Source organism: Pleurodeles waltl, chromosome 10, assembly GCF_031143425.1.
Source record: "Pleurodeles waltl isolate 20211129_DDA chromosome 10, aPleWal1.hap1.20221129, whole genome shotgun sequence".
In the NCBI taxonomy this organism is placed as follows: domain Eukaryota; kingdom Metazoa; phylum Chordata; class Amphibia; order Caudata; family Salamandridae; genus Pleurodeles; species Pleurodeles waltl.
The window spans coordinates 138,697,138-138,825,407 of record NC_090449.1 but is presented as its reverse complement, the minus strand read 5'-3'; the positions used below and the strand labels follow the sequence as shown (position 1 = coordinate 138,825,407).

General features: G+C 43.1%; 2 protein-coding genes across 4 annotated transcripts; both read left to right on the top strand.

Moving 5' to 3' along the window:
• The first annotated feature begins 10,543 nt into the window (after positions 1–10,543).
• LOC138261232 (actin, cytoplasmic 1-like) lies at positions 10,544–47,703 on the top strand. The gene is made up of 6 exons (XM_069209997.1): positions 10,544–10,634; positions 31,088–31,216; positions 38,201–38,440; positions 40,799–41,237; positions 43,492–43,673; positions 47,027–47,703. Exons 2-6 carry the CDS (start codon positions 31,094–31,096, stop codon positions 47,168–47,170), a joined length of 1,128 nt encoding a protein of 375 aa, XP_069066098.1. The 5' UTR covers positions 10,544–10,634; positions 31,088–31,093; the 3' UTR covers positions 47,171–47,703.
• Positions 47,704–63,561: 15,858 nt separating this feature from the next.
• On the top strand, positions 63,562–125,639 carry LOC138261231 (actin, cytoplasmic 3). Of its 3 annotated transcripts, none has more exons than XM_069209996.1 (6): positions 63,562–63,753; positions 80,672–80,803; positions 99,691–99,930; positions 102,732–103,170; positions 110,569–110,750; positions 125,084–125,639. In XM_069209996.1, exons 2-6 carry the CDS (start codon positions 80,681–80,683, stop codon positions 125,225–125,227), a joined length of 1,128 nt encoding a protein of 375 aa, XP_069066097.1. In that variant the 5' UTR covers positions 63,562–63,753; positions 80,672–80,680; the 3' UTR covers positions 125,228–125,639. The 3 variants fall into 3 exon arrangements, with proteins under 3 accessions (XP_069066097.1, XP_069066095.1, XP_069066096.1); XM_069209994.1 differs by having other exon boundaries at positions 63,673–63,829; XM_069209995.1 differs by having other exon boundaries at positions 63,679–63,829; positions 80,675–80,803.
• Positions 125,640–128,270: the final 2,631 nt, after the last annotated feature.

Here is a 128,270-nt window from a genome sequence, read left to right as displayed (position 1 = left end):
AAAACAATTGATAACTCTATCGAATAACGTCTGACCGTGTCGAGGACCCAAGGGTCTGAAGTAAGCTCCTTCCACCTGTGGAGAAAGAATCTTAGATGACCTCCTATGAAAAGATGGCCAGAAAATGGGCTTACCTGTGGGAGGATAGGTTTTGGAATTACGATGGTTTCTGCCCCGGAAGCCTCTGGATCTTTGAGGGTAGAATTGTGGCCTGAAATCTTGCTGTTGAGAACCTTGAAATCTGGTATAACGGCTGGTAAAGCGACCCCTTCCTCTACTGGCCCTGGCAAAAACACAAGCATTAAAAACCTTTTTGAGCGACTGTTGGGCTTTATCAAGGGACACAAAAGTTGTAACATATTTACTTAATTCCTTGATGAAGGAATTGCCAAACAGCAGACCGTCAGCTTTGGAGCTTGGGTCCATACTGGCAAGGTTAGCCAACTTAGGGTCCAACTTGAGAAGAAGTCCTTTTCACCGTTCATGCGTCATAGCGGAGTTTGCATTCCCCAAAAGACAGAACGCACGTTGAATCCAAAGAGAGAGCTCTTCAGGATCTACAGAGTCATTGTTTAATCTGGCAGATTCTGCCATGTCAAAGGTGCGGGCTAAAGGACCCACAATAGCTAAAACTTTGTCCTGACAGACTGACCAGGCTCTATCAACTCCTTTGCATGGGTCTTTTCCAAATTTTGAGAAAAAGGTTATCATGGAGGTATCTATGGGAGGGGTAGAAGTAAGGTGGAGAGGTAGAGAAGGTCTAGGGCATTCGGATCTGAGTTTAGCTCACACTTGTTTATCAAGAGGGAGGCAAAGTTTGACTGTGATGTAATAAGCGGCATGGTCTGAAGGCAGCCACTCCGTGGAATTAGGATGGTGAATTAAGAGGGGATCGAACATAGGCATCCCATCAGCATCTAGCAGAGGAGTAGAGGAATTAAGGTCTCCAGACGCTGATTTAACCTTTTTGGTAAGAGGACCAATCCAAAAGTCAGAATTACTGATAGTATCCAAGTCATTGACGAAATCAAAATCATCCATGTTGTCATCAGTATCTTTTATTTTATTAATCACAATTTTATGGGTTGAGAGTATATGTTTAGATTTAGCTTTACTCTTGGAACCCATAGAGCTTTTCCCCTCCTTGTTAAGAGGCCTGTGAGGAACTTAGTCCTCCATCCTGTGTGAGATAGACTCACTGTACAAAAGCAGAGAAACATTAGTTTGGGTATCATTAGAAGCCTCTGTGGCTTTACACTTTCTGCTTTCCACCGCAGATAGGGTCATTTGTGATTGAGACAGACAGGATGAAACAGTATTCTCTAACTGTTTAGATATTTTTGACATGGAGACAGAAACAGCCTTTGCCACTGAGGATTGCATGGATTTACTTACGTTTTCTGAGAAAACCTCATCATCATCATTATTTTCCTCAAAAAACGAGGAAAAATCCATGTTAAATGAAGGAGAGACTTTTCTCTGGTAGAAATAGGGTTAAGTTTTTAAGAGGGAGTAACCAAGAGAAGGGGGCGTGTAGAGAAAGTCTTTCTTGCCAACCACAATGAGAGGCGAACAAAGCCGTGCCTCCAGGAAGTTGGGACGACGTGAGGCAGAGAAAGAGAAACTCCAAGTGCAAAGAAAGGCTAAAAATAGCCACGCACTGGAACAACAAGCATTTAAATAAGCAAAACCTGCGCCCTGAAAGTGTTGGAAGCCAGGTGCCGGCAGAACTCGAAGCGTGCTGGAGCATGCTGAGGAAATTCTAAAACGGCACAGAATGTGCAAGAAGCACGAGGCTAACGGTCGCATCGACCAAAAAGGAAAGAAAAAGGGGAAGGGAGTAATAAACATTTAACGAGAAAGCCTGAAACCGCTACACAAGCGCAGCAACGTTTAAAAAGTAAATAATTAAACAATACAGGATAATAATGTAAGGAACGCAATAAAGATATACTTATCTTGACTGCGAGCAGCAAGAAAAGAGGGCTGCTTGCAGTCAAGATTGGTATTTCTTTATGTGCATAGCGTTCTGATTGGGCTGTTGTAACTCTTTATTTCCCAATGGCAGCTTGTTCTGCTAACCATCTGGGATTGGTTAATATTCCTGACTGCTGCTGCTATTCAAATTACAGCAGGAAAAGTAAGCATAATAAGAGCCTCCGGTCTTGACATAAAATTTTATGTCTAGACCGGAGGCTCCTGTTATGCATTCTTTCCTTACTTTATTAGAATAGCAGCAGTCATGAACTACAGTTCCCAAAAGGCTCAGCAACAGGCTACCCAATGGGAACAAAAACATAGGCATGTACTGCACCAATAGAATGATAGCAAGGACCACAGAATACACCTTTGACTGCAAGCAGCCCTCTTTTCTTGCTGCTCGCAGTCAAGAGAAGTTCTCTTATTTTATTCTCTTCAATATTGCATTTATTGCTATAGGGTTATCTTTGACATTTTCTGTGTTAATTACATTTGTTTCATTACTCCTAACGTTCCTTTTCGGTTCCCTCTGATGCCGCTATTCCCCCCCCTGTTTTCTGGTCTGCGGCGTCTCTAACGCTTGCGCGTCCCTAACGGTTGTTTTCCAACCATCACGCACTGATTTTCCTCACTGATGTATTGAGCGCGTCTCATACGCTCATTCACTTCGCTCCTTCAAGGGTTTTTCCTACCTTTGTAGGACCCTCGTCTGAGAGCGCGTCCCCCGGACGCTCGCTCTTCGCCGAATCCGACAGCATTTCACATCCTGCGGTCTGATGCGTTTTCAAGGGGCGCGGCCTTCCTCGTCTGCGAGCGCGTCTTCCAGACGCTAGCTCTTTGCTTAATCTGACTGCATTTCCAAGCTTGCGGTTTGGTCTGTATTCTAGGGGGCACTGGCCTTCCGACGCCTACCGCTTCTTCTCTGGTCATTGCTGCACCCCAAGGGCAGTGTTTTCCTTTGACGGTGTTTGCTCTGAAGTGCTTTGTTTATATTAACTGTTTCTTGACCATTTTCTCCAGTTTCTTTGGTCAGCATGGATTCAGACAGTTCCCCTGTCATGCCTGAATTGAATGAGGAAGTCTTTAAACAAGATTTGAATATTTTTATTTAATCTTCTGTTAAACAAGCTTTACAAACGTCATTGGACAAAATGTCTAAAAATATTTAACAATACTGTCAAACACATGGGGGGTCATTACGACCCTGGCGGATGGCGGAGAACTGGCGGTAAGACCGCCAACAGGCTGGCGGTCTTACCTTGGGGAATTATGACCATGGCGGTTACTGCCATGGTCATCCGCCGGTTCTCCGTTCCGCCCGCCAGGGCGGAGACGACCGCCGGGCTGGAGACCTGGGTCTCTAGCCCGGCGGCCATCACTATACTGCCGGCGGTATGTGGACCCGGCTTACCGCCATGGATTTCCAGCGGTTTGAACCGCCATGAAATCCATGGCGGTAAGCACTATCAGTGCCAGGGAATTCCTTCCCTGGCACTGAGAGGGGTCTCCCCCACCCCCACCCTGACTCCCTCCCCTACCCCCCCACCACCCCTGCCACCCCCCAAAGGTGGCAGGGCACCCCTCCCCACTCCCCAACATCACATAACTCACACACACACGACACGCATGCAGGCACCACCAACACACACACGCCGACATACATGCCAACATCCACACACACAATCAGACACGCACACCCACATTCAAACATACACGCACACATCCAAACAGACATACCCACAGACATACACACACTCATTCCCATACACACAACACCCCCGCAAGCATACACGCACTCACACACCCCCTCTACATACACACACGCACACCCCCATGCACGCAACCAACACACAACACCCCCCCAACCCCCCTCCCATAACGGACGATCGACTTACCTGTTCCATCGATCCTCCGGGAGGGGACGGGAGCCTTGGGGGCAGCTCCGCCGACACCACACCACCAACAGAACACCGCCACGGCGAATCACAGGACGTGATTCGCAGGGCGGTGTTCTGTTGGCGTGGTGGTGGAGGTGGAGCAACCTCCACTTCCCCGCCTCCCGCCAGTATGGCTGTTGGCGGCTCTCCGTCCGTAAAGGGATGGAGAGCTGCCAACGGTCATAATAGGCCGAGCGGCAAACCGCCTGCACAGGCGGTCTTCCGCACGGCGGTCCCTCGGCGGTCTTGAAAAAAGACCGCTGAGGTCGTAATGACCCCCATGGTGTCCAATTCTCTGGCCCATTCTGCGGGGGAAAGCAGAAAACGTATATTGTCCCTAAAGAAAATTCCTAAAGGCGCGGAAATGAATAGTGAGGTTTCCTCACAACAGATAGAGGACTTGGGGCCAGATGTACCAAGAATGCCTTTTGCGATTCGGAAATAGCGATTTTTAAGAAATCGCTATTTCTGAATCGCAAAATGCAATGTATCACATTTGCGATTCGGTAATAGCGATTTCTTAAAAATTGCAAATGCTATTACCGAATCGCAAATTGCGATACCGGCCCCATTCGCACTGCACATTTTTTGCATTTCCAAAATTGCGATTTCTTAACTAGAAATTGCAATTTTGGAAATGCAAAACCCCAGGGTGCTGGGGGCCTAAGGCCCCCTCTGCTGCACCCCAAAATAATTTTTTGCAACATGTATGGTGCACACATGCCAAAAGGGCATGTGTGCTTTACATGTAAATTTTAAAAATGCATTTTAAAATGCATTTTCAAAATTTGCACATGGTTACCACCAAGTTCAACTTGGTGGTAAATAGCGATTCCTAAATGCCCAAATCGCATTTAGGAATTGCTTCTTACATGTGCTTAGTAACGCAAATAAGGAATCCTTATTTGCGATTTATTATTTAGAGAGTCGCAATTTGCGACTCTCTAAACAGGGTCGCAATTTTTAGGAATCGCTATTTTAGCGATTCCTTAAAATTGCGTTTCAGCATGTCTTTCATACATTCTGAAATGGCTTTTTGCATTCGCAAACGGGCATTCGCACCGTTTGCAAATGCAAAAAGCTTTCATACATATGGCCCTTGGTTCCTCCCAGGCCTCCTTCTAAGGAGGGGAATTCTGCAAAAAATCCCAACACCTCCTCATCTCTTCACTCTAAATGCAAATTTAAATAAAAAAACACTGATGATGCGCCTAAAAAGATTGTTATTTCTAACACATTGGACACAGATGATGACGAAAGGGATGACTTATTCCATTCCGATATGCCTGATGACAGTTTTCCGACCTCCTCTCCTACTAAACGACTTAAACTCTCTCTTGGTGATGTTTCTTCTGTTATTGTGGATTCTGATGGAGTCCCTATGTTTGACCCACCACCCCAATTCCACCAATTGGCTTCCTTCTGCTCAGGTGGGGGAATACATTTCGTCCTGTTGTGCGTCTTCCTCTGGACAAGCAAACCCGTGCAAAGTTGAAATCCGAGTGTCCAAGACCTTCTTTATCATCCAACGTTACTGCTACCCCCTCCATAGAGCAATCATTAATAACTTTCTTTACAAAGTTCGGTAAGGATCCCCGTAAAGGGGTTGACAAAGCCTGGACAACTTGTCAGGATAAACTCCTTGATGTGGTGGGTCCCCCTTGCCCATATTTTTGACCTGGCTGAGGCAGACAGATTGGATGAGTCACCAATTAACCCATCAGATCTCTTTCTCTGGATACAAAGAGCTTTTTGTCTTTTGGGAAATGCCAATTCAGCTATTATTCACAAGAGGAGAAAAGGTTTACTTCTGAAACTGGACCCAAAACTGGCCAACCTTGCTTCCCTTGATCCCGGCATTCAGGCCGACGGCAAGCTTTTTGGGGATTCCTTCATTAAAGACCTCAGTTGCTATGTTACGACTTTCTCCTCTATCGACAAAGCGCAACAATCTTTGAAGAAGGTGTTCAACCAGCGTGTTTTTGCCCGGGCTGGTAGAGGCAGGAGCCGCTTTACCGACAGCACCTACCCAAATCAAGGCATGAGAGGCTCCTTTAATTCTTCCTACAGCTGCCAAAAATATAAACCTCAATTCTATCCCCAGAGGTCCAGAGGTTTCCGCAACCGTGAAAAACCTTACTCCAGGTTCAACAATTCCCAAAGTAAGCCTGTGTTCTGGCCTTCCCGTGGGAGGGCGCCTAAAATATTTCATCCTTAAAATGGTGCTTAAGTACCTCAGATCCCTGGGTTCTAGATACGGTCCAGGGTTATCGCATCGAACTATATTCCCCTCCTTTTTAATCCTTTTTCCCTCATCCTCCAAAATGTTCTCATCTAATGTCTTCACTCATTACCACAGAGGTTCAATCTCTCCTAGTCAAAAATGCTATCCAAACTTCCATTCCCGATCCGTCGGGATTCATGAGCCCCCTGTTTCTTGCACACAAGAAAAACAAAAAACTCAGACCAGTAATCAATTTCAAATCATTCAACCAATTCGTAATATATCGCCATTTCAAGATGGAAACTATTGTCTATCTCAGAGATATTTTACTTCAAAATGACTGGCTAGTAAGATTAGATCTTCAGAAAGCCTATTTGACTATTCCAATTCATCCTTCTCACGGGAAATATTTACAATTTCGACAGCACTCAAAAACGTATCACTTTTCCTCCCTTCCCTTCGGCCTTTAGTCAGCACCCTGGTGTTTCACAAAACTGTTAAAACCGGTAGTAGCTCACCTCGGATCTCTAGGTATCAGACTTGTAATGTATCTGGTCGGCATTCTCATCATGCATCAGAATGCGCCATCTCTTCGCTCTCACCTTCATCTTACAACTTCTCTGCTCACGGATCTCGGTTTTCTTATAAACCCAGAAAAGTCCACGGTAGTTCCATCTCAACAATTAGAATTTTTAGGCTTTCAAATAGATTCCACCTCTGCTACCCTTCATCTTCCTCCTTCAAAGGTTTCTTCCATCAAAAAAGAACTTTCCCAAACTCTCCAAAAAGGTCTAATCTCGCTCAGATCTCTAGCAAGAGTAGTAGGTCTTCTTTCTTCTTGGATTCAGGCCATATTTCCAGGTCCTCTTCACTACTGCGCCCTACAACGCCTAAAAATCCTACACCTTTGCAGAGGGCTCGCCTTTTCTGACCTCATAGCACTAGATGCAGAATCTTGGCTAGAGATTCAATGGTGGATATACCATTTAGATGCCTGTAACGGCAGCACTATCGTCCCCTCTGCGCCCCATCTTGTGGTAGAAACAGATTCAAGCCTCACGGGCTGGGGTGCCCGCTGTGGACCAATATCGACTGGCGGTATATGGTCCACAGAGGAGTCCAAATTGCACATAAACCGTTTAGAGATACTTGCAGGTTCCTTTGCGATCCAAATTTTCACAAAAAACAAACCTCAGTGTTCTATCCTGCTTCGCATGGACAACGTTTCGGTAGTCCGGTACATAAATCACCTTGGGGGAACCAGATCAAAGCCTTTGGCCCTTCTAGTGAAAAGCCTTTGGGAATTCTGCCTATCCTACAAATTTTCTCTTCTTGCAGAATATCTCCCAGGTTCCCAAAATTTGATAGCAGACTGGCACTCCCGCCATCTCAAGGATACCAGCAATTGGAAACTTCATCTGTCTGTTTTTCAAATGCTCCTGAACAAGTGGGGTCCTTTTCGCATAGATCTCTTTGCCTCTCGGCTCAATTCTGCTTCTTCCGCTCTTCTTCAGTTGGCGCCCAGATTCGCTGGCAATGGCAACAAATGCATTTCTTCAGGATTGGTCCCAATCACTCACCTATGCTTTTCCTCCATTCATTTTAATCAACAGAGCTTTAGCCCAAGTCAGATGTCAGAAAGCCTCTTTGGTCATTGTAGTTCCCTTCTGGCAGTCCCAGGTTTGGTTTCCTCATCTTCTCGAATTATCGACGGACTTTCATCTCCTTCTCCCAGTTTTCCTGTCCCTCCTTCTAGATCCGTCCGGATCTCCCCACAATCTTATTCTCAGCAATTCATTAACTCTTTCAGCTTGGAGGGTCTCGGGATGCCCCAACAAACCACTCTTATTTCAGCAGAGGCTTCAGAACTCATTAGTAACGCCTGGGCTCCCGGCACAAAGAAAGCCTATAGATCAGCCTGGTCTCTTTGGACAGGCTGGTGTGTGGGAAAATGTATCAATCCCTTTTCAACAGATTTCAACTTACTCATTAACTTGTTGGCTGCCCAAGCCAGTTCAGGTAAATCTTACAGAACTATAAATCTCTATAGATCTGCTATCTCCATGCATCATCAACATATTAACGGCAAACCTGTAGGAGAACATCCTTTAATCTGTCGCCTTCTGAAGGGAGTAAAATTGTCCAAGCCTCCTGCTTCCAAATACTCTTACTTATGGGACGTATCACATGTTCTAAATTTGTTCCTTGCATGGCCGGACAATTTGGATATTTCTCTAAAAATACTTTCAGCTAAACTAACCATATTGTTGTGTCTAATTTCCATTAAAAGTGTGTCTGCCGTTAAATCTTTAGATGTTTTTTCCCGCCAATATATGCCTACAGGTGTTTTATTTCACATTTCAAAATGAACAAAACCAACCTACATTCAGTTTTCTATCCCTTTTTTCCTGACAAACCAAAAGTCTGTGTGAGTCTCTGTCTAAAAGAATATGAAAGGAGAACTCTCAACCTCAGAATGGCCTCTGTCCAGCAACTTTTGATTTCCTTTCGTAAGCCCAACAAACCTGTCTCTTCAACGACGTTAGCCCGTTGGGTCATAATGATAATGCTTTTAGAACGTTTTATTCTAAACCTGTTAAAACTGCAACTTCTTAGGTAATTGATAAGCTTTAAACTTGCATAATAGGAGCCTCCGTTCTCGACATAAAAATGTAGATATTCCTAGTAATTTATGAAGGAAAGTCTTAATTTTATTAAAGACACGGAGGCGGGTATTATCCCTCCGCTACTTCTACTAATATGTATCTTTCTCTCCCTCCCAGAGACTCCAGCATTGCCTTCTTCATCAGAATGATGCCAAACTTTCTTTGTCCTCTCCGTTATGTTCTGGACCACAGAATCCTCAGATCTTTTTTCCCTCAAGACTTTTGTTATCCTTCGAGTTACGCCTGGATTGTTTCCTGTTGTCAAGACTTTCTCTCTTTCATCCTCGCTTTGGCAATTATTGGATCAATTTTTCCTTTGTTTCATTACTCTATTTGACCTGCTCACTCAAGAAAAGAGGGCTGCTTGCTCTATGGTCCTTGGTGTTATTCTATTGGTGCAGTGCACACCTATGTTTTTGTTCCCATTGGCTAGCCTGTTGCTGAGCCTTTTTGGGAACTGTAGTTCTTGACTGCTGCTATTCTAATAAAGTAAGAAAAGAATTCATAATGCTCGCCTCCGTGTCTTTAATAAAATTAAGACTTTCCTTCATAAATTACTAGGAAAATCTACATTACCCACTTAAAAGCCTATGGAGTCAACCTATAAGAGGCAGTTACTAACACTAGACTTTGTGCATAGCTAAAAAAGAAAAAGAAGGTCACATATGCAATATCAAACGCAAAAATACTAAGCAAAAGTAAATATTATGTCCTAGATAGTGGTACATTCTGTCAGAGCCCTGGGAATGCAGGATAGGGCTGCTCTCTACACGACAATGTCTTTATGGAAACAACCTAAATATTTTTATTTTAAGACCTGAAGGAGACTAATAATCCTTCTTGTTGAAGTCAGTGACTAAGATGACTGTTTCAATGCCCACTCAGCCTTTTATCCTTTCGAGCTATTTAAATTGAACACTATTAAATTAGGTAATAGTAACATATATTAGTTATAGTGATTAGAAGTCTCACAAGCGGGGTATAACATGATATATTTACATATATGTCAAAAATAAGTAACCGTACTGCTCTTAATGGGCTCTCAAGGCCTTCGATCTGAGCTTGGGCAAAATCACCAAGGGTAACTCCATTGCAGCTACACCCTGGAACGGAGTTATTTTCTGCAATTCGAGTCTGTGGGGCCAAAATGAGGAATGAGTTTTGGACAGAGTTGTACTGCACCCTGTTTCTATCATTTTGCCCATCACAGGCCTCTTCCTCGTGCAAATCCCTGGGGTTTAACCAGGTGTGACTTGAAAGAGGGGGGTCTTCCCTGGAACACCGGATGAGGGCCTGCTTGATGTCTCTAGTATGGTTCATAATACTGGGCCAATTCAGAATATGTAGCCTTGCCAGAAAGAGTCACGTTGAGAGAATATTTATGGGATGTAAGAAAACAAAAAAACATTCATGCAACTGTCCTTATATGGCAACACACAAGTCGGGACGGACCTTGCTACAGCACATTCACAGGTAAAGGGTTGCCAGCACGAGGCGAGGTCATCCCACGGGGTTAAAGTTTCCAAGATAGCGTCGATGCTGTAAATATATTTTATTCGCTAAGGGGTACGACAGCAATAAAAGAGATAAGCTGGGAGCCTAAAGGTTGTGCCATACATGCGGAACTCGTAAATCATTCACGCTCGTTTCGATTATGACGTCACTGAGCGAGTTCCACCAATCGGGACCCCGGCTCGCGACTTATAAATTATAAAGCCCCAGCTGCCTACCTGTCACTCAGAGCTCCATCACCCGAGGTGTGCAGTGTCACCCCAGCGCAGGCTGCTATCCTCCCCTGTCGTCACATCACAGCGACCCAACTCAGAGGTAAGCAGGTGCAGTAGGGACTCTAAAGGGAGTGACAAAAACCTGTCACTACAGACGCACTCATTGTACTTAAAAGTGTGGCTTCGAATGGACCTGAGCGGTCCCACTGGAAAGGTACCTTTTACCTTCTATAATTAATACACGCTCCTCCTTACCTGAAGAATCACGAGTCTTGTCGTTTGTGGAACCTTAACACCCACACACCTTTTCAAAGCTCGCCCCCAAGATGCTGGTCTATGATGGAATCCTCGAGACCAGGGCATGGACGTACCAGAGTCTGGGAGCGCCGCGAGGCCTCACCAGTGGTACTGCAGCGCACCAGAAAACTCTAGCACAACCACACCATTAGCATAGTAACACCCTCCATTTGCTCTATTGCTATTGGAATGCTCTTCTTGCAGTCTGCAAAGCGCTGCGATGCAAATAGACTGATCATTGAATAGATACATGAACAAAATATTTGGGAAGGTTTTTTGCCATTCGCAACAAATACTTCCATTGTACAGTGTTTAGACTTTGCTGGGACACGTTCTTTGCCAGATGCCTTCAGTATCCTTTGAGGCAGGTAGGAAACTGGTGTAGAATATATATTTTAATTAAGGTTACAGGTTTACACGAAGAAGAGCTATTATTGTATAAGCTGAATTCGTTATCAGACTGAAGAACTCATTGGAAGCAACAAAAGGACTGATGTGGCCTGAACAGCAACTTTCTGAAGTGCCATCTGTTGATGGATTTATGAAAGGGCAGTGAAATCTGCCTCTTCTAACACTATTGCAAAAGGGCATTGTATATCCAGGAGGGGCAGCGCCTCCCCGTCTGCTATCACCGTACCATACCCCAGAAAAGGAAGTGAGGCCTTCACATTAGCTTGCTGTTGTGATGCAGCCGCTTCCAGGCAGATACATCCCTCAAGCCCCAGTGGCGTAACGCAAAGTGATGGACCCCCCCACCATCAGAATCTAAGGAGGGTCTCTTCCTCTCACACACAGTCAATGACCATGGCCTAAATGGGGCCGCTCCTGAATGGTTGAGGGAGCCCCTGAAAAGCCGCCCCAGCACTGCAGGAGCTGCAAGGGCTTGTGTTTCCGGACTTGTCCAACCTCGGTGGCAGCAGAAACTGGGCCATGAGACAAAGGCACTTGAGAAAGAAATGCAGCAGGGCTGCTTCAGGCAGCGAAATGTCACCTACTTCCTTGACCTGGATCCACAGGACAGGATGCTTAAAAATCAAAAAGGATACTTCCTTAAAAGCAGCTGAAGCAGACCCGCCACGTCCCGCCAGAGGTGGGTACAGTAGTTGTATAGCTCGTCAGCTCCCATATGAGATAGAAGGCAGAGGATCCTAGAGCTTGTGTGTTTAGTTGCCTCTTCGTCGGAGAGTCTGGCTGCTCATTCTCATTCAAAATAGAGATGGAGAGAGCCCATCTTCCCAAGGCTTATGTGAGCTGTGAGGGCAATTCTGTTTCTTTGCAAGGTTTCATGCCTTATCCAAAGGGAACATTTTGTTTTTAATAAACTAGGATCCTTAAATCCTTCCTCCTCCTTCTAGTGCCCTAGACTCATCTGGTCATCTGAACCGGCCTGAAGAAGGACCTGAGACAGAATGCACAACTTTGGAATAAAGTTTGCTGCAAGAACTTTGCCAGTTGTCCTCAGACCAAGGAACACTATGTCGAGCAGACAATTCGATATACAACTGAGTATATTCAATCCACACATTTTCAAGCAGCCTCCAGGCAAAAATTCCATTTTAGGAAATAACCAGAATGGCAAGTCTGCTCCCGCCCCTGCCTGCTCTGAAATTGCCAGGTCTTATGCCTAGAAGTTACCCTGCACACAGTATCAGTCTGTAACTTATTCACTGAGCACGAGGTCCATGGTTCAAGTCCACCTGAGCTTATCAGAGCAATAAAGTGATTCAGGTTCTCATGTCCAATGATACTATCAATCGTGATTCTGGGAACACAAAGTGAATGCTTGGTAATCAGATTAGGTTTCGACACCCACCTTACACATGTCTAAAGTGCTTATTTGGTACAAAATATTAGTAACTACAGAAGCAATTGAAACAGTAATTACCTAATATAACAATAATAACAATTGTAAAATAACAGTTATAATATACAAAGAAGTGCAGGGACCCAAAACTTTTTAGGACTCTGGTTATATTGCCTGGTTCTGATTCCACATCATTCCCCCTTTCTTCTGTTAACACATTCTCCTGTATCTTTATCTCACTTGGGCAGGTTCTTTTTTCATCCCTGCTTTCTGTCATTGTAATTTTATCCACTGTATCCCTCTTCTGTCTTTTTACCGTTTGCTCAAAGTCAGATGATGAATAATAAGTCCTGGTCCCAACAAAATGAGGGTCTATGCACATCACCTGCAACCACAGACACAAATGTAGGTCTGCAATTCAAATGTTACTGATCGATTGGGGAGCAAAAGTGATCCTATTGTTCGATTCATCTCTGACTATTTCAGCGGAGTCACCAATTTGTATTTCAAATTATAAAAGAAAACTACTTTCGGTATATGCATCTATGAGATAAATAATTTAATCTGTGATAACCTAGAGTACTTTTGACTTGTAAAACAGCCCCTTGTGCATTTCAGCGCACACACTCTAGAAGAGATGGAGTGGTACATCAAACAGCCAATAGCAAGAGGTGAGAGTGAAATAGTCCTCAGGGTGGAGTCAAAGCCAACTCTGTATAATTGGAAGGAAATGCAAAAAATAGATCACAGAGACAGCTGTGCTGTCCAGAAGGAGCTAAAAAACCTAACTGCCTTCCTGAGCCTCAAGTGTGACCTTCATTCTAAATGGGTGGGACCTTCGACAGATTTTCCAAAGGGACACAGTTTCCTACAGTAAATCTATATGGCAGTATTTTAGCATGGAACCAGTCCTCCTGAAAACATAGTTCTGATCTGGCTTTCTTGAACAGACATTGGTCATCCGTCACCACCACCTCGCCTTAGTACCCATGCATTTTGTTGGATCTTTGTTTTTAAGTTTTTTAGGACACAGGGAGAAAAGTAAATTAGCAGGAGCAGGCAAAACAAAAGTACCAGCAGCTTGCAGCAGCAACCAGTGGAAGGGCGAGGTCCTTCAATGACCAACTTTTGACTCTTTTGAGTGCTACGTTAGTCCATAAAGCAGCAGGGCCAAGAGAGAAGTTCAGAATGGGAGGCTCCACAGAGGCTGCCCCTTGTCATCTATCTGTAAGCGGTGCTACCATTTTTACAGGGGCCTCCAACCATTAGAAAGCAAATTCAAGGGAGGCGGTTAGTTTTTTTAGGGGGGTGAAGGGTGTAGGCTATATGGCAAGATTAATGAATGAATAAGAATAATAGAAAGGCATGTTTTATGGGAAGGAAATGGTAGCTGGCTTATTTTTTAAGTGGCAGTTTCAAGGAAAAAGTGAAAAAACTAGGCTTGAAGCTCACACTTTGTATCAGTCAGATCCTTTGGGACTATAAATCCAGCTCATTAAAGCAGATTACATTTCCTAGTACGGAGTCCATCTCAGGACACGTCTAGCACTGTGCAAATGTATGGCCAGTAGCGAATTGCTTGCTAAGCCCGCTCATTCAAAAAATGAACCTAAAAAATCTGGGCCAGTATAAAAGGCTGGCATGCTGCCGGATCAATTCTGGACATGTGTGTACGAGGTGAACGAACGTCGCAGGTTCAAATCTGCTAGGACGATGAACTACTAATTAACACCTTTTATCAGGGCCTAGGGTCGAGGCAGCCCGAAAAAATAATATATGTAAGTGCCCACATTGCACCTATTTTTTTTAAAGCACGAGTAATAATCGGATGCAAAACACGTCTGATACCTGCTGTAAATGTTTTTGCAGCCCTTTAGACTCTAAAGGATCCCAGGAGCGCTTGCCTCTCACTGAATTTACTCCAGTTTTTGATTCGGCCTTCCCTGGGTGCAAAATACCGGAAAATGTGTTTATAGCACACTCCACACAGGCATTTAATCCACTGCCTCCTGCTCAGGGTTTTACATACATAGATGTGTAGCTTCTCACTATTTACTGAACCTGTTATTTCTTGAGAAGGGCGGGTACTCCCCCATCTAATGTGTGGTATCAGTGCTGAGAAGGGCCGGTACTCCCCCATCTAATGTGTGGTATCAGTGCTGAGAAGGGCGGGTACTCCCCCATCTAATGTGTGGTATCAGTGCTGAGAAGTGCAGGTACTCCCCCATCTAATGTGTGGTATCAGTGCTGAGAAGTGCAGGTACTCCCCCATCTAATGTGTGGTATCAGTGCTGAGAAGTGCAGGTACTCTCCCCTTCTAATAAAGAAGTACAGGTCCTGAGTGCCGGACAGTACCTGCCGTGCTTATGCCTCACTGTGCGTGCTAACGTGTAACTCGGTCCAGAAACTCAGCGTAAATCCTTCCCAGGGTGTGTTAGTGCCACCTTTGCGCGCGGACTGCGCTCTAGTTAGCCCGTGGCAGTCCAACCTCAGTGCCCCTGAGTATCGGTGACGTCACCGAGGCCCTGCCGTGGCTGCAGCCGCTCTGACCTCGCCTTTTATGGAAGCAGCGTTTGATGGCCGCAGTGGCAGGCTCCTTGTCAACAGGTACAACGGTAAAAGTGCAAACAGACACCGCTCTCATAGCTTCACGTGACAACCAGGGAGGGACGGGCAACGAGGGAACACAGGCCAGGTCACACCCTTCAGAGCCAGCTCAGCTCTCGCTTACCTCACAGGGACTTGGAAAATGCAGAATCCGGACACTCAAAAAGTACCCGTATAAATAAAGAATAACCGATTATTTTGTTAAGGAATTGCAAAGATCTTTCAGACAATGTTGAAAAGAGTAGGACTTGTGTGTACTACATAATGTAGATTTTCATAGTAACTTATGACGGAAAGTCTTAATTTTATTAAAGACACGAGGCGAATATTATGCGTTCTTTTCTTACTTTAATTTAAACAGCAGCAGTCAAGAAACTACAACTCCCAAGAGGGTTAGCTAAAGACTAACCAATGGGAGCAAAACAAAAACCAAAATTGGACCAATACCAAAGGGCCAGAAACCATAGAGTGTACCCTTGACTGCAAGCAGCCCTCTTTTCTTGAACGAGCAAGTCAAATAGAGTCATGGAACAAAGGATAAATAAGTCCAACAATTGCCAAGGATAAGGAAATGGAACACAAGTCTTGAAGCACAGCGATGAGCCGAGAGGGCGATGGATGAGGAAGTTGATCCTGGACAGGTTGTGCTGGCGACTCCAGAGATCTGTTCTTGAGGATAGACGTGATGGAGCTAGCGGCGTTACCCGGAAGCTGGAGGCAGTGCCGGAGTCGCTGGGAGGGAAAGAAATAGTACATATTAATAAACGTACTGAGGTGGGATAATATTCGCCTCCGTGTCTTTAATAAAATTAAGACTTTCCGTCATAAATTACTAGGAAAATCTACATTTTATGACAAGACCGGAGGCTCTATTATGCGCGTTTAAAGCTGGTCAACAACTAAAGACGAAGCAGTTCTAACAGGTTTACAATAAAAGGTTTTAAAAACATTATCGTTTGACCAGTCTGCTGACCTGAGAATGTCCTCTAAACTGGACCCAATAGCGAAAGCTTTTGAGGCCATAGCCCCCCTGGAGGAGTGTGCTCCAAAAACGGAAATATCTATTCCCGCTAAGGACATAATCAACTTAATCCAGCGGGCTAAAGTTGCCGAAGTCACTGGATTGTGGGGTTTTCGAAAAGAAATTAACAATTGATTGGAAGAGGACGTTCTCAGGTTAACGGTTCTTTTTTCATATTCTTTTAAACAAAGACCTACACATAACTTTGGTTTGGTCGGAAAAAAAGGGTAGAAAACAGAATGTAAGTTAGTTTTGGTACGTTTGGAAATGTGAAATAGGACCCCTGAAGGTAAGAATTGTCGGGCAGAGACGTCTAGGGACCTAACGTCCGAAGTCCTTTTTATAGAAATTAAGCATAGTAACATGGTAAGTTTAGCAGAAAGCATTTTAAGCGAAAGACTTGGGTTATCTGGCCAAGAGAGAAAGAGGTTGAAAACTAGAGAGACGTCCCAGATATGTGAGTACCTGGCAGAAGGAGGTTTAGAGAGTTTGACCCCTTTTAGGAGACAACAGATTAAAGGATGAGACCCAACAGGGTTTCCGTCAATATTTGAGTGGTTCATGGAAATAGCTGATCTGTAAAGGTTTATTGTGCGGTATGACTTACCTAAGCCCGCCTGGGCAGCTAGGAAATTAATAATAAGACTTAGATCCGCTGAAAAGGGATTGGAACACTTTCCCAGACACCAGCTTGACCAAAGAGCCCAGGCTGATTTATAGGCTCGTCTCGTGCCGGGTGCCCATGCGTTATTGATGAACTCTGAAGCTTCTGCCGAAATAGTATGGGTCTGTTGGGTAGACCGGAAATGAGCCAGGCTGAGAGAGTTAGAGATTGATCTAGTATTAGATCGTGAGGGCGATCGAAAGGATCTAGAATGAGAGATGGAAATGTCGGGAGTAGAATAGGAAAATCCACAGCCAGCTCGAGAAGGGGAGGGAACCAAACCTGAGATTGCCAAAAGGGGGTTAGCAGAACGAGGGATGCCTGCTGACGTCTGGCCTGATTCAGAACTCTGTTGATCAAGATGAAAGGAGGGAAGGCATAGTTGAGGGAACCGGACCAATCTTGTAAGAAAGCGTCTGTGGTCAATGCCAGAGGATCCGGGCGCCAGCTGAAAAATTGGGGAAGTTGGGTGTTGAGTCTGGACGCAAAGAGGTCTATTTGGAAAGGACCCCATTTCCTTTCTATCTGATGAAAGACTGACTGGTGTAGTTTCCAGTCGCTGGAGTCGGTGAGGTGGCGAGAATGCCAGTCTGCATTTGAAATCAATGATCCTGGTAGATACTCCGCTAAGAGGGAAATTTTGTGTGACAGGCAAAAGTCCCAGAGGCTCTTGGCTAATAGGGCTAGTGGTCTGGACCTGGTGCCTCCTAAACGGTTGATGTAGCGCACCGCTGAAATATTGTCCATACGGAGTAGAATGGAGCATCGTGCTCTGTTTTTTGTGAAGCTCTTGATCGCAAAGGAGCCTGCAAAAAGCTCTAAACAATTTATGTGCAATCTGGACTCCTCTGCGGACCATATACCGCCAGTCGATATCGAACCACAGCGGGCGCCCCAACCCGTGAGACTTGCATCTGATTCTAACACAAGATCGGGCACAGAGGGGAAGATGGACCTGCCGTTCCAAGCCTCTAAATGGGATATCCACCATTGGATTTCCATCTGGGATTCTGGGTCCAAGGAGACAAGGTCGGAATAAGCCAGTCCTCGACGAAGATGAAGGATTTTGAGGCGCTGGAGGGCGCGGTAGTGAAGGGGACCTGGAAAGATGGCCTGAATAGAGGACGAGAGAAGACCGACAATCCTTGCGAGGGTTCTGAGGGAAATAGACTCTTTTTGAAGGGTTAAGATTAGTTCTTTTTTTATTGCAGAAACTTTGGAATGGGGAAGGAACAGAGCGGCCGAGACGGAATCTATTTGGAAGCCTAGAAACTCTATTTGTTGGCAAGGTAAGAGAACTGACTTTTCGAGGTTTATCAAGAAACCGAGGTCCGAGAGGAGAGTGGATGTTAACTGAAGGTGAGAAAGCAAAGAGGCTTTGTTTTGGTGCATGATCAAAATGTCGTCGAGATAAATAATCAGTCTGATACCTAGGGAGCGTAGGAAGGTTACAACCGGCTTCAACAGTTTCGTGAAGCACCAAGGAGCGGAGGATAGGCCGAAAGGAAGAGAGGAAAATTGATAAGTTTTTGAATTCCAATGAAATTGCAAAAACTTTCTGTGAGAATGATGAATAGGGATGGTCAAGTATGCGTCCTGTAAATCTAGTCTGACTAGCCAATCGAACTGGAGTAAAATATCCCTGAGATGGATAATAGTTTCCATCTTGAAGTGTCGATAGATGACAAACTGATTGAAAGATTTCAGATTGATTACCGGTCTGAGCTTTTTGTTCTTTTTGTGGATGAGGAATATAGAGCTGGTGAACCCGGAAGGGTCTGGAGTGCAAAGCTGGATGGCCTCCTTTTTTAAGAGAGATTGAATCTCTGAAGAGATTAAAGAAGACATTTCTAAAGAAAACTTTGGGAGAGGAGGAAGACAGAGCTGGAGGGGGGGAGAAAGAAGTTCGATCTGGTATCCCTGAACCGTGGAGAGGACCCAAGGATCTGCAGAGATTGACTTCCACTTCTGGAGGAAGAAGCGAAGGCGACCTCCTACAGGAGGGCCAGAAAGTTGGCTTACCTTGATTAATGGGCAGTCTGGAGAAACGCTGGCCACGGTTGCGGAAACCTCTGGTTCTTTGTGGGTAAAAGTGGGGTTTGAACTCGTGGGGATAGGAGTTGGAGGAGTTGGAATATCCTCTTGAGCCTTGGTTTCTGTATGTGCGGCCGGTAAAGCGGCTCCTACCTCTACCGGCCCGGGAAAAAACACGTTGGTTGAAAACCTTCTTGAGATTTTGTTGGGCTTTGTCCAAGGATGAGAACGTTGAGACAAAACGGCTCACATCTTTTATGAAGTTATCCCCAAAGAGTTTTCCGTCGGCCTGAATACCGGGGTCTCGAGTAGCTAGGTTAGCTAGCTTGGGGTCCATTTTGAGGAGAAGGCCCTTACGCCTTTCGTGAATGATAGCCGAGTTGGCATTACCTAAAAGACAAAAGGCTCTCTGAGTCCAGAGAGAAAGATCTAAGGGATCAATAGGCGATTCCTCCAACCTAGCAGATTCAGCTATGTCAAAGATCCTTGCCAGCGGGCCTACCATGTCCAGGAGCTTGTCCTGGCAAGTGGTCCAAGCCTTGTCGACTCCCTTCCGGGGATCCTTGCCGAATTTGGTGAAAAAGGTGATAAGTGAGTCGTCAATAATTGGGGTTGCCGTAATATTGGAATCCAACGAAGGTCTGGGACATTCTGATTTTAACTTGGATCTGGTTTGCTTATCTAAAGGGAGGCGTAAGCGGGAAGTGATATAATCACCTACATGGTCTAACGGGAGCCATTCAGTAGAGTTAGGATGGTGTATGAGTGACGGATCAAACATAGGAACGCCCTCTGAGTCAACTACGCTGGTAGAGGGACCATCTGTTGCAAGTTTGATACGTTTGGGAGAGGAAAACGTATCATCCGGATTGTCAGACTGAGATAGATCATCCATGTCCTCATCGTCCGTGTCCAAAATTTTTGAGATCACAATCTTTTTAGGCGCAGTAACGTGTTTTAATTTTGATTTACATTTCGATTGAGTGATCGTGTTTTTGGTGGAAATCCCCTCCTTAGAAGGAGGCCTGGGAGGAATCAAGTCCTCATTCTTGTGTGAGGCAAGCTCACTCTCTGTTTGAGCGCCTTTACGTGATTTAACAGAGGATAATTTCCGTTTTCTGCTTTCCCCCGCAGAATGGGCCATAGATTTGGACACCATGGACATGACAGTATTCTCAATATTTTTAGACATTTTTTCCATAGATGCTTTCATGGCATGTTTAACGGAGGACTGGATTAATTTATTCAAATCCTGTTGAAAGGATTCTTCTTCCTCTTCAGAGGCAGACCTTGAGGGAGAACTCCCTGATTCCATAACTACAGAAGAAAATGCGGGCAGAAATGCCAGGAAACAAAGCCCAGAAAAAATATGTTGTAGAGGCTAGCAAAGGGTTAATAGGAGCAGCACGCTCCGTGTGTTGAAGCTATGCTCCTCCCCGGGGCGGAGATCCGAATAACAAAGCCAGACGAGGAGCGAGGCGGCACTGGAGACCAGCGGTAAGAGTAGCGCTGTAATAATAGCGCTGTCCTTTGTAGTCGGCGTCGTGTGGAGAAGACACGTAGAGCCGCTCTAAGAGGAGAGCGGCGAACAGCTGAGCCGGAAAGGAATTCCCTGTCAGACGCGCGTCGAACTGAGACGCGCGCTGACAGGTTCGGAAAATTAAGTGCGCAGTAGAATGTTCAACGGAGAGCGCGGCTGGAACGGCCGAGGCCGCCGGAGGGGGAACGGGGGAGAAGGAATAATTAACTAAAACCGGGATAAGACCGCCGCGGAGCGGTAAAGGAATAGAAACAATAGGGTATGCCCCGATATGGAAGCTGAAAATAAACACTACAATAGAATATGCAGAAATACAATATCTGAAAACAGTTAGTACATAGAAGACGAAAAGAGAGTACTTATCTTGACTGCGAGCAGCAAGAAAAGAGGGCTGCTTGCAGTCAAGGGTACACTCTATGGTTTCTGGCCCTTTGCTATTGGTCCAATTTTGGTTTTTGTTTTGCTCCCATTGGTTAGTCTTTAGCTAACCCTCTTGGGAGTTGTAGTTTCTTGACTGCTGCTGTTTAAATTAAAGTAAGAAAAGAACGCATAATAGAGCCTCCGGTCTTGTCATAAAATCTCGGTTTTACAGCTCTTGCTATTAAACTCCGCTTTTTAGGTGTATTTACTGATAGCTTTAGCTGTCTAGAAAACCTCATGTCTGCAATTCCTGAAAAAAAGGACAAGAGAAGTATAGAGAAATGACTTAGGATCAGCACTGCTCGGCCACTGGCTTTCACGTCTCTGTCATTGTCTGAAATGGCTTGGATGGGCTGTCTATCAAGACCAAGCCATTTAGCGGACGGTTACATTAGCTCATTTGTGTTCCCATGAGCTTTTGGTTAAGGAGCATCAAGTAGTCCTTTTCGTAGATTTCAAGTATAACATAATTTGTAGTAATTGAGTCAGTGTGTTTTTTATGTTTTTACTTTACGAACATAACAGCAGTTTGATTACTGGTTAATGGTGTTTTTGTTTAAGAAGTGGGTTGGTGTGCTTTACTTTGCTGTCAGGATGACATTCAATTTACATTTTTTTTTGTTCACGAACGAAAGACGTATTTGCACTTGCACTTGTTCTTTTTTAAAGAAACAACAAACTACTGGCCCTTTGTAAATAGTATATGCAAAGTAATATGTTGCTGTGTATATTTTTTCAGTTCACCACTTACAAGGCAAACTTCTGAATCCTTTGCACATGTTGTTTCAGAGTACATGTTTACTAAGCCAACACAACATGTATTACATAGAAGGCCCTACTCACAGATCCCATGATGCTATAGCTCAGGTGCTGCGTTACAATGAGATTTTCTTTCTAGGATATTTTGGCCAACTCTGTACGTACAGAGTTGCCCCACTATTACACTGTCAAAAAGTCCATCCTGCTGGCTTTGCCAATGCTAGTTTTTCTCTGTAGCTTAAAGTTCAATCAGCCCTAGGTACTATCTAGAGCAGTAAAACATCTACTTTCTCACACCTTAACTCCTTCTTATGATGAGTTCAACTAATTTGGGTAAATGCACCTTATTATTTACAGTACTTCCAAATTGCAACAAGGGAGTAACCAATAGCCAATGACATGCAAAGAAGCTGAAGCATAAATACTTTGTATCCTACATTCAAGTTGGCCCTTCCTATCTCTATTGCCGGTGGTTGCTTGGCTTTCTTTTTTAGTTATGACTGCATATTTTTGTAGTTTTGAGGAGCCAGTCCAGCCTACACATGAGAATCCTCACACAGTCTATACAGATCACACTGCTGCTGCCACTGGGCACTCAGAGAGGGTGTTTCGGCTTCGTCAGTCATGAGTAAAACACTGACAGTGTTACCCGGTGGGCTCCATGGATATGCCGAGACACTCCAGAGATGTACAACTGTACACCATCTCCATGAAGACTTTTTAAAAAGAGGTCTTTAGGGGCATGACTTAAGACGAGAATGGAGAAGGATGCATCCCCAAACAGCATTATTCCTGCCCGGCTGTTTTAATACTGAAACAGCATCCCCGATGCCATCCACTCCAGCAGCAACCAGAGGTGTCCCAGATATGCCACTGGAGAGCCGATTGCCATGGAAAGTACCACCCATTGGAACATTATTTGTGGGCTATGGAGGTAGGGTGCCCCGTGGTGTCCACTAGATTGACACCAGGCAGCCTGGCATTCCAACCCCTAAAGCACCCACCCGATTTACCCCAGAAGGTGCACCGCAGGCTTGGTGTGGTGGGAGACTGAAAGCAACAGCTTGCAGATGTATGTCTTCTTCCACCTGATCCTTGCTCCTCTGTGGGTCTGTGGTGAATTCACACCCCTCTCAAGACTGAGGTGAGAGGTTTATTTGAGGATCCGATTGTCCTCTTGGAAATCTGAGAAGTTCTCAAAACCATGCAGCGAGGCAAGACTCAAACGTTGATGACTTCCCGGTATTACTTTTACTAAACATTCCTGCCCAGCTGGGAACTCAATGCCATCCCTCTAACACCTTCAGGCATACCTCAGGCCTCCTCTTCACTATGGCCCTTGTTACGAGTCTGACAGTCTTCAGACCGCCAGACTCGCGCTGGCGGTCATACCGCCAAACATGCCGGCAGTGTGGACCTCCATATTACGAGTGTGGTGGTTTGGCCTGTGCCAAACCGCCACTTTCCCATTCAAACTGTCAGGGTGGTCAGAGCATCGGACCAGAGATAAGCATTTCCAACCCCACGGACTGCCTAAGACCGCCGGCAGTTTTACGAGTTCCCTTTCCGCCAGGGTTTTCATGGCAATAGCATCACCACAAAAACCCTGATAGAAAGGCTACTGGTGACAGGAATTTGCATTCCTGTTGCCAGTAGACGTCCACATCCAAGAGCCCCGCACCCCTTACAACATTCTCACCCCCCACCACCCCTCCCGTAGTAATCCCCCACTCCCCTGCACTTACCCCCACATCCCTGCATATACTCACGCACCCAAACACACACACTACCTCACACTGACACCCACACGCACACCCTGACACTCACTCACAACACCCTTATACTCTCGCACACACACACACAGACTCTCCCCAAAACCATACACACCCTCACATGCTCACACACACAACACCCCCACTCCTCTTTTGGACGGTCACCTTATCTGGTCGTCGAGGTGGTCGTCCAGGAGGGAACGGGTCCTGGCGCTTGCACCGCCACCAGCGCCCTGCCAACACAACACTGCCACGCTGTTTTTCAAATTGAAATACGGCGGGCAGTGTTTTGTTGGCGTGGAGGTGTCGGCAGACCGCTGCTAGACTGCTAACTGCCAGTACGAATGCTGGCAGTTTTCTGCCTGGAAAATGGTGGAAAGCTACCAGCAGTGTTAATATAGCAGTCTGAGGACCGCTGTGCTGGAGGTCTTTTGGCAGCCGCCAGCACGGCGGTCGGTGGTCTTCTCCACCAAAGTCATAATGAGCACCTATGTGTGCGGTGAATACCACATTAATACATAAACACAGGAAGGACCCAAACACCTGTGCCTCATGAAGGCACATAGCTCTATTAAGCATTAAGGCAAAACTCTTCACTCACATTCTGACAAACAGACTTGAGACACTCGTAACCTACCTAATAGACCCTGGCCAAGTGGAATTTATTGAACAGAGACATGGTAGTGACAATAATAGGTGCTTAGCCCACCTGATAGCAAAGACTGGCAGAAATAAATCACCCTGCTTTACTGCTATTCTCCGCTGCCTAGAAGGCATCTCATTGGGTTAGAAGGAGCTTCCTGGAAGCTGTCCTAGACAAACTGAGTGCCAAGGATGACAAATTGCATCCTTGCTGGGTGGGTCAATTATGGCCTCTATTAGAAAAAGTAGGCAGTGATTTCCACCTTCCCCCCTCCACAGGGATACCAAAAAGGTGTGTTCTAATCAGCCTGCCCTTACTTGGCCCAGTGCAGTGTTGCTTGAAGCACCTGGTAGATTAGTAATTCTCCACCGTGGATGCCATAGAGCTCATGGATGTCCTGGGGGTGCAGCAGTGTTCCCTCTGTGAACAAGTTGCCAAGTGTGGTGACAACCGCCTCCTCTCATATCTCCATGCGTTGGTCAGTCAAACCAGCCTCCCCTGGGGGAGACCCCGATGTCAACTGACTTCTTTATTCAGGGTTAGATCAGATATTCTGAACAATGCAACACATCTCTGAAACAAATCAGATCCAATAATGTCAACAGCAACACCAGGTCCTGCATCCTTCCAAGTCACAGACCGCCACCCTACACTGTCCCTATTTCAAAAGCTGATCTACAACTGGGCATACTCTATGGGTTGAATCTCTAGCACCTGAAAACACTTCAGCTCAGCGAGGTTGTACTATCAGCAGAAATTAAAAAGAGGCTTGTGATCTGATCACAGGTGAAACGTGGGTCGCCCTATGGGTTGAGGTTCCTAAGACCTTCTAGTGCACCTCACACAGGGATGATGATGTGCCAGTGGCACAGGAAACCTGTGCATCTCCACAGCTTTGTTCACTTAACTGCAAAAGAATACTGGCAATAATGCAAGGATAGGGAAACTCCTATTCACAAGCAATTGGCTTAGGTGGTCATCCATGTCCTGCACCTCATCAAAGGGGTCACAGGCATTCCTATTGGGGAAGGCTAATGGCTCGTTATCATGGGCATAAGCCTGGACCTACTGGAGGGCATGATCTAACTTAACTGGGCTCTGATCCTAAAATTATTGGGGTGGAGAGATTAATCATAGACCTGTGCCTCAAAAAGTAGGACCCAGCTCCAATTGCTCTCTGGTTCAATAAATCGTGCCACTTCCTACCAGTGGAGCTGCTAACACACAACTCATCCCAAATTCACAGCAAGATGGTGACCACTGGTTCTTTTTTAGATGGAGATACATTTGCTACTCACCCAGTCATCTGAAGACTTCAGTTATTTGACTAGGAACCATGTATGAAACAACCAACCTCTCAGACCTTTCTCATTTACGCCTGACTAGCAAACACAACTTCACCCAATATGGGATGGCATCACACAGCAGTGACTCCCAGAAACATACAAACTGCAATTCCACACCCTCTAAACTAAACGCAACATAATTCTTATCACACATCATACTAATGCCATGTGGTCCTACTCCCATGACTTAAACTTCCAGTTGCCCTTGTTCAAGTTTTTATGGATGTGTGGAATTGCAATTTTGCATATGGGTCCTTTATTTTTGAATATTTGTTTAACCGAGGTCGTGGAAATGCAAGTGTAAGTAAAAAAGAGGCCTTCATCAAATTTATTAAACCCATCTAAGGAAGACGTTAAGATGAAAGACCTGTTGAGAGGAAAAAGGGTCCTCCTATCCACAGGGAAGATGGTTGGTAATTTTGACAAGAAGTAAGGTGGCCCTTTGAGGCTAGGAGGGAACAGATGGAAGGAAAAGTGAAAGATGATGAAAAGAGAATTGAGAATACCGATAGCAAATTGGGGAATGAGTAAGTCACACAGATTTTTGAAAGGGGGCTTCACTCATAATGCACTTTCAGCGATTAGAGAATGCAAGGCGTTCAAGAAACCTGAGGCTTCTGAAGTGGGCAGTGATGGGTGAATCTTAGGGCCAAATGTAGCAACGAATTTGCGAGTCGCAAACGGCGAAAATCGCCGTTTGCGAGTCGCAAATGCGTCTATGGTATGTAGAAATGCATTTTGCGAGTCGGAACCGACTCACAAAATGCATTTCCGAGTCGCAAATAGGAAGGGGTGTTCCCTTCCTATTTGCGAGTCGCAGTGGTATGCAATTCCATTTGCGACGGCGTTCGCAAATGGACTCGCAGTTACCATCCACTTGAAGTGGATGGTAACCCACTCGCAAACGGGAAGGGGTCCCCATGGGACCCCTTCCCCTTTGTGACTGGACCCAAAAATATTTTTTCAGAGCAGGCAGTGGTCCAAGGGACCACTACCTGCCCTGAAAAAATCCGAGACAAAAGGTTTCGTTTTTTTTTTTATAAGTGCAGCTCGTTTTCCTTTAAGGAAAACGGGCTACACTTTGAAAAAAAAACTGCTTTATTTAAAAGCAGTCACAGACATGGAGGTCTGCTGTTCCCAGCAGGCCTCCATCACCGTGAGTGCCCTGAGTCGCTATGGGGTCGCAAATTGCGACCCACATCATTAATATTAATGAGGTGGGTCTTTGCGACCCCATAGCGACTCGCAGAAGGTGTCTGAGACAACTTTCTGCATCCCAAATTGCGACTTGCAATTTGCGAGTCGCAGGGACTCGCAAATTGCAAGTCGCAATTTGGGAGTTTCCTACATCTGGCCCTTAGACCCTAACATCTGTTGAACTTTTAAATTCTGTTAGACAGCGTGCTTTCAGATTTTATTCTGTACATTGGAGGAGATTATACTTACTGAACCACAGTCACCTTCTACCCCGAATAGCAACCATTAGACACCTTTTTACAAAGAAGTTTTTTTGGAGCAAAAGTAGATATATTTTTTTAAATTTTCTGTCAAGTGATTGCTTTAAATGACGAACAAACTGTATTTTCAAATGCCAATAAAAAAGTAAGCACACTCAATTACTTTTGAAGAATGGCACCTTGGTTTCATGAAGTGTACCAGAAATGTGGGAAAAACCGACATTTGCAAACAAAGATCAGAGTCACCAGGTAACACTAGGATATAATCTTACACAACACAATGTGCGAGGATTTTAAATTGATAATTGACTGCCTGACCAGGTATATAGGCCTCTCTCCTCGACTTTGTACTGTCTCTTGACAACCTTTCTTGCCAAGGAAACTAGAGTACATAACCCGTACCTTTTACTAAAATCTTGTATGTTTTCAATCTTCAATCTAATTGTACTTAATCTACAAGACAGTTGTGCCAGTAAATGTAGGGTATGAGATGCAAGTGTTATCACTATTTGGAGATGTGCTAGCAGTGCAATCCAGGGAGTTGCAATTTGATACTAGTATCATCGATTTTAATTGGAGAGGAGTGTTCATTTCCATCAAAGTTCCTAGTTCAGAGGTAGAAACAGGTGTTACGGAATTTGCCGTAAAAACATCCCTACACCTTTCCACAAATCAGCTATTTCCCTAGGAAACTTTAATTTTAAATAGTATATTAATGTCATGGTACAGGCAGTGTTTTTCAAAATATTTCTTTTTGGCCAAATGAAGATCTTCATTTCAAAAACGAATTTTCTTACTTTGGTTTAACTTTTGACATTACCCAGGATTGATTGTGAAAATGTGGCACTAGCTGGCTGGCTTGAGTGCTTATAGCCCACCTGACAGCTTCAAGCAGTGAGACAGCTTATTACATTCACAAGCCATCGTGATTAGTTCACAAAATAAGTAAAGGCTCTGCACTGGCAGATACCAAAGCCCCAACTGCCTTAAAATGTTTGTCTTATTTAGATATTGGATGCACAGACTGTCTTAAAATGGTTGCCTTATGTTTAACAAGTGTATTATTTTTAAATACCTGATAACTCACCATCTTCATGCTCTTTATTCGATTAGTACAAAATAAAATCATAAAAGACAACAATAAAAGTAAAATAAATCACGCACACAATAAAAGTTTATTTTGTCAGACTGCTCCTGCTAAATAACAAGTCAGATGTGCACGTCAGACAAAAGCAGAAAATAAAACAAAGCAGGCCAAAATTGTTTGAAACGCTTGCTGGAAAGGAAGGAGAAAATTAAAGACTTACAAAGTTAGTTTTATAAACGGGACAAAGCACGATAAAGTGCAAAGTGTTCTCAGTGGAAACATGATTACATCCCCAGCTTAATTTGTTAAAAAAAAAAAAGAAGTACCAAGGCCCTCGTCAGGAGGCCAGTGCAGGGTGCACTACCCTTTGCCCCTGCCAGCACTGCCAATGTCATAACAACACAAGGACTGACCATCACAATCCTACTAGTGTAACAGTTCAGACTATTCCTTGTCCCTAAAGCCATTAGAATGGCTTAGGTAGCAGGCATTAGTCGTTTTTAATGTATGTTTAATTAATAAACACCTATTGTGCTCATTTCTAAACTAGACAGACAGAGCTACCATGTGGCAGACTATCAGGAGCGCCGGGCTTGACAATTAAGTGCTGGTGCTGAGCACCAGAAACCATTGGCTCAAAGTAAGCACTGTACACATCTACATGGAACAAAATCGGGGTCAAATAAACTTCCACATGGAATGGCCAACTGGTGGTGAAATACATTAAGTCTACATCAGATCAAAAGAAATGGATGATGGTGTGACATACCAAAGGTTAGGTAAGGCTCCATTGGAAAAGTAGATGGTAACAGTACATAAGCTCTAATGGAAGGTTTCACCATTTCAATGTATTCTCTCTCCTTTACTTTGCAAACGTTAAATTCTGCCTTAGTCCATGCAACATCCCTACCCACTATGGAATCTGGACTGTTAAAAATGTCAGGCCATCCCAATTTGGTGAAACACACTATAACATACTTTCACCAAGCTATACTAGAAGCTTGATTAAGGGCCAAAAAATCCTTTAATATAAGGTGATTAAGGCTCTTTTCTGGTGTCAACCAAACAGATAGAGAAAGTAACAAAGGACACATCTGCAAGATATTGGTCAAAAAACAATCCCAAGATCCTCATGAATAATACAGGATGAGGAGCAACACTCCGAAGCTAAAGGTTGAAATAGCAGATGAAATTTGGGCTAAAGGAAATCATGAGCTGGTCCTCATGAACTTTATATTTTTAAAAACAAAAATAAGCAAAATCAGTGACTGTGTGGTTTTAGTAATTTCACTACATCTCTCTTCGCCAGATTTTTGGCTTATTACAAAAGGAGATCTTGGATTCTATAAAAGCTGATCTCGTTACCAGTGTCCCACTAATGTAGATTTGTTCTATGTACAGAAGGTACCTGCAGAATCAGGATTACAAGTTTACTGGCAACACTACGTTGCTGATCTCCTTCCCGTACGCATTCAGACAAATCACCAAGAAAACACTTGTCAAAATGTGAAGGGGAATAAAGTCCCAGTGTGAGTGAAAATTTCACATTGGTGATGGTTACATTTTGAGTACCAAGGTATTCAGGTGCCTCATAACTTTATATCTCCATTATATGGTTCGCCCTGGTGTAGGTCTACCACATTGGTATCCACGGTAAACCAGTAGTGAGACTCGTAGTAAGAAATTAACAGAGCTCAGAGACTAACAACCTCATTGAATTATTCACGAGTAACAACGATTCATAAATTAAAACGTGCTCCTTCTCTGAAAAGAATGAGAGTAGGGAACAGTTTTACAACTGAAGACCAGTCACAGTTAAATATTTCATGAGATTCCTGTAGTCTTCGAGCAAGTCAATACAACACTTGCGGGAGAAAACATTAATGAAATTGTCTATGCAGGAATATGTTGGAAGTCACAGTTTCTTGAGAGAAGCTAGCTACTTGGTCCATTGAAGTGCGATGACACTACAGTAAGGACTTACTGGGAAATCGAATTCATATCTTCGAGTCCGTCCATGCCCAGGAAAATACATAAAGACAGTGTGATGAATGTGATTTACCTTACCATCACAACACCCTATGCTTCTATTCCACGCTGAACGTTTACATTAGAAACAAGCTGAAATTCTTTGGGATGATATGGTGTGACTAGCCAAAAAGTCAGCCCTCAACAAAGTTTGTAGAGGATCTCCTTCATGTCACGCAGGGAATGCCGATTTGCCACACAAAGAAGGTAGATATGGAGTTACAGGAACACAGTGTGGTGGGTTGAAGGGAGGATCACTTTCTCAAGGGTGGATGGAAGATTGGATCATCATCATCATGCAAGGGAGGATAAAGTGAAGTCACATAAGGATTATTCATGTGGGAAACTTGTGAGGGAGGGTGTGGTGAGCACGAGGTAGAAGCAACCCAAAAAAAGTATAAGTAGCATGAGGAGGGGAGCAAATGGAATGGAATGGAATTAACATCCAACAACACAAAGAGGATGAATGGGAGGAACATCAGCCACAGATGGTAAACTGGGGAATTTGGATGGCTCACAAAAGGTGTAACACATGGGAAAACTCAGCCAAAGGATAGAAAGACAATCAGTCACACAAAAGAGGAATAAATGGGGGATTGCAAAAGAGAATTAGTCACACAAAAGAGGAATAAATGGGGGATTGCATTCACCTTAGTTTAGGTATATTTGGAAATGTTCCATTTTTATCCAGCTTTTCAAAACTATGTTTGTGAAAGACCCCCACCCCCCAATACAAAGATGTTCTAGTGAGTTGGGTCTGGTAACAGAGATAAATAGAAAACATATATTAGCTTTTGTAGTAAAGTTCTAATCTGGATTTGGTATGGATATAAACATACCACTAAGGATTGTATTTTCTCCTATTATCGAACATATTAGAAGAATTCTGTTTCGGACTTCATGCAACTTTGCCTGCACTTCCTACAGATGCAGAAACAATTCACAAGTAGTATATTTGGAGACATAAGGTGTAATATATGTTGAAAATGAGCTCATGGCATTCTACTCTCCAGCTCCCCCCTGTATTTCAAGTATTTGTGCCGCTAACAATATTCATGCCTCTTCTTCCCATAGTTCACCATGGAGGATGATATTGCTGCACTGGTTATCGACAATGGATCTGGTATGTGCAAGGCCGGCTTTGCTGGAGATGATGCTCCACGTGCCGTCTTTCCATCCATCGTGGGACGCCCAAGACACCAGGTAAGTGACCCCTAATTTACAAGAACTGCTTGGTATAGGATGGCTGCTTTCTTTTACTTTCTTTTCTTGATATTCTAGTTAAGAGCTACGAGTATAAACTATTTAAAACCACAGAAGTATGATTTAGGTTCTTTAACAGGTAAATACTAATAAAGTGCATTTGTGGTATCAATCAAACATTTTCATAAAAAGCATGCAAACACACCGACTCTCATGCCTTCTCATTATTTATCTATCAATTTTTAGCTTCATTTGTTATAATTTACAATAAACAGTCCTAAAACAGTCCTATAGTGCTTTCATAGAGGCATGAATGTTATGGCCGTCACAGAAAGGGTCCATAGCCCACCAGTCTTGACTGGTTCCAACTATGGTTCGATTCCATATAGTTGCCTGATTTGGCTTTTCAATGTGAAGTTGCGTGGTGAGTTACAATGGGTACTATGACGAACCTGTAGTCAGAATCGTGGTGGTCAACAGAACCTATTCCTTGCTGGAGGAGGAGGGAGTGGTTTGCCTGTATAGCAGTTTGTCCCTATATGCTACATAAATAGGCTGCTTTCATATTAGACTATTATAGAATTTGTTCCTGAGCAAAGTGTTCTGTGCTTACGTTATTCTTCTGCTTTTTTCATTTTATCTTCTGCAGATAGATTTGTATGGAATGACTAGATTTATTATTTCAGATGGGCAGGTATCGGTCAGGCACTTTAGGAAGATAAGATGCATAGCAAAGGCTAAGGGCCAGATTTAGATATTGACGGACGAGTTACTCCGTCACAAAGGTGGTGGAGATCCCGTCCAAGAAATCAAAATCCCATTATTTCCTATGGGATTTCGATTTTGGCGGAAAGGATATCTGTCACCATTGTGCCAATGTCCTGCCAATATCTAAATCAGGCCCAAAGTATAGAACATAAATTAATGTCGTAAGAGTTCACAAACTAACCAACCCTGGTGGTTCACAGGGGAAGGGAGATCACTCCACCATGCATACCTGATGGGAGGCTGTTGGTTAGCGACATGGATTGACTACCTCGGAGATGGTGGCGTCCATCCAACAAGTATGTAAGGAGGCAATGAAACAGCTTGTGGAAGGTCCATTTATGACTTGCAGTTAAGTTTCTGCTATCTGTCACTCTTGGACATAGGTTTGAAAGGCTTACATTTTGACTTTGGTCTCTGTATTTGGTACCAATTCTCTCTAATTGTGGAATACCGGGAACTCTATGGGCACTAGACGTTTGTAGGAACTTTTAAGCCTAGAAGTGACAGGTTTGTGTTGTCTTGGGTATAAATGTCACTCTCTCTAGTTATGTATGTTACATGGAATAGGAGTAAGGTTGATAATATTCCTGCCTCTGTAATAAATGTGTAACTCTGGGTAGTCCTTGAATTCCACTAGTTTTAATGTCTACTGTTTGAGAGCCAGTTTAAACTGAATAATAAAAATCCATAGCTCAAAAAAAGTTCCAAAATACATTTTACATTTTTAAGTAAAAGTTAGTCAGACAAAAACGTATTCCAACAAAAAATGAAGACATAGTAATCACAAACCAAAGAAAATAGATGTGAAACAGGAAAGGTAAAAAAATCCCTTTTTGGAGCACTGTTCTGCTTTCCTTCTTATCTCGTATCAGAGCTTACAGAACATATCAAGAATGCACTTCTGAGTTCAAAGAAGACCTTTATTGTTGTTAATTCTTCCCCACCCACAAGTTCGTGAGAGACAAATTAATAGATTTCAAGCACAAAAAGTATTGCAGCAATGAAAACAAAATATATCACAGTACTTCTCAGTTGCAATGTACACAACAGGTTATATATATAATGCAAAGCAAAACAAATACTTCACCGTGTGAGAAACTATTTACAGCTTCATCTTTCTGGGGTCTGCAAGCTGATGACTCCGGTCAACTGCGAGAAAGAGATTATCTACCCACACAGGAGACTGGCAACTGGCACCAAGTTCCAGCCCGAAGTCAGGCAGATTTGAATCTAAATCTCTGAAGCCCCGAGCCATCCTTACCAAAGCGTGCCCCCTCCTCTCAGACTCGGGAAAACAACGCAAGCCTTTGGAGACCGGCCAGATCTCCTAGACTTCTCCTCTTCCCAAGCCTGAGCAGAAAGGAAAACACCAAATGTACTCTCTCTTATCATGTCTAGTCTGCTGTGCGAAGAAAACAGCTTGGTTCATCTTGTGGAAAAACACAGCTTGGAAAAATACAGCTTGGATTCTCAACTGCAATGTCTAACTCCACGTTAAAGGCAATAGGCAGCTAACCTAAATATCAAATGTAATGTCTAATGTCATGTCAAAGCCAATAGGCAGCTGAGCTGAATACAGAATGCAATGTCTAATATCATGTCAAAGCCAATAGGCAGCTGAGCTGAATACAAAATATAATGTCTAATATCATGTCAAAGCCAATAGGCAGCTAAACTGAATACAGCATGTCAAAGCCAATAGGCGGCTAAACTGAATACAAAATGTAATGGCTAATGCCATGTCAAAGCCAATAGACAGCTAAACTGAATAAAACATACAATGTGTTACTGGTGAACATTGAGCAACTAATATGCGCAGTGGTGAAACACAAAGTCATTGGTCAAACATCATTAATAGCATCACATTCCACCCTATGACCAATGAATTTTTGTTTCACATATCTCTTGTTTCAAACAAAAACAAAAGAAAAATCAGCACACAAAAAAAAAACATTATCAGCAAGTCAGATTTGAATGATCAAAGCAATCACTGTAAAGCAATAGAAGTGGATTAACATATTGATCTCATAACCTTTCACATCAGATACATCTACACAGAAAAGACTGAAACTTTTATACTCTGAATGAGATGATAGTGTCTCTAAAATAGCAATTTGATGTAGCATGAGTTCTACTCATGTAAAGGTGCACGGTCCACCTGAAAGGTTTGCTGGAAGGTGAGTGAAAGTCAGAGTTCCACACGAAAAGACACAGACAGTTAACTGTTAAGGTTGCTTAGTTCCAGTGGAAGAATGTAATCAAACAAGTTGAACTTGAACTGAAGGCGCCATTTGCGCAAAATGGATCCATGGTGCTTGTACTTTACTCAGCCAGGTTCAGGTTGGGGGTTCGGTCCCTTCCCCGACCCCACACGCACACACCCGAAGGGGGACCACACAGCACACTCAGGGACAGTGGCGAAATGTGGTAGGATCTGCAAAAGAAAAAAGTATGACTTTTCTTGCAAATAACATTTGTCATTTGAAATGTACCCTTCCTCTTTCTTTCCCTGTTTTATAATCAGCAGGACGTTTTTGGGGCCCTTTATTATGATTTCTGCAGGTTCTGGAAGGTCATTTGGGGATTCAACCCACACCTCAGCACTGAGGTTTTTATCTGCTGCACCACAGCTTCCCTTTTCTTGCACTGTCAGAAGAGCTGGGGCAGACTCCTTCTTTACCAAACCTCCATTCACTGCACTTTTGACAAGTTGGGCTATTCTGTCTCCAATTTGTATGAATGAATCATATTCTTTTCCAGTTATCAGCATAATTTTGATTTCTCCTTGGTAATCTGCAGCAATCACTCGCCGTAAAACCTGATCAATTTGCCATATCTGTCCTGGTAACTTTCCTCTCCCCAACTGCTCTGTGACTGCTTGTGGGACAGATTGCTCTTGTGCGTGCTGCACAGTTTTTATCAAATCTAGGGGAATGTGCATCTCTCTCATCTCTGCCCACCTGTAAGTGGCTTTTTCTCCCAGCTGTTCACATTTCTGGTGCACCCACTTAGCCATCCCCACTAAGTCAGAATTCTGGATGAACACTTCTCTCTCTGAATTTTTCTCTTTAACATCTGCAAGGGAATTGAACCAGTTAGGTGCAAGCCATGTGGAAAACCAAACGGCTAAACCATTGGCAATGAACCAAGAATCAGTGTAAAAATGACACATCTCAAGCAGCTCTTGCTTTAAAATCTGACACACATTGTACAACGCTGTTCCTTCTCCTGTGCCAGAAAACAACATTTCAGTTAATGAATCATTAGTAAAACAAACATGCTTTTTATCTTCAGTGGACACGAATTCAAATGGTGCACTCAATTTCACTGGTGACTCTTTTACCTGTGGTACTCTAGCCCTGTCTTGCAACTACCAGATCCAGTGTATGATCCTAGCTAGGGGCACTCTCTTCTTCCCCTGTGCCTGATTTACATGTACATCCGTGTTTCCCTCTTGCACTGCGCAGAAACCTAAAGTCTGCATTATTTCATTTGCCAAATCACAAGCGCGGCTGCATATAATTTTTCCCAGTGACCATATACCAAAGTGTTAGGATTTCACTCAGATGAGGGCTATTCTGTTTCCAAAAATCAAACAAGCTAATGAAACTTGGTGTCTCTTGCTTAGTGCAAACAGTAAGAAACTCCAAAATCTTTCCTTTTACTTGTGCATTTTGCAATGGTAACTCGTAAATCACATTCTGAGCTCCGTCATTCGTGTTATCAGTTAAGGAATGCACTTTGACTGCCAAAAAACCTGGCTCACATGGAGGCTCAGAGTAGCTCGAAGCTGTCTTAACCCCCTCATTACTGGAATGGGAAAAGACAGATTCTTCTAAAACAGCATTTATATACATTTCAGCATTATTTTGCATTAATGTATTCTGGCTAATTTTCTCACGTAAATTCTCATTTTTATGTTCCAACTGCCTACATTTCTCCTGCATTTCTCTGTAAGCAGATAAAAGTATCCAAACCCTTCTGTCAACAACAAAAGGATCATCATTGCTTCCAAAAGGCACATTTTCTAAATATGCTTCATCACAGAAAGAAAACATATTTCTCACAGCACCATCAGGCAGTTTAACTACACATGCATTTTCAAACATGGTCTGCCGTGCTTCTGTAACTCTCCAAACAACAAAAAAACAATTACACTTTTAAATTGTGCACGTAGAAATCTATAATTCAACCCTACCCCACTTCTGCTACCAAAATGTTCTGCTTTCCTTCTTATCTCGTATCAGAGCTTACAGAACATATCAAGAATGCACTTCTGAGTTCAAAGAAGACCTTTATTGTTGTTAATTCTTCCCCACCCACAAGTTCGTGAGAGACAAATTAATAGATTTCAAGCACAAAAAGTATTGCAGCAATGAAAACAAAATATATCACAGTACTTCTCCGTTGCAATGTACACAGCAGGTTATATATATAATGCAAAGCAAAACAAATACTTCACCGTGTGAGAAACTATTTACAGCTTCATCTTTCTGGGGTCTGCAAGTTGATGACTCCGGTCAACTGCGAGAAAGAGATTATCTACCCACACGGGAGACTGGCAACTGGCACCAAGTTCCAGCCCGAAGTCAGGCAGATTCGAATCTAAATCTCTGAAGCCCCGAGCCATCCTTACCAAAGCGTGCCCCCTCCTCTCAGACTCGGGAAAACTACACAAGCCTTTGGAGACTGGCCAGATCTCCTAGACTTCTCCTCTTCCCAAGCCTGAGCAGAAAGGAAAACACCAAATGTACTCTCTCTTATCATGTCTAGTCTGCTGTGCGAAGAAAACAGCTTGGTTCATCTTGTGGAAAAACACAGCTTGGAAAAATACAGCTTGGATTCTCAACTGCAATGTCTAACTCCACGTTAAAGGCAATAGGCAGCTAACCTAAATATCAAATGTAATGTCTAATATCATGTCAAAGCCAATAGGCAGCTAAACTGAATACAGCATGTCAAAGCCAATAGGCGGCTAAACTGAATACAAAATGTAATGGCTAATGCCATGTCAAAGCCAATAGGCAGCTAAACTGAATAAAACATACAATGTGCTACTGGTGAACATTGAGCAACTAATATGCGCAGTGGTGAAACACAAAGTCATTGGTCAAACATCATTAATAGCATCACAAGCACATCAAAAAGTGAGGACATTAGTAGAAAGAGGACATCCCCATAACTCATTTGAGCACTGAACAGCAGATTCTGAAACACTTTGGCTTCAAAATTCAGTTTGCTGTTTCAATGGCATGTCCCAATGTAAGAAGTCCTTACTACAGTTAAAGTCAGAGCTCTATCAATTTCAGTTTTTTTCAGACAGTCAAGGAGGCCACTTTAAGACAAATCCATACCAATCCTTACAAAGAAACATTCAAGTGAATTCGGTAATTAGGGAAATCACTTCAATTATCAAAAACTTGCAATAAAGTAAAACTGTATGTTTAGAAAGAACTAGAACTTCACCTGTATGGTTTCAGCTCTTAAAAAGCTGTTAATGCTGCAATGGTTTAAGAATGCGGTGCAGTAGCCAAATGGGCCGGTTCAAAATAAAACTCCTTCACAGTGTAATTCTGCATGTAGCTCGCTGGCAAGCAGTCCCTCCAAACTGAGTCGGTATGGAAAGCATTATTTCATTTTTTTAAGTGGACATCTTGGATTCCACGAAGGAGGCATACGTTTTTGTTATACAGCTTTAAAAAATCGACAGTGACTGTGAAGGAACTGTGCAGTAGGGTCAGGGAGAAAAATAGAAGATAGTCATTTGCCGGCTAAGGTTTTGGATTTTCATATGTCTTCAGGCAACTGGCTGTCTTCAAGCACGTTTTCCAATGCCTGTGGGACTGGAGTATATTGAGACATCTATCGCAAATATGTACTATGTACAGGGAAAGGTACAGAGAAAGTGATCAACAGAGAGAGCTAGAGAAAGAAAACTATTGGTGGAGAGAGAGGGCGAAATGGGACAGAAGAATCCAAATGTTTGACTATTAACAAGAGTTGTGTTCCAACTTGAGATAATTACAGTTGACTACTTGAACTTTGTTACAAATGTCCATCTTCCTTCGGAAGAGCCACCCTGTGCTTATGGTTTTGTATCTGGATGTCTTTCAATGGTTTTTGATTTTTTTTTTAATAAACTTTAGATATTTAAATTAATTGTGAAAACATGTAAAATGATTGCTTTCATGCCATTGCCTCTTCTCCTCTTTTTAGGGCGTGATGGTTGGTATGGGCCAGAAAGACAGCTACGTTGGTGATGAAGCCCAGAGCAAAAGGGGCATCCTTTCTTTGAGATATCCTATTGAACATGGTATTGTGGGTAACTGGGATGATATGGAGAAGATTTGGCATCATACCTTCTACAATGAGCTCCGCGTTGCCCCGGAGGAACACCCGGTCCTGCTGACAGAAGCACCAATGAACCCTAAACTAAACAGAGAAAGGATGACACAGGTGTGTTAATCCACAACCACACCCCGAGAAATCGTAACCATCGAAAAAAAATTATTACTTCTGTACATTTTATTTCTCTTACTCAGTTTTCATAATATTATCATTTCATTGTCTATGTCCCTTTGAAAATCTACTTTCATTGAATGAATCACTGGTTCACACTTAAGTTCATCAAATCAAATCTGTGGTTTGAGAAGTCAAGAAATCCAGCTCCTCGATAAGAAGCTTACTGGGAAAAAGGGAACAGCTTTGTTGTCTGGTGTTTGGATTATTTTGCTAAAACAGATACATCATTCAGTTTTAGTTTCATTTGACCAAGAATATGTAAGTCGCTGCATAGAAACAAATCAGACTTATTAATTTTATTGCCTGGTTGCCATGGAATCTTTTATTTTATTAGGTACTCTCTTTGACACTTAGGGAAAGCAGAAAACAATACAAAATAATTTCAGTAATGCTCGGAGTTCAAGGTTTTAATCAGTCCCTAATTCCAGTAAAACAACGTGTTAACATTCTTCCATTCCTTTACTTTGAAAAATGTTTCCACCAAATTAAACAAACATCACTACTCCTAGGGAAAACCTGCTTGAGATACTACTCTCACTCACCAATAGGTGGAGGGGTTACATTCGTTGGGTTCTGTGCAACCAAAGCCAAGGTGGTCAATGAGCGAAAAGAGATAACGCTTGTGTCAAGAAACTGCCCTTGAACACTGCATAGACTTTCCAGGCAGAGTCCACGGAAGGATGGCAAAGCCAAAATCAAACCAAACTATTCAACCTTTGCATATCTTTTGAAATGGTCCTCATATAAACATAACTGACTCAAAACTTCAGAAGCTTTAGATTTGCATCATGAATTCAGTTTAAATGTTTTCTTTCCACAAGAGCCTATATTAGGAACCATTTTGCCAACAGATATATTCACAACTGCATATCCTCAGGAAACCTCCTTCTTAACCATTGTTATAAACAACAAACAATTCAGGGAGGTAGCAAAAGTGCAGTCATTGATCAAAAATTACAAAAATGAAAATACACCATCTAAAACTAAGAGAAAGTTTTACACTTCATAAAATACATCAAGATTTCTATTATAGTCATACCGGCATCCTACCATTTCTTAAATACTCTGATAATGTCAGCGTAAACCCCCAGAATATTCTAAAATGGAGTTAATTCATGATACCGGGGAAACTGTAATTCTCGAGAAGTACCCTGTCAAATCTGTCAAAAGTAATGCGCCTGATTTAGTGTTTGGTGGCAGCCCGCTGTCCGCCAGGTTGGTGGACTACTGCCTGCCATATCTAGAGATCACTGCCAGCACAGTGCTGATCTGGGCCTTCAGAGGAACCACCATTATGGCGGCTTCTCTAAAAGCATTGCAAGTTTGATGCACAGTGGTCGTATTTCAAAAGGCTACGAAACAAACTTATTTCTGTTTCAAAAACAAACTCAGAAAGCAGGAATTTATTACTGAAAAACAAAACACTAATTACCCCTACACCTTAAGAGGTTCTTACAGACTGTGTGTGTCATTTTCCATTGTTTTATATTCCAGACCATCTACTTTTTCCAGGCAGTGACCGACAAAAAAAAAATAGATCACTTTTTGCACTTAATAGGGAAGGAGTTCCCATGTTTTTACCCCGACAGCCTCTAATGGTATAGGTGGTAGAATGATACTCCACCAGGTCTGTAGTGAAGTACTCTGTCCACCAAAGTCTATGTCAAGCGCAATGAGGATTATGGAACATAAATAAAAAAACAAAGCATATGATGCCATCATTATTTCTAAACATGAAAATTCAAAGTTCAGATTTGTACTAAAAACCAAAGCGCACTCCAACATGTGGAAAGAGGATAACCTTACTGCTACATCTCTCTTATTAACATTGAACACCATATAACAGTTTGTTTACGGTATTAGTTTCAGTCTGAGCTGGAAAATATAATTTTTCAGACTGAGCTAGAAAATATTTTTGGGAAATCATAAAAAAACTGTGGCACGTTTATTCCCATGACATATTCCTCATCTCTGAAATTCTGGGGTACTGTGCAAATAACTTTTTCATAATAATTAAGATGTTGCTCCCAGGGATATTACGACCTCCCATCCACATTAAGTATACCACCTGTGATTGACTGCATTTGGCTGCATTTTATTTACTCTCTAGTGGCCAAAAGATTTGTATTCATATGTATGATGTTTCTGAAAATGCTATAAACAGTTTTAGTACTAGTTCAAATAGTTAATGAAATAACAGGGTTCTCTGATGGTTAACACAACCATTATCTGTCAAGTAACATTTGCACCATTCTTTTTCTCCAATTGCATTGTACTACTTTTCTTTCTCAGATCATGTTTGAGACCTTCAACACACCAGCTATGTACATTAGCATTCAGGCTGTGCTGTCGTTGTATGCCTCTGGTCGTACCACTGGTATTGTGATGGATTCCGGTGATGGTGTCACCCACACAGTGCCCATCTATGAAGGTTATGCCCTGCCTCATGCCATCCTGCGTCTTGACTTGGCTGGTCGTGACCTGACAGACTTCCTCATAAAGATCTTGACAGAGAGGAACTACTCCTTTGTTACCACAGCTGAAAGGGAAATTGTGCGTGACATTAAAGAGAAGCTCTGTTATGTTGCTTTGGACTTTGATCAGGAAATGATGACTGCTGCCTCCTCGTCCTCGCTAGAGAAAAGTTATGAGCTACCAGATGGTCAGGTGATCACTATTGGCAATGAACGGTTCAGGGGCCCAGAGGCGCTTTTCCAGCCATCCTTCCTGGGTGAGTCAATATCAATGTTCTTGGTATTATTTGATAATGTGGCTGCAAGATTGATCATGGAACTTTTGCTCTGCATTGTGGGATCATCATTGATATTCTTAAATAGTGAATATCAGCATCTCTGTGCAGGATTCTTGAACAATTTTTACAGTAGATGTGTCTACATGCTAGGGAGAGTGTGGTGGTGACGGTGCAAAAAGATAGGCTCCATTATGACAGAAGGAATGAGGGGCGTTATCAGAGGAATGGTGGGAAATGAGGATGGTTGAACAGCGGAGGCAGATGCTGTGGACACACAGTGCCCATGGCTGATACACCTCCCTGTCCAACTGGGGGTTCACAGCTCTAGCACCAGACTCCAACACACAATATGTTCATCAAGATGCAATTGCTCACCATCAACAAGCGAGGCAAGAACATAATACATGGTTCAGCCCCGGCCTGTTGTCTTGCATACGATCCTCAGTCTGCTCACTGTACTTCTCTCATATGTTTGAGTCTTCAGACTTTTTTTGCAAACCGCTTTCTGGCCGCCTGATTGCCTACTTAAGCTCCACCGTCTAAAGATGGGCCTGCTACAGCCTTTTCTTCTTGCCTCTACCTACATTTTCCAGCTTGCCATTCTGTCTTAATTATACATTATCTAAAGTTTGCCATTTACATTTTGTCTAGACTACTACAAAGGCTACCTCATCCAATATGTCCTGCCAACCCCTAACTTCCTGTCTTTTACAACCTTTGCCTACCAGTTGCACTAACTTGTTGTCTAGTGATCCGTTGTCTGAAGTTCTGTCTAATGCCTCTATCCTCAATTCTTTTGTGACCCTTTCTCTATCTTCTTCCTGGTGTTTGCTGCACACTGCCTGCCACACTGTCTCTCTGCTTCAGAGTAAAGGATGTGGGAATAGTTGCAGCTTTTGTAACCCTTGGCAATGCAGACATCACATGGTGGGCACCGATGTTACAAACTTTCCCGATCTCATTCTCACATTACATATGGCTGATGATGAACGGTGGGGGATTGGGTTGTAGGGTGTCAAGTTCAAAAATGCCATTGGGACTACGTTCTACCAGGCACCCGGCAAGGAACCAGTCTTACATTCTAAAAGGTGGGATTTCCCTTTCTCGTCCCCACGGCTCTGCTCATCCTACTTTAAGTGATATTTTAAGTAAAGTTCCACCAAGCAAAACGACAAATCTCTGCGCCTTACATAACACAATCTCACCTCGCATAGTACTGAGACGTGGTTCAGTCTACACCTTTCACATGCACAGTTCCCAGTGCCTGATAAAAGGATCTGTTCTTGTTTTTTTTTTGTTGCTCCTGATTAAAAACCCTACCCACCTAATAACCCCAGTGCTTTTTAAAAATAAAATAATATATGCCAGTGCCCAAATCGCTGCTTGGACACCCATTGCTTGTGCTATTAAATGTCAGAGAGTGAGTAGCAAAAATGCACAGTCCTGATTTCACCGCAGGCCTCTTTAATTCACTGCAAGCCACTCCCTGTCCAGTTACCTCACTCTGACAGGTGTCTGCTTCCTCCCTTGGTGATGGACTTTCAGTATTTCTCGTTTTCCGTCTTTTTGTTAAGTTTGTTTTCCCTTCTGTTGGTCTCGATAAATGCCTGATGTGGAGAAATAAGTGCCGGTTTCGAAAAATAAGTGCTGGTGTCCCCCACCGGCAACCACTGGCTCAAATTAAGCACTGAGTACCCATGTTGTAGGGATTAATTGAGTCTATAAAGGATGGAGCCAAGGCACTCCAATTACAGCTTATGCAGATGATACTCTACTCTTTTTCTTAAAAAAAATAAAAAATCCTACTATATCCCATCTTGGAAGATATCGCATCTTGAGCTGGTATTTGCGAGTTTAATATGATTATTAACACATCTGAAGGGTTTCTGTGTGATGTAGGTCTGAAATTGCATGGATAAAGCCAAGTTATAAAATATGCTATAACACTGTTGAAAACTTTAAAACTCAATATTTAATATATGTTGGTGAGGAAATATCATGTTCTTGAGAGTGAGAATGGTTATTTTTTTCTTGAGGGAAGAATAGGCACTCATGAAAAAGATGGAGTAAATAATATTCAAATGACATTGATTTGTACATAATATGCTATTGAATGTGGTGCCAGAATTCCACTTATTATTTCATGCTGAAAAGTAATTTAACGGTGACAGCTATTTGTTTTCTGTTGTGGTGCACTATGTCCTTTGCTGACCTGTCCATTCATTCCTGGCAGGAATGGAAGTGAATGGAATCCATGAGACTACTCACTGGTCCATCAGGAAATGTGATCTTGATATTCGTAAGGACCTGTTTGCTAATGTTGTGCTATCGGGAGGTACCACCATGTACCCGGGCATGGCTGACAGAATGCAGAAGGAACTCACAAGCCTTTCACCGCCAACAATGAAGATTAAGGTAATTTCCAATGACAGTACCACATGCTGAAAAATTGGAACCACTGTAATGAACGGGATTTGACGCCAGTATACTGTGAAGGTAACTTTCGGCTTGAAGTCATGCTTGTCTCAGACACTCCGATTACTAATACTAATATGGACTATCAAACTGCAGTCCCTTAAACCTATGAGCTGTAGAAGGAGAGCTAAATGCATGTAAGATTGAATTGATAAGTTTTTGATTAAAGTGAATCTCCACCATGAAGGTTCTCCGAGTTCTTGACAAATGAAAACAGATTAGAAGAATACCTAACATCATACACAGAGGAATACACTACAATTTTCAGACAATTCAATAAGCACTGATTCAAAATCAACGCAATATACTTAACAGCCTAATTTAGCGGTTGGCAGACGGGTTACTCGGTTACAAATGTGATGGATATACCGTCCACGTATCACAATTCCCATAGGATACAATGGGGTCGTAATATGGCAGATGGGATATCTGTCACATTTGTGATAGAGTAAACCCATCTGCCAAACTCTAAATCAGGCCCTAACTCATCAAATATTCTATTAAATTGTGCAACCAAATGACCATTGATTCCCCCAGGAAATCAAACGCTAACTTGGGAGCCCACTGAATACTGTATAATCTCACCTACTAAATTAAAAACATGCCTGTGTTCGTAGCTCAATGTTGACGAGAAGTCCATTAAAGTTATGATTCTATGGCAAGATGTTGAAAGTGATGGCATATATATTGCATTTTACACAGCGGTCTTTGATTTGAACATTCTTGCTGTATAGGCAGTCATTGTAATTCCCCTTAAAATGCAATGCTCTGATAACATTTAAACCCCCTATAATAGGTGCCTGTTTTTGAGAGCCAGAAGAGGAAGCAATGCTCTCAGTAGCTCCCAACAATTTGGATTATTCATAAACCAGCTAGGACAGAGCAAAGGAATGAACAATTTCCTAAAAATCAATGAAAGCTGATTAGAAAAAGTACATTCAGTACCAAGTGGAGTAAAACAATTTTAGAAGAGCAGGCACAATAAATAAATCAGGTTTCAAAAGCTGCACCAGACAAAACTCACTGTCTCTCATTTGAAACTAATTCTCGTCAACTGAGGCAGACAAAGGTTTTTTTATTGGAAGTATAAAGCCTCAAATAAATTCTGTGGAGTTAAGTGTAAAGAAATGTGCATTGACTCAGGTTTCAAGCTGAGTGGGATCCGGGCACCTATGACACAGATGTATTTCTCTGCCATCTGGATGCTGATGAATTGAGGTGTCTTATGAATGAAATACAATTGGTAATGAGACAGACCACTTCAGAAGCCCAAATAAATTATCACGATCTTTCAACCTGCTACACGGCCGTTAAAAGGTATCATAACTGGAAGTCCAAGATGCTCACGGATTCTGATTTCCCATCGATAATTATTTATGACATTTGTCTATAGGATGAGACACTGTCCATAGACCACTTGCCATCAACACCATAAAACTAGCTTCTCATTCCACTTGGATCGTGTAGGTCCAGAATGCCATTAAAAGTGCTTCTGTCTGACATGCCCAATTTCTGGGTGCTAAAAATACTGCTGATAATACTCACCATGCATCTAACTAGGATGCTTCACATTTTCCTCAATTGCAAGGTAGGCATTTTCCGCATCACATTCCCAATCCCCCAGATCTTACAGAGACCTCATTTACACCGACTTCAGTTTTGTTTACCATTGGAAAATGAATGATATAAGATGCTTGATTCAAACATGCACCTGGCATAATTAACAAATAAGGTAGACCAGCATCATATGTGCTTGAACAAAAAGTTTAGCAGCTAGTGTACTGGATAGGTAACTATCATGCAGTGATTGTGAACACATACAGAGAGCCCTTCACTCCCAGGACGGTCCCAAAAGCTTAAGAAACCTAAGTGAATTAAAGGATGCTGTACAAGCGAGAGTCAGACAGGACTATAGTGAGGAAGTGTAGAAAGAGGAGGACTGGGTGGTGCAGGAATTACCAGTCAGTAATAGGACCATTACCACTCTATCATTCCTATCAATCCTGTCCTTGAATCCTGGACAAAACGAGTGGACAAATACCAATATTTGATTGACAAACAACCATAACATATGGTCCCTCAATTTAATATTAGCATGACGAATAGCACCAATGAAATCCTGATGAAAAGGTCCCAACAAAAAAGTATAATGTTTTGGGGGTTTGAACGGGAAAGGCTTGGTACCAGCACTACAGATCTCTGCATGTGAAACACTTTGAATCGCCATCCAACCATCATTCTCAGTGAAAGAGGTGCCTAGAAAAGAATATCTTCTATTAAGCAGAGGCCTAACACGTGTGAAACAAATTTAGGGTCTCAATGTTCATTTCACCCATTGAACCCACTAAAATTGATTTCTCTGAATGTGGACACATGTTTAAAATGTGACTCAAAATTGGGAACCCATTGCTAACAGTAGGCCTGTTTTCATACCATTTGTGGTGCAGCAAATGAACAGCGTTTACAGGTCTGGGCATGTAACATTTATTGCACATTTCACAAGAGGCTGACACTGTAACACTTCAGGTCCAATTCCTTACAAAATGTAGAAGTTTTCTTGATAACTGAGTGATTTCTACTTTCTTGCCTTTAGTGAAAAAATGTGAACACCAAATTTGTTTTGACTTTTACGAATCTCCCCAGAATACATACTTTGCTTGGTGTTGTCAGTAGAATTGACCAGATACATCTTATTTGAATTGTATCTCCGTTTTCCCACTGGACCTATTTATTAAGAGGTGCTAAATGATCTGAGAACTACCACACCATCCTATTTATCAACACGAATCAAATTAGCAAATGTATATATTTAGCATGCAAAAATAATATTGCTAAAATTACAAATTCAGGTTTGAAAATATGCATTGAGGGGCAGCCATAAACCAGTTGCCCAATTCTACATTTTTAGTTTTTTTGCTTCTTGCGTCTAGACACACCTCCCAAATCCATGCGCTCTGCACAGAACATCACACATAGGCTCAGTCTCTGCTTGCACTGGCAACAAAGGCTTTAAGATTGCAACTCCTCCAAGTATAAATGATGATGGGGAAAAGATTAAAGGATGAATATAGCAAACGTTTATCATTAGTAGGAAAAGTACTCCCCTGTGATAGCAGATAATGGCTCATGGAAGACCCGAGTACATCTTTATCATTGCTACTACCTGTAGCTATTCAAGAGATAGAACACTATCTGAAAAATGCTGTGTAGGTCAACCTGTAGCAGATTGTTGGTACACACACACACGCATATATATATATATATATAATAATGCTTCTGTCTTTCTTGCACAGATCATTGCTCCACCTGAACGTAAGTACTCTGTCTGGATCGGTGGCTCCATCCTGGCCTCCCTGTCCACCTTCCAGCAGATGTGGATCAGCAAGCAGGAGTACGATGAGTCTGGCCCTTCCATCGTCCACCGCAAATGCTTCTAAGTGGACCACCATAATTTGTGGAGCAACAAATATCAAAGCAACCACAGATGAGGCTTTATATTTTTATACTTTGTATTTTTTACCCCAATTCGACATTAAAAACATTGGAGGGCATTAGAAAAAAAGAGATGATGGTACTCTACTGGTGTAAAGAGCTGCTCCATATAAATCTTTTGTACAACTATGTGTTTCTAAAATAACAATTACTTCATTATACCAGTGTTCCTAGTTTTGGAATGCCTTTTTATCCCTAAGAAAAGATACCAGATGTACCCATTGGCAGTCAGTGTGGTTGTAAATGCATCTCATTCGGTTGAAAAAATCCGTGTTCGTGTTTGCACAAGTGTTTTGGCATTCCTTGGTATGTGTAGCCTGAAAGTAATTTGTCCTAAATGTAGAAACTGTACTGCGGTTCTTGTAAACACTGTATTTCCCAATAACTGGGGTACATTCAATCTGAAAAAGCTGTGAAGCAGTATTTTTGCAAAGAAGAGAAATAAACCAGATAAAATAAAAGTGCATATTGTAAACAAGTGTGATCTTGTGTGGATATTTCAAATGCACAGGTTTCGAAAACCTATATGCTAGAAATATGCAAAGTTGTTTTTCACAGAACATGAATACACTCCGCAAAGTCCTTGATTCTTAGTGCATTGCAAAATAATGTTCACTGCAAGATAAAAGTTTTGTGTTAATGACACCCAGCAGTGATGGGACAGGTTAGCAGATTTTCGGCCCAGGTTTACCTTTTGCTAAATAAACTGCCAGAAGTCACGATTGTCATGCAAAAATGTGGCAACGCGTAAAGCTTTACAACTTAGTACTTTGCAAAAGATGGAAATAAAACTACGCACACCTAAATGACCTAGTAGAGTTGGAATATGAAAATTCTGTTTTTTAAATATTTTAACAATTGCAGTAGTACCTCCATGCATATATTTTGCTTGCTAAGTGTCTGGAAGAACAATCTCACAGTCTCTGCGAGCATGAAAGCCACTATAACAGTGGTCTTCAAACTTTTTAAGGTCGTGCCCCCTGAGTGGGGGAAAACAAATCATCGGGCCCCCCAATAATGAAAACATTCTTTCACGATGATACTATACAATTGACAACGTTTAACTATGTGTAAACACATTTAAACATTGCAGTTAAGTTCTGTTATCTCATTTAAAAATTCAATCAAACATATGATTGCCAAACATCCTATTCTGGTCAACCAGGTCTACTAAAGTTTAAACATATCCACAGTGTGATTCTTTGTCGGAAATTGTATGTGTGTGTGGGGGGGGGGGGAGTTTGAGCATCATTTGGAGTCATCCTGTTTGACACCTACTCCAACCCAGGGTATGAATGAAAATGAAATGTTAGTGCTGGCCCATTACGGAATGACTAACTGTTGCTCATTTGTTTTCACTTAAAGCAAAGCACAGATATCAGCATGATGCTTCTCTTGGCCAGAGCCTGGTGCACCCCCTCGGATCAACTGAAGCCCCTCAGCCCCCCCCCAAGTTTTGCACTATAATGATCCATGAGCATAGACCTCACAAAGAAAAACACTGTGACCTGTTACATCACTACAACTCATAAACAGTTTAAAATATATTTTACATGTATAAAGATTATTACATTCAGTACATCTGTAGGGACACAAACCTTTAACTTCAGGAAAATTATAAGTATTTATTGAAAAAAATAATTACTAGAAAAATAGTGTGACTAGATGGTGGATGGATGATGAATGGATGGCTGATGGTAAAGTAAATGGATGACTGGAAAGATGGTGTAAGGGTGTATGGAAAGATGGATGGATGAGTGGAGAATGCATTTGAGTGAATGCTTGGCTACAGCAACAGGTCTTAAGAGGAACACAGAAAGCAATATATATGAGGATCCTGTATAAACATTACAGACAATACAACTTACCTACAGCTGTGAGTATATCTCGTCGAGAGATTGTGTCCATGTCACATTTGAATGACTTAACCTAGCTTGAACAAGCAGCAAACAGGTGCAGGATGGCAAAAAAGATTGGGAGTGAAACAATGGAGGATCTTGGCGGAGGTGTGAAGGGGTCTAGAATGAATAGCTTATGGATGAGTTGGTTAATGAGTGTGCATGGCTATTGTCAGACGTTGCTCCCTTCTGTATAGAAACAACAATAGTGTGCTGTTGCCGGGGTAACAAGAGTTAGCTCTGTCCATGATTAGTCATAAAAGAAGCATCCTGCTGGGATGCTCAGTGTCCCCAATATTCTAGCCTGATAAACAGTCCCATGACAGAGGGGGAGGCAAAAAGTCCCCACCACTCCATGTTCTTTGACTCAATGATACAATTTCTCATTGGACACAAGAGGAAACGAATGATAGCAAAATGAGAAAACTACATTGCTACACTGCTGTCAAAAGTGATTCATCAACAGGCCAGAATCATTGTCTGCTGGAAGTGCATGAGGCACGAAGTCTAGGATTCATTTTTAGGTCTTGCTTGCCAACAAGGTCACTGCTTACTATAAAGAGCTTGGAGCCCCTCCTATGTTTACCATTCGTTGGCATTATTGTCACTCTTCTTTCCTGCCTCCTAATTGGCCAGCATGTGCCGGGTGTCACTTCTTTTTCTGTCTGTGAGCATGGACCAAAGATAGATTGGTTCATCTTAGTGTCTACCCTCTGCTCGCATTGTGATTGAGGTACTATTTCTTCTTCCCCTCCCACACTTCTACTCCGTGTTGCTTCTTCATCTGCCACCCCCTGTACCCCAATATCTGAGAGGTTCGTCGCCGAGCTCCCAAATTTTCAACTCTGAAATCTTTTTGGTTTAAACCTCCAACTTTCTGTTTTGTTTGCTTCTTTTTACAACCAGGTGATTGTTACTCACTATCATTCTCTATAATGATTGAGTACTAAGCACATCTGCTACTCCTGTTAGGAAACGTTTTTCAACATTTGTAGCTCCACAACACTGCCGCCACCTGGCTCGATCTCCGTTATCTTCTACTACTATGATATATGTTGCTCCCTTACCCACTAGCCCTTCCCTGGATAAAATACATTTATTTGTAAATGAATCAGTTTACGCAGAAGTGTTGTGCACACTAACAAGCTCCTGCATCGGAGCAAAGGCATCAGATTTTTACATTGATTATAAGTCAAGATAATTGGTAACATATTGTATTATAATTGCATTGACATAGTACGAGAACTTGAGGCCCTATATGGCAATTCAATTTCAACTCTGGTGACTTTCCATACCACACAATGCAACGCCACCCTAATGCCATCCACTTTACTTTACTCAATGCCACTCCACTCAACTCAACTTCACGCCACAGAATGACACTCAATGTCACCCAATGCCACTCCACACAATGGCACTCCACACCACACCACCCAATGCCGCTCTACTCCACACCACGTCACACATCTGCACTCCACTCCACACAGTGGCACAGCTCGCCACACACCAGCCTACTCCATGCCACACAATGCCACTCTGCTCAATGCAATTCCATATCTAATTCCACTCCAAGCCACATAATGCCATTCCACTCCACACCAAACAATGCCACTCAACTCCTCTACACACAATGCCACTGTACTCCACTGATTGCCACTCCATTCAACCGTAATTGTATTTATATAGCGCTCTCTGCCACTGGTGGGGAATTAAAGTGCTCTGGGGCATGCCATTCCACTCAGTGGCACTCCACTCCATTCCACTCCACACTGTGCAAGTCTAATCCATGCCACACAATGCCATTCCACTCCACTCAATTACAATTGTATTTATAATAGCACTTATTAGCCATGGTGAGGCACTGAAGTGCTCTGCGGCAACCCACTCCACACCATAAAATGCCGCTCCACTCAATGTCTCTCCATGCCAAGCCACACAATGCAATTTCACTGCACTCAATGCCGCTCTACTCAATGCGGCCCCACGCCACACAATACTGATCCACTTCACACCACACAATGCCACGCCATACGAGGCCACACAATGCCAATCCTCAACACAAAGTGCCACTCCACACCACACAACGCCACACCATGCCACTCCACTACAACAAAGCCAATATATCTCATAAAGGCAAGACCTATCGGCATTACCAATACTTATCTATACTATTGGTTGACCTTCAGTGTCTCGTTGGTTATCATTAATATTCCAAAGTAATCAAGTGATGTGCAGGCAGATTGTCATGCTCTAGGTGGCTTAGTTTTTGGAATTCTACCCTTGTTTTGAATTCAAGCCTTCAGACAAAAGGGTGATGCTACTGTACCCTGTCAGCCATAGATTAAGGAAAGCAGGATAGATTTTTCCTGAATTGCTGAATTAGAGCAAGTGACGAGGTACTCTCAGGTATGAAGAGGATAGTCAATATGGAGTGTATGAAGTCAAGTAAGCAAGGCGGACATGTAGAAACTGGTTATGTGCTTTTGTGAGATGCCAGCTGTACAAAATGTGATACAGAATAATAGCCCATGGAGACATCTTTGTGTTGCACAGAAAGTACAAGTAATTATATCTCAAGGAGACTTCTAGGACTGCAGACTGGAATGGCCAAGACAAGTGTAGGAGTCAGAAGTAAAGTGTGAGCTAGGGGACAAAGAGGACTAGCATGAGACAGAAATGTTTGAAAGCAGGTACTACATGTAATGTGTAAGTTAAGAGCTGGGATATTAAAGAGCAGAGAAAGGGAAGTTTAGAGTGTGGAATGGTTAGGACAGATTTGTGAGGAAAAGATGGAACAGAGCAGTGGGATCAGGAAGTGAGGTTTGATTATCAATGAGGCTAAAGGGAGGTAACAGGGAAATTATGAGAGTGAGAAAAAAGCCCTACAGGAACAATTGGATGAGTTAAGGGAGGAGGAACATGATTAGTATGGTCAGGAAGGATATGTACAGACGTTTAGGGAGGTGGTGTGGGGGTAAGTTGGGTGCATGATAGGGGCAGTGTAGGACAAGGGCAGTGCAGGCCGGTTAAGGTGAAGCATGTGATTATTTGAGATGGAGGGTAAGAGACATAGAAGGAGATGATAATTGAAGAAGGGGGAAAGAAGGGTAATGAGGGCATAAGATTTGGGGTGGGGGGTGAAGGCATGCACTATGAGGAAGAGGCAAGGGTTATGGTGAAGGAGAGGGCAGAGGGTGACAAGATCTATCTAAGAAATTAAATGGGAGCCGGAATCTAGGGATGAGATGGAGAACTTTTTTTCTGGTGTGGGATATCATAGAGATGGAAATGGGACTGACAGGAAAACTTATCACCAGAAAAACAGAGAGGCGTATTTTCAGACAGCTGGAGGCTGTGGTACACATAGTCAGTAGCTATGAATCTCTGCAGTACCCCTAAAGGTGTTGGAAGCATTTCACACAGGGGAATGCAGAAAGCACAAGGGAATGGAGAGCTAACAAATACATTTAAAAGTGGGGTAGCAGTAACCCACAGAAAGACAGAGACAGAGTTTCTAGCATCTACCAGTGGATTAAGAACATTAAATTCATATGGCATTGTAACATCCAGTTTCCAACGCCATCAATCAATTACAGTTTCATGAAACCCCCAGGAAAAAAGTGCCTGTGAAGTCCACCTAGAAACCCATGAAGTAGATGAAACCCACACAAAGGCATGGAATCCCAAGTCACTAGTGATTAAAAGTGTATGGGATCCAGCTAGAAGTGTTGTAGGTGCAATAGTAAACACCACCACACAAACCATCAGATAGAACTGCTAGAGTGCTGATAATCAATGGAATCAGCCGAAAGAAGTAACAGGTGTAATCCACCCAAAGGTATGGCTTTCAAAACCCACCGTGAATTTATAAGTCTACAGTAAACACACTGAAGAATTGTAATTGTAACCTACCACAGTACTGAGCTTCCAACATCACCAAGGACCAACTATATAATTACCCACTCAAAATCCTATGAAGTCCACCTAAAAGAGGCAGTTACTAACACTGGACTTTGTGCATAGCTAAAAAAAACAAGACCACATATGCAATATCAAACGCAAAAATACTAAGCAAAAGTAAATATTATATCCTAGATAGTATTACATGCTGTCAGAGCCTTAGGACTACTGGATAGGGCCGTTCTCTACAACGCAATGTCTTAATGGAAACCACCTAAATATTTTTATTGTAAGACCTGAAGGAGACTAATCCTTCTTGTTTAGGTCAGTGACTAAGATGACTGTTCACATGCCAAAAATGCAATTTCACAAAATACCGTAGGTTCATATGGTGAGAGCACTAAAGAGGCAGAAAAACACAATGAGATCCAAGCCACTCAGAACAGATGTTAACAGGTACAATCCGAAGCTACACTTGGGCCTCCACATCATCATTTGGATTTAAAGAGGTCATCTAAAAAGACCAGTTATGCCAAGTCTAGTGAAAAAAATAGAAGAAACTTGCTTTTTATATGGATAGCAGATGGATCCTCTCCAGTATCTACATAACAGCATTGTTGACATATCTTGGTGTCCATATGCTGGTGTCTCATGGAAAAGGCTCTCAGACCTCCTGCTGAATTAGAGTCAGAAACTATGGAAGCTCCAGGAAGAAGTTGGTAGAGCAAGATCAGACATAAAAACTATGGCCCTGATTTACAGTTTGGCAGAAAGGTTACTTCATCACAAACGTGATGGAAATCCCGTCCGCTGTATTACGATTCCCATGGGATGTAATAAGATGGTAATATGGCGGACAGGATACCTGTCATGTTTGTGACGAGTAACCCTAAATCTGCCTCTGAAAGAGAGGCCTAAATGGTTCAAGGTCTGTTGGAACGCTTAGCTTGTGGAGAGCCTTGTGAGATAGTGGAAAAACGGATCACACTACGTTCTGTGTAACAATGAAGCTATAGTTGCTCTTAAACACTGTTTCTGGACATTTTGTTGTCATTGTCATTTTGTCTATTGGGAGCGTGATAAGGAGTTGTCTTGGGATAGCCCTCTATCCAGAAATGCAGGTAATGTATATTGTTACCTCCATTGTGAACCAGCTGATCCAAATCTATACAAACTAAGCGGATGTACACCTAACAGAGGGCTATAAAATGGGTCTATGTTAGCCCTGATACTGGGTGGCCACTGAAGTCAAGGTCATCACTGACATTGTATCCAGTCTGGGCTTTCACATGGAAACTGTATGCATTCTGGGTGTGGTGGTCTTGATTTCCTTACTGTGAACTAATTATACTAACACACTTGATAGCAATGATTAGTATGGTAAACGTCCAAGAATGGAAACAGTGGAGCAAAGCTCCTATTCATTTACAGCATTGTAGCAACCCTGCCCAAAGTTCACACTTATTAAGTCAACGTAGTTAAATTATGCAAGCCTTTTGATTTTGTGCTGTTACCCCCAATCCCAAAATATATCATTCTGCATCAAATGCAAGTAAATGGACAAATAATTATTTCCAGACCGAATAATTCATTTTATATATCAGGTTGAGGTGTATCAGATTAGGGTGGGTGGAGTGAAGTGGATTGGAATAAGGTGGACTGGAGTGAGGGGACTGGATTGAGTGTGATGGATTAGGGAGGGGTGGATTGGATCGAGTGTGGTGGAGTGGATTGTGGTGGATTTGACTGGAGTGGGGTGGATTAGATTTGAGTGGGTTGGATTGGATTGGAGTTGACTGGACTGGATTGGAGTGCTGTGGATTGGATTGGGTGGATTGGATTGGATTGGATTGGTGTGCATTAATGTGGAACGGATTGGACTGGAGTGGGGTGCATTAAAGTCAATTGTACTGGAGTGGGAAGAGCTGGGGTGGTGTGGGTGGATTTGAGTGAGGTGGATTGGGTAGCAGTGGACTTGCTTGTAGTGGGGTGGATTGGAGTGGGGTGGGTTGGACTGGAGTGGGGTAAACTGGATTGGAGTAGGGTGGGTTGGATTGGAGAAGGGTGGGTTGGATTGGAGTAGGGTGGATTGGAATGAGGTAGATGGGACTGGAGCAGGGTTGATCGGCCTGGGTGGATTGGACTGGAGTGGACTCGGGTGAGGTGAGGTGGATTGAACTGGGCTGGATTGGATTTAAGTAGAGGGAACTGGATTGTAGTGGGGTGAGGTAGATTCGATTGGGGTGAGGTGAAGTGGATTGGATTGGAGTAGGTTGTTTGTGATAGGAGTGGGGCAGGCTGGACTGGATTAAAGTGGGGCAGATTGGAGTTGGGCCCACTGGAATGGATTGGTTGTTTTAAATTGAAGTGGGACGGATTGTTTTGGATTGGAGTGGGGCATGCTGTTTTGGATTAGAGTGGGGCAAATTGATTTGGTTAGGAATGGGGCTGACTGGAGTGGGTTGTATTAGATTGAGGTGAGGTGGATTGGATTGGATTGGGGTGGGGTGGATTGAAGTGGGGTGGACTAGAGTGGATTAGACTGGAGTTGGGTGAGTGGAGAGGACTGGAGTGAGTTGGATTGGATTGAGTGGGGAGGATTGGATTGAGTGGGTGAATATGGTGGGGTGGATTGGATTAAGTGTGGTGGAATGAATTGAAGTGGACTGGATAGAAGTGGGGTGGATTGGACAGGAGTGGGGTAGATTGCATTGGTGTGGAGTGGATTGGGGTGGGGTGGATTGATTGGAGAGGGGTGGACTGGATTGCAGTGGGGTGGGGTAGATTAAAGTTGGATTGTATTGGAGTGGGGTGGACTGTGGTGGTATGAGTGGATTGGATTGGAGTGAGGTGGATTGGGTAGCAGTGGACCTGAGTGGAATGGGGTGGGTTTGATTGGAGTAGGGCAGGTTGGATTGGGGTGGGTTGGATTGGATTGGGGTTGGAAGGATTAGAGTGGGGTGGATTGGACTGGAGTGGAGTGGGGTGGTTTAGATTGGAGTGGGGGCATCAGAATGGGGTGGATTGGACTGGAGTGGGGTGGACTGGGGTGGACTGGACTGGACTGGAGTAGATTGGGGGAAGTGTATTGGAATGGAGTAAGGGTAGATAGACTGGGCTAGATTGGATTGTTGTGGGTGGACTGGATTGTAGTGGGGTGAGGTGAGGAGGGCTGGATTGGGGTGCGATGGATTGGAGTTGAGTGGGGCAGACTGGAGTAGGGCAGGTTGGATTAGTTTACGGTGGGGCAGATTGGCAGGGATTGGAGTGGGGCAGGCTGTTTTCAAGTGGGGTAAATTGTTTTGGATTGGATTAAAGTGGGGCAGATTGTTTTGGATTGGGATGGGTCAGATTGGAGTGGGCGGATTGGAGTGGGACAGACTGTTATGGATTTGAGTGGGGCAGATTGTTTTGGATTGGATTAGTATAGATTGGAGTGTGGAAGATTGTATTACAGAGGATGGCAGTGGGTGGATTGGGATGGAGTGAGGTGTATTGTTTTGGACTGGAGAGGTGCAGAATGGAGGGGGGCAGATCGAGTGGGACATATTGTTTCGGATTGGAGCACGGCAGTCGGCAGTGGGGCGGATTTGAGTGGGGCAAATTGTTTTGGAATAAAGTGGGGCAGAATGGAGTGAGGGGGGATAGGAGTGGGGCAGACTGTTTTGGATTGAAGTAGGGGAGATTGTTTTGGATTGCAGTGGGGCAGATTGCTTTGGAATGGAGTGCAGCAGATTGCAGTGAGGCAGATTGTTTTGGATTAGGGCAGATGAGGGGGGCAGATTATATTGGACTGGAGTAGGGCAGTTTGTTTTAGATTGGAGTTGGGCAGACTGGAGTGGGCATATTTATTTGGATTGGAGTGGTGCATATTGTAATTGTTTTTATATAGTGCTTACTACCCCTGATGAGGCGTTGAAGCACTTTTTGATGAGTGGCACGCTACTCCGGAACCCAAGAGGATTTATTGGTGGATTAGTAAAGGGAAATATGAGTCCAGTATTTGTATTAGCATGAATTAATATGAGCTAAGGATATGTGGGTTTGTTAGTTGGATTGACTAGAGCAGTGGTTCCCAACCTTTTGATCTTTGTGGACCCCTACTTCATCATTACTGGAACCCGGGGACCCCCACTGAATCAGTACTGGAATCGGGAGACCTCTCACTAAGTCATTATTGAAAGCTGGAGAGCAAATCTGTTAATATTATTTAATTTTCTAAGCAGTTCCCGACCCCCTGAGGAGGCTTCGCGGACCCCTAGGGGTCCCAAGACAACAGTTTGGAACCAATGGACTAGAGTAATGGAGGGATAGAGGAGAAAAGAATCCAGATGTGTTAATTGGAGTTTATTGTAATAAGATGAGGCTTGGGATGAGTAAAGGAGAGATGGAGGAGGGAAGAGTCTGTGGAAAGGGGTTAGAGAGATCGTAGTAGTAGAACGGGTTTTGGATGAATCAAAGGTGAGATAAATGAGGGAGAATTTGGTAGGGTTGTTTGGTAGATCATAGTAGTAAAATGAGGTTTGGTGTCAGCTTAATCCGGTAGAAGAGGGAAGAGCTTAGGCAGGGTTATTTTAGAAAACAAAGTAGTAGAATGGGTTTGGGATGAGTAAGAGTGGGGATGGAGGATAGATTGATAGAGACACAGGGTGACAGGGGGACAGAGTAAAGCTTATGGGAGGGTACATTTTATTTAATTTTTTATTTATTTATTTAATTTTATTTATTTATTTTGTTAATGTTATTTATTTTTCTCTCATGCAGAAGGACTTGAGAAATAAATAAATAGATATGTAAATACGTAGTAAGGGAATATATATGTAAGGAATATAATAATGGGTATAATAACATGGGATGTAAAGTTGTATTGTATATAGACAGAGACTTTCAAGACTTGCAATATTTGATGTTAATTTATAAGTGTACTTTTCTAACATTCATTTATCTTTCCTCAATTTTCAATAGTGAAATGCTTGCTGTTAAAATAGTTAAGATAACATTTTCTCATTGTGATATAAAAAAGAAAGCAGGGATTCATACGCATCGAGTATAACAACTTATCTAGGAGTTTTGCAATGATCTATGAACATGTTAAGCATAGAATAATATTCACATATATATGTACACACACACATATACATATGCACACATGCACACACACACATACAGGGAGTGCAGAATTATTAGGCAAGTTGTATTTTTGAGGATTAATTTTATTATTGAACAACAACCATGTTCTCAATGAACCCAAAAAACTCATTAATATCAAAGCTGAATATTTTTGGAAGTAGTTTTTAGTTTGTTTTTAGTTTTAGCTATGTTAGGGGGATATCTGTGTGTGCAGGTGACTATCACTGTGCATAATTATTAGGCAACTTAACAAAAAAAAATATACACCCATTTCAATTATTTATTATTACCAGTGAAACCAATATAACATCTCAACATTCACAAATATACATTTCTGACATTCAAAAACAAAACAAAAACAAATCAGTGACCAATATAGCCACCTTTCTTTGCAAGGACACTCAAAAGCCTGCCATCCATGGATTCTGTCAGTGTTTTGATCTGTTCACCATCAACATTGCGTGCAGCAGCAACCACAGCCTCCCAGACACTGTTCAGAGAGGTGTACTGTTTTCCCTCCTTGTAAATCTCACATTTGATGATGGACCACAGGTTCTCAATGGGGTTCAGATCAGGTGAACAAGGAGGCCATGTCATTAGATTTCCTTCTTTTATACCCTTTCTTGCCAGCCACGCTGTGGAGTACTTGGACGCGTGTGATGGAGCATTGTCCTGCATGAAAATCATGTTTTTCTTGAAGGATGCAGACTTCTTCCTGTACCACTGCTTGAAGAAGGTGTCTTCCAGGAACTGGCAGTAGGACTGGGAGTTGAGCTTGACTCCATCCTCAACCCGAAAAGGCCCCACAAGCTCATCTTTGATGATACCAGCCCAAACCAGTACTCCACCTCCACCTTGCTGGCTTATGAGTCGGACTGGAGCTCTCTGCCCTTTACCAATCCAGCCACGGGCCCATCCATCTGGCCCATCAAGACTCACTCTCATTTCATCAGTCCATAAAACCTTAGAAAAATCAGTCTTGAGATATTTCTTGGCCCAGTCTTGACGTTTCAGCTTGTGTGTCTTGTTCAGTGGTGGTCGTCTTTCAGCCTTTCTTACCTTGGCCATGTCTCTGAGTATTGCACACCTTGTGCTTTTGGGCACTCCAGTGATGTTGCAGCTCTGAAATATGGCCAAACTGGTGGCAAGTGGCATCGTGGCAGCTGAACGCTTGACTTTTCTCAGTTCATGGGCAGTTATTTTGCGCCTTGGTTTTTCCACATGCTTCTTGCGACCCTGTTGAGTATTTTGAATGAAACGCTTGATTGTTCGATGATCACGCTTCAGAAGCTTTGCAATTTTAAGAGTGCTGCATCCCTCTGCAAGATATCTCACTATTTTTTACTTTTCTGAGCCTGTCAAGTCCTTCTTTTGACCCATTTTGCCAAAGGAAAGGAAGTTGCCTAATAATTATGCACACCTGATATAGGGTGTTGATGTCATTAGACCACACCCCTTCTCATTACAGAGATGCACATCACCTAATATGCTTAATTGGTAGTAGGCTTTCGAGCCTATACAGCTTGGAGTAAGACAACATGCATAAAGAGGATGATGTGGTCAAAATACTCATTTGCCTAATAATTCTGCACTCCCTGTATATTAATTTAACTGTGAGTAAATATACATTTGTTAAACAGGCTTAAAGAGTATGTGTATACTTCATTATTATGAAATAGTAACTATACATATTTCTTAAAGAACTATACATATCTAGAATACACACACAATCAGATTATAACTATTTATCAACATAGGCATATAGAGTCTATTGCTGTTTGGATATGGTGGTTATGAAGGAACGAGCCAACTCTTGAGTAGTTTTCTGAAGACAAGATAGTTATCTGCGGATCTTATATTTGGGGGTGATGAATTACGTAGTTTGGCTGCTTGAACAGAGAAGGATACACCACCTATTGTTTTTTGCTTATATGGTGGTATTTTAAGGCTGGGTACCTATCTTGAGCAGAGGTTTCTTTGTTGAATGTATTTGGTTATTTTCTTTCTGATGAAAAGCAGCCCTTGTTTTGGATTGGAGTGGGGTAGATTGGTTAGAATTGGAGCAGATTGTTTTGGAGTGGTGCAGATTGTTTTTTATTACCGTGGGGGAAATCAGAGTGGGGAACATTAGAATGGGGTGGATTGGGAGAGTTGGAGTGGGGTGGGGTGGATTGGGGTGAGTGATTTGGAGTGGGGAGGGGTAGATTGTAGTGGGGTGGACAGTAATGGAGTGAATTGGGGGGTACTGCGCTTTTATGTGTTAAAGCATCATTTCAGAAATTACATAATAAAGAAATGATGTTGCTTTGCAATATTTCAAACAAGTTAACAGTCCTCTTTTGAGAAGAGCGTCCACAAGCAGAAACAAAAGAAATCATTAGTCGAAAGCGAGAAAAGGCGCCTTGGCAAAATAAATAAAAAGTTTGTTTTGAAAAATAAATTGTAGCAATTTTGTTTGTCCTACTGGCCATGTTTTTGACAGTCACAAGCCTTCTGTTTGCATGGCACTAGAGGTTACAAGGAGCAAAATAGTACCTTGATCATTTGGGAGCGGCGGGTGGACACTAATTAAATTGAATCAATCAGTTCTTGGTCCCTGCTCCACACAGAGAAAAGGAAATAATGCCAGGGATGCCTTGATGAATTATGAGGCTATAAATAAGAATGCCATCCATGCCCTCGCAGGCTCGACCCTAAAAAAAAAAAAAGAGGAAAATCATGTTAATCTGGTATTTTATCTCCTGTAACTAAATTTAAGGCATCAATTTATGTTGAACTTTTTTGCTTATGCAGGGTCATCCCCAATATTTTTGCCTCCTGCCGCCTATCTTTTCTGACCTGTTGCTGTTGGCTTTTGAACTCTGAGCACTTTACCACTGCTAACCAGTGCTATAGTGCATATGATCTCTGTGTAAATTGCATTGTTGATTGGTTTATCCATGATTGGCATATTTGGTTTACTAGTAAATCCTGAGTAAAGTGCATTAGAGGTGCGAGGGCCTGTAAATCAAATGCTACTAGTGGGCCTGCAGCACTGGTTGTGCCACCCACATAAGTAGCTCTGTAATCATGTCTCAGACCTGCCACTGCAGTGTCTGTGTGTACAGCTTTAACTGTAAATTCGACTGGCAAGTGTACCCACTTGCCAGGCCCATACTTTCCCTTTTCTTACATTTAAGGCACCACTAAGGTAGGCCCTAGGTACCCCTAAGGGCAGGGTGCATAAGATTGGACATATAGTAATGTGTTTTATATGCCCTGACAGTGAAATATTGCTAAATTTCGTTTTTCACTGTCCCTCTCATAGGTTAACATGCGGGCTACCTTTAAATCTTATTAAAGTGTAGATTCCCTTTGGGAGCGGATGGACATGTGGAGTTTGGTGTCTCTGAGCTCACAATATAAAAATACATATTTTAGTAAAGTTGATTTTAAGATTGTGTGTTTGAAAATGCCACTTTTAGAAAGAGAGCATTTTCTTGCTTATAACATTTCTGTGACTCTGCCTGTTTGTGTATTCCCTGTCTGGGTCAGTTTGACAGTTGGGCTGGTTGCACCTCACACTAGACAGTGACACAAAGGGAGCTGGGGTGTAGTCTGCATTTCCTGATGAGCCATCTGTGCTAGGAGGGAGGGGAGGAGTGGTCACTTCACCTGAAAGGGCTGTGCCTGTCCTCACACAATGCCGTCTCCGACCCCCTGGTGAGTGTCTGGGCCTGGCCTGGGAAAGGCAGGATTTCACATTCAAAAGAGACTTTATTTTGAAGTAGGCCTACTTCAAAGGAGAAATTGTGTTTAAGAAAGGCACCCAAAACCACAGACTTTAGATCACTTCTGGACATCAAGAGGAACCTCTGCCTGGAGAAGAACTGAAGAGCTGAGGAGAAGTGCTGCCCTGCCTGTGACTGTGCTTTGTGGAGCTATCCTGCAGTTGCTGCTTCTGCCAGAGTAAGAGGGCAAAGACTGGACTTTGTGTGCCTTCCATCTTGTGAAGAAATCTCCAAGGGCTCGATTTAGAGCTTGCCTCCTGTTGTTTGAAGTCTCAGGGACAGCAAAGACTTCTCTCTGCCAGCACCTGGAGTCTCTGGAGAGACTCCTGCTCTGACAAGTGGTGCCTTATCCAGTCCCTGGACCCTTGACAGGAAAGCTGGTGGAAATCCAAGTAAATCGACTTTAGACCAACTCCGCTGCTGAATCCAGTGACGGCGCCTGCAACAGTGATCTTCGCTGGAACGCGATGACCTTCACAGGCCCGATGCCACTGCAGCCCCGCGGAAGTCCGTGACTCCGTGGAAGTCACCGCACCACGTCGTGACCGACGCCGCTCAAAGTGCGCAGATTCAACGTTTCTCACAGACCCCGTTGCTGCGACCCCCGACCGCGCATCGACTTGTTTTCACTCTTCACCAAAGGTACTGTACTTGGGGGTCCAAGTGACTCCGTGTCCGGCGCCACTGGTGTTGGCTTGTTGGGAAGGACTCTGTCTTGACGCCGTGTTAACACCTCATCGAAGCATTTTGTGTTTCTAAGCGCTATTTTTTAGTTTAATCTTTCAAAATTCATGAGTTGTGTATGTCGGATTTTTGTCGTTTTGGTCTTGTTTTGTTTAGATAAATATTTCATATTTTTCTAAACTGGTGTTGTGTCATTTTATAGTGTTTTCATTAAGTTACTGTGTGGGTTGGTATAAATACTTTACACCTAGCACTCTGAAGTTAAGCCTACTGCTCTGCCAAGCTACCAAGGGGGTAAGCAGGGTTTAGCTGAGGGTGATTATCTTTTACCCTGACTAGAGTGAGGGTCCTTCCTTGTACAGGGGGTAACCTGACTGTCAACCAAAGACCCCATTTCTAACAATTTACATGAAAATAATTACAAAATATTGCAAGAAATTTTTTAAAGACCTTTAAAGCAAGCAGAGGCAGACCCGGTTCTTTAAAAAAAAGTGCCAGGTATTTTACTCTGACAGCTGGCAACCGTAGTTACCAATTGACAGAAGTTCGATACATTAAGCATTACTTATGTAAAAGTATTTAACAAAAATCCTTCATGCCCTACTGAAAAACCTCAAAGCTTGCCTGCCGTCCTACAAACGCCATTAATTCACACATCAAACGACACTCGGCGTGTCAGCCGCTCATAAACAACTTTACTTGGATCTTCTAGACACCTTTCGCGAAGTACAGTTTTAGGTTCTTCTAGGGAAAATGTGAGCATTGTATGTGCGAGCACGCGCGAGACCGCTACAAACAGCACTGCAGGTCTGAGATCATCAGCAATGCGCGTTCACGAATGAATTGTTGAAGAAATACTCGCACGCTAAGTCATGGCCGCCACATTAAGTTCAGGCATAACGTTAGCAATGTGTTTCGCTCGTTGAATAAAAAGTCAGTGCTGGTTCTCTGCCTGTTCTTAAGATGGACGCGGCTCCGAAACTAATGCCATGCCCAGTTCTCAGTTTGTCCTACGTCAAGCACCCTGAGCACTCTGTATGGCTACGCGTGCACGCACCAGAGGCAGTCAGGCGTGCGAGAAAACGATAAAACACCGACGCACGCGCCTTCCCACCCTTCCAGCAGGTCTGACGTTCTTTTCCAAAGGTAACTGTTGCTAGCGACATCCTTTTCTCCCAGCTTTCAGCTTTTGTCGTTCGTCCTTGGTAGCGCAAAATTAACGGTGAGTCGACATTAATACTCTTGCGGATGTATTTAATAGTCCTTTCTGCGGTGTTTTGTATTTATTCGATGAGTCAGCATCATGAGGCCAGTGTCCTTCAGCAGCTCTGTTTATTTAATTGTATTAAAAACTGTAAAACACAGTTGCATCACGTTAGCGCTGTTGAATGTCGGGCTTCAGGGCTGCGACTTTTTTATTATAAATTATTCGGGTATCCGTTTTTGATACTCTTCTTTCTATTATCATAAGATAAAGTGAGGTTTAAAAACATCGCCATGTATTTTGAGGGTGGTTGTTTGTTTTTTAATGTAACAAAGTCATAAACTTCTATATATTTTTTCATATTTAAGTCCACCTGCATCTATGAAAGTATCCTTTAATGTCTGCAATACTTAGTTTACAAAGTTCACTTAGAGTCGTTTTTTCATTGTATTTGGAGGTTGTTGTCAGTGCAAGCAATTTGCTATGATGTTCAGAAATTGGTTAAATAGCTGTAGATTTTGTTGCCAGTTTCTAATGTACCCTTGTACAATTAACAAATGCATTGTGCTCTGTCAAGTAAGGGTCGACCTTTGTTAAGGGTGCAATTTTCACCATTATTTGCTTACAAATTGATTCGAAAGCTGCAGGTTTAGCCAGTTTCTCAAATAAGTAATGCAGTTCTGCAGGGACTCCCCACACTTTCAGTGATGTAATAGTATCTTTTGTAGCTACATTAATCATCTCTTTATTTTCCCTTCTTGTCTGATTTAAGTATATTTTATAGGTGGTCGAAGTTGTGAAATGTTATGGCCTTAGAGTTCGGAATTCTTTTGAAAACCCTCAATGATTTGCATTACGCAAAACTGCTTTGATCAGTGATTATTAACTAGTGGGCTGGGAACCACTGGGCAGGCACAACACCTACTCAAGGAGTCAGCGACTGCTTAGAAAACTAAATTATGTTTACAGATTAATAAAGTGTATATAAGGAATCAGAGCATGAAATTGCAAACTTTCTATAAATGTGGAGGAATTTGGAATTAGAGGCTAAAAATTAAGTTTGTGTCCTCAGATTGATTTGTGGCAGCAGTGCCAGTGAATTAAGCAGAATATAATATGAATGTACAATGAGTGGCCTCAATTAAATTTAGAAGAGCTCCACCCTTCCCATTAAATTAGTGTGTTTTTTTTTTTTTTTTGTGTGTAAAGTACAGTAATGGCATTGGGGTGGGTCAGAATCCCCTGGATTCCACTAAGGATTAAGGGGGAATTTAAGAAAAATTAGGCCTACCTGTAGCAGCAAAGAAATGCTTACCTGAGGTCTTTCATGGATAAATTAGGAAGAGTGGTGGTTGGGGCCCCTTGAATCTTGTTGCTTTGTTCTTTCCACTGAGCCTTCATGCCCTGCCAATACCTGATTGCAGTGGTCCACTCCCACTTTTGTAAGGCTGCTGTGGCTCTCACCCGGCCCTGTGGTGAACCTTGTTCACACCAACCCACCCTAGTATTACTTAGAGCCAGTAGAGCTCTCTTCTACAAAATTTCCCAGCTGGACCCTCAAATATGGACAATCGGTGCCTGAAACAATTTCAATTGTGTTTTAAAGGTTAAAGGTGGTCCCTTTTGGACCTATTGGGCTCAGCAAAGGGCTACCTAGCCCTGCTGCCTCAGTGTATTTGAGTCTCTGGCCTGCAGCTTTCCATTGGAACTGGAGACACCACCGGTTGGAAAGGAGTGTATTTCACACCTTAGGGCAATGCTGCAAGGAGTTTGCCCACAGGTGCTGGAGGAAAGGCCAAGCGCTTCAGTACGCTCTGGATTTTGCACTGGATTCCAGTCCTCCTCCTGCTTAAGGGTCATTCATGTGGTTGGCAATATCCATACACTACTGGCTTCATGAGCCCCCTGCAAACAGTTTTATCTCCGGAATTGTCAATGCTTGGAAGGTGGAACATGGACTGGCTGTGCCCCTTACTGGCTTATGAAGCCATATATGCACGTGAGAGCAACTATTTTCCAGGCAGAGTTAAGGAGGTTAAAAAAAACAAAACTGGGATAGTTGGAAAAAAAAAAAAAAGAAAATCGTGATAAGTCTGGAGACAAGGCAAGAATTGAAAGCAGCAGCACAGTGCTCACTCACTGGCCCACCTTCGCTGTCCTGAGATTGAACCGGTAGATTGATTGCATTTGAAAGCAGATGATTCAGTTTAAAAGGTGTCTGTCTTTTTTTTTTTTTTTTTTTTTTTTTTTTGGTCAAGTCTCCTTTTGACGAAGTATTTAAGAGAAACCTGAAATGGAAAGAAACTTTGTGTGAACCTAAGTTAAGTTTTCTGAAAATGATTTACAAAAGCTTGGCTGCCGTTCAGCATGGCTAAAGGTTAGTGTCAGAGTATGAAGTGGTGTGACAGTGCAGAGTGGTGTAGAACAGGGCAGAGCAACACAGTTGAGTGTAGGTAACTAATGCATCAAAAGAGATGGCATACAGGGTGGGAGAAGGTTTTGTTACCGCCTTGCAGACTGACCCTGTTACATGGATTATTGCACAGTTGCCGATATATTTTAGCGTGGGCGAACTATTTATTTTTCTTCTCTCTCCCCTTCGTGCTCAATGACGGCCATTGGAGCTCCCAGCGCAGAACACCGTGAACTCAATTGGTGGTATTGAAGCACTGGTCACATTGTTCACACCCTTGCTTAATCGATCATTTCTTTTGGTTCTCCCCTTCAAGCTCCATAGCTTTCACAAAAACACCTGTACATGATACATTATTTTACCTAAAAAAAACCAATAAAAAACCCCACAGAAATCCTCAAAGCGGCTCTCCTGACACAGGGGGCGAGCCAATACTACAATATTCACAGCACTTGGAAACTCGCCCTATAATGCTTTGAGGCCATTTCTTTTAGAATTTTTTTTTGCTCATTACTCTGCCTGTAGTGGTTCTAGGGCAATGGGACCAACACCAAAACATTCACGTCAACGCACTCTTTCGGTCTACATCATCTCTGGGTCCCAACACTGGGTCAGTGGGGACTGTAAAATAATAACCCCTCCCACCATTGTCTTTTTTTTTGTTTTGTTTTTTTAAAGCTCTCTCGGGGCTGGAACTTTTGGTTTACAGCTGGGAGTAGACCCTCTAGGGACTAACTATATGGCTACATGACCATGTTTCTTACAAATACTATTTTCATTGTGGTGTCCTCTAGGGGCTGTTCTAAGCATTACAGTCAACATATCCACATAGTACAATATTCGCAGCATGGAAACTCGCCCGTAATGCTTTGCGGGGCATTACTTTTACACATTGTTTTTGCTCATAACTCAGCTTGTGGTGGTCCTAGGACAATGGGGCCACCTTCAAAACACCCACCACAAAGTGCTCTTTCTCTTTACATCATCTCTGGGCCCCAACACTAGGTCAGTGGGGACCCTGAAATAACCCCTTCCACTATTAAGTGTCCTAAGTTCTTTCATGGCTAGAACTTTTGTTTTGCAGCTGGCAGTAGCATTGTTTTAGGGGCCTTGTTTGTCATTGCAGTAGGCCTACTAGCCTTCAAAATGTGTAATGCACTACACCCTCTGGGCTGAATATATGGTTACAGTGCATTACTTTCTGCCATTCTCTTTTCATGTGGTTATGCCTGAAACTGGTCCTAGGATGCTCGTTTCTGGTCCAGGGAGGACCTGGCCTGGCAGTTCGGGCTGGACTGTTCCCATGAAGAACAGGGTCAAGACTAATTTGTGTATGGCTGGGTCCAAACTGGGGTGGCATGGTGAGGAAAAAAAACAATGGATTAAACCCAGATCTGTGTGACTGGGCTGGGGGTGAATGTTTGCATTGTTCAGCATTCCGTCCATCATCTGTTCTTTTTGCATTCGTTATAGGCAGGGCCACTGGAATTATTTTCCAGGAAAAGACCACAATATGAGGTAGGGTTGACCAATTTATTTGGCAAGAAATATCCAGTTATGAATTTACTCAGATAGCTGTAAAACAAGCAACAATGAGACCTATTGCAATGCAATTGCTTGTTAACCATGACATGAATAAAGATAAATCTCTGTTTTATCAATAGACCTCTTTAACTGGAACCCTGCACTAAATTAAAAAAAAACCCTATTACAAGCTTCCAAAAGATATCAAATTTGGTTGAGCCTATCTGGGCGGTATTCAACTACTCGGTTGAGAGGAGGCCACCATGATGAAGCATGCCGCCTTATGACTGGTGTATTGTCTCCACTAATATCTAAAGGGTATTCCGGTAGGACATGATCAGAATCTTCATGTTGTGGAATAAAACTCTAATATTAGTAAGTTACACGGTGCGCAGACCCCCAAGGTCTGGGTAGCATGACCTCCCTAGCATCAGACGTTACTGTCAAGCAGATCTGTTTAGGTTTCTCATGGATTTAGGATGATTAAAAGTCCGAGAAGCACTGGTGCTTCATTGACGAGTTGCTTGCACTAAATTATGGTATTATAAGTACATTGGCTTGAGAAGAGACAGACCATGGGGATTGTATTTCTTTCCAGTGATGAGTAAAGTCGACGGGATGGGGTGGCTGCAAGGCACAGATTGACAGTGTTTCCCTCTCCATTCACCGCAACACTACATAGCACAGATTTTATCCCCAAACTGGAAAAGGGAGCTTTCGAAGCATGGCTGACAAGGAGTTTTCAGAGGGTGGCAGACTAGTTTGATGAAGCAGTAATAATCTCTTGCATACAACAAGTAAAGGGAAAACACAAAGGCAGAAGATATCAGGGCTGGATCTGGGCAGGCTGATATTTGACAGAGAATAGGACAAGACATTCGGCAGAGCATATAACATGTAGGGGTACATCAGTGTTGGAAGTAACGATTGAAATGGTGTCACACATGCTCTGTGGGCGTGGGGGCACGGGTACCTTAATTCATCTACACTGTTACTGCATGAAGATACGCACAAACCCATCAGGCACCTTAGATGACAAATGATGACAAACCTTTCTGATCTGACCTCCAGAAGAGGTAAAAATATGCCACTAGCATTATACACTGCTCGGGAGGGCATGACAGGTGTGTGGGGTGTTTTTTGGTGTGGGGGGCAAAGGTCATTGTAATGGAATACCATTATCACAGGGTAAGATGGTAAATGACGTTAGTTATGAGCACCCTTTTTGACATGCACGCTGTGCTCCACCATCTATCTTTTCATGGAATGGGTTTTGAAGCACCCATTCATTCACCACGTCTGTGTTGTCCATGAATTTGTTTGATTCAGCATAGGGATGCACCATGACATTTCTTGCCGTAATTGGGGGTCATACTAAAGTCTCCTATTTAAAAAACATTGCAAATTTTTGTTGAATGTACTTGACTAGTTTTCCTTTAAAGTTTTAAACTGGAACTACATACAAGAGATATTTAATCCAAATTCATAAACCAGATGGTCTTGGAAAGGAAAGTGTAGTACTCAGTTCGTCATGACAAACAATCAAAGCACTATTTAAGTGTTCAGACCTAATTGAGCAGATTTTTAAATATTTTATTACCTAGGTAAGATAAAACTTCACTTGAAAACTGTTCTACTAATGTCAAAGTAATATCAAGATCTTGCCTTTCAGTAATTTCTTGTTTATCCTTTCATATTATTGTAGATAATGTAACAAACTAATATATTAAAGAATAGTCATACTCCAGACCCTTACTGGAGATGTCCCTGGTTAACAAGGAACTTACTGACTGCAATAAAAACTTCTTGCCCCTCTGAGCTCTAGTTTCTTGCAGTTGTTGGTATCTTGTACAACTAGGTTCAATTTGCTTTATTGCTTAAATTTTCTGTTACCCAGCTCCCAAAAAGGTTTAGGTCTATTGCGCCGTGTATTGTTTTCTAGTGCTGCTTTGATCCCTTTATGCCCAGATCTTGTCCGTCTTGACCGCCAAATCAGTCCGGTCCTTTTCTTCCACGTGAACATTTCTTGCGGAGGCCTGAGGCCTCTTCCAGTAGGTTCCCACCAGTCTTGTTTGACTTTGCATGCATTCCAGCATGTAGTATATTTGATTTATAAAGTGCATAGATCTGTCTTTAATTGGGCAAGTGTCTTGTTAGTGCACATCTGAATTTCCACAGTTCTTACTACAATGGTACATTTAGGTCTGTAGAGTGTTTTACATTATCAGTTGGTGTAGGCAAGAGCTGCATTCTGCATCATGGCACTAGGCATTTGGGGTGGAGGAAGTGGATTGAGATGCCAAAGCCTGCAAAGTTAGCACTGGCGGAGGGCCGGTAAGTCTATTTTCAGTGATATAGGTCTCCCTGAGGCAGAAGTAAAAGGGTCTATAGTCCCCCTTTTTCTGAATGCTATTTAGTGTAAGGAATGTGTTCCCATGGTATAGGTCTGGGATTGTCAATCAGTGGGATATTGGGTGCACAGATATTAAGCGCACACTCTAGCTCGGAGTTTAGCTCAAGCCCAGACTGCATTGCTCTGTGTTGCTTTGGTGGGCGAGTTTCCCAGCCAGAGAACAGATTGTGCTGCAGTGGCAGGTCCGGGCCATGTCCGCATCAACTGCCAATTGTGGCTGAAATGGAGTGGGATGACCCCAATCATGCACATAGTATGCTTGTGCACATAGGTAATACAGCTTGAGCTTTGGAGCCATCATGCTAACCTGCTCAAGCAGTAGTCTGAGTATCTCCCAAAAACAGTCTAGGTTCTTTTCCTGCCCATGCCAATTTCACCATGCAGGATTGTAATCTACTTGAAAAAGTACCTATTCAATGGGGTGGGAATGTTGAGAAAATGGTATTAAAAAAAGGGGGGGGGACAGCAAAATTATTTTTGCTACTGCGATCTGTCCCAATAGGGACAGCGTCAGCTTGAGCAACTTTGCACCCAATCTCCTAAACTAGTAATACCTGCATAATATTTGTCCTGTCTAGCAGGTGTCAAGATACCTGCTCACCCATATCCATGAGGTATCTTACGGAGGATGTGCACCACTTGGGGAAGTCAAGTGGGTACTCCTGCCGCTGTTGTGAGAGTAAAGATGGTTGAATATTGCCCATTGAGAATGATGACGCCAGAGAATTCTCATATGACAGGCGAGAGGTTCACCTCTGGTTCACATATCTGATGTCATCGACATATAGAAATACTAAAAAGTCACTGAGCCAAGAAGTTGAGTGCTCTTTCAGAGTCATGCTGATGACATCTCACCGCCAAGGGCTTTATGGCAATGCAAAGAGAATAGGGGACAGATGGCAGCCCTGTTCAGGTCCCCAAGTGATTGTGACTGACAGATATTTGCCTGTTCGATCTGATGCAAGCTGTTAGCGAGTGTAGCTCCTGAATAATCAGTTTTATTTGTGCCAGCACCCCGAAGAGGTAATGCCATTCAGTGAATCAGAAAGTTTTGGTGGCCTCCAAAGTTGAACTGTTAGGAGATTGTTTCCATATGAGCTGTCCACATGCCTCAAGTCAGGTGATGTGGATTACATCACAGCACCTTTCCAGAGAGGGTCTGAATGTTATCTATGGAAATCATACATTCAATTGGTTGTAGCTTTTTGGGGTGATACAAATGAGAATGAACACTGATGATCAGTTCAATGAAGTTGGATCTTTACTGGCCAGTCATCAACCGCTCTCTATAACTGTCCCCTCTGAAATGCCACCCGAGGATCTCATTCCACGTTACATGTTATAGCATGGAATGTCAAATTTGAGATCACCACAACATCTTCCTTCTGTGTACACAATAACTGAATATAAATGCATTTCAAAATACAGAAGTAAAATCTTAATCACAATATCCAGCAGGTTTTTTAATCATCCTCTTCTTTGTCTTAATAGACACTTTCAAACCAGGTTTGTTTTTTGATTTTTGTTTACTGTGATTTTTAATCCCACACAAGAACATCAGGAGATCTCCCCCAAGTGCCACCATCGTAATCTCCTTAATTTTCACTATTCTGCTTTTATTCCACCATTCTTGACCTTGGATGCGTACTGCGTTTTGGAAACTGCGTCTACTCTCTGGACTTCTGAATTTGGACAACCCCTTAGCCACACGAATGGGATCTTTTACTCCTATCCAATCACCTACATTAATTTTGGTTCTTTCTACCTGTGCCTTGTTTTGTATCATTGTCTTGTTTCATTTTATTCTGAAACTTGTGAACACAAGGTCTGATGATCTCATCTAAAGACTTAGATTTATCACCTTTGGTCTTAAGCAGGACAGAGCTTAGAGGCCGAAACACAACCTCATCACTTCAAACAGGCTTACCCCAGTTCATTTTGAGAGGAACGATGTGACCACAACATGTCCTCCACTGCTTCATTCTCTTCTATTTTATTTTGAATCGCCCATTGTATACATATTAGACCATTTCCTTGAGGATGATAAAATGCTACCCGCTTGTGTTGGATGGCATATTTTCCCCAAAATTCTTTCAATTCTCTAGAGATAAACCCCCTGTTGTCTAACACTTATTCTTTATAAATAATCTCTTCAAACGTTTAATAACTGCATTTGGTTTGGGTTGCTCCATAAACTCTACTTCCTACCATTTGCTATATTAGTCCATCAACACAAATCTATATCTTTTTGCTAGGGTCCTAAAGGGACCAATAAAAACAATGGCCACCTTAATCATCGGGGGTCCTGCAGGCAAAATACTTGGTGTTAAAGGTGTTGGTTGAGTTTTCAACACTTACTTATGTGTGAGGAATTGTGTGATCTATGCAAACAGTGAAAATTTCAAGATCCATACCTGGCCACCAATAACACTCTTATCTTTCTCTTAGTAATGGTGTGCCCTAAATATCCTTGATGACTAATCATAATGATTTTGTCTCTTAAGCCTCTGGGTGGAATGAATTTATGGTTTCTCATCAAATTACCATTGTTCTCTAATGATGATTCATCTGCAACTTTAGTGTAGGCTTGTAAATTTGGCAGTGAACTTTCCTTGGGCTAACCATGGGTCAAATAGTTCTTTATACGTACCACATCTTCATTGTTTAGCATTTATTTGTTGCACTCAGTCTCCATAGAAGTGTTTCCATCACACACATCTACAACTGCAATCAAACACTCATTCTTCTTCTACCGAATCTATTTCCAAGTTGATTGGTGAACGAGACAAATAATCGGGCCTGATATTTTTTCCCACCAGGAAAATACTCTACTTTGAAATCATACTGTAGTAGTTTTAAACTCGATCTAGCAATTCCTGGAGTGTGTTCTTTGATAACTTCTCCACTAAGGATGTTTACTAACTGTTTATGATCAGTCTTGAGTTTAAACCTTCTCTCCCAAATGTAGTTCTTGAATCGCTCAACAGCAAGCCAATAACTCTTTTTCTGTTACGGAAAAAACTTTCGTTGAGTGTCAAAGAACATAACGCAAACCCTATAGTTTGCTAGCCCCATCGTTACTAGCGTCTACAATAATAGTGCCAACTTCAATAGATTCAAATGGACATAAAATTCCTGCCTCGACTGTCATTTTAAAGTGCTCTACATTCTTCCTGTGATTTTGCATCTCCCACAAATTCTTTATTTTTCTTGAGACGTTCCTGTAAGTTTGCTGTTTTGGTAGAAATATTCTTAATGAATTTTTGAATAAAATTCACATAAACGCAGAAAAGATGTGACATGGTCTTTTGTTTTTGGTTCAGTTGCACTAACAGTCCCTTCTACCAAACCTGATCTTGGTTTAACCCCAGCTTTTGAGATCACATGACCTACGTACTCTGTGCTTGATAAAGCAAACTCAATTTTTTTTACATTTGCTACTTCACCATATTTTTGTAATCTTTGTAACACTTTATTCATTACTTCATCATGGGTATGTTCATCCTCACCAGTGATCAGTATATCCTCCTTAAATGTTACTTCAGGGTACTGAAGCTGTTGTATGTTTTCTAAAACCCTCAGACAGAAGCAGCGGACGCCAACCCAAAAGGCATCCTTTTGAATTGAAAAATGCCGAAAGGTGACACTACAGCTGTGTAATGCCTTGAAGTTTCGTCTAACTCAACCTGATGATATGCCAAAGATAAGTCTATTTTGCTGAAAACTTTTTGCAGCAAAAGTAGGTGTGATGTCATCAATGCATGGTAAATGATGTGAATCGACCCATATGACCTTGTTCGGACCATGCAATTCAATACAACCTCTTAAATGTCCATTCTTTTTCATGCAATGACCAATGGAGATAACCAAAGTGATGACTCAGTAGGTTTTATAACTCCATCAGCAACCATTTGTTTGAGAATACTCTAAATCCTGACACACACTGAAGGGTACGTTTCTCAATTTGTTTTACAGGTGGGGCACCATTTTGTACTTTGATCTTATGTTTGATACCTGTGATCCTGCCCAAACTATTACTGAACACCTTATTGAACTTTTGTAATCTAATATTCTTGGTTTGTTTGTCTTGAACTACCAGAGATTCATCATTTAACTCATCGGTAACTAACAAAACTTGAGCACTCCTCCCTGGTCTTAATGTCATACCGAATCCCCCCTCCCCCAACGTACGACCGAGCTTCTGTCGGAGGGTAACAAGTCCTCTTCCCCATATGTTTGTAATAGCAATTCTTTAGTAATTATGGTCATCCTTGCCCCAGAATCTATTAAAAGGCGTAGTTTCTTCCCATCAACCTCAATGTTTTCATGAGGGTCTATGCAATTTTATGTTCACCACATTGGACCACTAGTATTACATCTTTCTTTGGGTTCACTTAATCACTAGTGCTTTCATTTGGATAAAGTTCTTCAATCACATTCACTTTATCAGGTGTTTTACTACATTGATAAACTTTGGCAAAATGCCCTATTTTCCCACAAATACTGCACTTTCCATTTTTATCTGGACATGGGCAAGTGTTAGCATGTCTAGGATTACAGCATCTGAAATATGTTACTTCTGCTTAAGAATTAATCTTTAGTTTGGCTCTGTTGGTCTCTTGGTTCATTCTTTAGTGTAATTGCTGGAGTTCCCTTTAATTTTGACTGCGCTTACTCCAACATGTTCTTTTTGTGATAGTTCCTTGCATGCTTTCTGAGAAATTTCTATACTTTTTAAAGTTTCTACTGTTTGTCAAAGAAGGATTTTTTAAAGTTCCGTTTTTTTTTTCTTGAACTTTCTTATCCCAGCAGTGTGCCACTATTTGATTGCGAATAAGTAGTGCCGTAAAGCTTTCAAATTCGCATTCGGAAGCTAATGTACGTAAAATTGCCACATAACTGTCAATTGATTCATCTTGACGATCGATGTGCTCGTGTGAAATGTGTGTCTATTTACTATCAAGCTTGGTTGAACATCAAACTGCTTTACATTTTTTTTTTTTTTTTTTTTTTTTTTTTTTTTTTTTTTTTTTTATACTGTAAGTTGATTCTCAGCAATATCATTGCTTCACCATCCGGTAATTCGTACAGTGACAAGTGTTCATAAACTGATTGGCCTTCAAACCCTAAATTGTGTTCTAATAAAAATCCCTGTGCCAACTTCTCCAGTGTGTTGGTGGAGCTCCAGGTGTTTGTAATAACGGTAGCGGAGCACTGATGCTCTGCCTACTGGCCATGATAATGTGTTGTAGTATGTAAAAATAAATTTAACACTGCTTCACTTCTATTTCAGTGGATCTGTAATTGTGTGCAGATCGCAGTAAAATTGGCAAACTCATGAGTAATATAAATGCAGATCGCAGTGAGTTTATTCGTGGGGGTTGTAGTAAAATCCACTTGGTCGTGAGTATTATGCGTGCAGATCGCAGTGAAGTCAACACATTTCTATGAGGGGTTTATTAATCGTGCGGATCACAGTGAGGTCCACATGCTTCTGTGAGGGGTTAGATCACCGTATGTGTCGCTGCGTATTATGCATGTAGATTGTATGCTTCTGTAATGGACTTCGCCAAAGTATGTCCGCCGTATATATTTTGCATGCAAATCGCAGTTTCCCAAAGTATGGCTGATGTGCGTATTTGTAAGTGCTATGTGCCGTGGGTGCCTCAACTTGCGTAGGGCTAAATGTACATAATGTAACATGATGCTGGACGTGAATGGGCGTGATGCTGGACGTACATGAGGCTATGTAGCGCGGAGGAGACCGTTGGGGAGTGGAAGTAACGATCACATATAAAATTGTCAAATTTGAGCAAAATGAACATACATGACTGGTCTCTGACATGGAGCCTGTCAAAATACAGGGATATGGAATTCCTATTGCCCGACGCCCGGGACATCTTGTTTGGGGTCAAGGGCAACAAGTTTTTATGTTTACTTTGTCCTTGGGACAAGTAGGCCCAACCCTCTGCAGCACAAACTCTTTGGCTGCCTGTTTACAGAGAGTGTAACTCTCTGCAGTTAATGTGTTGCCAAAAGATAATGCTGTTCAACTTGTATTTATGGTTCATTATTTGAAAGCCTTCATTATTAGGGTGAGTGCTGTAAATAAATGTTTTAAGGTCACACTTCACTACTGACGTTGGTTCCAGTACAAAAAAAAAAACATGTATACACATGTTTGAAAAGTTTAGGCTATGAGGCTAAGTATAATGCTCCCAGAATGCTCTCTGATTAGATGCAAATGAAGTGTCATTTAGTAAAATGTGTTGATGCATGCTAGTATTTCCCAAAAATATTTCTAATGGAAAATCAGTGTAACCATTTTCAACACGATTATGGGAAGCATGAAAATAAACAAACACTGACAAAGCCAACTGATCTGACATATTTTTATAAGTCTTTTAGTTTCATCAATGCGTGTCTCATTTTGACATGGCTTTTGTAACACTTTATTGTTGTGGGAGCTACCAGGCCCTCAACATTGTAACAAACACTGGCAAAAAAAAACCAAAATGTTTTTGAATTCTAAAAGCACACGTTGCCACCAGTGGCATAACAAAGGCCCTGCAGCCGCCCTCCAGGGGGGCCCCTTCAGCACAGCACCTGCCCTGAGTGAGTCTGGAAAGGGGGCTCCTCCATGTTCTTTGCAAAGAGGCACCCTCCAGTTTCGTTACGTCACTGATTGCCACTGTAGTTCCTGACACTGAAAAAAACTACTTTGTGTGCCAATATGCCTCTTGTGGAAGAGCAGAATGCGATCATTCACAGTAAAGCCAGCCGAAAGAGAGAGAAATAGAAGTTTAATAAAAACAAAATTTCTTAACATCAGACCTAATTAAGGACCAAGACCCACATGTAGGTAGCTTTTTGCATGTCGCTAACAGAGGCTTTCACTGTTTGCGACGTGCAAAAAGCACATTGCGATGCACAAACCTGGTTACCGAATCGCAAAACAGGTTTGCGACTCGCAATTAGGAAGGGGTGTTCCCTTCCTAATTGCGACTCACAGTGCAATGTAGGATTGTTTTGTGACCACAAACGCGGGTGCAAACCAATCGCAGTTTGCACCCATTTCAAATGGGTGCTAACACTTTCGCAAAAGGGAAGGGGTCCCCATGGGACCCCTTCCCCATTGTGAATGTCACTGTAAAAAAAAAATTCAGAGCAGGCAGTGGTCCTGCGGACCACTGCCTGCTCTGAAAAAATGAAACGAAAACGTTTCATTTTTGCGTTTTTGTAATGCATCTCGTTTTCCTTTAAGGAAAACAGGCTGCATTAAAAAAAAAAAATAATAATGCTTTATTGAAAAGCAGTCACAGACATGGTGGTCTGCTGTCTCCAGCAGGCCACCATCCCTGTGAGGGCCGCCATTCTCAAGGGGGTCGCAAATTGCGACCCACCTCATGATTATTCATGAGGTGGGCATTTGCGAAGCCCTTGCGAATCACAGATGGTGTCAGGGACACCATCCTACATTCGGATTTGCGACTCACAAATTGCGAGTCGCTCTGACTCACAATTTGCGGGTCGCAAATCTGAAACTACCTACATGTGGCCCCAAATTCTTAAAGAAAGTCACAAAAGTGCACCCATGGTATATGTCGTACCCCTATAAAATATTTGTGAACTGTATTTTAGCATGGGTAAATATGATGTGTAGATTTGCTCATGTGAAAATCTATTGAACATTTGCAAGTTCATTTTCCCTCCAGCCACTTTCTTCCCAACCCTGGAAGAAGTTCTAATTCTGCCATTGTCAGGAGTAAATGTCCAACCTTTCTTATTATGGGAAAATATTAGAGAGAAGCTGGTGAAAATCTTTAAAACATGCAGGTTAATAGGTTTGCAGCCTCAAAGGCATTCCAGCCCTAGAACTATTGCTTACTGCTTCCTCCAGCCCCAGTATGCAGATCTGCAGAAAGGTGGCAAAATAAGGAAATTGCTACAGTAGGGATTGAAACTGCAAGTATTCAAGCCCTACTATGGTAGTTGCCCTGGCATAATCAGAGAGGCTATTATCAAAGCTCTTACATAATGAGATTGCTGCCATAATTTGTCGCCACACTACATGGCACCAAAGGGACAAGTAGATCTTTTTACAGGACAAGTAGATTTGAGAAGCAACCTGTCCCCTGGACAAGTAGATATTTTAATAAATTCCACACCCCTGAAAATATCACAACAAAAACAAGCAACTGGCCTGAAACTACCCCAAGCTTGTTGCGCTCGATGAAGGAAATTCCCTCGAGGTCCCGAAAAACTGGAAATGGATTCCTGACTGGCCAGTTCGTCGCCAGATTTTGTGGTGAAGCGAATGAGAATGAACATCGCTGATCAGTTCAATGAAGTTGGATCTTTGTTGGCTACAGACATCGCCTGTTCTCTACAACTGTCCCCTCTGGAATGCCAAGGGTTCTGACAGCCTTTCTTCTGGTGAACTGTCTCGAGGATGTTCTTGCTGGGGTTTTTCTCTTTGGGAATTATTAATTTCAGTCTGCTGCTAAACTGCTGAAGGGTCTTTAGGTTGAGAACACTTTCTTACTCCTGCCTGTTGCTGCTTGCTTCATCACATTCTAGGCCACTGAATTCTCTAAATCTTCATACATCCTGCATGCTTAGTGCCTAACAACTTGCACATTGCAATTTTGTGCAAAGAGGCTTTTATTATCCTAGACAATGTTTGTTTTCCTTTCTAAAATAAATAGTTGACTTGACAACAGACCAGAAGCACAGTAAAGTGCAGACCATCATTTGGGCGTAATATACAGAGTTTAACCAACCGTGCACCAGTCCTTACCATGTAAAAAGATTTGTTCTTCTAAAGAATATATACAATATTACTGTTCCCCTCCTCCCCCGCCACCCCAAACCCCCCCTCACAGGATTTTTGTTTGCGAAAACATGTTTTGTGCAGTAATGCTAGAGTTCATACTAACGATTTCTCACTACTTCGTGCATCAGAAAATCTTCTGATCATGCATTTTGAATGTGGCTCTGCTGACTCCTAGAATGCACACGTCTGTCTGATTTTTGGCTTCCAAATTGGCATTGGGACATACCTGTGGAAGAGAGTGGAGATGATAGTGTTTGTTTGTGTCTGTTTCTGAACTCCGAGGAGATCAGAGTGACATGAGGTCCAGCTGGGGAATCCAGATTGTGGGATGCAAGTTATATTGCTAGAGCTTGTTGCCACATTTTTAGTTTTCTATTGTATTTATTTGATTGTAGCCTGAGTAATCAGCTTTTGAAATGCTGCATACTGGCTTCGGTTTTCACTTAATATGTGGTTAGGTGTCTTTGGACTCAATAGAGACCCACCAGCCAGCAACAAGATCATACAGTACCTCAAGGAATATATTAAATATTCCCCATGTTAACTTCTAATCCACAGGACTATCTAGGCCCAGAGGACCTTTGTATGACCTGGAGGGGGTATGAACTCCAAGAACGTTTCTGGAGGCACTGTGCAAATGTAGAATACCAAGGTGATTCCAGATCCCTGTTCTTAGCAAGTCGAAATAGAAATAAGTGACCCAAGGGTAACCATCAAATGTAATTGAGAACCAATAGAACAAGCCATTTGACAATATAAACTGCAGCCCTAAGCAGATGTTTGGACATCTGACAAGTAGTACTTTCTGTGATTTGTTTGCAGAAATTAAAATAAGTGGTTGCCTAGAATGGAAAATAGCAATAACCTTTTCAATTATCTTGCCTGGGAAAGGCACTCTAGGTATATTCCAGAAGTCATGAAGACAGACTGTCTATGGGAGCCTTTAAGACTCCAATCAAATCCCGGCTTGCACAGAGTGGGAAGCACTTTCTGCTCTAAATATATATGGTTGTAAGAAGTCGAGGTATTTCTAAAAACTGAGCAAGACTTTCTAATATGAAGTTGTCTTTTACAAGAAGTGCAAAATCCGGTAGTGCACCATGTAAAAACCTGTTGCAATAAGGAGAAAATAAAATAGTTTTTTTTCTTAAGCTTAAAATTGGATTTAAAAACCTGCATAGTATTGCAGTTGTGTGCCAGTAATGAAGACAGCAGGAGCGTGTAATGAGTCTTCAGAATCCGCGATATCGAAATTTGTAAGGTGATATGCACTTAACTCTAAATAATCTCGAATGCCCAGGAGGATCACTAAAGGGTGGCATTCATAATTCTAGTACTCTAATTGTCAAGTCTCTCCAAGCTGAAAAGAAAACCTTCGAACATGCTCTGTCTTTTCAAGCAAACTAGGATTGTGTCAATGTATGGACATAACCATTTATATGAGCCAATTGATTACCCCTACCCTTATTTTTGGAAGGTAAGGAGATGCGTTTTGTAAGATTATTGCAGATGGGCAATATTCCATAGGGAGGTGGGAGAGCTGATTTAAAATACCAAAGGCGAACATCAAGTAGCAGTAGGTTGCAGTTGCTTGCACAAAGTGATTGTATTTCTTGGATTATTATGAACTGGATTGAAATTTTAACTGCTCCATATTTGTATTTCCCCTTTCAGTAGACCACCATGGAAGACGAGATCGCAGCGCTGGTTGTTGACAACGGATCTGGTATGTGCAAGGCTGGCTTTGCAGGGGATGATGCACCTCGTGCCGTCTTTCCATCCATTGTGGGACGCCCAAGACATCAGGCAAGTATTTCTTGGACATAATTTCCATTATCTTTGCTGGCTAGGTGGAACTAGACTATGCTTGCTTTAAATGATCCTATCAGTTTTGTCTCGAGTCCAGTCCCCGGTGTCCTCATTTGCTCCCTTTTGTTTCTCAAAGCAAAATTTCTAGGTTTTGTCAAGAACAAACTAAACTCTTCTTTAAAAAAAAAAAAAAGAGTGCTTTGAAAATATCCCTAGTAACTGCCTAGCTACTAATAATCCATATGCAATTAACAATCCGCTCCATCCTATTGTGTACTGTGCAACAACTCAGTCCAGTTGCCAAAGCTCTAGTTGTCCCATAACTTCCTGAATGATGTACCACTTCCCCCAAGGATTGTTTGTTGCTTTTCGAACTAATAGCCACAAAGCCTACTAGCTAACAGCCAAGAAACTTGATAAATCCTCTTCCACCTTTACTACACCACTTGACTGCTCTTGGAATTTAAAAAAAAAGCTAATCACCAGGCATTCTGGTGTAATTTGTAACCTAGTTTTCCTGTGCAGATAAAACATTGTCAACCTTATGAGTTTGTCTTGGTGGACATGGTTACCAGTGAGGCTGGCATGAGGGAAACCTCCATCATCCCCATGTCTACTTCACCCACCACCCTGTATACTGTTCACTCTTCCACTAAGGGTTGCCCTTTTCTCCCCTCCCCCTGCCCATCAACTGCCCCAAAACACTAATGAACCACCTGGCTTAACTTCTCATTCCACAGGATCATCAGAATAGGAGGGGTGGGGTGTAGTCGGAGGCATTATTCCTTATCCTGTGCTTGTGCTGAAATAGCTATAGATTTTTTAAAAGCCTATCCCGATTATTAAGAATGAGGCAGCTAATACAACTAGATGGTGGTGGGACGCCATCGTCTGTGTTCCCTTCCCTGCAGGTCATGAGTTTTAAACTTGGAAACAAATGTTAGTCCTGTGTGGTCCCGCCCTGAAGTTATTGACCTTGAAACAAGACAAACTTCCATTATGTTTGCAATCACTCTGTTCCTTGGTGCCTAGCCCAACTTCTAGTGAAAGCTGAATAGACAATACACATAAAAATGACCTATTTGGTTGCAACAATATAGGAAAAGTTATTTATTGCCCAACTGGGGTCCCCATGAGATGCATGACAGTTAATAGCATAATAGCCAGGTGTGTGTGAAACCCTCTTTTAAAACCTACTATACTATTTTCCTGCCCCGCCACCCCCCAACACAGTGCCATTCCCTCCACTTCATAGCCAACATTTGTTTCAGCTGTCAGCCATTCAATAATTAACAGTGCATAAAAATACATTAAAAACAGGACGTTTTCTATAACCGAGAAGAGCGTGCTAAACGCAATCCATTGAAAATACACAATTACAATAAAACACCACATTACATCCCAATGTGACAATCCTGCATAAACAAGATTTATAAAAGAGCAAGTGCTGAAAGAAAACACTTAAAGGCAAGCAACCAGCCCACTATTAAGCAGAGTATAGGGTTCCCATGTAGCGGACAACAGGTTCATCATGAATATGTATCACGCGAGAACTGGGAGTAAGATGCTAGGGTTATATGTTGTATCCCACTAGGGGAGGACGGCCATCTCCCCCGGAGGCCCACGCAAAAATGCAAGCTATGCAGGAGCTCTTGGATGATTGTGCTGCACTAATCCCTAACACAGAGGGCAGCTCAAGTGAGGCCACACAACCCATAAGAACAACACAACGACATTCAGAATGTCCGTCCCCTTTCACAGTGACAATGCCGACTTGACAGAGTTAACTGCATAAAATTTAGAGGGGAATCGGCCAGGGCTGGCAGGCAAATTCGTGTTTATTATAGTACAGGAGAAGGTGGATGTGTTATCTATCCAACCGAAGAAACAATCTCCACCCTCGCTTCCTGAAGGAAGCCTAAAGATGCAGGTTAGGTAATCACTGGTTGGCAGGATGCCAAACCTGTACTTACCATACACCTTTCTTTTTAACTCTGGATATAACACATCCACATGTTCTGTACACATGAAACCATGGGTATTGCATAAATCATATGCAAGGGACCCTGGCCTCATGTCCAGGCATTACTTCATTATCAGATGCACATGATATCTATCTTTGATTAGGCACTCATTTTTATAGGAAGCATCTTCTATTCTTTCCAGATACACTACAGCTTTGGGATTTCTTACCTGCATAGCCCAGTAGAGGACCGGTCTTAATGCTACCATTTCTGAAATTGAAGTAAGAATAAGCTCCCTGTAGAGCCCCAACAGTGGGGTAACATGCCCCAGCAGGACTCTAAGGAAGTTTGTACTCTGCTCCTTGGAGCGCTCACACATATTCCCAAAGCTCTCCCCCTTCGAGCGTAGCCACCACAGCCCCATGCTTAAATATTTGTAAAATAATGCTAATTCTTCTACCACCCGCTTTGTACCCAAATTTAAGTACTGCATCTGCCATTTGTTGCAGGAGTAGGGCTGCCTTCTGCACCTGATTTCTCCACTGTAAATTCCGTGAAGTGGATACCTAAATAGTCAAACTGCTTACCGATTTCTAGGACCACCCTCAATCATGGGCACCTGCTTGAAACTGGGGGATGGGCTGAGATCGATACTTTGTTTTGCTACCATTCATAGTCAATGACTCCCTAAAGCAGTATTTCCCGAAACGCTGCAGAAGCCTATGGGTAGAGTTCTCTGTTTGCGCCATTAGTACTGCATCATCTGCATAGAGTAGCAATGGCACCCTTTTTCCAGCTCTGATGGAGCCGTCAGAAGGGTATTCTGTGGAGTCATTCTTGAAACTATAAAGGGCAAGAGTGTCAACATGCACCCCAAACACCCTTTTCAACCAGTACCCCGCTGAAGGGCCATACCTGACTCTAGCCGTGTTACCAGTGTGGAGGGCCATTATAGCAGTTGCCAGAGATGGCTCCAATTCTAAATCCTGAAGGGACTGCCATAGCTTCGCTCTATCCACTAAATCAGAGTATTTTTTTTCAGGTCTATACAAATGAGATACAAATATGACTGACTACCCTGAATTTATGGGCAGTCGTATAGAACCCGAGAGCCTCATCAGGGGTCATGATCGGAAACCAGCTTGGACTTCTGACACAATGTTGTGGGCATCTACCCATCCTGGAGGCGATTTAGCATAATCCTCCCTAGCACTTTGCCCGACCCGTCAAAAAGGCCCCAGGCGATAGTTGGATGGACTAACCCAGTCACCCTTCTTGAAAATGGGCGCGATAATGGCGGAGTGCCACGAGGAGGGCATGGTATTTCTGGCTAATGCAGCATTAAACACCTTAGTAAGGATGCTACTCTTCTGGTAGGGAAACTGTCCTGGCAGAGCTGTAGAGTTGGTGCTATATAAAGACCTAAGATGCCTGGACCACGCCTCCGGGCCATCGTGGGATTCTACAGTGTTTACTGCTCCTCTCTCTACAGATTTAACCAGCTCCTTAAACCTTCTGGTATCCTTCCCGTGGGAGGCCCCCCTCCGTTCCTCCCAAAGTGCCAGTTGACGTGACTTTATTTTCAGGAGGCGTCTGTACGTCCCCACTGGCACTCCCGGAACAGAGATTCACACTTGGGCCAGAATGACGTTGCACCAGGGCGGTGGAAACAGCTCTCCATTTCATAACATTCATCATACCAGCTGGCCCCGGCACTACTTCTCCGTACCCTGAGAGCCCTGATCTTGATTCCTGAAGGCTTGGACCACAGGGCCCGTCAGTTCCTTCACCATCCCTTCATAAGCTGCCATTACTCTGTCAGCACGTAGAGAATCCACAATTGTAGAACCAAATTGTTGCATGATATCTTCAGCAGAGGAGATCATGATATTTCTCTGTACTCCATCTTATTCTCCTCCTACGGTTAGATTGAGTAATCATTGGATCAAAGGAATCTTCCCCTGGTTTTAAAACCTTGCCAGACAGCCGTGAGCAAAGTTTTATATGCCACAGGGTCATGATCACTCCACCCTACTCACAGCAATCCAATCAAACACATATTCCCACCCCTCTCTGATTAAAATATAATCGATTAGTGTTTAGCTTCTTCCTTTGTCAAATGCTGTCATGGCAGTGCTATCTGACAGGGTACGACCATTAATAAAGCGCAGGTGACTATCAAAGGTCAGAAAACGCATTTTGAGTATTAAAAGCACCGCAAATCAGAAGCCGGTACTACCCCAATTTCCCCTCCTTTATTATTTTCCAATTAGCCACTACCTCCTTAACACCTGCAGTATAAGAGTCAAAATATCCCCATATCGCTTGGACTGTTGGTGGCCATCAAGGAGGGATATACATATTGAGCATGCCAACCACTATATTCTGTATCTGGCAACCATATTCTCACATGCTGTACATTAGATGTCAGTTTGGCTACTCCCAGATGTTATATTCTACATCCACACAGCTGCCCCCTCATCCCCCTCCTCCCCGAGGACCAATACCCTCTTTATCCTAGTAGCCTGGATATGGTGTTCCAGAAACCCACTTACACTGACTCGCTCAATGGCTCAAGTTTCCTGAAAGCAGCAAATGGAAAATTTCTCAGTGAACTTCAGCCAGTCATCATCCTTTGTTCCAGCCAAGCCGGAGATGTTCCAAGATAGCACAGGAAGATGATCATTACTGCCGCAGCCCATCATGCCCGCTTTGGAGGACCCCACTTGGTGTGGAGCAACTGACGCAAAGGGCACTTGATTACTACCTCTTTTGCCACTGGCCTCTCCGGATGACACTGAGGTCATTGGGTTGACCTTGTTTGTGCCAGACTATCTGCATGGAAATGACCTGGCACATCAACAACAGAGTATTGCCATCAAGATGCATGCAAAATTTGGATCACGATCATCACAAAGCCATGGTCAGCTACTTGGCTTGACCTCGCCGGCCATACCACAAAAGACATCAATTCCCCAAAATGCAAGGGGTAGGTTAAGTGAACATGTGTACTCTTACTGCAGATGCAGAGGGTTGACCATTCCTCCCACTTTTGCCTTGTTTGCCCTGTAGCACTGTCTGATTTGCAATTAAGATCAAGAACTTAAGAATGTTTGGTTGAATTACTGCTTACTACTAACGAGGCAACACACCACATTAGCAGATGGGTGGTGCCCTACATCACAAGTTGTGCAATGTTGTAAGGATGTTTGATTGTCCTATTGCTTAAGTGGGAAGTTATCTGGTTTGGATGCCCACAGTGTGATCTCTGAATTTGTGGTCGGAGTAGGTTTCGGAGGCCCCATTTGATTTATTGTCAATCCTGTTGCTTCAGGTTAGAGTAAGACCTGGTCCTTTCATCTAAACAGTGCATGAACACCTTCAGCAGTGCTGGGAGGAGTCTCTAAAAATTTATCACCAGAGAATGCTGCCTGGGTGATGGAACTGATACTCTTTCAGAACTGCCTAAACTGCAATTACAAAGATCTGCAGGAAGCCCACCATGAGATGTGCAACCTGTGTCTGTCACACAACCACCGCAACGCCTCCTGTGCCTCACTTTCAGATCCAGGACGACCCTTTGATATTGAAGGCAATAGCGCTGGCCACACCAGATGCTGTGCCAGCAGTGCTTTTTGCAGCCCCCAGATATTGCCTGGGAAGAAGAGTTCTCCCCCCCCCCCCGCGCTGTAGAGCAAGAAGATGCCATCTTGTCTGGTATCCCAGCTGCACAACCAGCACCACTCACAGGGCACTGTTTGCGCAAGCCCAACTATGAGGGGATGAAGAACATCGAACTGGTGTGAAAGACCAACCCACTCGGCAAGACCACAGGACACGAGGGTTGTACATATGCCTTTAGCCCCTCAGGCACGTTCTATCAAGCTAGGACACCAAGCGAAGTCCCAATGGTGTCTGGCATCAGGCCCTGAGCATCGATCTGAAGCAGAGGCAAACAGAGGGCCTCTGCCTCCTTTGGGCTGTGGTTGGCACTGGCACAAATTTACAGACTGAGCAAGCTTCCACTTAAGGGCGTCAATCCCTATCTGCCTTGGAGCCTAAGCCGCTCCAGGGGCACCCAACACCATCGGTTTCACCTGAAGCAAACTCCAAATGCACCATCTGTGCATGTGCTGAAGACCCCTCTGTTGCAAAACTTGCCTCCGTGCGGAAGACAAAGCCAACCTCCAGGCCCTAATCGATTCCTGGAGAATAAGGTGTCAAGGCTCCTATCATTGAAACTCCAACAAGGCTGGATTCTAGGCAAAAGCACCCGTTCATCCACTTGCCTTCTCCGGCACCTTCGGAACCTCTTCCTAGAAAGTGGAAACTTTCTTCCCAAAGGGTCCCTCCTCAGTGCTGGCACTGAAGAAGGGCAAGGACCACTGCCACCAGTGTCGCCGGAATAATGTGTAATTTTTAGAGCCATGCACTTCATATGTCCCATTTTGACCCTTCTGATCAGCCCGCAGGTCATGGCCCCACAGATTGTCCCTGGAATGACTACAGTAGATCCTTGCCCCCAGGTGACTTCTATCTAGACCACTATCCAGTAAGGGTCTGAACCAGTGATGGCACCACAGCCTATCATGAAGTAATTGAAAGGGCTACAGCCTTTCATAAAGTGGGCATGCACGTCATCCAGGAGGTGGATGACTTTATTGTGGAAATTCTTTCCAAATCGGAGTGCACTGTCTAGTTCCTGCCTTTGCTGAAGGTTCAAATTGAAAACTATCTCAAACCCTCCTCTAGTGCCCCAATGTACATCAAGGGGCAAGTTCCTCCCAAATCTCTGGTACTTCACACTGCCCATACACATGCATCTACTCAGGCAACCTGCCAGTGCTGTTCCTCTGGAAAAAGAGAGCAAAGAGATGGATGCAGCAGGCAAGAGGGTAGTTTTCAGAACTGCAACATATTGATGAAAAGCAGGTTCCCTGGCACTCCTGTCGAGGTACAAAAGGTTCCCAGGGGGATGAGATGTAGGATTACCTCAAGCATCTCTCATAGAAGTACAGAAAGCGTGTTGCGGAAATGGTGTTCAGAGCAAGGTCAAGACTTTGGATCAGGCCGGACCTTCTCATGCAGCATCAAGGGCGAGTCGGGCATCTAGACCTTGGGCAACTCAATGTGTTCTGGCACCTGAGGTCCTAGACTGCCGGAATTTGTTGGATGCTGCAGACAGCCTCTGTGGCATTAATACAAGTGTTCTCTTTAGAATCTACACCTTGCTCTATATCTTCGGGTGCAAAACTGAGGTCTTGCAGCATCTCCTCAGCTTCCTGTTTGATGGGGAGCACTTTTTTGAGCTAGAGGTTGAGAAGATGCTAGAAAATAGTAAACATGGAGACCACAGAGTCTATAGGTTTTCTCCAAAATGCTCCACACTGGCTCCTTTTGGACAAAGCAACCCTGATGCGGACAGGGGATGAGGAGCAAAGACTACTATACCCAGCAGCTGCGCTCCTGGCTGGCAGCAGCAGTGCTGGCATCTGCAAGCGGGAAGGGGGGTACAGTAGACTACTACAGTGGTAGCAACAGGGGTAAGGGCAAGGTAAGCTCCACCTTTCACCATCTCTCCCCACCAACCCTGGCACACATGTGTTGTGGAGGTACTACATGGTCCCTCTTGCACTGGGAGGACAACTCCCAATCAGTGAATTCTAGAGGTGGTCCAACACTGCTCTTGCCTTAAGCTCCATGCAACTCCTCCCAGCATCCCACTGTGTAAACACACTTTGCAAAGAACACTTCTTCCTCCTGGATGAAGAGCTGCACTCCCGACAGAAGGGCACCATGGAAGCTGCCTCAAAACATTAAGGGAGCAGTGTCAACCCGCTACTTCCTCATGCCTTAAGTGAGCAGCTCACTCACTTATCTTTGACCTCAGGATGTATCGATTGAGAGACCTAACTGAACATTGTCATGTGACTGCTCTGCAGGTTGTCACCTCACATCCCCCACCCTTCAACAGGGCTAGTGCATGCCAGTGCTCGGTCACAGGTATGCCTAATTTCACATACCTAGCCACCCTGCTCCTAGTCGGTACCTTTGCTTTGTGGTTAGTTGACAAAACTGCAATTCAGAGTGCACCCTTTCTGAACCAAGGGTGTTAACAGAGTGCCTAGTAGTAGTGGCAGCACATTTTCGAAGGGAGGGCATTCATGTTTTTCCCTACCTTGTCAATTTCCTGGTCAATGGCTGCAGTAGGTTTCACTGTTTAGCCCATATACAGAGGGCAGTGCACCTACCCCACAGCCTGGCCACATCACACCTTAAGCCTCTGCAGTACCAATCCTTCCCAGAGCCTGTGTGGGAGGCAGTCACACAAAGTGTACCGAACAAGCAGACATTCTTTTGGATGCAGCTATTTTTCAGCCCAATTGTCAGCTCATGGTGGGAACAGTCATGTGCCTTCTAAGATTGATGGCTTTGTGCATCCCTATTGTTCCACATGCAAGTCTTCATATGTGCCTCCTACAAAGTGCCTCACGGCTCAGTGGTCACATGCTGGTTCTATTTGGGAAGATCTAGTGTTGTGCAAGACACAACACCTTCTGCATTTGTGTAACAGCAGAAACTTGTTACAAGACATGCCTGTTGCAGGCCCAGTACCACAGGTTACCATCACCACAGATGGGCCTTGATTTCACCAACATGACTGCCCTGGGAGCGTGCCGTCCCAACAGGGTTGCCACAATTCCCTGGAGCTGCTAGCCATTCACTTAGCTTTCAAAGTCTTCTTACAAGTCATTTGGAACAAAGTAGTCCTAATCTAGGTGGAAAGCAAGAATGCCACGTACTAGCTACTGAAGCAGGGCAGCACACAATCCCCAGTTAGGCCAGGAGATTTGGCATTGGGCATGCCACCCCTAGTTTTTTTTCATGGCCGGACATCTCCCTTGTTGGGTGTAAAGTTTGCACATGCCAAGTAGGACGCATCAAAAGTCCACAATTGGGAACTAGACCCTCAAATCCTACACGGGTATGTCCAACATTGGGGCATCCCGCACGTAGATATGATTGTCACTTCAGAAGATGCAAAGCTCCCAAACTTTGCTTCCAGGTACCCCCAGCCACCATTGTTTGTCTATGCATTATGGATAAATTGTTCTGTAACATTTACCTGGGCTTTTCTACCTCTTCCACTGTCTCCCAACAGGGTGAGGCACACCTCAGTGACATTCATTCTAATAGCTTCAACCTGGAATACATAGTAATCCACTCTAGCAGAGATGTTGGTCAGTCTCCACAAGCGACTTTGGATCAGGCTGGACCTTCTCATACATTGGTAAGAGTGAGTAAGGTATCTAGTCCCTGGGCAACACAACCTTGCGATATGGCACCTGAGGTCCTAAAATTGTGTTCTTTAACCTTAACAAGGAACATATGTCATTAAAGGAAGCTCAATCGCAGACACCATATCTCTGTTACACTGCCAAATTAGAGGTTTGTCACTATTTACAAGAACCTGGGCCCTCTAAAACCTACTGTCTAGCATATTGTTGCCTAACCTTTGCTTCAAGGCCTTTCTACACCTGCTATCTGTTCACATTGTGTGGTTTCAGTCTACGTGCGGAATAGGGAACATCCGATCCTGTTCAGAATTCTGGTGACTAAGGCTTTTGTGGGCTGTCTTGTGGGGGTTGAAACCTCTAGAGTATATTATGCTCCTGTGTGGAGTCTCACTATTTCCCTCACAAGGCTTATGATACTAACATTTGAATCGCTACACTCCTGCGCCCTTCACGTCTTCTCCTGGAAGGTGGCTTTCCTGGTGACCATTACTGAACTGCAAGTGTTCACTCTATAAGAGCCCTTCTCTCAAGTTCACAATGACAGGGTTGTCACCTAGGGTGTTGTCACTCTCCCCCCTCAACCAAACAATAGAGCTCCCTGTCTTTTTCCCACAGCCAGATCCTGTTGTGGATAGAGCACACCACACATGAGATGTCTAGAGCTCTTGTATTATATTCTGCATTCACAACACCAAACCAATCCATAAATCAAATCCGCTCATTGACTCCTTTGCAGAGCCTCAGCGGGCAACCCACCTCCAAGGCAGACATTGCTAGATGGAATGTATTCAAACCTGAAACCTTGAAGCAAAGGCAGAGGAGGGGGGCTTCTACTTGCTTCATCAAGAGTACACTCCACGTGCAAGAAGGGTGAGGCCATGGCATTCCTAGGAAACATCCATTTAGCAGATATTTGTAAGGCAGCCATTGTGGGTAGACTGTTAAATATCTTTCAGACACCTGTCGTCCACCACTATTAGAGGATACTTCTTCACAATCTGTGCTTAGCATGTGTATCTGTAGCCACATATGCTACAAATGGAAACGTTACTTACGCTGTGAGCTTCTGTACATAACATGTAGTGCTGTCACTTCCCCTTGATACCTTTCTTTTGTAGATCTTACTCTTTCACTGCACACTGTGCTAGATGCACCATATGTAGGTTGATGTTCCATACACACTTGCCTGCTGTGTGAAAAGCATTCAAAATGAAATCTGTGTCCATGCACAGTGTATACCAAGAAAAAGTGTCACACTGTTTTGTGACTTCTCTGAAGAAAAGCAAACTGAAAATGTCAGACCAACACTGGATGGTAGGAGTTTTCTAAGCATGTGAATGTACAGAACAGAGGTTCAAAGGGTAAGTAGCATCTTTACTTTATGCTTTTGCTGCTGCCGCCTTCATTATCCTTGAACAGAGTCGGGAAGGCAGTACGAGTATATAAAGTCCAGCCAGAGGTAGCAATCATTCAAACAAGCCATCCTTTGGGAATAAAGGACATTTAGTTAAAGGGAATCTGGAATAAAAATTCCATTTTATCTTTAATTTAAGCGTAGAATAAATTAGTTATATCCACACCTAAATCTGGTGCTGTGTATGTGCCTCAAGCAGACTAATCGAATCCATCCACTAAACATTGTTTTGTTGTTCTATAGTAATCTCTATATTGTTAAACATGTGAATTGATCTGATACCAGATTTATGGATGTGGTCTGTGCAGACCTTTTGTTGTGCTTTTGGGATTTTTAACCAGCAAAGTTGTTAGTTAACACAAAGAACGTTGCTTTTGCAGTATAATAAATGTTCGTGCTGTGCATCGTTCTGCAGTTTAATGGCTTAGTTCAGAATTGTGGTGCTAGTTGTCGAATGTTCTGAGCGTAGCACAGACCTACCTGTTATCAGATTCTTATATCCATAATGTCTGATATTTCACTGCTGTGTTAAGTGTCTTTGTTCACCCATATGTTCCAGTTCTGCTTATTTAGACTGCGCCAATTGGGTAGAAGGTGGAGATCATAGGAACTGTAAAATATGTATTTATTTATATATAAATAAATACAGGGTGCGATAGTGAATGCCAGTTATGGTTAGATTAGCATTTCCATTAAAAAGGCATTATTTGAATAATGTTGGTGCCATTTGAATCTACAATTTTATAAAGTTCATCCATTTTTCTGTTCCACAATGCAAGGTTCATGCAGATATTTTAAGTGAGGACATAGAATAGGGGCTTTATTTCTTATTTTAATTCTCTTAGAAACCTTTGCTCTTTCTGATGCAGAAAAAATGTGAGCGGAAATGCACCAAACGTGGTATGAAAACAGAAATTGGCTCAAGGACCTACCTTTGCTTTGTTTGGCGTAAATCCATTAAGTTATATTTGAGAAGTTAGTGGATACAATGTTTTGTCTGGGTATTGTGAAGTAAAATTAAAAAGATCTGGACCGTTCTTTTGTGGAGATCTGTGAACCCAATTTCACAGATCTCCTTGGACCTAAAATTTGAAAAATAATAAAATCTAAAAGGACGAGGGAGCTTTATCTCATCTTCCGTTTAAGTTCTGCAAATCCAGAATGAACTAATTGGCTGTCTGCAACTTCAATAAAAATGTTGCAGCCACAATTACAGGATATGAGGACTCGGAGGGCCACATGCAGTCATTGAAAGCAGGCCCTGGACTTAGACCAACTTCTTTGTGCAGCAAGTTTTTGTCCGCAGCCCGGATGGTGTGCGCTTGTCATAGGTTGCATACAGGAAACTCTGTGGTGTAAGACTTTTAACAAGACAATATTCACTGAAAAAAACAAATTAACTTAGTTTTCTGGTTAGCTACGGTTTTAACAACTAAAGGTTTTAAAATAGGTTTAAAAAATAATCTTAAATACACTTGTGGAAAAAAAAGCAGTTAGTGTATGTTCGATGGCATCTGTCGCTGTAGATACGCATGTTCTGCAATAGCTCGCCATCTGGTGTTGGGCCGGAGTGTTACAAGTTGTTTTTCTTCGAAGAAGTCTTTCGAGTCACGGGACCGAGTGACTCCTCCTTTTGTCTCCATTGCGCATGGGCGTCGACTCCATCTTCGATTGTTTTTTTTCCGCCATCGGGTTCGGACGTGTTCCTGTCGCTCCGAGTTTCAGAACGGAAAATTAGCTAATTTCGGAAGATTTTCGTCGGTATTGTTGCGTTCGGGATCGGCGTACTTAGATTCCACACCGCATCGAAGATCGAAGAGCTCCAGTGCCCTTCGGGGTAGTTTTTCGATCCTCCGTCGGGGCCTGGTCGGCCCGACCGCGTGCTGAAGAACGCCGATGGAACGGACCCCGTTCCGTTTCTGCCCCAAATGCCACAATAAATACCCCTACACAGACCAACACTTGGTCTGCAACCTGTGCCTGTCACCTGAGCACAGCGAAGACACCTGCGAGGCCTGTCGTGCGTTCCGGTCCCGAAAAACACTCCGAGACCGTCGAGCCAGAAGACTTCAAATGGCGTCCGCACCGACAGCCCAACGGGAGTTCGAGGAACAGGAAGAAGGTACCTTCTCGATCCAAGACTCAGACTCTGAAGGATTCGACGATACACAAACCGTGAGTAAGACGTCGAAAACCACACAAAGAAACATTTACAAGGCCCAGGGGACGCCACTGCCACCAGGCCATGGCTCGACCCATAAATTCGGTGACCGACCGTCGGCACCGAAAAAGGCCCAAACAGTGCCGAGATCGGCCGACTCCGGTCGAGACACCGGCACGCAGCCTTCTCGGGACCGAGAAAGTGCTGGAGACAAGCCTCGACACCGAGATGCCGGTGTGGACACGGCTCGACGCCGAGACAGCGGCACCGAAACAGATCGATGCCGAGAGGTTTCGGCCCCGAAAAGGAAAAAAGTCACCTCGGAGCCGAAAAAACACGCAGACAAAGTTTCGATGCCGAAACAAACTGCAAGCGACCCAGCTTCAGGCTCTTATACAGAAGAGCACTCGCTAACCTCCCAAATGCAAAAGCATAGGTTTGAGGAAGAGCTACAAGCAACTGATGTGGACCATACGCAAAAGCGTATCTTCATTCAGCAGGGGACAGGAAAAATAAGCACCCTTCCCCCCATTAGGAGAAAGAGAAGGTTGGAGTTCCAGACGGAACAAGCACCACAACCAAAAGTGGTGAAAAGAGTTACACCACCACCCTCTCCTCCGCCCGTGATTAACGTTTCACCAGCACAAACTCCATCACACTCCCCAGCTCACACCACCATGAGCCAGGGTGACCAAGATCAGGACGCATACGACCTATACGACGCCCCAGTGTCAGATAACAGCCCGGAGGCATACCCTACAAAGCCATCTCCACCAGAAGACAGCACCGCGTACTCTCAGGTGGTGGCTAGAGCAGCACAATTTCACAACGTAAACCTCCACTCAGAACAGGTCGAGGATGATTTCTTGTTCAACACACTCTCCTCCACCCACAGCTCCTACCAAAGCCTGCCTATGCTCCCTGGTATGCTCCGGCACGCAAAAGACATATTTAAGGAGCCGGTCAAAAGTAGGGCAATCACACCAAGGGTGGAAAAAAAGTATAAGCCGCCTCCTACGGACCCGGTTTTCATCACTACACAGCTGCCACCAGACTCTGTTGTTGTAGGAGCAGCTAGGAAAAGGGCCAACTCTCACACATCTGGAGATGCACCACCCCCAGATAAAGAAAGCCGCAAGTTCGATGCAGCTGGTAAGAGAGTCGCAGCACAAGCTGCAAACCAGTGGCGCATCGCGAACTCCCAGGCACTACTTGCGCGCTATGACAGAGCCCACTGGGACGAGATGCAACATCTCATTGAACATCTGCCCAAGGACTTCCAAAATAGGGCAAAACAAGTGGTTGAGGAGGGACAGACCATCTCCAACAACCAGATACGTTCCTCCATGGACGCTGCAGATACAGCTGCACGGACAATTAATACATCTGTAACTATCAGAAGGCATGCATGGCTCCGAACGTCTGGATTTAAACCAGAGATTCAACAAGCAGTTCTCAATATGCCTTTTAATGAAAAAGAACTGTTCGGTCCAGAAGTGGACACAGCGATTGAGAAACTCAAAAAAGATACGGACACTGCCAAAGCCATGGGCGCACTCTACTCCCCGCAGAGCAGAGGGAATTACAGCACATTCCGTAAAACGCCCTTTCGAGGGGGGTTTCGGGGTCAAAGCACACAAGCCAGCACCTCACAAGCAACACCGTCCACTTACCAGGGACAGTATAGAGGAGGTTTTCGGGGACAATATAGAGGAGGGCAATTCCCTAGAAATAGAGGGAGATTTCAAAGCCCCAAAACCCCTACTACTAAACAATGACTCACATGTCACTCACCCCCTCCACACAACACCAGTGGGGGGAAGAATAGGTCATTATTACAAAGCATGGGAGGAAATCACTACAGACACTTGGGTTCTAGCAATTATCCAACATGGTTATTGCATAGAATTTCTACAATTCCCTCCAAACATACCACCAAAAGCACAAAATTTAACAACACACCATTCCAATCTCCTGGAGATAGAAGTGCAGGCACTATTGCAAAAGAATGCAATCGAATTAGTGCCAAACACACAAATAAACACAGGAGTTTACTCACTGTACTTTCTGATACCAAAGAAGGACAAAACGCTGAGACCAATCCTAGACCTCAGAGTAGTGAACACTTTCATCAAATCAGACCACTTCCACATGGTCACACTACAAGAAGTATTGCCATTGCTAAAACTGCACGACTACATGGCAACTTTAGACCTCAAGGATGCTTATTTCCATATACCAATACACCCATCGCACAGGAAATACCTAAGGTTTGTATTCAAAGGAATACATTACCAATTCAAGGTACTGCCTTTCGGATTAACAACCGCACCAAGAGTCTTTACCAAATGTCTAGCAGTAGTCGCAGCACACATAAGAAGGCAGCAAATACATGTGTTCCCATATCTAGACGACTGGCTAATCAAGGCCCATTCGTTAATAGAGTGCTCAAATCACACAAATCATATCATACAAACCCTCTTCAAACTAGGGTTCACCGTCAATTTCACAAAATCCAAAATTCTGCCACGCAAGGTACAACAATACCTGGGAGCCATAATAGACACATCAAAAGGAGTAGCCACTCCAAGTCCACAAAGAATTCAAAATTTCAACACCATCATACAACGCATGTATCCAACACAAAAGATACAGGCAAAGATGGTATTACAACTCCTAGGCATGATGTCATCATGCATAGCCATTGTCCCAAACGCAAGACTGCACATGAGGCCCTTACAACAATGCCTAGCATCACAGTGGTCTCAAGCACAGGGTCACCTTCTAGATCTGGTGTTAATAGACCGCCAAACTTACCTCTCGCTTCTGTGGTGGAACAACATAAATTTAAACAAGGGGCGGCCTTTCCAAGACCCAGTGCCACAATACGTAATAACAGATGCTTCCATGACAGGGTGGGGAGCACACCTCGATCAACACAGCATACAAGGACAATGGAACGTACATCAAACAAAACTGCATATCAATCACCTAGAACTTCTAGCAGTTTTTCAAGCACTAAAAGCTTTCCAACCAATAATAGTTCACAAATACATTCTCGTCAAAACAGACAACATGACAACAATGTATTATCTAAACAAGCAGGGAGGGACGCACTCCACGCAGTTAAGCCTGCTAGCACAAAAAATTTGGCATTGGGCAATTCACAACCAAATTCGCCTAATTGCACAGTTTATACCAGGGATACAAAATCAACTCGCAGACAATCTCTCTCGATCACCAACAGGTCCACGAATGGGAAATTCACCCCCAAATTCTGAACACTTATTTCAAACTCTGGGGAACACCTCAGATAGACTTGTTTGCGACAAGGGAGAACGCAAAATGCCAAAACTTCGCATCCAGATACCCACACAAACAATCCCAAGGCAATGCCCTATGGATGAACTGGTCAGGGATATTTGCTTACGCTTTTCCTCCTCTCCCTCTCCTTCCTTACCTGGTAAACAAACTCAGTCAAAGCAAACTCAAACTCATATTGATAGCACCAACTTGGGCAAGGCAACCCTGGTACACAACGCTGCTAGACCTATCAGTGGTACCCTGCATCAAATTGCCCAACAGGCCAGATCTGTTGACACAGCACAACCAAAACATCAGACACCCAGATCCAGCATCGCTGAATCTAGCAATCTGGCTCCTGAAATCCTAGAATTCGGGCACTTACAACTTACCCAAGAATGTATGGAAGTCATAAAACAAGCAAGAAGGCCATCCACCAGGCACTGCTATGCAAGTAAATGGAAGAGGTTTGTTTGCTACTGCCATATTAATCAAATACAACCATTACACACAACTCCAGAACATGTAGTGGGTTACTTGCTTCACTTACAAAAATCTAACCTAGCTTTCTCTTCCATTAAGATTCACCTTGCAGCAATATCTGCATACCTGCAGACTACCTATTCAACTTCCCTATATAAAATACCAGTCATTAAAGCATTCATGGAGGGCCTTAGGAGAATTATACCACCAAGAACACTACCTGTTCCTTCATGGAACCTAAATGTTGTCCTAACTAGACTTATGGGTCCACCTTTTGAACCCATGCACTCCTGCGACATACAGTTCCTAACCTGGAAGGTGGCATTTCTCATCGCCATTACTTCCCTGAGAAGAGTAAGCGAGATTCAGGCGTTTACTATACAGGAACCTTTTATACAACTACACAAAAATAAAGTCGTCCTAAGGACCAATCCTAAATTTTTGCCAAAGGTTATTTCACCGTTCCATCTAAATCAAACAGTGGAACTTCCAGTGTTCTTTCCACAGCCAGATACCGTAGCTGAAAGGGCACTACATACATTAGATGTCAAAAGAGCATTGATGTATTACATTGACAGAACAAAGAACATCAGAAAGACTAAACAACTCTTTATTGCATTTCAAAAACCTCATGCAGGAAACCCAATTTCAAAACAAGGTATAGCCAGATGGATAGTTAAATGCATCCAAATCTGCTACCTTAAAGCTAAACGACAGCTGCCCATTACACCAAGGGCACACTCAACCAGAAAGAAAGGTGCTACCATGGCCTTTCTAGGAAACATCCCAATGCAAGAAATATGTAAGGCAGCCACATGGTCTACGCCTCACACATTCACCAAGCACTACTGTGTAGACGTGTTATCCGCACAACAAGCCACAGTAGGTCAAGCCGTATTAAGGACATTATTTCAGACTACTTCCACTCCTACAGGCTGATCCACCGCTTTTGGGGAAATAACTGCTTACTAGTCTATGCAGAACATGCGTATCTACAGCGACAGATGCCATCGAACTGAAAATGTCACTTACCCAGTGTACATCTGTTCGTGGCATCAGTCGCAGTAGATTCGCATGTGCCCACCCGCCTCCCCGGGAGCCTGTAGCAGTTTGGAAGTTACCTTCAATTATTTATATATGTATCATCTCAACCTTAAATAGGTGCATACTTAGTCACTCCATTGCATAGGCACTATTACTACAATTCAACTCCTACCTCACCCTCTGCGGGGAAAAACAATCGAAGATGGAGTCGACGCCCATGCGCAATGGAGACAAAAGGAGGAGTCACTCGGTCCCGTGACTCGAAAGACTTCTTCGAAGAAAAACAACTTGTAACACTCCGGCCCAACACCAGATGGCGAGCTATTGCAGAACATGCGAATCTACTGCGACTGATGCCACGAACAGATGTACACTGGGTAAGTGACATTTTCATTATGGTGGGAACTAAAACTGAATCTTTGAAATTCACAAGTTTTTATGGTTGGGATGGTGTTTCAAAACTTGTCATAAGCAGTGCTTATGTCCTAATATTTAGGCCAATAAGTAAGAACACGTAAAAGCAAAACGTAATTAAAATACCTACTTAAATTAACGAATCCTACATTTGTAGTGGTCTCTTTCCAGTAATTAAGAGTAATGTATACTAATTTGTTGACTTTACAACATTTCAGTTACATCAGTCACATAAAGGGAAATGTCACAAGCATTACTTTTGGTGTGCTTGTAATAGGAAGTATTGTTTTGAAGTGGGCACTGATTTGCCAAAAGAACAGCTCCTTGACAGGTTGGATCAACCTCTTGAGGAAGACCCCACTGGGACATAAAGACAGTTGTTGCAGGGATTCAAAAAGGAAGGCCACAGCATGGTAACCTGTGACACAAGAGGAAAGCTTCTGATATAAACAGTAGTAGTCGAACTCTGTACACAGAACTTAATTGGTACGTATGGGTGAACTTCACAAGACTAAACCAGAAATCATCCGACCTACCTACGTTTTATTTATTTAATTGCCTTGTGAGGTGTACCATTACCTCAATTGTGTGTGTGTGTGTGTGTGTGTGTTTTTTTTTTTTTTTTTTTTTTTTTTTTTTTTTTTTTTTTTTGTTAGCCTCCCTTTATATTTACTAACCTGATCCCTTATTGGCCTTGTCGAGCTAATGTCCTTTGGAATGTACATATTAGTTCAGGAATTTTCTTGAATAGTTTTCCTTTGTCAATTCATAGTTTTTATCATGACAAACTTCTCCTTTCACAGGGTGTCATGGTTGGCATGGGCCAGAAAGACAGCTACGTTGGTGATGAAGCTCAGAGCAAGCGTGGTATTCTGACATTGAAGTACCCCATTGAACACGGTATTGTCACCAACTGGGATGATATGGAGAAGATCTGGCACCACACCTTCTACAATGAGCTCCGTGTTGCCCCAGAGGAACATCCCGTACTTTTAACGGAAGCTCCACTAAACCCTAAGGCCAACAGAGAAAAGATGACTCAGGTGAGTAAATCTGTTTTCCCTGACATTTAGAGTAACTTTCCCAGAAAATGAGGATCCTTCACTATCTAGCTTTGCCCAGTTTTTCTCCACTCCAAAGTCTATGCTGTTTAGGTTTAGCCTCGCAACATCTTTTTAAAAAACAAACAAAAAAAAGCTCTAAAAGGGCTTAGAACATGCCCAATACTTACCTGAACTTGCCATTCGTCTACTCCATTGTAGCTCAGATTTACATGCTCCTCATTGGCAGGCACGTTGTCGCCTTCATTCAGTTCCTGCTCTTCCAGCTTTGCTTTTGCCGTCGCATGGAGCTTTGATTGAGTACTCTTTCCAGTCACTCAGATAGGCTGCTGAGAGTATCCTTCCTCTGACTACTCACTCACCAGGTGCTATTTTGAAAACCACTCCGAACAGCCACTACACCACGGACAATGGCCAGCCAGTAAGGCGACCATGTAAGTTGTCTTGTTGTCCTCAACGAACTATGTGCAACGTCCCCTCCCATTTTGTCACTTCCCAGTCCTTGGGTTGGCGGAGCGGTCCTAAGGGGTTGTGCAGCGTTCTCAGCCTTGCTGCAGCCCAGTACTTTTCTTTGTGTACTTGCGCGGTCCTAGGGATCGCACTGCATCTCAAGCAGCGACCTGGGGATACGTCTGTGTTTTCAGGCCAGGGAATCGCGCTGCACTCTCCACAAGGAACTGTGCCTACTATTGTGCTGACTTGTGAAATCATGAAACATCAACTCGACCCCTTTACACGTCACTGGTCCTGTTTGCACCCGGCCTGGTGGCTCGGTTGGTTGAGCATCCACCCCTGGGGCTCTGTCATAGATTACAATCCTGACGCAACACAGTTTACGTGTACATTTCAAACATGCAGTACTGTGTGGAAAGTTTCTGCATCCCACATAGGGGTTGTAAGCGCTACGCAAAAGTAAAAAGTAATCCAATGACCGCCTGCATGCACATGCTTTGAATGCTACCTCTGCTATTGGGGGGGTGGGGGGGGGGGGGGCACTAATCAGTGTGCGTCAAAATGGCTGAAATGCTGACATTGTGTAGCAGTTAGTTACAGCTGTTGAAATAAGGCAAATCCTAATCCATTTTGTTTCTCCTCCCCCACAAGTTTGCCTGTAAGTGGGTGCCGGGTTTGACTCAAACCCTCATTTGCCCCCCTGCAGCCCACACCCACCCAAACTCTCACGTTTAAGGTTTCGCGCCACTTTTTACAAAGTTTCTTTTCCCATTGGACAATAGGCCTACCAATCCCCTTTGCCGCTCTATAGCTTGAGCCGCCCCATCCGAAGTATTACATGCCTACTGCTAGCCCTGGGGTCCCCGGTGTTTTTATTTTGTTTCTTCAGCATGTGCAGTGTCTGTGACTGCTTCTGCGGCAGCTGTCAGGGAAGATATGTGCTAATAAACCTGGGGCAAGATGTGCTCCTTGAAGCTGCTTTTTGTTCTCAGCAGGCACCTTTTCACTCTGACTGCTCTGATTGCCAGCTTTTGTATGGGTTTTAATCCCCTGTGTGAACACATCTGTGGTTGACACGGGTCAGAGCGCTGTCCTGTCTTTCCTCACTCACTCTCTAAGCGCATCAATGTGGAGCGGCTGAACCGTACCTCTGGCGGTGTGCAGGGAGCCAGTGAGCTCAACACCTCAAAGGTCCCGGTGGCTCAGATCCCCATGTCACACTTACAATAACAGCGACCCTCCCAACCAGTCAGGGGACAGATTTTATGAAGTGGCATGGCTCCCTCCATCACGCCACCTGTGCTCTGTTGACCTGTGCCCCAAAGGTGCCTGCTCTTTTGCTTCCTGCCACCCAGACTCTTGGCACCTACTGTCTCTCCTGATCCCTTGCCCGCAACATATGTCTCTTGCTTGTACCCCCTGTCTCTTGCTCACTACTCCTTTCTCTTATCCTGTAGCTCCCACTACCTGGCACCCTCTCCCATGGTCCCCAAACCTCTCCCTCGTGCTCCAGGTATCTTTCTTTCCTGATCATCTGTCATGCCGCTCTTACTGTCCACCCATCTGACGTTAACCAAGAAAATAGATATCGCATAGGTGGTGAAATCTATTCGCTTTGCCTGTGCTTGTTGTATCTTTCTTTAACCCCAGTGTTATGAGAGCATATTTAAAGTTGGACATCCACTCTCCAAAGGCACCCAAAAAAGGAAGCAGGTTGTCAAGAGGAAGGGTGTGTATTTGAGAGAGGGTAAATCTATCTGTATTATACCATAACGTTAGTTTGTGTAGTTACTATTTTAAGACTGACTTGTGCTAATAGACGATCTTGCAGCTTGGAAAGTACCTAAATGCATGTACATGGAATGATCTCTTTAAAACCAGTTTCGAGTTCCCAAGAGTCTAAAGCTACATTTTACATGCTGGACCCACAAGACTATTTGATGGGCATTCCAACAGAGTTGTTTATGCAGCAAAAATGTAGAACTTGACAATTTTCAAATCTCATAGTTTCAGAAACGCTGTGGAAAATGCACGATATCCAGAATCCTGCCCATTTGGCCACTGATTAGTCTGAAAGCGTGACTGCTTTAAATTAGTTTACCACATCCTCCTCTTCCCCATTGTACAACTGTTTTTTTCATTTTGAGGGAAATTGTAATGTATTTTCAAGCAGGAAAGATATGATTAGTTGTAATTTACTTTTTGCAGCCGTTTCTTTTACTTGTGACTTAACGTGGTCAATTTTCAGGGTGGCAGTGTTAAGTGTAATTTCTAACATGGGTACAGGTTATGTCAATATATCTATACTAATTGATTTCTTTAACCTATAGATCATGTTTGAGACCTTCAATACCCCAGCTATGTATGTGGCAATCCAGGCTGTGCTGTCCTTGTATGCCTCTGGCCGTACCACTGGTATTGTGATGGATTCTGGTGATGGTGTCACCCACACAGTGCCCATCTATGAAGGTTATGCCCTGCCTCATGCCATCCTGCGTCTTGATTTGGCTGGTCGTGATCTGACTGACTACCTCATGAAGATCCTGACCGAGAGGGGTTACAGCTTCACAACCACAGCTGAAAGAGAAATTGTGCGTGACATCAAGGAGAAGCTCTGCTATGTTGCCCTGGACTTTGAGCAGGAAATGGCCACTGCTGCCTCCTCATCTTCACTGGAGAAGAGCTACGAATTGCCTGACGGTCAAGTGATCACCATTGGCAATGAGAGGTTCCGTGCTCCTGAGGCTCTCTTCCAACCTGCCTTCCTCGGTGAGTAGTTGGCCAACTTTTAATTTTATATATATATATATATATATATATATATATATATATATATATATATATAATCAAGCCCAAGTGGGAAATATATGCTTTTGGAGTACAATATTTGTTATCTCTAGAAAAACCTTAATTGGAGCACTATTTGTTGCTCTTTTAATGCAGGTCGTAAAGGGGTAAAAATGTTCTTGTTTAGTGCTTTAACCCCTTTGCTGCCAGGGCTTTTCCTCTCCTATGCCGTGTCTTTTTTGGGCTATTTGGGGCAGTTCGAGCTTAGGCCCTCATAACTTTTTTCTCCACATAAGCTACCCATGCCAAATTTGCATCCTTTTTTCAAGCATCCTAGGGATTCTAGATGTACCCAGACTTTGTGGGTTCCCCTGAAGGAGACCAAGAAATTAGCCAAAGTAGAGCAACAATTTAATTTTTTCAAAAAAATGGGGGGGAAAAGGGCTGCAGAAGAAGGCTCGTGGTTTTTTCCCTGATATGGCATCAACAAAGGGTTTGCAGCGATACAATCACCATCTTCCCAGCTTTCAGGAACAGGCAGACATGAATTAGAAAACCCAATTTTTTCCACACATTTTTGACATTTTACTGGGACATACCCTCTATTTACTATTTTTTGTGCTTTCAGCTTCCTTCCAGTTAGTGACAGAAATGGGTGAGAAACCAATGCTGGTCATTTATGTAGATCCTACAAGTGTTTCCTACAGAAAATAACAGCTGAAATAAAAATATTGAAATTGAGGTGAAAAAAACAGCCATTTTTCTCAACGTTTTACTCCAACTTGTTCCTGCGATGTCAGATTTTTGAAAGCAAGATACCATTACGTGTGCTGGACTCTTCTGGTTGCGGGGGGGAAATAGGGCTTGTAGGTTCATCAAGAACCCTAGGTACCCAGAGCCAATAAATGAGCTGCACCTTGCAATGGGTTTTCATTCTATACTGGGTATACAGCAATTCATTTGCTGAAATATAAACAGTGAAAATAGGTATCAAGAAAACCTTTTGTATTTCCAAAATGGCTACAAGATAAGGTGTTGAGAAGCAGTGGTTATTTGCACATATCTGAATTCCCGGGTGCCCACACTAGCATGTGAATTACAGGGCATTTCTCAAAAAGACGTCTTTTTTACACACTGTCTTACATTTGGAAGGAACAAATGTAGAGAAAGACAAGGAGCAATAACACTTGATTTGCTATTTTGTGTCCCCTCCACCCCCAAGTCTCCCAATAAAAATAGTACCTCACTTGCGTGACTAGGCCTAGCGTCCACGATAGAAAATGCCCCAAAACACAACGTGGACAAATCACATTTTCACAAAGAAAACAGTGCCTAGCTGTGGATTTTGGCCTCTAGCTCAGCCGGCACCTAGGGAAACCTAGCAAACCTGTGCATTTTTGAAAACTAGAGGCCTAGGAGAATCTAAGATTGGGTGACTTGTGGGGCTCTGACCAGGTTCTGTTACCCAGAATCCTTTGCAAACCTAAAAATGTGGCCAAAAAAACACTTTCCTCATTTCGGTGACAAGAGTTCTAGATTCGGAGAGGAGCCACACATTTCCTTCCACCCAGCGTTCCCCCAAGTCTCCCGATTCAAAAAAATGGTACCTCACTTGTGGGGGTAGGCCTAGCGCCACTGACAGGAAATGCCCCAAAACACTATCTGGACAAACCAAAATGATCAAATCCCAAACTACCTGTTTTTGTTGGTGGGGGTGGGGGTCAGAATTATTTTGGTTCTGGGCTCAGCAGCCATCTAGGGAAACCTACTAAACCCAGACATTTCTGAAAACTAGACACCCAAGGGACTCCAGGGAGGTGTGACTTGTGTGGATCCCCCAATGTTTTCTTACCCAGAATCCTCCGCAAACCTCAATTTTAGCTTAATCACATTTTCCCACATTTCTGTGTGGGATCACCGCACCAGCACAGATTTCATACTACCCAACGTTCCCCTCAGTCTCCCAGTAAAAATGATACCTCATTTGTGTAGATGGGCCAAGTGCTTGTGACAGGGAAGAGCCAAAAACATGTCGAAATTGAGGGGGTAACCAAAGCGGGTCCAAAAGGGCAGTTTGGTTAAAAAAACAAAAAACATTTTTAGGCTGACCAGAGCAGCAGAATTTTTATCGGCATAGATGAGACCATGCTGGGTGGTTGGAATTTTGTGGATTCCTGCATATTTCAGAAGGTTCCATCACAAAAACGTGGGAAAATGTGTGATTTCCAGCAAAGTTGGAGGTTTGCAGGGCATTGTGGGTAAGAAAATGGTGCAGGGTGCATATGAAACACACCACCCTGGAATCACCCAGATGTTTAGTTTTCAGATGTGTTTAGGTCTTGTGGATTTTTCTACATGGCAGCGTCTCAAAGTCCATAAAGTGCAGCCCTCACCATTCCAAGTGGGACGATTTTGAGAGTTGGCCAAGCTCTTGTGGCCCAAATGTAAAACCAAGACCCCAAATAATCCAATGTCTTCTTGCTTGTTGTGGGATAAGATGTGTTAGAGGGCGGGGGGAGAGCTGAAAGGCTGTTAGCCCCTTCAGTTGGGGTGGGGGCATAACCAGGCCCATACTGGTTGGTAGCCACCACCCCACTGTGTTTTTAAATTCTCTGGCATCTAGTAGACTCTTGCCTAAGGAGTCGCTCCCCTTCTGTGAATTAGCCATAAAAAAAAATAAAAAAAACCTCCCTGGTGTCTAGTGGTTTCTGCCCCCCTTGAGGGGCAAGACTGCCCTCATAAAAATAGGCTGATCTGCCCCCAAGGGGGCAGAAATGGCCTAAATATAATGTGCCCCCTAGGGGAGCGACCCTTGCCTAAGAGGTCACTCCCAAACTCTAAAAAAAAAAAAAAATGATCCCTGGCGCCTAGTGGTTTCAGCCCCCAACCCCCCCCCCCCCCCGGGCAGAAAAGGCCTTGAAAAAAATTGCCCCCCTGGGGAGCGACCCTTGCCCAAGGGGTCGCTCCCCTTATGCCAATTTCTAGTTACAGAAAAATCCCTGGTGTCTTGTGGGCATTTCAAATGCCGGATCTGCCTTCTGAAATGCTCTGAGAGACTTCAAAGGGAAGGACGTTTTTTTCCTTCCCTTTGAAGCCTCTCAGGCCCCCATCACATGATCGGAAGAGAACGCAAAGCATTTCTCTTCCGATTGCGCTGGATGGAAGCTGAGCTTCCAGCACGATGGGGAAGTGGCCTCTGATGAGGTCAGCGCGCCAATGCGCACTGGCGTCATCCGATGTCGGGGGTGGAAGGGGAAGGTCTTCCACTTCCATCCTTGCCGGGGGGGGGGGGGGGGGAGTGAAGCCCACAAAGGAAGCGCTAGCACTCCATCTGAGCTCAGTGCCGAAGACGTAATGGTTATGTCCTCGACACAGGAGCACTGTGCCGGTGGATGTAACCATTACGTCCACGGCACAGAAGGGGTTAAAACGTGCTGCACAATGTTGTTGATCAGGAACAGATTGAGGCTTTAGTAGACTCCTTAATGAGGCTGTTATTCTACATTTTGAGGCAGATGTAGAACAAGGGACATAACATATGAATTTGAGTATATTCTATATTTGCACTTATTGAATTGATTGTGTGGTAGTATTGGGTGTTCACAAGATTTTTCCTTACAGAGTCTGATGTGAGATTACTTTGTTTGATTTGTTGGGTGGCCTGTGAGGACCATTTAAAAACTGGAGAAGAGTAGTATGAGAGTTTGACATTAAATCATACTAAAAGGGTCCTAGTAAAAGTACCTGATTTGTCATAGCACCTTAGGGTTGCTCTGGGATCGAGAGGGTTGAGGTTGAAGGATAGGTTAATTTTGACATGGTCTGGAAGAAATGTCTGTTAACCTAGACCACCATGCTTTCCATGTCACCAGAATAAGGTTCCTGAAATAGGATGCCTTTGGGTGCATTTGGAGATGCTTTGTTTTGAGGTGTGTGTGAATATTTGAGGGCAGAAAAGTAGTGGGAAGTTGGTGTAATTCTGTTTTGATATGTGTTTGTGAGATGTGACAAACTGAATTGTCCATGGAGGCTGAAGGCAGGGAGTGACATTGTACTAAATAAGTCACTTGACTGGGATTCACACTTTCACAATATGCATGTGTAGGTGATTAATTACATCTGTTTGTCCAGAGAGACCTGTCTTGTCCCCAAAGTCAGAGAGGTTGGTTGCAGGGTAAGACATGGATTAGGAGACAAGTCATTGGGGCATCAGCTTCTCAGGATTCAGATGAAGGCACATTGTAAAACCCTACCCAGGGTGCTGGGCCCTCCATGACACCAGGATTTAGATTTTTTTTTTGGGGGGGGGGGGAGGGAAGGGGTTAAATTAGGAGGGAACATGTGCCCACCACATACTGGTGACCTCATTTGAGTGGATGCCCCTAGGCTGCCGGGCTCAACACTCCTCTGGTGACCCTTTGCATGCTGTGCACATGCATCTCCTAGTGCCTGGGGCTGCATAAAAGTTGTTTGGTTTAGCATCCAGGCCATGCTTAAGATGGGACTGTTGTGTTTCTGCAGTTGAGCAGGTGTCTAGGATTTGGACTTTCAGTTGTTACAGAGCAGTAAAAGGCATTATTCTCATCCTTCTGTTATATTTCAGTTGGTAAGTTGTGGTTGAATCCTCAAACAAATTGCTTGCCTAATTTTAAAATGCCTGGTAATCTTGAATGGTTTGGTAGACATGCTGTGGTACTTAAAGAGAAACTCATGAGTGAAAGACTTGAAAACAGTTTGATCAATTTGTCTACAGTTGCTACCCCCATATCCTACCCAGAGTGACTGTCCTCAGACTGTTTACACCTTGTACCATTTTGTATTTCAGTGGCCCTAAAGTACTCGATTTATCATTTGTAAGAGTTCATTTTCCTGTCACGTGCACAAGCTTGATTATCTATTTTTTGTGACTTTCCATCTGTAGTGGTTGCTATCTACTATACTTTTTGGCATTTTGTTTTTTTCAGTTGAGGACCAGATAAGTCTGGCATTCTGTATATTTGAAATGCTTCAAAGTGCCTGCAATTTGTGTGATGTCAGGGTTCTGGAATTGTTCAGATTCTGTGTGACAACTGATATTTGTAACTGGAAGCCAAATGACTGGCCTGTTATGGTTCTTTCCAATGGAAATAGTCCATCTGTTTCTGCTCAGATGATTGCCAAGAAGTTGCTTGCTGACCTCAGTATGCGGGGGGCTGTGATGGGAATGTCATCTGCATTGTGTACCAGTGTCTCTCTGCCCTGATTAATCAACTCCATGCATCTGGTGTCCTGATTCTAATTTTGGCCATACTGTCACACCACACCATTGTCCCTGATGCACTTATCCTGTGACCTCTAGGGGTAAACCAAACATGCTGTCATAAATGGACAGAGGATTATTGTCCCAGTCCTGATAATAGCACATAAAGACATGATTACAGCATACAGTGTTTGTTGAGACTGATGGTGTGACCAAAACATTTGTTTCCTAGGATGTGGCATTGAGGCCCTTGTGAAATTCCTGTAAGTGAGCGGACTGTGAAGCATGTCTGCAGTAGTAGGGCTCCCTGTGTGAGTGAGCCTGAATGATGGTGAGAGTGGGATCCATTTGATGCATCTGAGTTGGCATGGCACAAGATAGTCCTGGAACCGCTTCCCCAGACATTAAAAGTTTATTTCCTGTGTCTGGAGAGATCATCAGACACTGAAGGGAGAAGGATGGAGAGGGTGTGAGCGCATCTGACCTTATTTTGTCCTTTATAATTTGTTGCTAAGGGGACGCTTTAGAGGTTTGATGGACCTTTTGACTACGCTTAATGGTTTCACCATAGCTCATAACTTCAAATCAGCAAATACAATACAAAACAAAAACAATAATCATCAAAGTAGTCCGTAACCATTACGTTCACATGTTGATGATTGGTTCCTCTTCTGCTTCCATCGCCGGGTTTGTCAGGTAACAGTTTTGTTGCAATCCCAGTGCGGCAATTGTTCAGTCCTGGGAACAGCTTCTTCTAATGCGTCGCATACACAGTAACCATTTCTAGTGCAAGACATTTCAACAAGTAGTTCTCATGAGAAAGTTTCAAGCCATCTACAAATCGCTTGGTCAACTCCGTGTGAACAATATTAATTCCCGACTTTTACAGAACATGTACATTTATTTAATTATTATTGTCATGTAACTTAACATGAGGTTTTACAAACTAGGCTCAAACCTCGCAATCTTATGGCCTAAAGTTTTGAAAGCAAACACATAGTACGAACATGTCAATACAGCCTACTAGTACAATTTATTTGTACTTCATTTAAACTATAAACACAAACTCCTTATTAATTTCCGTCAAACTTATGGCGGCCACATCGGTGGAAACATTTTCCATGACACTATTTCTCTACATTATCCTAATTCATGCAGTTAATAAACGCTAATTTATCAGTAATTCAGATTTCACAATAGTGCCACCTTTTGAAATTTTGTGAGGGTTTTCGTTTGCAAGGGACTCCAATTAGTCCTTTGAGCAGTGGAGGGAGGGTCAATACCACAAGCTACTAATTCACAAACTACACACCAGAGGTGAAAAACTCAAAACAAGGTGAACAGTCTGTTTTTGACAGGTGGTTGGGGGTGGAGGGGGGGGGGAGGGGTGCATTCAAGACTGCACCTGTGCCTGACTCATACTTTTATAGTAACTATTGGTGAACCCAATGCACAGGGTCCTCCAGGAGGGGCTTAATGGTGTTAGTACCACGTGGGAGAAGTTCCACCATGTACAGTGGCTTGTATCTGAAGTTGAATTGTGGAGTATTGAGTACTGCTGTGAAATAAAAAGTATTTTTATATCCTAAGAGACTGGGCTAGAGCTGTGTTGCATGTTGGTTGAATAAGTACTCCGTTCTTATACCCCCACACACATGCGCAGTACCTCCGTGAGAAGCTAGTACTTAGTCGGCATAGCTATCATGAATGTACAGTGCTGAAGGGTTTGTACTTGGGCTGGCATGCAAAACCATTGTAGGGTGTGCCCCAGGACACCAGTGGCGAATTACCTCAACAGCCACGGTGGGGGCCCAAATGCACCTCATTTAGTTGAGCACCTTCTCCTAGCCATTCTTCCGACCCCAATTGGAGTCGGATGCTGAGCTTGAAACTAATTACGAAGTTAGATGAGCAGTATCCTACCACTTTAACACCATTTGTTAGCCAGTTAATGCACAGTGTGTACTTGGTTCAAGTGGCCATTAAGTGATTTTTTTTTCCCCTAAGATGGATGGCGCTAGGACTTTGTTAATATTTAAAGACTCAAAGGGACTAAATAAAAGCTGGAAATATGATTTTTGTTACGGTTTTCTGTTTTCTTCCTCCATTACTAATGTGAGGTTTTTTTTCTTTCTTAATAGGAATGGAGAGCAGTGGTATCCATGAAACTACATATAATTCCATTATGAAATGTGATGTTGATATCCGTAAGGACCTGTATGCCAACACAGTGCTTTCTGGTGGTACCACCATGTACCCAGGTATTGCAGACCGAATGCAGAAGGAGATTACTGCACTGGCACCCAGCACTATGAAAATTAAGGTAGGCTTTACTTGCAAGTGACCGGTTACTTCCTAAGATTTATTTAAGTACCCTAGGGTACGTCTCTAAATGCTTAAGAAGAGTACATATAAAGATGTATAAAACTGGCAGGGGACCTGGCCTGCCACGTTGACTTCAGCAGATCAGATATTATGTAGATATAGCTACTGGAAATATAATACGTTTTATAACTCTGGTTGTGGGAATGCTCTTGAATATTCGTTCTGTAAATTATTGCCGTATTGGTCACCGCACTTGCACTGTCATACTTCTTGTCATGCCTCTACTCAGTTTCTTAATTTACCTATTTGTGTTTTAACAAAGCTTGCTTTGTGCCTTTATTTTGGATCCACGCAAAAACAACAAGTGATGGACGGAATGCTGAACATTGTCAAACATTCACCCCCAGTACAGTGATCTGGGCCTAAATCCATCGTTTTTTTGCTGCCCATGCCATTCCAGTTTGGACCCAGCCATATGCAAATCAGTCTTGACCCTGTTCCCCATGGGAACAGTCCAGCCCGAACTGCTAGGCCAGGTATTCCCTGGACTGGAAACAAGCATCCTGGGACCGGTTTCGGGGTTTCACCCCTCATCAGCCAGGCTAGCTTGAATCCAGCTTCCCATGCCACTGGATTCAAGCTAGCCTGGCTGATGAGGGGTGAAACCCCGAAACCGGTCCCAAGATGCTTGTTTCCGGTCCAGTGAGGACCTGGCTTGGCAGTTCGGTCTGGACTGGTCCCATGAGGAACAGGGTCAAGACTGATTTACATATGGCTGGGTCCAAACTGGGGTGGCATGGTGAGCAAAAGAACGATGGATTAAACCCAGATCTATGACTGGGGGTGAGTGTTTGACATTGTTCAGCATTCCGTCCATCGCTTGTTGTTTTTATTTTGGATCCACAACACTTTTCTGTACGCAGAGTGGCTTTAAAGGATTTTTTATGGGTGTGGGTAGTTAGGATATTTGTTTCCTATTGCAAATTCTTAAAATTGCCTTAGATATAGTGCATTTGTAAAACTAAATCGACCATGTATAACTTTTTTCATACAAGCATGATAGCAAGAAATGTAGTGTGCCGCCCATGTAAATACCACAGTGGAAAGTGATAAACTGTTGTTTTCACATAGCTGAGCTCATATCCAGCTTAGCCTTCTATATCTCATAATAGTCATGACTGCATCACCCTGGACTATTCAAGTCTTAGTTTTAACCTAGAGCTGCACACTTTATCAGGTACAATGAGTGATACATGTTAAACACAATTAGTAATGAACTTGCGTGCAAATGCTAGCCAGTTGTGCCTCATGTACTAGGTTGCCTCAGAAAGATGCTTTGGTTGCAGCAAAACCTCAGGCAATTTTATGTATGAACACCCAAAGGCCAAACATGGTTCAGATATCTACTTCAGCTTCCCCTGACCAGTCCTGCAGGCCAGGGAATCATTTGGGCTACCCCAGATTTTCAAGTTGAATGTTTGAGGAACACCTTTACGGGAATGACTAAGTCGTCAATAAACTTCAACAGAAGGTGCAGGCTCCTGTTTCCCATATTCTCTGAAGGCGTTCCTCCCACAAGGGCTGCTTGACTCCCTTCCACATCAGTGGCAATCACAACCTTGCAGCGCTCTTCATGGTCTTTATCTTTTTCAGCAAATCTCTTCACCTTGATGTCGGGACACATAAGAGAATGAACTGTTAAGACCATCAACTGTTAAGACAATCTTTTCAGCTGCAATATAATTCATTCAAATACAAATTCCAGGCAATTATGTCTGAACAAGTTCATAATAAGAGTTAGCGTACCTTTATTTCCCACATCTGAACATTTATTTTGCAGTTTTCTTCTATGTGAAAGTTGTACATGAGCTCTGCCCTCCCAAGATTAAATGTGAGATTCCTGCTCAGTGTGTTTTCCTTACACTGTCCAAAGCCATGTGGTGAACTCTGCTAGTGCTGCACATTCCCCAGTGGCACACATCCAGATTTACAGGTTACAAACCCCCCTGATGCTCATAAAATTGAAACGTACATGTAATACTAAAGTACAACAAAAGCTATACAGGATACATGCAACCCAATAACTGAGTTAAGCAAAATTACTCTTCCCTAAAAAATAGATGGCCAGGGTTCGCACATAGCCCCTATTTAATCAGTTCTACGTTCTCTTCCTCTTGAAGGAATACCTGCCTTGTTCTGCCCTTTCTTCCTCCTCAACAAACTCTGCAATATCATAGTATGTGACTAGAGTATGCAAGAAGATGGTTGTGGGTTGCTACAGATGCTCCCACAACTGCACCAGTTCCCCTGCATGATATTTCTCCAAATCCTCTTTAAACTTGGCTTGCCCAACTTCTTGCCCCATTTGTGATCTAATAGGATTCATTTGATAAGTAGGTACTGCAATTTTTTTTACATTTTCCTTACCCTTACTTTATTGATTGCTAATAGGAAACCTTATTGTATTAAATGTAAGTGATTTAATATGAACATATCCCCTGTAGTTTAGAAGGAAAATAGTTAGTGTAGCTGTGGAGTACTGAACATTGAGTTCTATATGTAGATTCTGGCTCACAGGCCAGTGGTTTTACCAGAGAGTAAATCCTTCTGAAAGAGAAATAAACGCAGCTCTTTCAACTGGTGCATCCTACAAACCTGGAAACCTAGCAAGAACATTGTAGTGTGCAAATAGTAGGTCTTGAGCGAGAGTTGGCCATGTCATTGTTAGCCCAGAATCTCATGGTTTCCTGTTCTGACAGCAAAAGGTGTTTGAAAACTTTTGAGTCTTCTGGGTGCCCAAGGTAAATCGGACAATATGTATATTAGTGTCTCTCCCCTCCCCCCCCCCACACACACACACAGAATGCTTTGTGCAATTTGTCAACTTATCTGCTGTTCTGGCATGAATTTCAGTCTAGTCTCACTGTCCATGCAGAATTCATTATATATTATATCTTCATTTTTGACCAATTAAGGTCCTAACAAATAGGTTAAGGTAATGGGTCATGATAGGTTTGTGTACATCCAGGACTTGGGCCCCGAATCCACAGCTGAACTGACATTTTTTTCACATAAGTCCACAATCTCAATCTTAATGCCAGCAAATCTGAAATTCTGTTAGTTGGTAATAATACAGGTTTGTGGAAAAACATGCAGTGGACAATGTCATGGTATGTGCTCCTCCGGTAACCAAGGTGTTAAATGTTTGGGTCTTCCTTACCTCTGAACTATTCCCTTAAACCTTGGGTCAAAGGTGTAACACCTACATGTTTCATCTATCAGTACGTAAGGAAAAATATTCCAGTTTGCCATAACATCTTCATGGCGAGGTGGTCTTGATTTTATATCCCCTCAAAGTTTGATTGATTATTTTAAAATCCTTCACCCTGGCCTGAATCTAACTCCATTGGTTTCTGATGAAATAATCACTTCGAGATACTGCCTTATGCATAGTCCTTTATAGAACCAAAGATCACCGGTTTGGTCACGTTTCACACATTAGTCATATGCTCCTGATGTTGTGGTCATTCGCTCTCCTTAGCTGGAACAGTTTCCCCTTGTACATTAAGAATATTCCACCCTACCTAGCCTTTTTTACCAAGGTTTAAAAAAAAAAAAAAAAAAAAAAAAATGGTTTTGTTGATTTTAATTTCTTTCTCTGACAACGTTTTTCTTATTTTTATTCCTAGCACAAAGATGATAATTTCAGCAAACCAGAGCTAAATAAAATTCTATTTAGTACCAAGCACATTTTGTTTAGTAGGATGTCTAAGTTGAGTTTTGGCTGGGTCTAAGGGATTCAAGCTTGAGTGTTTGTGCGAGAAGTCAGACCACCTCAGGTGATTCGCAGTAGCCCTCACAGCACGAGCAAGAGAAATTACTTTGTTCAAGATCTCAAGTCTAGTAGACCTCCAACATCTGAATTTCGTTGACCACCTGTGGTAGAAATTCTCCCAGTCTCGAGGTAGTGTTGCTTGCAAAGATGGGAAGCTTAAATTGAGCACTTTGCAAGAGTCGCAATGAACTCTTGCTGTAGCCACATGACCCCAGCTTCCTATTTGTCACAAATAGTTCTCACCTGATGCCCTTTAGACAAACCATAAACTATCCATGAATTTGCTAACACCTTTCTTATACTTTCATTTTGCTCAGCTAAATTTGTTAACTTAAAATCTTTTTTTATTCTTAGAAATGTATCTTTTCCAATTAACTCTGAGAAAAGCACTTTTCTTTAGTAACTGAAACTGCTGTCGTCTCTAACACATAAGACTTCCAATATGAATGGAGGATACCTAGACTTGTCATTAAGCTTTCTGGTGTTTTAACCAGGTTGCTCTCTACATTCTCCACAATGTGCCTTAAGTCAATCATGCACATGTTCATCTAACTTAAAATCTACGTTTCCAAATTGCACATCTTTGCTTGTGTTCTGCCTTTATTGATTTTTCTGTTCCCACTCTTTTTTGTTTACCATTTTCACCTACTTCAGCTGAATGCTTCACAGCACTGCCAGTCTTTACCCATCATTGTCACTTGCTCTCCCAGTATATTCCATCTATCCAAGAGAAGATCTTATCTTTCTAATTTCGCATCTGTTGAATTATCTGAAAATGTCCCCTCTTATGGCTCCTACCCTAGATTGTGCAATGCAGAACTGCAGGTCTCCAGTTGTCAACAAAGCCAGAATCTTTTCTGCCGTATTACCCTGTAATCTTGACTTGTCTCATTAGGAGACGTGGGTAATTCAGGCACCCCAACCTTTTATTTACATCTTTATTTAACCCCAGTTACTCCTTCATTTGACATAATGGTGACAAAAGGGGGAAATTGCATTGTTTTATGAATGAAATGCAATCCGTTTAAGCCCCATCTATTGAAATAATCTGAGGAAGCCATCAGTACAGTGGCCAGTCTGATTTAACATCTACTCGCCGCCCACCACCCTCTTGAGTCCTCATTTAGAAGTGGTCTTATTGAACTTTTAAATTCACTCTTACAGCTATCTGGCAAGGTGACCTCAATCTTAACTTGAAAATAAAATTTCGAGCAGGTAATCTCTGTACTTTCATCTGTCATTGGATAAAAATCTGATACATTGCACGAAACCAACACATGTGCTGTTCTTGACCTTATTGCTAAGTATCTTGTCTTGACTCGAAACCTTAGTACAATTCATTGGTCAAATCATATACTGATCCAGTTTCAAGTTGCCGCCTCTACTGCAGATCATAAAATTAATCCAAGAAAACAATTCACTTGGAAACCATTGCTTAAAAGCCACACCCTCCTGTCTGCATCTGACACTCGCCTCCTTTTTTGAGAACCATACTACTACTGTTTGGGGGGGGAAAAAATCTTTAAGGATAACGACCCAAAGTCCTCTGCTTAAATCAGGTTATCAAATGATCCTCCCTACTCTGTCATGAAAGATTCAGAAGAACTATTGAAAAAATCTGGAAGTGTGAAGTCACAACGTGTTTTTTTTTTTGTTGTTTTTTTTCTTCTTTCTGATGAATAGTTCTTCTGCAGATTCCTCACCTTGCAGTATCCAAGGTGCCAGACTGGATCCTGAATCCTTTCTTCAGCTATGCTCCCTTATTCTACTTGGTGGTGCTGTGGCTATGCACTGGCTTTGTAAGTCCCCAGAAGTGAGAGTGGAGACACATATGAATGCCACCCCTGTGTGCTGACATTTGTTCTTTTCTTTCTGCACCATCTGATTCGGATCCAGAGCTCTGCTCCCTGTATCAAAGGGCTTCAGGGGGACTTCTAAACAAAATCCAGTGTGCAAGGGAATTATGTCCTCTATTAAAATGAGTTTTTTTTTTTTTTTTTTTTTTTTTTTTTTTAAACCATGCCGTCAATTTATAAATCTGACGTCTGTCACGGACCCTCACAAGGTGTCTGAGACATGGGTACGACTCGTAGATGGGTAATAAATGTGCCCTCATGCACCCAAAAGGGATCTGGGACCAACAAAGCTGTCCATCACCAAACCTCCAGAGAAGTCCAGGTCCTCTCGTAAGTTGTGCTCCATGTCCCAGATGTGGACTGTCTTGCACTTGAGGCCATTGCCAGTAGTGGTCAACTTCACTTTGAAGTCCTCTGGTAAGTTCAAATCAAAGTTCAAATGCACATGTATATTATTGAAAAAAAATATATATATCTCAAGTGGTACTTTACCCCATGTCCCCACTCTGTAGCCAAAGTGAATATGTAAAGGCATCCTGTCAGTTGGTCTTCCTCAAGTATTCTGGTCTTTAAGCAGATTCTACCACTGACCGGACCGCTGGAGTTTTCTGGAGCACTAGGGCATTTCCTCCGTAAAACGCCTATCTGGGTTCATGAATGTGACAACTAACTAAGTAGATGGTGTAGGAAGATCACTATTGGTGTCTACATCTTGGGGTAGAGTAGGGCATCTCCCGGCAGTGAGGAGAATCCTGGATAGATCGTTTTGCCACTGTTGAACAGTGTAGAGTCTTGTGTGTGAGTTTGTGTGAGAACACCCACTAGGCGATGCATACTGGAAGGAATGAACACTGGACTTCCTATGCCTTCTTGCCCCTACCTCGATTTCTGAAGAACAGAGCGACCAGGCACATGTCATTTGATAGGCTCTGGTTTGAGCCAGGATCAAGTGGTACCAATAACCTTGGATCATTAGCATTAATCTATGATCTGGCTACCACTTTGGGAGGATCATCGGTTTCAGCAGCTGGGCCGGGCCTGCAATCTAAATCTGCATGATCTAGCCCTCCATGTCTTTAGTTTGAACAGCCAAAGTTGACTCTGATCTGCAGCCTGAAGTGGTCGATGTCTTCCTTGCTGCCTGGTGTCCTTCCACACTGTATATGCTGGGCACTGGGACACATTTCTGGTGTGAAACCTGCAAGACTGACCTTTTGCCAAAAAAAAAAAAAAGCTGTTTTACTTTTGGCCCAGAAAGGCCTTGCAGTGGGCACTATTGAAGGTTATTTTGTGGCTCTTTTGGCTTTTCTGAGTCCAACCTTTCTTGTATAAATAACCTATTGTGGTGAGATTTATGAAAGGTTTGGCACTCCTGTTTCCTTACAAACCATTTGTGATGCCAGAGTGGGACCTTAACTTGGTCTTGATGTTTCTCATGTGTATGCTATTTGAAATGATGCTTAGCTGTCAGGTGCATCTCCTGACTTTAAAGACAGTCTTCTTCTTTGTGATGTCGGCACTGTCTATGCAACTGACTTACATCTCCTTTTACCCAAACAAATTGGTGCTGAGCACTCTGGCGACCATCTTGTCTAAAGTTGTGACTACCTTTCACATTGGACAATCTTGCACACTACCAGCATTCTTTTCCTCATCGTACCAGGGAGTACCATGTGGACTTTTGCCTGTATGTAGGGTTCATCTGTCCAAGTTCTTAGTCCTTTGCATTATCTGCTATGCACTGTCCAAAAACCAGCCATAGCTTTGAGTACAAACACCTGATCACTTCCTCTACCCCACCACACACGCTGGACAGCCTTCCAAAGGAACTTGGAGCCATTTTGTTCTGTCTATGAAGTAAAAACAAGATGGCTAACCTCTACAACTGCAAAAACAGTGTATCGTGCATACCTATCATAGACAATGTTCTGCTTAGACAAATTTCTCAAGATATTGCATACTTTCTTCTTGCCATTTTAACTTTTTTTTTTTTTTTTTTTTAAGTGCCACTACAAGCCGCCATCTTGGGTGGGTTGGCGGTGGTCTTTTTTTCTTGATTCAGGCACCTGGGCTATTTTTGAGCCCAGATGCAAGCTACACTCAGCAGACACATGCCAAAGGCACGTTTAAGGCAAACCAGTCTGTGCCAGAACGGGCCCAGGGCCCAGCCCATATGCAAAGCAAAGAGGTAAAAATTAAGTATACCCCAGACGCCCTTCATGCCCTGAGGCCTAATATGCAGAGTAACTGCACACACAGCATAAATCTGGTGAATTCGGAGCCTCAATGCTCTCAGTGGTCCCCGCAACCTGCTTGGGACAACCAGGAGTTAATAGTCCAGGAAGACAACAAAAACTTGATTATTTTAGTTAACTGTAGATCCTTAGTAGCACATACATTGGACATTTATTTACTAATAGAACAGACAAAACCTTTGATGCTCTGTTTAACTGAAACGGCTACATGAGGGCTCCGGTCCAGTTGTCACCCTAGCAATACCTGATGGATATCGAATAAAGAGGCTCGATAGAACCTCTTCTAGAGGAGGAGGCATTGCATTAATTTATGGGAATAATCTTACGGTTAATTCACACCCCCTACAGATTACAGGATGTGAAAGTATTATTTTTTCCATCAGTATGAATCTCCAATTTACTTTGGCAGCTGCCTTGGTCTACCGCCCTCCGGGTCCCTCTGGAATATTTCTGCAGTCATTAATAGAGAATATTGCCGAGCTGGTTTGCTCTAAAACTAATTTCACCTTATTAAGTGATTTTAATATTCATGCAGAGGAGGTGGACAATGCAGCGACTAAATCTCTGCTCTCGGACATGGAGGCCCTTAACCTTGCACAGCTGATCAAGGGTCTGATGCATAACAGGGGTCATACAATTGATCTAGTTTTCTCAAATGTTAAAGAACTAAAACCTTTGCTATCACGCCAACTAGCATGGTTGGATCACCTTCTGATAACACTTAAATTAGACATATCTAGGCCTAGGAAACTGATCCACAACACCATTCCACCTTCCAGATGCTGGCATAATTTAAAAGCTGATGACTGGATCTACACTTCAGAAAAGTCTAAACCACCCAGCCAGAACAATGTTATGGACCTATCCGAGTCCTTTAACAAATGGATTACCAGCAATCTAGATGTTCTCTTACCGTTCTCTTCTAAAGGGAAAGGATGACATAAGCAGACCTCCCCCTGGTTTACTGCCCATCTTTTACATTTCAAACTGGAATGTAGAAAGTGGGAAAGGAAATGGCGAAAGTCATGACATTGCAATAAAACAAGAACATAGGAAAGCGATTCGATCATATCATACTGAGATAAAAATAGCCCAAACAAGATATTATTCTTCAAGAATTGAGCGGGTGGCAAACTCTACTAAAGAGATTTTTCGGGTTCTTAACGAGATTACCCAGTCTCAAGAGGAATCTAGGCTTTTGGAAGCATTGCAGGAACGCGTTAACCTGGCTTCTTATTTCCAACAAAAAGTATTGGATATCTACTTGACCTTTCCTCCTGTTATTGACTATACTCCGACACTAGAACCAGACTATATAACCCCTGTGATTGTATCAGATTTCTCCGTGATATTGGAAGATGTCAGGAGAGATCTTTCGATCATTAAATCAGGATCTCCTTTAGATCCAGCCCCCCCTCAAGTACTGTCACTGGGTGCGCCAATGACAGTTCCTATCATCACAGACCTTATTAATCTTTCACTGTCCTCTGGAGTAGTGCCAGACCAGTGGAAACATGCAATTGTCAAACCACTCTTAAAGAAACCTAATCTTGATCCGGTACTGCTTAGTAATTATAGGCCTATTTCACTATTGCCTGTAATGTCCAATTGTCGAATAAACATGTTAATACCCAAATGTCCAGTTTCACGGAGGACAGTAACATTCTGCACTCCACTCAAATGGGTTTTAGACCATTACACAGTACTGAGACTGCACTAATTGCGGTCACGGAAGAGGCTAGAAGGCGCCTAGGCCAGGGTTTGGAAACTGCCATTATCCTCCTAGACCTGAGCGCCGCCTTTGACACAGTTGATCTTGATATTTTAATTGTCAGGCTACAGAAAATTGGAATTTCTGGACTCTCTAGACTGGATCACCTCATCAAGAATAGAACATTTCAAGTTCTAGATAGATCTTATTTTTCAGAATGCACCAATAATGCTACGGAGTCCCACAGGGTTCCTCCCTTAGCCCTATCTTGTTTAATATTTATATGCGACCCCTATCAGAAATAGTTAAACCTTTTGGACTAACCTTAGTTTCATATGCAGATGACACACAGCTAGTTGTTTCTCTATCTAATGACTCCTGTAGTTCAAATACGTCAATTGTCCTCTGTCTCCAAGCTGTGGCAGCTTGGATGGCCAGAAGTAAGTTGAAACTTAATGATATAAAAACAGAGGTGATGATACTCGGACAACACACAAAGCCAATCTCTAATCCATCAATTAGGGAAGGCTTGGGATCTTCCTCCCCCACTCCGTTGTGCCCCCCAAAAGGTTGATTTCAAAAGTCTGGGTGTATGGCTTGATCCCCCAACTATCAATGGCCCATCAAGCCAACAAAATAGATGCAACTTCCTTTGGTATTCTTAAGCTTTTAAGGAGGGTCTTTGCATTCTACCTTTTTTTATAGTGAAAAGAATTATCATACAGGCACTGATTAGTTCACGATTGGACTATGGAAATGCATGGTTTCTTGGTGCATCAGAATATGTAATTAAGACTACAGACAGTTCAGAATGCCTCTGCGCGTTTGCTGCTGAAAATCCCCAAACACCAATCTATAAGAGCAGGAATTGCCTCACTTCATTGGCTGCCCATGGAGAAGAGGATACCATTTAAGACATTGTGCCATATACATAGAGCACTACATAATAAAGGCCCAGTAATGCTGAGGACTCTAGCCTCCTATGTACCTAATAGACCTCTTAGAGCTTTATCTGCCTACCTGGCAGTGATTCCAAAAGTAAGGAAAGCTAGATGGGGAGGAAGATCCTTGGCATATCAGGGGGCAAAGCTGTGGAACTCCTTATCCCATGGCCTACGAGAAGTCAGCCGTGAACTGAATTTTCGCAAAGGCACTGAAGACTTGGCTATTTAAGTTGTAACTCCTGCTCTTTCATTTTTCTCGCTACTATTTTAGCCATAAGCGCTGGGAGGCCTGTGGGTAGCCATGCGCTATACAAGTCCATATAACATAACCTAACTGCACTGGGATTTGCACTGCCCAATGCACAAGCCAACATCAACTATGGAAATTCCAAGCCACCAACGTGGCTGGGACCCAGTCATTTAAATTCTCCTGTGCACACTTGTGTTGAAATTTTCTACAAAATCACCAGTGATCAAAAGGATAATATGCAAAAAGATGGGATATGGCACAAACCAGTCTTCAAAGACATTTTCAAATGGAACCAGACTTCAAGGGCATTTTCCCTAACTATTATTGACAGTTACTCCTCCTTTCTTCCTTCTACTGACTACATGTTCATGAGTCTTTATCACCATTGCTTACACCTAGTTCCTCCTGGTGCCATCTCCACATTTGTTTTGTGGTACACAATATTTTTAGTCATGTGACTAGCTAGTATTTTATTAGTATGCCATTCAAAATGGTTTGGGTAGATGGTGTTTTGTAGCATGTTTTAGGAAAAATGGCAATTTGGTTGTTCTGGCTTTGAGCACAGCGTTCAACATTATTGTAAGAGGAATTCATAAATGTAATTTTTCCTCAATTACATTTTTGTATTTTTTTTTTTTTCAATTACATTTGTAATCTTTGGAAGTGTTCATCATCCTTTCTTTTTACCTGACGTTTTTCACTACTAACCCCTCATTTTCATTCATCGAGCACACGTTGGCAAACGGCTATATGGCCGGGTATCGCAGAGGCCTCCTACCACCAAACACCACTCAACCCTTCCCACCCCCCCCCCCAAAACACGTAAGCTTGAATTAAAACCTTTAGATGTACTTCACTTTGGGATTAGGGGTCGTAAACCCCCGGCCGTATTTTATTGACCAAATATTGTTAATCAGAATTATACGCAGTAACCACAATCACGTTCACAAAGTATTTAGAGTTCAGGGAATGCCTAGCCTTAACAGAGTACGCTAATACATCCACATTCCTGTCACTGACCAACATTTTTTCCTGCATACCCAGTGTTGGTGGCTGTGAATGAGATCATGACTGTTTTCCCATACCCCAAACCCTACCCCTCCTTACCCTACAAATCCCAGGTGTAGGGTCTCCATCAGGGTGTTCTCATACCTTCCAAACTGGATTGCTGTGGAGATGGCCCAGCTGCCTGCTAGGATACCTACCTCGGGTGCCCCAGTCACCCTGAGACACCTCTCCCTCCCTCCCAAGGGCCAGTGCTTGCTTCTGACTTTCTACGCATGAGCGGGTGGTTGGCCCTAGAGGTCAGATGCCAGCGACCACTCACAAACCCGTCGCACCCGTGTCTTCCACACTTCCCAGCCAGCACCCCTTGGAGGGTCCAATTTTGCAATAAAAAGGAGCCAATTTATCTTCCCAATCATCTCACGCCGCCACAGGCCCACATCGTTGCCCGATTAGGCTAGGCCTCCCCTCCCCGGAAGAGGTCATGTATGCTGAGAGAGCCAGGTGAGTATATTCTCTAAAAACCTTTCAATAGCCCACTCACGAAAGATGAGCTCCGTCCTGCAGAAAAAAACCTGTCTCCTTTCATGCAGCCAAGCGAGATCATAACCAACCTTGGAGTCCGAAACAACTTGGCCAATTTGCTATTGATTCTTCTCACTGAGCCATTGAGGGCTTTCACTGAGATCCCGTCCTTCCAGAGAGAACGAGGAATCCTGTTCGACCAAGCAAGGACAGCCTGAGGGATTATTTTTGCCAACCAACCAATTTCGGATATTACCAGTTAGAAGAGCTGCCGGTGTCCTCGAGCAACCAGATCATTACCCCCAAGGTGCAGCACAACGATGCCCGGTGACGGTTAGCCTAATGTGATCATTGAATCCAGGAATGTCCTTAATTGAGTGAGCTGCAGCCCGCCTTGGCTAAAGAAAGATATGTGGATACCAGCCTCCCATGCGTGTGACATAATTGAAGAAACATCTGCAACAGTTATCAATAGACATTCGAGCAAATTCAATATTTTTGTACATTTGAATGTATTGTGTGTGTGTATATTAAATACGTCTGACCTGGCACTAATGTTGATACTTTTCTAACCTGTTTGGTAAAATTGTAAACATTTTATTTCTGCTGTGCACACTGGGTCCCAGTCATATTGGTGGCTTTGAATCTTAGTTAACATCTGCAACTTCCATGTGCTTGGGTTCAGACAGTCAAAATTGTTACATTGTTTTATATAAACATTTTTTTCTTTTCGTTTTCTTTTAATTTATCCCTGGGTTCTGACTAGGGTTGCCACCTGGCATGCCCAGTATTATAATCTCTGCTAGTTCAAAAATCAGTAAAATCTCCTAAGCCTGGTATTTTTCCTTTTATAAGTGCATACTTTAAACAGACAACTTAAGATGAAAAACATTTGAAATGTGTTCTACAGCTGCCTTAAGAACCCTGTCCTGTCGGTTTAAAGAAAGACAGAAAGGCTATGGTAAAAATGAATGCAGACTAGATCATATACATTTCTCCTTAAGAATCATGTGCGGGTCTTTGTAGAATTTTTAAACCTGAACAGATGGACGGTATTTTTATCTGGGAAAGGTTACAACTCCAGCCCCTACAAATACTTCCTGGACATCATGAAAAACCAAGCAGGGTTTACTAATTTCTTTGATGGTAGCATTCGCCTGCAACCCATTGACTTCAGATTGATTGAGATCAAATGTATAATGGTTTAATGGCCAATAAGCCAGCCGGTAAATAAAATGTATTTATTACTCAGCAAAGTTGCGTGTCTGTATTACATAAATGTCGGAAGTATGCATGCCAGCAGATGTCCTATTTTGGAATAATCTAAAATAAGACCGTTTTAGCAACCAATGCTGACCTTGGCAGCTGGCACCTTGTACACACACAAATCTAGGAGAACTAAAAAGGTGAATCATCGTAAATGGTCCTTTATGGCTAAGATGGCTCTGGTGCGAGTTATTTCATTTATCAACTACAGCATTTTGCACTTTTAGTGAAGAGTGTCTGTCTCTGTCAGAACAGTGCTAGAGTCAAGTAGGTCAACCTACAGGGAATATGAACCGCTTTCCCTTGGTCAGTCCATATCTTGATGCCCTGTGAGAAGCCTCTCCAAATCACTTGTTAAATTCGAACACTGGTTCGGATTGTAAAACACTTTTAAGATGCCAACACTGAGCTGCTTCAATTTAGGAATTCTCTCCCTTCTGAGCATCCATATTTTGAGCCTAGCACACTTGCGTTTTGCCATGAGACGTTTTTTTCATCCAGACAGAATAGGAAGCATTGGAAGGAAGGAATCCACTGCTTTATGTAAATACAGTGGGTTAGTGGGTTTATGTAGCTTGTTGTGGAAGCAAAACCAAGCCATACTTATTGGTCAGTATATGAAACCAAGCCATACTTATTGGTCAGATGTACTTTGAAAATAAGAGTACTTTCTTCTCTCTGCAGATTATTGCCCCACCTGAGCGGAAGTACTCTGTCTGGATTGGTGGCTCCATCCTGGCATCACTGTCCACCTTCCAGCAGATGTGGATCAGCAAACAGGAATATGATGAATCTGGGCCTTCCATCGTGCATCGCAAATGCTTCTAAACTAATTCCGCTGCACCGCAGAAGAGACCGGATTCTTATGGCGACTGGTGATTTTCCAGAGTTAAATGGCGTGAATGCATTTGCAGCGGGTTCCCACTGCCCCATCATTCCAACCTGAAAGCTTTACAATGAACACAACTAACCATTCCATATCGCATCATTCCACATATTTTGCGGTGAAGGTTCTTAAGCTCATGGCAATTAGTTTACTTAACCTTGAATTTAAAATGCCAGCACCTCTCCTTTTAATGTCTCATTTTTCAAAACCATTTGAAAATTGAGTAATTTATAATATCACCTAATTGCTCATATGAAAATAACATTTCCTTAGAAGTGTCAGTTGTGCAGACCGCATTGGAGAGGAACTGGTACTTCTCCTCGTCCACCTTAAATAAAGTACACCAAAATGGAAGTTACTAGTTGTCTCCTTGATTTCTGCTTCTGTGTGTGATGGTCATCTTTGCTACCTTTATTATAATTTGTCAGTAGGTAAGATTTACATGTTTGGGTGAGTGTGTGTTTTCAAACTTAGCAAAAGCTAGATTACAAATATTTAGACCCCAATGACTTGATTAGGATGTAACTGTCTGCTCATGGCAACCAATGATGGTGAAGGTAAATGAAACTTCTATGCGATATAATTAATTTGTCTTTATATTCATGTGACATTTCAGCAGGCCGGGTGCTGGTCTCACTTCGACTTCACCGCTTGTTAAGCATCTTGGTAAAATCTTTAACATGGCCCAGTGTTGACTTTAAGCGGGGGTGGGGGTGTAACTATTTTGTGATGAGCTTTATACTGAGAGATGTAAAGGAGAAAGGAATGTTGTACATTATTATAGAGTTAAACTTGGATGGTGAGCAAACCTGTGATCTATAACATTGGGGTAATGATGTAAGGCCAAGTGGATGAGGTGTCATCAGGTCGCTGCTAATCTTTAGGAAGTCCTCAAAGTTTTAAACGAAGGGGAGAGTATATTAAGCGACTGCGCCTTGTACATGCAAGATTTGCTGCATAATAATGCAAGAGTAAATCCATGCTAGTATCTGAATAGCTGATCTGTGCTTTTTGCAGGGGCGGTGGCTGTAGGGCTACAGAAGTTTGCAAGGCCTGACACAAGAACAGTGAGGCTTTTGGGCAGGGTATTGACTCTTGCTGTTTGACTCGGGTCCAGAAGTTCTGACTGGTATCATGCAGGTCAAATTATGAATGTAGAGGATAATAGCTGCTTGCAATCAATGCTTATAAGATGAGTAAACCTAGAACAGCCATAAAATCAATGAGCAATGTAATTCTGTCAATCAAAACACGTGACAAAGCACCACAGAAATAAGTACAGACATAGGGGCAATCTGACCTCAGTGCAATGCTCTTTTCTAAATAAAATAATCAACAAGACTACAATTAATGATATAAACAAACCAGCAAGGGAATCACTAATTCTGATGGATACACCTACCTGGGGATTCCTCACCTTATGAATTCTCCCAGGTGCCAGCATCTGATGGAAAATCTTCTTCCCAGACCTCCACGAGGACGTCACAATTGCACGGCTCCACGTGACTGACGTCACTGTGCCAATAAGAGGTCCTCGCCAAGATGCTGACGTCAGTTTTTTTTTCTTTTTCGTTTTTTTTTTCGTGCCTTCAACGCGAACGTTTTTTTTCCTAGTGGTTAGTCTTGTTTCTGGTTACAATGTCTCCTCCTAGGAAGTCTGGATTTAAGCCTTGTCGAGAGTGCGGGGGTTCCATGTCGGTTACTGACCCTCATGATGATTGTCTTTGGTGTTTAAGCTCTGAGCATGAATCCAAAGGCTCTGAAGGAGAGAGAAGCCAAACTCTTTTTGGCTAAGGTGAAAAAAGGACATAAAAGCCATCACAGGTCGTCTTCTCGCACTTCGTCGAAGAAGCACAAAAATCGACGTCGTCACGACTCTCTGCATCGGTTGTCTCGGAGCTGTTCAAGGTCCAGGTCTCCATCTAGACGGTGATGTGGGAGGTTAGTCAGACTGTGACTCCACAGCCTCAAAACCCTCAGGCTTCTCCGTTGGTCTTCGAGGTGGTCACACCTCCAGAGAGGCCTCTCTTTTCACTTTTGGCGCAGGATTTGGATGCTCACCTGGCGCAAGTGCCGCATGGAGACCAGCAGTATCCTGCCTTCCCGGCTCTGGGAGCAGATCCGGCGGCATTTTTAAATGCATGTTTTCTATGTTTAATGCTATGGCCCCTGCTGGTGCACCGTCTGGTCCCACGGCTCCTTTGGCATTTACGTTGGGCTCCCTGGCTCCTAACAAGGAGGTGCCGTTTATGCCCTTTTATCCGGCTGATGGTGCCGGTTCGGCGATCATGATGTTGCCTCAAAGAGCTGCGGCTCCAATTACATCACCTTTTTAGACCTGCGGCGCCGATGTCATCACCTGATCAGTCGACGCCGATGATGGACCCTCAGGTGACCACGGCGCCGGATGGCTCCGGATTAGACCGTTCTTCTCCTGGTCCGCACCTTTCCGTCCTGAAGCCGGTGTCATCGATGTCGGCTAATTCTATGTCGACGCCACGTTTATAGGCCAGGCTGAGGTTGCGCAGAAAAGATTTGACTTTTGGAAGAACAGGAGTACCAAAGGCAGTTGCTGGAGGAAGGGGATTGTGGAGCCCTTGGGGGAATATCAAGGGCTTGTCTCAGCCAGTGGGCTTGACACTTCTCTGGAATGGGACCTTTCTTCTCCAAGGGAGTTTACGGAGGAGGCGGCCTCTTTTCATACTGTGATCAGGAAGGTGGCAAATTTTTGGGATCTTCCGTTGCCTTCTGCAGAGATCAAAATGAATAATCTGAGGTCCTGCATCCTTAAGCTTCAGCTGATCCATTGCTTCCATTTAATGATGCTCTTATAGAACCTATTTTAGAGGTATGGAGGAAGCCTTTGTCGTCCCCAGCTGTCAACAGATCTGTGGCAAGGAGGTGTAGGGTGGCTCCTGGAGATCTGGGATTTTTGTCGAAACATCCTACCCCAGAGAGTATAGTTGTTCAAGCCTCTTGTTCCAC

Excerpts from the sequence above, each read along its gene's own strand:
- LOC138261232 (XM_069209997.1), top strand. The coding sequence starts at position 31,094 with ATGGAGGATGATATTGCTGCACTGGTTATCGACAATGGATCTGGTATG. Across the intron at positions 41,238-43,491 it reads TTTCCAGCCATCCTTCCTGG|GAATGGAAGTGAATGGAATC; the intron begins GTGAGTCAATAT and ends CATTCCTGGCAG. Across the intron at positions 43,674-47,026 it reads CGCCAACAATGAAGATTAAG|ATCATTGCTCCACCTGAACG; the intron begins GTAATTTCCAAT and ends TTTCTTGCACAG.
- LOC138261231 (XM_069209996.1), top strand. The coding sequence starts at position 80,681 with ATGGAAGACGAGATCGCAGCGCTGGTTGTTGACAACGGATCTGGTATG. Across the intron at positions 80,804-99,690 it reads TGGGACGCCCAAGACATCAG|GGTGTCATGGTTGGCATGGG; the intron begins GCAAGTATTTCT and ends CTCCTTTCACAG. Across the intron at positions 103,171-110,568 it reads CTTCCAACCTGCCTTCCTCG|GAATGGAGAGCAGTGGTATC; the intron begins GTGAGTAGTTGG and ends CTTTCTTAATAG.